The 144,179-nt window shown below is 36.3% G+C and overlaps 5 protein-coding genes across 5 annotated transcripts in view; 2 read left to right on the forward strand and 3 right to left on the reverse strand.

The window, feature by feature from the left end:
• Positions 1-3,080, forward strand: part of LOC115961127 (probable receptor-like serine/threonine-protein kinase At5g57670) — a 3,600-nt gene extending 520 nt beyond the window's left edge. Inside the window, exons 2-10 of the mRNA XM_031080161.1 lie at positions 1-100; positions 248-366; positions 462-562; positions 642-1,040; positions 1,249-1,503; positions 1,756-1,913; positions 2,001-2,216; positions 2,503-2,652; positions 2,745-3,080. The exon at positions 1-100 is cut by the window's left edge and continues 19 nt beyond it. Of these exons, the coding sequence (XP_030936021.1) occupies positions 1-100; positions 248-366; positions 462-562; positions 642-1,040; positions 1,249-1,503; positions 1,756-1,913; positions 2,001-2,216; positions 2,503-2,652; positions 2,745-2,891 (1,645 nt within the window). The 3' untranslated portion in view covers positions 2,892-3,080. The remainder of the gene's footprint in view (positions 101-247; positions 367-461; positions 563-641; positions 1,041-1,248; positions 1,504-1,755; positions 1,914-2,000; positions 2,217-2,502; positions 2,653-2,744) is intronic.
• A 14,603-nt stretch (positions 3,081-17,683) lies between these two features.
• On the reverse strand, positions 17,684-19,310 carry LOC115977377 (zinc finger protein CONSTANS-LIKE 5). Its single transcript, XM_031099200.1, has 2 exons — positions 18,552-19,310; positions 17,684-18,462 (listed from the first exon to the last, which is right to left on the reverse strand). Exons 1-2 carry the CDS (start codon positions 19,203-19,205, stop codon positions 18,088-18,090), a joined length of 1,029 nt encoding a protein of 342 aa, XP_030955060.1. The 5' UTR covers positions 19,206-19,310; the 3' UTR covers positions 17,684-18,087.
• A 17,392-nt stretch (positions 19,311-36,702) lies between these two features.
• Positions 36,703-37,200, forward strand: LOC115973970. Its single transcript, XM_031094204.1, has one exon. It carries the CDS (start codon positions 36,703-36,705, stop codon positions 37,198-37,200), a length of 498 nt encoding a protein of 165 aa, XP_030950064.1.
• Positions 37,201-58,424: 21,224 nt separating this feature from the next.
• On the reverse strand, positions 58,425-65,793 carry LOC115977378 (probable 1-deoxy-D-xylulose-5-phosphate synthase 2, chloroplastic). The gene is made up of 10 exons (XM_031099201.1): positions 65,614-65,793; positions 65,269-65,457; positions 65,008-65,172; positions 62,425-62,575; positions 61,421-61,692; positions 60,543-60,816; positions 59,985-60,292; positions 59,580-59,861; positions 59,036-59,320; positions 58,425-58,780 (listed from the first exon to the last, which is right to left on the reverse strand). Exons 1-10 carry the CDS (start codon positions 65,713-65,715, stop codon positions 58,625-58,627), a joined length of 2,184 nt encoding a protein of 727 aa, XP_030955061.1. The 5' UTR covers positions 65,716-65,793; the 3' UTR covers positions 58,425-58,624.
• Positions 65,794-87,492: 21,699 nt separating this feature from the next.
• Positions 87,493-94,329, reverse strand: LOC115977379 (probable 1-deoxy-D-xylulose-5-phosphate synthase 2, chloroplastic). The gene is made up of 10 exons (XM_031099203.1): positions 94,118-94,329; positions 93,790-93,969; positions 93,337-93,501; positions 91,668-91,818; positions 91,131-91,402; positions 89,978-90,251; positions 89,412-89,719; positions 88,995-89,276; positions 88,555-88,839; positions 87,493-88,049 (listed from the first exon to the last, which is right to left on the reverse strand). Exons 1-10 carry the CDS (start codon positions 94,217-94,219, stop codon positions 87,894-87,896), a joined length of 2,175 nt encoding a protein of 724 aa, XP_030955063.1. The 5' UTR covers positions 94,220-94,329; the 3' UTR covers positions 87,493-87,893.
• Positions 94,330-144,179: the final 49,850 nt, after the last annotated feature.

Raw genomic sequence — 144,179 nt, forward strand, 5'->3', positions numbered from 1 at the left:
GCATGAGTTGGCAAAGAAAAAGCAATCAAAATTTCGCCAGGCTAAAGCCTATGTCATATCTGTTCTTGGAGAATTTGCCCAGACTTGCCAGTCTAAGCAGGTACTAGGCTTGGTGATATGTCAAAATATGCCCCACTGAACATATCTCAAATACTCTGTGTAATATATAAATTTAACAATGTTTCAAAATTTTAATAATTTCCTTCTAGAGTTAAAAGTACAATGCTCATTGATATTCCATTTCCAGGTAAATTTGGAAGCTAGAGTGGGTTTCAGCCCCAGTGTTGGAAAAGGTTTGATTGAGGAAGTGAAATCCAGTTCAGCTAACATTCTTCTTCTTCGTGGCTCAAGAAACAGTACAAATAGGTAAGAAATCTGGTTAGTTTTAAAAGTTTTAATTCCATTCCTATAGATAAGTCATTGATAAACTTTCTTTTCTCTATTAATTTTCTTTCCTCAAGGTATTGCTTTAAGCATGCCCCAGATAGCTGTACATTGGTTTCAGTTGGAAAATGTGGAAGAGCTCAACAATATCTAGATACATATTCTCCAAATTCTGAAGGTACTTTTCAAAAAGACAAATCCAGGATGGAATATGAACTTCTTTAATAGAAAATCTTCTAATGTGTCATTTTTTGCAGAAAGTTATCAATCTAGCTTAAGGTGGTCAAAGGGGAATATTCATAGTGACAGGGCAGCCTCCCCTGATCAAAACCCTGTTTTCTTGGACAACAAGAAAGACAACCATTCACCAACAACTATACTAGATGAACTTAGGGGAGAATCTTACAGCACAGAAGATGATACTTCTAGCTCTGGGGACACAAGCAACACGGAGTCTCCTCCTCTTGCTTCCAAGTTTAAGATCCAATCCAAGACAAGGAAGCAGCAGCTGTCTCCGTACAAACTTATTGCCTCATTCTTTGGTTCTCCATTAAGGAAAAGAAATGTTAGTTTATCCAACAAAGAAATGAAGCAGCCTTTGATTAAGTGCTTCAGCTTTGAGGAAATCTCCAATGCTACAAACAACTTCCACCAAGGTAATATTGAAAAGGCCTTAAAAGCTTTTGACAATATTAATTGTGGCAATATTAGTCTCAGCAGCATTTCTGACTCTATAAGTTCCTTTCAAGTTCTTGAAACAATTACTAGTATTTTGTGTCAATATTTTGTGGGAATACGCTAGTAATCTGTCATAGCAACAGATTGACTAAATGTTTTTTCATGTTTGTTTGCACCGAACATCAGATTATATAGTAGGCCAGGGCGGGTATTCAGAAGTATATAGAGGTGATCTTTCTGATGGAAAAACCATTGCAGTGAAGAGGTTGGCCAAGGACAACAAGGATGCTAAAAAGGAGAAAGAGTTCCTCACAGAATTGGGTATAATTGGACATGTATCCCATCCTAATACAGCTGACTTGCTTGGGTGCTGTTTTGAAAATGGACTCTACCTAATTTTCAATTTCTCCCAAAATGGAAATTTGTCAACTGCATTGCATGGTAAGAAGGGCCTCTATTTCTCTTTTCAATTTCAGTATATGCACATTGTTTTGTTTAGAAAATACTACATTTTTTTCTTCTAAATAAGCACAGTATCATTACATTATATGCAAATACCTTCAAAAAAATCAGACAGATTTAAGGAGGAAGAAACGGATTCATTATATGAGAACAAATGCACTTCACCATTTTAGGACAGTTAGGGGAAATTCAATTAATTTTTCAAGGATTAACTGTTTGAACTATGACCAGGTAAAACATGCAAGTCACTTGAGTGGTCAATTAGATATAAGATTGTCATTGGAATTGCAAAGGGTCTGCATTATCTTCATGAATGTTGCAAGCATCGAATAATACATCGTGACATAAAGGCTTCAAATGTCCTTCTTGGTCCAGATTATGAACCCCAGGTGAAGACACAAATCACTTACTGAAATTCTGTAGAATAATAATTTTCTTGACAGTTTTAGTTAATTCCATAATTTTTTCTTGTGTAGATTACTGACTTTGGGCTTGCAAAGTGGCTTCCTAACAAATGGACTCACCATGCTGTGATTCCAATTGAGGGTACATTTGGGTACCTAGCACCAGAGTACTTCATGCATGGAATTGTGGATGAAAAGATTGATGTTTTTGCATTTGGGGTTCTTCTTTTAGAGATCATCACTGGGCGGACGCCTGTGGATTCATCAATGCAAAATATCCTGCTTTGGGTATGTAAACTGTCATCAATGTCTGTGCTAGAGATATTATGGTCCAAGAAACCAAAACCTATTTTTTGCACTAGAAGTACATGAGCCTACAATAAATTTGAGAAATAATGTAAGGTCTATATATTAGAAAACCTTAGGTTAACCTGAGGCTAACCGTGGGTTTAGTTTAATTGTTGTACAAGTACATGAGCCTACTATAGGTTTGACCCTCTTGGGCATGATATCTCTAACACTCTGAACAAATTTATCCAAGAACTATTTGCTAAAATGATTTTTTTATATGTAGGCCAAGCCTCTTATGGAGTCAGGAAACCTTGCCCAACTAGCTGATCCAAAAATGAAAGGCAAATATGATGTGGAACAGTTGCATAGAGTAGTGCTAACAGCTTCTTACTGTGTAAGACAGTCCTCAGCATGGCGTCCATCAATGAGTGAGGTACATGTTTTGTGTCTTCTTTTAGATACAATATTGAGTCCATTCATACAAGTAACACAATCTGATTATAAAACCATTGCTTGATTCCTTAGGTGTTGGAGCTTCTAACCAATGGCCATGACTCTGGGGTTGCAAAGAGCTGGAGGATTCCCAAGTTTACCTCAGATGAGTTGGATGATTACTCCATGGTTTTTGGATATGATGTTCCATCAGATATTTCTCTGGAGGATTATTTATGAGTACATAGGTCAATTTTTATTTCTCTTTTTTCCCATCTGATGATTTTTGAGTTTCTTGTGACAGGAGAATCATATAGTTTGACTAAGAATTAAATCAAAAGCTGGCTGCTTATTTGTAACTTATGTATTTTGAAGTCCTGGATTGGAGGTTATGTAGAGTACAAAAGTTTCAAAGATTTCTTTGTTTGTTTGTTTTATATTGAGTCCTGTGTGATTCATGTGTTACAGTTTAGTATAATTTTTTATTAAGCAAGAATGAAATTTATTTAGAGTTCTTGATACAAAAATCAAATTATTATGTAATAGTATGCAGCTTTTTAGTTTTTACATAGCAAGTGTACTTTCATATATGGATATCAGGATATGGGATGTTCTGGAAGAATTGAAAAGGCAATTTCTTTGATCCTTTTATATTGTTAGAATAATTGTTAAATTAGTAAATGCAATATTTTCAAATAGTTTTAACATTTGGGACACTCGGTAGTTGGTAATGTTAATGTACCACAGCCCCAAAAAAAAATGTTCGAATAATAGTTAAATAATTAAATTCACAATTTTTCAACTTAAATTTTAAATTAATAAAGGTGAGTTTGGGAGTCCAAAAAGAGAAATGTTAGAATGATAGTTCAAAGATTAAATTCACAATTCCTTAATAACTTAAATTTCAAATTAATAAAGTTAATGCCTTCAAAAAAAAATTAATAAAGTTAATTGGGCCCATAAGGGGGGGGGGGGATTTTTTTATTTAGAATCATATGCAAGGGAAGTTAAAATAAAGATTAAAGATTAAATTCATCATTTTGAGCCGTTTTGGAAACACTGGGGGTGAAATATTCCAATAGTTTCCACAGATAGCGATTTTTCAAATCAACCTCTATTACCACTGTTCCTGATTTGGTAAATCCTCATATCCCTCTTAATTTGTTTGATTCCCATATCAAACAAATTGATAAAGAGTTAGCAAAGTTTGACTTTGTGGAGTTATCCAAAAAAGACTGGGACTTATCTTACTATTTTATTCCTTTCTATACTCAACTCAATAGCAATATTTTAGAAGATGATAATGCTAGTGATGCTTCCTTTGCCTCCTATGATCATTTGATTGAGGAGGTGAAATTTATTATTGATTCTTTTGTTGATTGTAATTTTTCTCATATTAGGAGACAAGAGGATTATGTTGCTCATAAGTAACCTTACTAGACATACTATACATGTTAGCGACTTTTCAGTGTAAATGAAAGATGTTCCTCCATATCTTATTGCTGTAATTTTAGCTGACTTGACTACTTTTAATTAATAAAAGTTACAGCTTTCTTCTAAATTCATTATTTTCTAACTGGTTTTAAGTTTTTGGAACAAACCATAATTTATCATATAAATTGTGTTTGCTTTAGCAATCAACCATAACCCTAAACAAATACCTGTCAAATGTCCAGTGAACCAACCAATGTGGTCGATACTGTACTGACCGGTATGTACCATTCTAGTATATGTACCGGTATCGAAACGCCAACATTTTGTACCGGTTTAAATATTGGGTGTACCAGCCAATTTCGGGTGTACCAATCAGTATCAAGCGTACCGACCAGTATAGAAAAAAGCTTTTTTTTTTTTTTTTTTTTTTTAGTTTTGTAATTTTTTAATTTTTTGTAAGGGTAGAATGGTAACTTATTTGCATTAACTTATTAGTATTATTTGTTTTCTTAGTATGCAATGAACAATTAAGTTTTCTGTTTTTTATATTGTTTTTTCTTTTTCTTTTTGTTGATGTTAAAGTCTAAAACTATGAATAATTTATTCTGAATTGAGTTAATGTTTTATGATAAACTTTTATATTTATTATAATATATATATATATATTAAAAAAATAGCGATAAACCCGAAACATTACATCGGTATTGATCAATATCGAAATATATCATTTCACTGGTTAAACCGGTACAACCTCCGGTATGAGATTGATTCCCTTAGAACTAACTCTAGATAGCATCAATAAGCTTTGTACTTAAACAGTATCCGCCCCTAAAAACTTGTGACCCACCATGTGAATACGATGGTTCTAATAATATAAATTGGATTAGCATTAAGCTCGATCAACAGTTGGTGAGCGTGACTAGTTTTGAGCTTGCTCAAACCTTCACAATCAAGTGCAGACATTTATACCAGAATGGGAAATTCCTGTTTAAAAAAAAAATAAAGATATAATGATTAATTGGAGCTTGGTTTGACTTCTTCGATGGCCAATTTAACCACTTTGGAGAGAGAATCCTTTCACCAATCATTTTCAAGGCTAATGTTAGGGTTTTTTTTTAGACCATTTGGTTGATTTTACAGCAGAATTAATTAATTTTAAATAACTTATCGGTTATGAATTCATATTGATTCCTAGCTTAATTGCCACAGGTTAAATATGTCACGAATAAAGCAATAAAACAATAAGTTTAGCGGAAAACACAACACATCTATATAATACCTGGAGTGATTTAACCTATCAAATATTAATCCCAAGGTAAATAGATTCACTAAATCTACTACTATCTCTTGTAATACTCCATCTGTCCTAGTTTGTTTGTCCTCTATTCTATTTTGGGATGTCCTAAAATATTGTCCTGTTTCTAAAAATAGAAGTCATTAATTTACTAATATTCATGTTATACCCCTACTTTATTTTCAAAACTATTTGAAAAGAAAACTAACAAATATTTTTAAAAAATCAATCTAATTAGGGCACCTTTTTAGTCGCCTCATTAAGAATAACTCTTTTAAAAAAATTGATAAATTTACTTAAGAATAGTTTTAAAAACTTATACATTTTTATAAGGCAGACAAGACAATAAATAATATTTTCTTAAAAAGTTTGACTTTTCAAACAAAACAAACAAATTGGAACGGAGGGAGTACTTACTAATGTGATGGCATGCAACTTCAAATCTACAGACTCTTCTACTAGTAAATTGTCACATGAACTCCCCGCTTGTGACTCCAAGAAACTCTTGAAGATTTAATCTTTACAATAAACACAGGGATGGCTTTATGGCTTCAAACACGATATGCACTATGGTAGTGGCAACATCATATTGCTTTTTCTCTATTTGCTCTTAAACTCTCACTGGCTGAATAGGTGGAGGCTCAAATCTATTCTCTGAAAAGCTTAGGGTAGCCTATCCAAACTCTTAATAAATCATGCTTAATGAGCCTATATATAATCTCTCCATTAGGGTTACAAAAACCCATGTGCAACCAACTAAATAAATTACGTTAGATATGAAAAAATGAATATATTCTCGACCAATGAAACTTGAAATTGAAAAAGAGTCGAACTCATTTTGATCGATTTAACTTGCATTTGAACTTATAGAAACTCATTTTCTTTGGCTAATTTTAGGCTTTCGTATTGGACTTATAACTTCTTTTTTTTTAATGGGACATTGTACAGACTTATAACTTTACATGAAAAACTCAACAAGACTCAATCTTTTTGTCATAGGTTGCCAACATCTATTCCGTTGGACCTAAAACATATAAGTTTTTTGTCATTGGCAATGAAGAGAGGTAAGCAATTGAAGATAATATTGAATCCTTAATGACACTTTTTTAAGATCTATGAGCTTGTTAAAATACTTATTACAAAATAATAAATAGAGAGCCCATGTGTACCTTTTCTTGTGGAAGATGGAAGAATTCTAGTTAGGAGGGCATAAAAGGACATTTACGCAACTACTTTGGTCTCCATAAGTAACATTGCAAATGGGCTTAGATTGCTTACTAGCCCATGAGAGGTACGCAATACATATATTATTTTCTCGACTTCTCAATTTTAGAGGATCTAGAAGTTGTCGTTCCCCTTATATAAACAAATCAAACCAGACAAGATCAATCATATTACCTTAATCAATGTAAGACCAAATTTGTAGAATCTCCCAAAAATCCACTACTACTTACAAAATTCATTGCCTAATAAGTCTATAAATCCACCGCCCAAGACTAAAAATCAGCAGCCCAAGGCTTGGATCATTGCGAAACTCAATTCTTCAAGCCAACCCACTATTTTACAAGCAATTTAGGGATGCCTTCTTCGGCTAATAAACAAAAGACCACAAATGGTGTGGCTGGGCTTAAAAGGGACACAAGAGAGAGGCTAGGGTAGAGAGGGGGCAAAAAATTCAGTATCTCCCACACGAGCAAAAACATAAAATCCCCTCACCAAAAACTCCTCATGTTGATAACAATAAAGATGCCAACACTCTCTTTAATTCAGTAGGTTCGAAACTGATTCTCCTTCATTTTATAGCACTCTCCAAGTTTTCTTTCTCTCACTCTCTGACTAATCTCCTATTATTTTTCTTATTTCACTTAAGGTCTGTTTGGATACCGCTTATTAATGAAAATTGAAAACACTATAGTAAAATAATTTTTAAATGTGTGAATAATGTCATAGGACCCATTTTTAATAAAAATTTTACTTAAAAAAAAGGTTTGTGGGTCCCATGAATAGTGCACGGACCCAAGTTTGGACACAAATGCTAGACACATTTGCTATCCAAAGGCACACTTAGTATCTAACAAGAAACAATTTGGTGCAGATTATATTTCTTGTATTTTTCCTCTTGTATACATCATTAATGTGACAGAAGATGAAAGAGACAAACCCACATGTAACTTCTATTAATAGCAATTGTTGCTCAGAATTATATTTCTTGTATTTCTCTCCTCTTGTACATCATTAATGTGATAGAAGATCAAAGAGACAAACCCACATGTAACTTCTACTATAGCAATTGTTGCTCAGAATTATTGGGCTTTCAACCAAAATAAAAATAAAAAATCTTATCTTCGTTCCATGCGTGAAACTATGACAAGTTTCTCAACCTTTATATTTTACTCTCCTATATATTGCTAAATATTATAATATAATAGAGTCAAACAAATTTATTGGCTTGAATTTACCATATCTCTTGCATTTTCCTAAAGAACATATCCATTTAACCTTGTTAAACATATTTGCTTGGCCACACCAATGGTAGGCATAACATATTTTTTTATGTTTATCAAAAAAAAAAAACATTTTTTTATCTCTATTTATATGCTCTATAGCCCCAATTTTTTGTACATGGGAAGCCTCTTTTATCTCATTATTTTTTTTAACTTCCCCGACTCATTTTGTTATTTTCTTATTTAAAGAAAAATAAAATAGTAGCTACCAATATAGGAGTATTGGACTCGAGTCTCGACTACCTCAAAAACTATGGATCTAACCACTAACTTATCAAGATGCAATTTATCTCTTATCTCCCTCCATCTTCTCCTTCTAATATAAAGTAACATGATAATGGTTACTTAATGAGAAAAGTCCTATGAGAAAAGAACTCTTAAATATCTTATAAGTTAAGAACTTTTTGTGTTAGGCAAATCAAAGAATTAGTTATGTTGGTTTTCATTCATATGCATAAATAAATCAATCATATCTTATAAGCTAAATAACTTTTGTGTTAGGCAAATTAAAGAATTAGTTACGTCAGTTTTCATTTAAATGCATAAACAAATCAATCACACACAGAGGTATATCTAATCTGAGTGGTAAGTCCATTGGTATGAGGTGTGACATAAACTCAAACATATAGGCTAAGTTCACCCGAGTACTATTTAAGTACTTAGGTGTCCTATAAATAATATTGAAATTCATATATATTTTTTTCCTCACATATAATAATTAGTCTAATTAATTAAGTACCCGTTTGGATTACGCATTTTGCACGTCTGCGTGTAGCGTTTTGGGTTTTTTTTTTTTTTTTTCTTCAGCGCATGCACAGTAAAATCACATGATTTTACTGTGCAGGAGATAAAAATTACTATTCACGCACTGTAGCAACACTGTTCAGGCATTTAAAAATATTAAAAATGGATCCCACAGTACTATTTGCACATTTAAAAATTATTTTACTACAGTGTTTTCAATTTTCAATTTCAGTTAAAATAAGTTCAATCCAAACGGGTCCTAAATTTATTGCATGATGTGCTATTCTTGTAAGAGGAATGAGTACCAATTTATTATAGTCCAATGATTATAAGTTTTCATTATGAATAATATTTGGGATCCGATGCCAGAAAATATGGTAAGCTAGGGTGAATGGGGGGCGTTGACTATTCAAGTAGATAAATAAAAGTGGGGTGAGGTATAGCCGTATAGACTATAGTGATAGCAAGTAGTGGACAAGAAAATAAACAACAATGTGATGAGTGAAAAGAGAGATTTTAGTGATTATTAATAGTGGGGATGGTTGGACTGGACCACTTTCGACAGTGGTGAGTGATGACAAGGAGAGCCCACGTGAAGATGGAGTGGGCCGGTGGTCCACGTGAACTGCATGGTGTTGACCCCACCCTTCGTGGAACCCACCCCTCCTTTGACAGGGACTCCACGTGCACATGCATTTCAAGCCGACACTTTTTTCCATTTTTCACAACTTTCTCTTTCACACTTTTCTTTTCTTTTCTTTTTTTCTTTTTTGATAAACAAAAAATGAGTAAAACGAGGTAACCAATATAGTTTATTATTTGAACGTGAGTATAATAATACTCTATTTGTTTTTGGATGAAATCACATATTCTTGGATTGTGAAAAACTTATTTATTATTTTTTAAATTGTTTGGGATAGAGATAAGATATAAGGTGCAAACTATTTTTTGAAATCCAACACTGTAGTTGATCTCTCTCTTCTTCAATGTTTTACTTACCTTGTGTTATGGACCACCCAAAGTCCAAACATTCCCTTAGGGCTAATAATTAGCTTATCATTTTTCTGTTATTATTTTATTTTTAGATATGATACTATACAAAATAATACATTATTTAAAGTTTTAATCATGTGAAGTTGTATATATCTTTAAGTTTATATATTTAATTTAAAATTATCAAATTTGTCACTGTCAAATGCAGATAATCCTAATATCTAATTCATAACGAGGAATATGTAAGTTCATGCTTCAAAACTTCGAACAAAAATAGATACATAGATTATGTGTGACTATTAATAGTGTTTTCAAAAATAGAAGAAAAAAAAAAGTGTGAATCAATCATTGATCATCGATGTGACTACTGACTATATCAAAGAGAAAGAAAACTGTAACACTTTTAACCCTTTTTGTGTTAACTTAAGGGATAATCTGTGACAAAAAAAGAGGATACAACACAGTTGGGTAAATCTTATTCCTACCTCAATATAACTACTATGAGATTCGAAGTAATATTAGACAAGGAAATAAATAAAGGGTAAAGTTTCGGTCGATTGATCTAGTGTATTAGATCCGACATGATGTAGGCACGTGATCAAATTAATAAATATGTTTGTATCATATCGGGTCTCAAGCTAAACTCATTAATAAAAAATAGAAATGTTATGGACACAACTTCTTCATCGATTTTATTTCTACAACTTATAAAGATGACAAGTTATGAGTAGTAGGCAATTACTTTCACATAGATTAACTAACAATCCTACTTTCTTTGTTTAATTTCTTCTCAATTTTTGCAAAGTGCAAAAGTACTAGAAATTCACATCAACGTTCATCAGTGATGGGGCTTAAGGCATGGCCATTGGCCATCATATGGAGGATTTAATTTTAAGAAATAGTTTAATATTGTTGATTTTTATTTTTATTTTTATTTTTGTTATAATTCAATGAATATTGTTGATTAGGAATTACTATTCGGCTCTATATAATAATTTATTGTGTGCCTAATTTTCCTTGTGCATGCACTTAATTAGAACTAAAGTTAGGCTCCTTGTAAAACAAATAAAAGAAAAATCACACTTTCCTTAAGAAGAATGAAGAATTGCAATACGTTTCTAACATATCCCTAGCTATTTTTCCTTACGTTCTTTGGGTGCTTCTGAATGCCCATAAAATTTTTAAAATTAGGGCACATTTTGGTACACCAAATAAAAATTACATTAGAAATAATAATTTTTATTATTGAGAATAAAAAATGTTGTACTAGAAAAATTATTCTTTTTATATGTATTAAGGAGTAATGTTATAGTCACTAACTATTTTATAACATTTTTACAGACTATTAATGTAGCAAATTATTATTTGTTCTCATTTGGATCCACCATTAACATTATATTTTTACTTACTAATAACCACTCACCACATTATTAGTTTGTAAAATAATTTGTAGCTAGCATTTTCTTTAGGAATACTTATTTCTCAATTTAAGGAATAATTATTCTCAAAAAAAAATTAAGGAATAATTATTATCAAGGAATAACCATTTCATGAAACAAAGATGCAAAAATTAACCGAATAGTTATTAGTTATTACACATAAATTACCATTCTATTACAAAACTTATTACAACATACCAATTGTGGCTTAAGTGATAATAAGGATGATACAAATACAAATTATCGAAAGGCTTGTAACTTAATTGGCACTTTATAGTATTTGCAATAGGGAAGTAAAGATTCAAATCTCCTCCCCTTAATTATCTCCCACCCCCCTAAAAAAAAATAATAAATAAATAAAAACTAGAAATTTTACTATATAAACTCAGTGAATTAATGTGTCACAAATTAGAAATATAATTTATATATATGTATTACGTTGTTACAACAGTATTAATTGCCTAATGATTAGGAGTTTGGGTTAGTATTCTCCAGCACCAAAGAAAAAAAATAGGATTGGAAATAGAATTGAAACTTGATATTTGGAGATAGATGTCTCACAAGTCCTTTTACACAACATGAATACAACTCTCTCTCTCTCTCTCTCTCTCTCTCTCTCTCTCAGAGTACATAAAACTCTTAGTTTTACGAAGTCTAAGAGAACTAATCAGTAGGCGATCTTAATTGATCCCTTCTAAAGCTAAGCAATTGCACCATACTGTTTAGTAAAGGTTTGAACCATGAGAGAGATGATCAGAAATCCAATGCCAACATTTTGCTACTTGCGTTGGCTTCACTGTTTGAGCATGGTTGATTCATGATTGGTGTCGCCATTGAGAACTACGTTTAGAAATTAGAAATTGGTCAAGGAATTATGCTAGCCACTCGTTGTAAATCAATAAATGTTCAGAGAACTCAGTCTCACTCACACCTAGTGGGCATCTGAAGAGGCAAAATGATTATACAGAGGTAACATTGTGAAAGCGATGGCAAGTTGGCAACTACCCAATACATAATCATAGTATGTGACTGTCTCAAAATGCAAGGTACTCCATTAAGTTTGTGTAAATCTGGCAAGGTTGATATATTGCAAAATAAAAGTGCATTGTTTCTTAAAGAATTTAGAACCCAGCTACGCTTTGGTATTGGAAAACTGTGTAACATATATAGACCGAAACCTTGGAGCACATTATATGTGGGACATTGCTAGGAATAAGAACATCAAGAGCAGGTGGGAGAGGCAAAGGGTCCTGCTATATTTAATTTGAAATCAAACAAGAGAAACAGGGCGATTTTAGGTTATTTGCCAGAAGTATCAGGAATGGACGCAGCAGAAGCAGACCCTTCATTAATTATTTTTGTGTAATTCAGTGTTGGGACCAATGTCCTTTAGATTGTTTTAGTCATCAAAATCTTCAGAATCACTATCTTGTCCAAATCAACTTTATTGGTACATCTTAGAGATCTCACCAGTGTGAAAACTACTTGACTGACTTCACAGGTTCGGATCCTAAGACGAAAAAAGGAATAGGATCACATGATTGAAATATAGTTCAATAGTTAGGGCTATTGTACGCAATAGCGATTTTGATGCCTGCGATTAAAAGTAAAGAAACTTAATCTCAACCTTTAAATCAAAACTTTTAACTTTTTTAACATTCTACCTTCTCAATTTTTTCCTCTCACAATTTCATGGCTATTGCACCTGATCTAGATCAATGATCACAACCCATAAACAATAGAAAAAAATTTATTTATTTATTTCAAAATAAAATTCCCATTTGGTTAGGAGTGATCCTAGGTCGGTCGAGCTTGGATTTGATGTCAATCTAGCAACCAACGTGATCACGTTAGGTTTGAAAGACCTTAACTCATTGTTAATGTTGGAAATGTGGCATGTTAGTTAATTTAACATGAGAAATTCATGGTCAGGTCGGTTGAACTCACGGGTTGTCTAGTTAATGAAGGTGTCACAGTAATATGAAGGAGATCTCATGGCCACCAACATGTACTTATACGAGCAGAAACTTAAATTCCAAGATTGATTGTGAATATAATATAAGCTTTAAAAAAATCTCCAAAATAAAAAGATAAATAGACACAAACACTATTATAATGAATAGTAAGATTTACAAGGTTTGGCAATAACCTAAATTCATAGACAATGAAAAAGAGAAAATTTTACTAGCAAATTTGGAGGATACAAAGATGATGTAGATGCACCCACACAAAATACAAATCCCAAATATTCCCAAATGGCACTAAATATTATGAATAGTCATTTCGCAGCACAATTAAGAAATTTAAATTGAACATATAGCACAAAATTAGATAATAATTAAAAACTAATTAAAATTCTAACGTGCTTCAACTTTAATATAATATATATATGATTTTGCCTACCAACATTTATTCATAATACTCTGAAAAGAGATTTCTCTCTAATACAAATCAACAAACCAAAGCTCACAAATAAAAATTGTCGCTCCTAAGAACAAAACAAAATAAAGTGACCCAAAATCCAATCATGCAAAGAGCTACCTCACACACTAATTTATGGCACAAAGCCGCAGTACAAAACTACCAGGGAGGGCGAATAACGACAGCACGACGATGGTCAGGAAAGCAAGGCTTTGGGTTTTGCACTTCGAACACATGCACTTTGATCATTGGCTATTCAAATGGCAAATTTGTCACTCAACTGGAGCTAATTAGGTTTCAATTGTGGGAATCCACCATTTTATCGGGTGCTTAAATCCGACGTTTTAGCACGTGTGTAAGAAATACTCCCCTTTTCAAATTGAGTCAGGTGGGTTTATTGGGTGCAAGTACGAATTGATTAGCCCTACTATTAATCAAAGCTCTTGTACTAAAACCTCTACAATTATTTGAATTTGACTTTGAAATTTAGAAAGTTAAAACCTTAATAATAAAAATAAATAGACAGACAACATATCTCTATTTTACTTTTTTTTTTTTTTCTTTTCTTGAGAGGGTATCTCTACTTTACTTGAAGTAGACTATTTTTGTTTGGAAAATGCTAACGAGTAGGGCACTGGTTAAGAATCCAATTAAAGAAAACTTTTATGGAAAAAAAAAATTAATGTTTTGACAGCTTTTTTCATTTCTCATAAAAGTAATGTCAAAACTTTCCTAAAATGAATTGTTAACGAGTGCCCTAAAGACACTTGTTAGCATAACCCTGTTTGTTTTCATTTCTTCCAGTCGTACCTTAAAGTGCAAGTGACCAGATTGCCTTTCTTTCAAGATCTCCATATTTGTAATTTAACAACAGCACTAATTATGGAAGAGGAGTGTAACAAAGGGAATTACAAAATTTTAAATACAAGTAAACAAATTAAAAAATCTGATATAAGATTCTGGTTTAACAAAAGTTTTCTGGGTTGTACATCAAGTTAATATTGCAACTGAGGTTTTATCTAGAAAAAAAAGGGTAAAGAAATTAAAGAACAAAACAAAGTGAGCAAGTTTCAATTGAAAAATATATATTATGTCAATTAAAAGCTAATCTAGATCCCATCATTTAGGAAAACATCCGTAGAATTTTAAAATTAATGTTCATTCATGAATTTAACAATTATTTTAGTTATGCTAGTCATTGAGTTAACAAGCATAGAGATAATCAACTTGCTTTTTTTAGGAAGCTACAAATTACTGGAGTATTACAATAAACACCTTGCCATCCATTCATTCAAGTATTCAAGGAGGGGAAATTTTCTCCAAAAAAAAAAAAAATGCAAAGCTAAAGAGGAAAGATACAACTATTTTTATAATAATTTGTTAAAATGATAAGTTATAAAATTAATTAGTTCCAAATAGGAGTATTATTTTCACGTTTAGTCCTAAAAGTTTTTTTTTATTAAAAAAAAAACTATTTTTTTATTATGTACTACCTGCGTCTCACTTTATTTATCTTCTATTTAATTTTAGAATGTTCTAAAATATTGTCCTGTTTCTATAAATGAAAATTATTAATTTACTAATGTTCTTATTATACCTTTATTTTATTAATAATTTAATTTTTTTTAAAATTTATTTAAGATTAGTTTCAAAAATTTATACATTTTAAAAAAAAATAGACAAAATAATAAATATTGTTTCTTTATCAAATCTGACTTTTTTTAAATAGAACAAACCAAGTGGGACGAAACTGACATTCATCCAAATAAATAACTTTACCATCCGGATACTTACTCATATTGGATTCATCAAAAGTATCAGAGCAAAAAGCTGCCACTCAAAAAAAAAGGACACATTCCTACTCGTTTGTGTCTTGGGAAACTCAAAAAAATGCCGGTGGTCCAAGTAGCAAAGGTCAAAGAAGAGAAAGTCTAGTGCCACAGAAAAATGCACAATTTATGCCACAACTCGCTACATGGCGAGTTGTGGTTGGTGGAAGGGTGATGTGGGGACACCCTTCCACCAACCACAACTTGCCACGTGGAGAGTTGTGGTATAAGTTGTGCATTGTGGTTGTGACACTAGACTTTCTCGTCAAAGAATGGAATATAACTATTAAATTCTCAAATATATATATATATATATATAATATTATTAGAATATTAGTGTTTATTTTTCTCAAAAATAAAAAAAGAAAGAATATTAGTGTTTATTAATTTCAAAGCTAAGCTGTCACAAAAACCATAACTCCTAGGAGTATTTGCTACAGTTGAGCTAAATAACTATATAATTATTTTAACTGCATTAAAATATCAAAATACATGCTAAAGTAGTGAAAGCATACCTAAATTTTTTTGCTTCTTGCTACAGTGTACATTCATAAATAAATGTGTATTATAGCAAGAAGCTAAAAAAAATAATAATATTTTATTAAATTCTCTCTTCTCTCATTAAATTTTTCTCTTTTTCTTTCTTTCTCTCTCTCTCTTCGGATTCTCTTTTTTTCTTCTATTTTTTCCTTCTCATTTTTTTCCTCTAGCACCTCCCTCGTCTCCTCTCTGCTTCGCCAACAAGCTCGTCGACCGCGATGGTGCTTGAGTCAATCAGCCTTCAATTCTGGTGGCCGCAAGTCGAGCGATTTTGGTGGGTGCCGGTTGAGCGGTTTTGGCGGGCCGAGACCCCATCTCCTTAAGCCCCATCGCCGCCGAGTTTGTGCTAGATTTGTGTGTGTGTGCTGAGTTTGTGTTTGTGTTTGTGTTGGGTTTGTGTTTGTGCTGGATTTGTGCCTTAGGTGTGGTCTGATTGGATTGTGGCCTGTGGATCAATGGGTTTCGTGGATGTGGGTCGATGGATTGTGGCCTGTGAATCGGTGGTGGTGGGTTGTTGATCCGTGGGTTGCTGTGGTGTGTTGGTGTGATTATAGTGGTGTGATTGTCGTGGTGTGCTGTGGTGTGGTGGGTTGCTTGCTCTGTATCAGAGAAGAGAGAGACGAAGAGGAAGAGAGAGAAAAAGATAGAGATAATAATGCTTGTGGGGATCATTCGGTTGATAGGCCCATAGGATTCAGAACTGGTTGAGGATTGTTGGGCCAGTGGCCCATCCGAGGTCGTGCACCCGTCCGAGGACGCCATGCTCCTCGGCAGTACGCGTCCGAGGACGATCGCGCCCGAAGACGATCAGGACGTGGTCTCACCACGATTAGATCTCAGAAGTAGGTCATCTCAAGGGATAGAGTAGCCGACTAAAGATGAAAGAGATAAGGCAAACAAATATCTGAAACTATAGCTGCCTCCGCATTAATGACCTTTCAACCAACTCTCTGGCCGCATTAATGTGGAGGTGATACCTGAGCAGTAGGGAAGCAGCCTTACAGCTGCCCGTAGGAAGTTCCAGGAGGCACCAGATGGGACAGAAAGAAATCCCCCAGACACAATCTACACGTGTTCGGTGAAGATGGATCGCGAAGGGGAGTATATAAACTAAAAGAGAAACATGAAGAAAGGGATCGGAAAAGAAAAAAAAGAAGAACACACATAAAACTGAAGAGAAAGAAGTAAGAAGGAGAGAGAGAGAGAGTAACACTAGGGACTTAAGAAAAGACGTTGATTATACCAACCAAAAAAGAAGGAATACATTGTATGGGCTTGAGAGAAAATCTTGGAGGTAGATACCACAGTTAACCTAGCTCTTTACACCCACGCTCTACAAATCATATTGTCTGGGCCTTTTACGTACGAATCCAATACTGTTTAGGTTCGTCACCAAATCGTGTCCTTACAATGCTGTATATGATGAATATTTTATTGTGATGTTTATATTATTTTATTGTGTTGAAAGTTAAAATAAATTCATTGTTGTAGGATGTTTTGTAAAATGAGTAGGTAAAATAGATAAAATAACTTTTTATGGTAGTAAATAACTAAAAAAAAATAACTCCACTACGTAGATGCTCTAATCGTGACACTTCAACCCTTTTATTCACAGAAAGTTCCATAACATTGGGAATACTTTGCTTCAAGTTTATTCCTATTTAATATTAAATTTATCACCATGACCAATCCAATATTATTTTTTTAATCTTTCACACCAGACATCCCCCCTAATGAATCACCCATCACCAATTAACTAACAATAAACAAAAATCTCAAACTAATTAAAAAATTAAACAACAAAGTAGGTATGATTTGATTATGAACCAATAAGAATTCAGAAAGAGATCCTTGATCTTTTTTCAACAAAAGGGTAAAAGAAGTTTTACATTTACTGACAGAAAGGAGTTACACAAGCCCTATGGTGAAAAAGTAAATGGGCTTTTTTATGATGAGAGGAAACATTGTTTTTTTTTTTTTCAGATGCGAAAAGCTCACTAAGCTCAGCATCATGCTCCTGCAAATCAACGGCTAAAATTCCACCGATCAGAATTTCACTTAAAAAAAAAAAAAGAAAAAAGAAAATAATATACATCGAAACATTAATCATACACTATCATCACAAACAACGTACTATTATTCTAGGCGAGCTTAACTTAAGAATCGTGGTCTCGGCACCACAGGATCACCAAAATTTCTTTGGGTGATCTTTTTTTCTTTTTCTTTTCTCCTTTTTAATCAGAAGGTCGGAACGACGCCGTATTGCGCTTCGGTTATAAAAGCCGCAGTGGACACGGAGTTAAAGAGGCTGTCCACGTCAGACTCAATCATTTCTGTACGTTTCGCGAACCGGCCTTTGATTCTCGGCCGAGTTTCGGCGTACGCTTTTCGCGAAGCGTATCGGATTGTCTTCTCGAATTTCCGGTTCTTCCTCTTCTCTCTGTACCTCAAAACCCTTGCTTCCCTATCAGTCCCGCACAACTGAGTCGCAGCCTGGGCCGTAGTCCCCGAAACCGGTACGTTCGGATCAACGCTCATGTTTCGGCCAAAAGGATACGATATATCGGACATCGAATTCCCGTCAGGCACAACTCCAACTTCCGAGGACGAAACCTGAAATTTCATACAATTATCATTTTAGTCCCTAAACTTTACATAAATTGCAAAATTTTCAGGCAAAGTTTTTGAATTTGAGTAATTACGCTTTGGCTAAGAGAGTGTGAGGGATAGTTGAATGCAGAGAGCTTGGATTTGCAGAATTCGATATCGAAGCAAGTTTCGGAAATCGGAGCCGAAACCGGTTTAGCTTGAACCGGAACGACACTATCGGTACCCGAATTATGAAACGAGTTCGGGTATTCGAACTCGAGAAACGGATCCATTTCGGCAGTGAAGAGCAAGTCGGCGGGTTTGACATCCGGATCCTCCACGAAGTTCTGGTTTGGGAGAATCCACGAACCGGCCTCTGGCGACTCGTTATGATCGGTCGGGACCACGAGGAAATCGGTGAGCGGAGCGCCCGATTTGATGACCGACTCGGCCGAGTCGAAGAAAGGCTCCACCGGAACGCGCTCGTGGCGGCGGGCGAGCGGGTTGGCCGAGTGGATATCGGAGTCGCACGTGACGCACAGGGCCGCCGCGTCTGCCTTGCACGTGACGGACGCCGGGGCTTGCTCGCAGACCTCGCACATCCACACGCGCTCGTGCCGAGAGTGGAGCTTGGAGTCACAGGCCAAGCACAAGAAAACCGAGTCGACTCGGCAGAACAGCGCTGCCGAGCCGGACTTGCACGAGTCGCAAAGCTTGGCTGCCACGCCCCAAGTTTTCAAGGTACTCGCTGTTGCTTCGATTCCCATATCGAAACAAAACTTAAAAAAAAAAACCTTTGTGTTTGCTGTCTGTGCTTTGCTCTCTGCTTTTATTTGTTGAGCTTGATTTTTTTTTGGAGCTAATAAGAGAGAGAGGGAGAGAGAGATGTAAATGTATATCTATCTAGTCAGAGGAAGAAGAAATCAGTGCTGACGAGTAAGAGCAGGACACGTGGGAGATTGTTAGCCACATTAAAATGGGGGGTACTAGTGAAATATTTTTGGGGAAAATAATGGTTTGGGAGTAGTAGTTGTCATGTGTCTGTGCCGACGTGGGTCCCAAAGTCAATAGATTAGATTAAGTTACAGGGCATTGCATAGGATTTTTTTTTTTTTTTTACAAAGAGTTAAGAGAACTGAGAAGGGGCGACAAGAACAAGTTGCCAAGCTGGAAAACATACTCTAAGCTCTATATTATACATTTTAGCAATGGTAGAGCCAATAATTTACTTTTAAAGGGACCCAATTAAAAATTGATTATTATTTTTTTCTTTTTTATAAACTATATATTTGGTTATATTCAATGGTGTAAAAACGTATTTAAAATGTAAACAAGTAATTTGTAAGCTAAATTGCATTAACCTCTATTTAAGTTTTACGAAGTGACACCTCTTTTAATTTTCGGTTTGAAATTTTTATAAATACAAATATATATATATATATATATATATTTAGACTACTACTGCACATAAAAAAATTTATTGTGTATATTTATTAAACATTTAAACTTGTCCATATACTTAATTTAGCTATTTAGACTTTTTTTTTATTTTTTTTTTTTATCATTGTATACTTTCATAAATAATAATTATCTAGTGATTGAATAAAAAGTTATCTATTTAGTAATATAATTAAGCAATGATATTAGATATAATATGCATTTTATTATATAAAACTTATTGTGGGAGGATTTTCGTCTTGGCCCCCAATCAGGTATTGTCCTCTTTGGAAATGACATTGTAACGACCCAAGGAAAAGCGCTAGCCACATCTGCGCTATATCTCAAAAGGACTAGTCACAATTGAATCTTCTTGTAACTGTTAATAAAGCCCAGTTCAACCTAGTAAATACCTGATGTGGAACTCATCACATACCCACACACATTACATAATCAATCAAATTGGAGCATCATAATCTCCTCCACTTAAATCCCTAACGTCCTTGTTAGGGTCCACTTTGTAGAGTAGTGTCTCTGAGCCCACATGGGGTTACCGGGTCGACTTTGATACCATATGTAATGACCCAAGGAAAAGTAATAGCCACATCTGCGCTATACCTCAAAAGGACTAGTCACAATTGAAACTCCTTGTAGTTGTTAATAAAACCCAGATCTACCTAGTAAATGCCCGATGTGGGACTCATCACACATCCACACACAATCAATCAAATTGGAGCATCATAACCTCTCCCACTTAAATCTCTAACGTCCTCGTTAGGGCTCACTTTGTGGGGTAGTGTCTCTGAACCCACATGGGATTATCGGACCGGCTCTAATACCATATGTAACGACCCAAGGAAAAGCGCTAGCCACATTTGCGCTATACCTCAAAAGGACTAGTCATAATTGAGACTCCTTGCAACTGTTAATAAAGCCCAATTCAACCTTGTAAATACCCGCTGTGGGACTCATCATACACCCACACACATCAAATAATCAATCAAATTGGGGCATCACAATCTCCCTCACTTAAATCCCTAACGTCCTCGTTAAGGTCCACTTTGTAAAGTAATGTCTTCGAGCCCACATGGGATTACCAGGCCGGCTCTGATACCATATGTAACGATCGAAGGAAAAGCGCTAGCCACATCTGCGCTATACCTCAAAAGGACTAGTCACAATTGAGGCTCCTTGTAGTTGTTAATAAAGCCCAGTTCAACTCAGTAAATACCCGATGTGGAACTCATCACATATCCACACACATTACATAATCAATCAAATTGGGATCACAAGCGTTGAGCCTTAGTCCTTAAGGATTTGTTTAATCCCACGTCGGAGAGAGACGCCTACCACTCATGCCTTATAAGCCTTTAGCCTAAGGATGAGTGTACCACTAAAGGCTTATAAGGCATGAGTGGGAAGCGTCTCTCCCCGATGTGGGATTAAACAAATTCTTAAGGACTAAGACTTAACGCAATTTCCAAAGAAGACAATACCTGATTGGGGGCCAAGACGAAAGTCCTCCCACAAAAAGGCGCCTTTTAGGGATTAAGGGGAAACCCCTACCTTCCCCTTTCGTAGGTTCATGTGTGACCCGAAGGAGTGCACTACCACAGCATGAGGTAGCAGTTTTTGAGACTTGCTCTACTTCACATGTGTAGTAGTGGTACACTCATCCTTAGGCCAAAAGCTTATAAGACATGAGTGGGAGGCATCTCTCCCTAATGTGGGATTGAACAAATCCTTGAGGACTAAGGCTTAACACCATTTCCAAATAGGACAATTCCTAATTGAGGGCCGAGACGAAATTCCTCCCACACTTATAAACTAATGTCTCAATATATTTTTTTAAAGTAATTGAGAAATTTATTTATAAGGTTAATATGCACCATTCACATTCATCGTGGTTTAAGTTTGTAATTCTAAAACAAAAAAAATAAAATGTCTAGCCCATTCTTGTGACTGGTAGTCCATCATAAAAGAAAAAACCACTTTTATGTTTCTTAAGTGTTAGTAGAATTAAAACTTATTTGACATTTTATATTCAAATGATTATCTAAATTTTTTCAAATGATGGTATATTGGCACTTAGGTAATCAAAAACCAAGTTTGTAACTTCGAGATTTGGATGTTGTCATGTTGTTACAGGACTTCACCTAAACGATTTGTTTGGGTGCTTTTTATTTTTTATTTTTTTACTTGCAAGACATTAGAAGAATATTGTGAAAGCCATAGCAGTGCTTCAGAACATTTAAACAAAGAAGAAGAAGATGGGAGTACTGTTCCAATGGCTACTCCCAAAACGGTGTCGTCTATACAAATGAGTAAACATAAAACACGCTTGAAGCAAAACGTCATCATTTCTCATTAATACAAACGGTGCCATTTCCTGAGTGTTTTGTGTTATAAGCTTGAGTCAGGTATTGCACGTGTGTTGGTTTGTTATTACACGTGTAGAGCAGTTGTAACTAATTCCTTCTTTCTTGGGTCTTCTTTGTTTCCTTTTCTTCAACTGCGCGCGCACACACACACACACACATATATATATACTCATGTACTTGTTGTGTCTGTATCTGGACTATTTCTCGTGAATAATACTTGAAATATTTTCAGCCTCATCTCTCTCTCTCTCTTCCTCTCTGTTTTTCTTCTCAAAGTGTTTGATATAGAATTTGTGAGTTTGAGAGAGTTTTTACATGGTATCAAAGCTCTTAATCCATATCAATAGCTTCTACGCACTATGTTTTATCTTCATCATCATCTACTTCAACTGCTTTGCCCGCTATGGCTACTGCGAGTTTACCAGTGAATTCTTCACTGTTGTTGTTGTCAAATATGTCATGTATGATGACTGTGAAGCTTGACTATGGAAATTACATTGTTTGGAAACATCAAATTTTGGTAATTCTTGATACCTAACTCAATGATTGATGTTCTTGATGATTCAATCACTTCTCTAGATAGATTTCTAAAAGATTCATCTGGTAATTTCACTACTGAGATCAATCCAGCATTCATAGCTTGGAAAAATCGTGAACAGGCTATGTTTACCTTTTTGAATTCAATACTCTCTCCTGCAATTCTTGCTCTCACAGTTGGGCAAAAATCTACTAAAGAAGTTTGGAGAGTGTTAGAGAAGAGATTTGCATCAGTTTCTAGGTCTCATGTCATAAGTCTACGTAATGAGTTGAATACAATCAAGAAAGGTGTTGATTCTATTGATGGTTACTTTCAAAAAATTTAGCAAGCACGTGATAGATTAGCTATTGTTTCTATGTTTGTGGATGATAAGGAGCTTCTCCATATCATTCTTAATGGTCTTCCCTCTGAATATGATTCCTTTAGCTCTGCTATAAGGACTAGAAGTGATGTGTAGTTAGTGGAAGAATTAAATGCTTTTCTTAATGCTGAAGAGAGAGTTATTAAAAAGAGATCCAATAATGTTGATTCAGCTTCTATGGCTATGGCTGCAAATTTTCATTCTCAAGGTTTTCCACGAGGTAGAGGAGGCAAAAATCACAATCAAAGAGGTAGAGGTGCTCGTGGTAATGGTAATAATCCTGGAGGAATGAGTTCTAATTTTGGTGGAGGTAGTTATTCTAGTCCTGGTTCTTAATTTCAGAATTTCAATTCAGGCAATCCAGGATTTACTCCTCAGTTTCAAAATTTCAATCAAGCTATGTCCTCAAATAATCAAAGTCAAGGTCAATCTAGCAGGCTAATCTGTCAAATCTATGGCAAGAATGGTCACTCAACTCTTGATTGCTACCATCGCATGGATTTTGCATATCAAGGAAGGCATGCGCGTGCTAAACTTGCTTCTGTGGTGGCCAATGCTGCTCAGGTTCAAGCTTCCAATTCTTGGCTCACTAACACAGGTTGTTTAGACCATGTGACTCCAAATCTATCATAACTTTCCATTCTGCAGCAACCGGTTCAAGGGAATGAGACTGTCACAGTTGGCAATGGTCAAGAACAATCAGTCACTCACATTGGTAATGGTGAGCTTCGAACCTTAACTCATAATTTTAGGCTTGATAACAATTTAAGAGTACCTGACCTTGCTTCTAATCTCTTATCTGTTTATAGACTTTGTCTCCAAAATAATGCCTTTTGTTTCTTTGATGCAAAATAATGCCTTTTGTTAATTTCAAAATTTGCCCACGGGGAAGATCCTCTACGCAGGGTTGAGTAAAGATGGGGTTTATCCTATTCCATCACTTTCTGAACTGTCTTCCACTCCATCCTTGAGTCATTTCAAGAATCCTGCTTTTGTGTCTATCAAACCATATCAACTTCTACTCTGGCATCACAGACTTGGGCATCCAAGTTCTAGAATCTTATATTCAGCTCTAAAAAATGTATTTTCTTCTCTTTCTTTGTTAATGATTGATGAGGTTTGTTCCTCTTGTGAATACTGTATAAGTGCTAAAATGCATAGATTCCATTTGAATAAATCTCCACTTGTATCGACTTCAATTCTTGAAATTGTACACAGTGATGTTTGGGGTCCTTCTCCCATTACTTCTTTACTTGGTTTTAATTACTATGTGGTTTTGTTGATAATTACTCACGTTTCACTTGGTTGTTTCTGCTTAAACATAAAAGTGAAATTCTGTCTGTTTTTAAGCATTTCAAATCCATGGTTGAAACTCAACACAATTCTGAACTTAAGATTCTAAGGACTGATAATGGTTCTAAATATACTAATATTGAGTTTCAATCTTTTTGTTTTGCTAATGGAATTCTCCATCAAACTTCATGCCCTCACACACCTGAACAGAATGGTGTTTCATAAAGGAAGCACAGGCATATAGTTGAAATTAGTCTTGCTCTTCTCTATTAGTCTTATCTTCCTCTTAACTATTGGTCTTATGCTTTTTCTACTGCAACTTATCTCATCAATAGACTCCCCTCCTCAGTCTTAGGTTTTCACTCTCCTTGGGAGAAACTACATTCTAAACCACCACCTCTTCATGCTCTTATAGCATTTGAGTGTGCCTGCTATCCTTATCTTAGGCCCTTTAACAAAAACAAGTTGCAACCTAGGTCTAAACCTTGTGTGTTTCTTGGTTATTCTTCTCTATCTAAAGGGTATATCTGCCTAGATCCTACTTCTAATAAGATCCGCATTACTTGTCATGTCTTGTTTAATGAGACTCTTTTTCCTTTTGCTCATGATTCTAATTTCACTGCTTCTCATATTCCTTTCTCTTCCTCATTGTCTAGTTGGTCTCCTCAATCTAAGTCTTCTTTCTTAGCTACTCCATCTATTAAGTCCAACATCTCTCCTTTAGCTCCTAATTTCACTTATTCACTTATTCCTTTGTTTCTTTCTACATCATGCCCTATTCCTGTTGTTCCTCCTTCTACTGATACTCCTTCCTCAGTAGATGATCCTTCTCCACCTTCTCTATCTGTTGCAAATCCTGTCATTCCTTCACCGTCTCCTTCTACAGTTCCTAACTCTACTACCCTTATTCCTTCTTCCAATAATTCACATCCTATGATTACAAGGTCTAAGCATGGTATATATAAGCCTAGAGTTATGTAGGTACAATGTGATTACACTGTGATAGAACCTCCCTCATTTGCCATTGCTTCTAAACATCCTTAATGGGTGGCTACCATGGATGCTGAATTTCATTCTTTACGGAAGCAACAAACCTGGTCTTTGGTTCCTCTTCCTCCTCACAAGAACATTGTTACCTGCAAGTGGGTTTATAAGCTTAAGAGACATAGTGATGGCTCTATTGCTAGATACAAAGCTAGGTTAGTGGCTAGAGGCTACCTTTAACAATTTGGTTTGGATTCTGATGAGACTTTCAGTCATGTAGTTAAGTCTGCTACTGTTAGGCTTCTTCTTGCTTTGGCTGTCCAATTTGGTTGGGAATTAAGGCAGCTAGATGTTAATAATGCCTTCCTACATGGTGTTCATAAGGAAGAGGTTTATATTGCTCCATATTGGCTTTTATGCTTCTGCTGCTGATGGTAATCTCTTCATTTTGAGACATGGTACTTTTCTTGTCTATCTATTGCTTTATGTGGATGACATTATCATCACAGGTAATAATTCTACCTTTGTCTCTTCTATCATCAAGCTTTTGGGTGTTGACTTTGATCTCAAGGACCTTGGTTTACTTCACTATTTCCTTAGTCTTCAAATTGATTACACTTCTACTGGTTTCTTTGTGCATCAGACCAAATATACCTCTGATTTGCTTAAGAAGTTTGGTATGACTGACAACAAGCCTTGCAAAACCCCTTCCTCACCTAATCATCATCTTCTTCCTAATGACAGTCCTTTGTTTTCTGATCCTACATCCTATAGAAGCTTGGTTGGTGCTTTGGAATACCTCATATTCACCAGACCAGACCTCTCCTTTGCTGTTCAACAAGCTTGTCAATTAATGAGCAATCCTACTCAGAATCATCTTTAAGCTGCAAAATGCATTCTCAGATATCTTCAAGGCACTCTCCATTTTGGTATTACCTTTACTCCAGGTCCAATTTCTCTATCTGCCTATAGTGATGTAGATTGGGCTAGGGATCCTGTGGATAGGCATTCTATCACTGGTATTGTGGTGTTTTTTGGCAATTGTCTTATCACTTAGTCTGCCAAGAAACAAGGCACTGTTTCTCGTTCTTCTACAGAAGCTGAGTATCGTGCTTTGGCTTCAACTGCAGCTGAATTGTATTGGATTAGGATGCTTCTTCGCGGTTTTAGTCTTTTCCTTCCTCACCCTCCTTTTCTCCAGTGTGATAATGTCAGTGCTTTGGCCATTGCATTCAATCCTTTGTTTCATGCTCGAACCAAACGCATTGAGGTTGATTATCACTTTGTTCATGAAAGGTCCTCAAGTGTGATATGTTGGTTAAATTCATCTCTACGCATGATCAACTTGCTGATTTGTTTACCAAATGTCTTCCTTCTCCAAGGTTTAATTGGCTTACTTCCAAACTCATGTGGAAATTCCCCATTCGTTTGAGGGGGGATGAAAGCCATAGCAGTGCTTCGAAACATTTAAATAAAGAAGAAGAAGATGGTAGTACTGTTGCAACGACTACTCCCAAAATGGTGTTGTCTATACAAATGAGTAAACATAAAACATGCTTGAAGCAAAACATCATTGTTTCTCATTAGTACAAATGGTGCCGTTTCCTGAGTGTTTCGTGTTATAAGCTTGAGTCAGTTATTGCACGTGTGTTGGTCTGTTATTACATGCGTAGAGCAATTGTAACTGATTCCTTCTGCTCGGGTCTTCTTTGTTTCCTCTTCTTCAACTGTACATATATATATATATATATATATATACTTGTGTACTTATTGTATCTGTATTTGGACTGTTTCTTGTGAATAATACTTGAAATATTTTCAGCCTCATCTCTCTCTCTCTCTCTCTCTCTCTCTCTCTCTCTGTTTTTCTTCTCAAAGCGTTTGATAGAGAATTTGTGAGAGTTTTTACGTATTGCACATATTATAGAATATAATGATGAATAACTAAAGCTGAATAGTTTTGAAATTTTTTTTGTATCTAGTTTAGTTTAGTTTTTTTTTTTTTTTTTGGTTAGAATAAAATATATGGGACATATAATGAGATCATAAATGTAATTTATATTTATTTCTAGATGATAAGAAAACAAACTATAATATTTGATTTTTCCAACTTTGAATATTGTTATTTGTTATACTAAGATTCAAAACAAAATTGAAGATGATATTCTAAGGAATTTTTTGATTTTGTACATTGAAAGGAAAATTCATTATTGCGAAATTTAGCACAAAATCAAAATCAATCATAGATGATTTGCTGAATTTTAAAAAACGCCAAGTACAATTTTAAGAGATGATTGAGTTGAAATGTAATTAAAAAAATTGAAACAAATAAAATATGGAATAAAATTAAATGTGTAGAACTGCGGATAATAAAAGAATGGAATTAAATAGGGTTTTTTTTTGTGTTTTTACAGTTTATAAAAAAAAAAAAAAAAGAGTTGAAAGAAATATACATTTACTTTTCACTTGTATTTTCTAAAGATAATAATAAAATCTATATCTTATTTCTATTTCATTAAAGAAATGAGTATCTCTGTACTTTTGAGAAAAACGCTTAGAAGTGAATGGAATAGACATTCTCTCATAGTTTTGCCATTCATTTCTTACCAAAGTCCCAAATAAATAAGTAAATATAATATTTTAGAAATTATTTAATTTCCCCCCTACAAAAAAAAGAAAAGAAATTATTTAATTTCCATTCATTTTCTTCTTCCAAATGAGTTTAATTTTTCAATTAGTCACCACCAAGAAGGGTGGTCTAGTGGTCTTGGCGCGAACACAAGAATGCAACATTGCTTGAGGTCCCATGTTCGAACCCAGTGGACGGAACATGAGATTTCTCTCTTTTAGCCAACCCAAGGGTACTAGCCTTCTTGTTGGGCTAGGATGAGGTCTGTTGTCACTCTAAACAGCAGTAATTATGGCTCAATTTAACATTTCTTAGTGGGTGAGTACCTCAATGGGCACACCCTTGGAAGTCCGCCACAATGATTGCTCCCGATCACCCATTTTGTTCATCAAAAAAATAAAAAATCTTTTTTTTTTTGACTGAAATAGTAGAAGCATATAATATCTTAATAACATATAGTTATTATTGCGTAATAAAAACAGTATTAGTAATTGATTTTACTTTAATCACAATAAACTATGTGTTATAAAAAATATTGCACTTCCAACCTTATTGTTTGTTTTAATTAAAGACAACAAATAGGTTTTAACCTGGACAGATGAACTTTGTCTGACAGAGCCCCTTGTCTACCATAGTACCACGACCATGATTAGAAACTAATGCAAGGAGTTATTATTGGTAAAAATAGGTTCTATAAAGACAAACATGGTTGTTGGTTGGATTTAATTACATTTTACACAAAAATTAAATACATCACTTCAAACTTTTCGTAATTATTAGGTCCAGGGTTTTAAATTAGGTCGTTCAACGTAGTGTTTGGAAGGTCCTACCACACGAAGTTAGGATCCATGAATTTGATTCCTAATAACTAATTAGGACAATTACTATTACCTGCCTATGTGGCTATATTCAATGTGCTGATCTGTACAAGATAGAGTTAGCTACTGATACATGTCCAACATTGTTGGTGACCTTGATCCACTAAAAATGGGCTCTTCTCTTATTAAAAAAATATTCAACTCTCTAAGGATTCGAATGGAAAAGAAAAAGAGAATTGATTTTGCATGAATTGTATACTGTTTGATGAGCAAGAATTTGGCATATCTGGACACTCTATCTCATTCTCTTTCTAGTGGATTCAAATTAATTCAATTAGTAAAATTTTTTAGGGTTGAATAAAAGATTTAGAGTTTAATCCTCACTTACACCAAAAATTGATTGGTGTCTTAATCTAATGATAAATAGCTATCACCAAAAGCAGACGCTACAGTTTAAAATTTAAAAAAAAAGAAAAAAAAAGCTCATTCTCTTTCTTATTAAGGTTAAAAACAGTAATAATAATAATAATGAGCATCTATGATCTTCTGGAACTTCATAATCATTTTGTGCTTTGACATTTTTCTTATTTTTCATAATCACTACCCTTGTTAGTTGTTACAGCCAACCTTATCACAATATAATAAAAATTAAAACCTATAAATTGAGTGAGGAAATTGCTCTTCCTTTTTTCCTTTTTAATCTTTCATCCACTTATTAGAGCTATGTTACCAACAATTTCTTACCATAATTCTTTCCATAAGTTGATAAGTTTTTAATCAACAGACAATTACTGTTTTTCAAAGCCAAATTACAATCATAATTTTATCTCTTTGGCATAAATCTTCTTCAACAAAATGATCTAAAGAAAAAATTCAAAACAATTGTATCATATTTGTCTTGACATGCGTATGGTGAGTTGGGTTTACTATATGTATGCAGTGTGAGCCATGTGCTATCAAATCCTAGAAGGAATATTTAGCATTCGCTATCTTGCAGTAAAGTTGATATAATCAAGCAAGAATGATGAATTAGACAGCAAAACCACCTCAATCCGCAATGGATCTTCGGCCTGAGAGTTATTTTTATGCTATCATAAATAAATTTACAACTTTTACTATAACTTTTTTATATGAAAAATTATAACTAATTATTTGTCACTTTTAAGTAAATCCACCATAATTTTTTGACAATTAAAATTATCATTTACGGTTTGTTTGTTACGTGGATAGTTATGAAAAAAATTGCGTAGTTGTTTATTTATTTATTTGGGCTTAATTAATGGATCAGTCAAATTTCACTTAAAAGATAGGAAAAGGACAAGATAAGTCAAATTCAACATCAGAAGATTGGAAAAAAGCAAAACACTAAACGATGGAAGCAAGACTAGTTCCGTGTGGACCATCCTCTATTGGCTCTTCAGAGAGGGGATAGCCTTTGATTGTCTCTCATTTTTATTTGGACACAATAAAAATAATATTGCTAAAATCACAGTAACTTAGTGCAAATTTTTGATTCCATGACGTATGACAATCACATCCTACTCAATGTACAGGGATGATAAGTGGAAATTTCATTGCATGACGCATCTTAGTGCACAAGCAGTACTTTCTTATAGGAGTGGGACTTTATTATATGAAATTAATGGGTTGTTCTTAATCTTAATGAATATCGTGGACCTAGATAGTTATTTAAGAAAGTGATAGACAAAGTAAAATCAAAAAGGCAAATACTTTTCTTTTATATATAAAGGTAGACTACACCTGGAAATACCATATATATATATATATATATATATAAGATCCAAATTTATGTGAAGGAAAGGTATAAATACATTAGGTTACTAAATAAATTTTGGGATATTTAACACAAATATTTTTATTGAGTAAAACTAAAATGAAAGATAAGTCTGCAGTCTACCTAAATGCTAACAGGGGTTCCTGAATGTTTGCTAATATGTGTAGGCAGTGTAGGTGCATTGAATAGCGGAATTGATGACTAATTAACTGGAACCTCCATATCTGTGGGAATCAATGTCTAGGTGCAATCCCCCAATAACTAGTTTTATCTTAAAAAGAAATATTTAAAAAAAAAAAAAAAAAAACTTAAAATACCATAGTATCATTTTCACTAAGAAAAAAAATTTCAAGGGAAGGGAGAATTATCTTTTGTATATATCTAAGTTTTACTTTAATGATAATTTCCAGGTCGAGATTAGATGCAATACCCTAGCAAAATTCCTTTTTAATGATTGAGAGTTTAGAGTTGAAAAAAAAAAAAATTCAATTTCAACCATTGATTAATAAAGAACAAAGTTTCTCTTCAAACTAGTTTGGAGAGAAACTTTTTAAATTTCTTATATATTTTTTATTTTATTTTTTTTTTGTGAATTTTTAAAATCTAACCGTCGAATTTCATGTTCCTTATGTTCTTAACTTGCTTATCAAATTTCATTCAAATCGGATGTTATTTACTATTCGATCAATAAAGTTAATTTTTTATACACAATTTTAGATCACAAAAATTTGAAATTTTAACATTTGTTTGATAACATATCAATTGATTTTTGATCTTCTTGAAATTTAATAAGCATGAAGGATATAATAAGAACATGCAATTCAACAGTTAAATTTTCAAAATTCACACTCAATATAAAGATATATAAGGAGTTTGTAAGGTTTTTCTCCATATTAATTTGGAGAAAAACTTTGTTCTATTAAAAAAAAGTTAAGAAAAGTAAAAAGTGAAGGTTAAAATATGAAAAGTAAATAATAATAATAATAATAATAATTTGTAAGAGGGAGAGGGGTTAATTGCACTTGGTACAATACCTTATGGTCTATTTGAATTGAGGAGGAGGGAGGGAAGTAAAGGAGACTAGAGTAGAGTTGGTCAGAAATTAAACTAAAAGTATCCTATATTAATATAAGGACATAGTTTAGAACCAATCACCAATAGAAAGATGATAGTAATTATTATTATGTGTATTACACGTGACTTATTTAACTCAACCAACCAAGTGAGTTATGTGCATTGTGCATAACGAGACACATGTCATGTCCCTATTGGTGGTTGGAACCCAAGGCTTTAAACATGTTTGAAATCAAGTTTTTCCCTTAATGTAAATATGTAATTGTTTTTGTCATCTAACATTTTGTAAACTTTTCCTTTATATATATATATAGAAAATTTTAATTTTAATTCTTTCTATAAAATAAAAAAAAAAGAGTAAGTAGAATTACTAATTTTTATAAATTTCATACTAAGTAGAATTACTTAATTACAAAACTCTTGATTTTTATAAATTTCATACTTGATCCACCATTTATTCCCACCATCTTTGTATAATATATAGAACAACTCTTTTTTGCCCCCTAGCACTAGACACGCAACTTCAATTAATTTATTATGTAAACCGTTTTCTTATCCAAAATACATGGATCCCTCTTCTCAATAGTTCATTATACGAACTAATTTCATATGAATAGTATTTTTTGAAAGTATGGTTATGGTTGGACTAAAATCAACATTTATTCGTCTGCATATTGTTGTGCTGACTTGCCAAGATATGGGCATGGAATCAGAGCTCAGATCTGAGATTATGAGGGCCAGCGGTAAGCTCTCATTACTCAGGCACTTCTGGAGTATAGAAAATGATATTTATTCTTCTCATATTTATGGTAAGGTCCATTTATTAAACTCATAGTAGGATTTATCATAAATGTGAGAGAAAAAAAAAATTATCATTTCTCCGTACTCTAAAAGTACCTAAAATTTTTTCCTCAGAATGTATCTGAATTAGGTATTATTATTGAGTAATTCTAGTACCATATCATTCATCATATTTTTGTTCAAAATTATTTTATACGACATGTTATGACTAAATATTTATCACTTTCATATTGATCTATTATTATTTTTCTATTATTAACATATATATATATAACTCAGAGAAAGTTCAACTACAATTTGAAACTAGAATCCAAATTTGCACCATACCATAATTATCCACTTAAGTTTTTTAATTTTTGTGCCAAGTGAGTTAATGAGTGCAAAATACTAAGAATCTAATATTAATGAACTAAATTAAAAAAAAAATCACATATACTTAATAAAAATTATCACACAACAAAGATCATCACAAATCCTATCTTATTAAAAATTAGAAAAAAAAATTATCATAAGTAATATTAACTTTGGCTAAGAATTTTAATATATGACTAATTACGTTTACTTTAAATAAAATATTTTGACTAATTATTTTATATATTTATGATAAAAGTTATTTTTAATTTAAAATATATCTATACATATGCACAAATTACAAATTATTTTTTTTTAATAATTTAACTAATTATTTATATTTATTTGATAAAAATATGTTTAACTTTAAATACATACATGCATCGGTATGGTTACATGCTAGAAAGAATTATGGCAAAAGTTAGGCATAAAACATTGTGAAACTAGTTTTTTTTTGCATTATTATTCAAAAATATCCAAAATTATCCAAGTTCAGGTAGGAAGGGATAGGAACTGAAAACCAAGTAAGTAGGTATATAGATAGGGAATACGTCAGGGTGTGCGTGAGCTGCTGAGAGATGTAGGGTATAAATATATTAAATATATATATTTTTTGATAACTGAAATTGGACAAGATTGCCCTGGAAACAATAAAGATAGATATGTGCACAGAAATCAAGAAAGTCGCTGTCAGCGTGGCAAATGTGGCAGACAGAATGGGGTCGCCAACCATGTTGCGTTTTTCGATTTGCATCATTATCCTTTTATGTCTTTATTCAGGGTTACTTTCGACAATAGCTCAGCAACCTTTAGCTTATAAAGTTATAAGCAAAATAGAAATATTTTATTTTATAAAGACTAGACCAAAAAAAAAAAAAAAAAAAAAAAAAAAAAAAAAAAAAAAAAAAAAAAAAAATTGAACTTTAGGTGATTTCGAGGATTTTTTTTGAAACCTATTTGTTGTTGGATTTTTTTTTGAAACCTATTTGTTGTTGATTTGAGGTTAATATAAAGTAAATAAAAAACCCTATAGTTTTATTTATGGGACACATTAATTAAATCCTAAACTTTTAAGTGGGATGTTTTAAACCCATACTTTCATTTTTTTTTTTTTTTTTTTTTTGAGAAAGAACACTGTAATTTTACTTATGGATAGCCAAATCAGGTTGAATTACAGAAACAAGGTGTGAAGGAACATTCTCCATTCACATCAAAAACGCGCTAACATGTCTTGCATCTCTAGCAATGTTATGGGCTAACTTGTTCACATGTCTTTGCATATACTGGAGTTCCACTAAGTCCATTTGATTTGCCACCTCCTAGGCTTCATCCAGCAAATGACTGTACTCTGCCAGTGAAGAATTCTTGCTCTTTAGACCATCAATAGCGATCTTCGAGTCACCTTCAAGGATAATCGAAGATAAACCAAGATCTTTGGCAAATTAAAGAGCCTTCTTTGCTACAATCACCTCCACGGCAACAACTGAGAAAGGTAAGTGGAAGCTTTTTGCCATGGAAGCTACCACGTTGCCTTCTGCATTTCGGACTATGACTCCCACCCTAGCACGTTGACTCTCTCCAAACATTGAACCATCGAAATTAACTTTGAGTTTCGACCATGGTGGTGGCTTCCATATAGGTCGAGAATCATAGTGAGGCATCTGGCCTGGAGGGCGAGGTGGAATGGTTCGAATGAAGGATGATTTGGCCTTCTGAACTTCAATGTGAACTTGCTGAACTGGTATATGCTTTTTGCTGGTTCTCATGGTGTTTCTTTGATACCAGATTGCCTAAACTGTTATGGTAAAGAAGTTCAAGTCCTTCCCTGTCTCAATGATTGTTTCCACCAAGTCTTGGAAGCTCGAAAAATGCAAACTGGAGCCCATGCTATCCCACGAGCTATTTTGGGACCATACCTGAGATATAGAGGGGCACGACCAAAGTGCATGGAGCACATCCTCGGAAGCTTCATGACAATGATAGCAACTATCGTTTGTTAGTACCATTCGACGCCTGAGATTGTGTTTTGTTGGAATTGAATTCCTAATGGCCCCCCACAGGAAGTTTCAAACCTTGGGTTGAACTTGCAATCCCCACACCTTCTTCTATAGGTTATTGTCATCCGGATGGTACTCACCATTGTCCAAGCTCCTTGATTTGTAGAGAAACCTATAGCTTGATTTCACAGAGTATGACTTGGTTGGAGTGTAAGGCCACACTAAAGCATCTTCCACCAGTTTACCACATAAGGGAATTGATTGTATTAACTCCTTATCTCTTGTTGCCACCCTTGATTAGAATAATCCAGTAGAGAAGCTACTATTGCCTCTTCCCAACCCGGTGCTATTGGTGAAGAAATGAAAGGCATGAAGTTTGAAGGCAGCCACGGATCTGACCAAAATTGGATTGAGGACCCATCACCTACCCTCCATCGCATACCTTCTTTTAACACTTCCCTTCCTTGTAAGATGCTTCGCCATGCATAGGAACTAGCTTGAGAATCTGATGCCTCCATGAATGAGCAATGGGGAAAATGTTTTGATTTGAACACCCTATAGAGTAGAGAGTTCTTATTTTGGAGCAACCTCCAAGCTTGCTTAGCTAGGAGTGCATCATTGAACAATACTAAATTTTTGAAACCCATTCCCCCTTCACTCTTAGGCTTACACAATTCTTCCCACCGAACCCAATGTATTTTCCTTCGATCTCCTCTGTCCCCGCTAAAACCTCCTAATGAGCCCCTTTAATTCATTGCACAATCCAATAGGAAATTTGAAGCAATGCATGGTATATGTAGGGATGGCTTGGACAACCACTTAAATGAGAATTTCCCTACCTGCTTAAGAGAGTAATTGTTCTTCCCACCCTTGTAGTTTCCTCCAAACCCGCTCCTTAATGTAATTGAAGCTTGCTTTCTTATTCCTCCCCACTAATGATGGCAATCCTAGGTACTTCTCATAGCTCCTTATTTCCTCCACCCCCAAAGTATTTTTAATCATCATTCTACTTTCTTCCGATGTTGAGTGACTAAAAAAGATTGTGGTTTTTGCCTTTGTTTATTTGCTGCCTGGAACTTGATTCATAAATTTGTAAATTTTCCAAAATTTTCCAAACCCATACTTTTATAAATATATAATAATAGAAAACTTCAAATTTGGGGTTTAGCAAATCTCTCTCTCTCTCTCTCTCAACCAACTAGTTGAACCATAAGTCTCTTGACAAAATAATAACATATGTGTCGTCAAAATATTATTATGCATTCTCACTTGCAAGGTCATGCCTAATGTGCAAATTAAGGTGTTAATTCATTTGATCGTCATCCCAAAAACATAACATTTATTTATATATCTCAACTCCTTTAAGCCAAATCTTTATGTCATTCTCAGTATATGAGTTCATTCCTGATGGCACCTTAATTCATGTCCAAGGTTAGACTGACATGCCGTCTATATTAAGGAATGATTTATGAGATGTGTTAACATGTTCATCATGTTGCAACTCCAGTTCGAAGCTGCTTGTTGGCCAGGAGGACCATGGCCCCCTTTCCTTACATGTATAATCCTTTATAAAATATAGGCAAAAATGCAAAACTGACCCTCTAACTTTCACTGTTTTTCATTTCAATCCTCTAAGTTTCAGTTTTGTCAATTCAGTCCTCTAACTTTCAATTTTTGTCAATTCAAGGCTCCGTAACAATTCAGTTACTGCTGCCGTTAGATAGGCTCTGTTGAAGGACAAAATGGTAAATTGAAGATTGGAGGTGGAGTTGAGAATTTTCTCGTGATTTTTGATCACGCTGATCATGCCTTTATCAATGAAGATCCAGCCAATCGATTTTAACACGCCAGAAGAGACGATGAGGATCGACTCAGTGAAGCCGATGGCGAAGTCTCGGCTGAAGAGGTTTTTTTCTTTCCAGTTCCCGAGCGTTCTGAGGAATTCCACAGCGGCGCCGGAGAAGGTCATGGACGAGGAGCCGCATTTTCAAAAGGACAGCTTTAATGGCTCAGTTGTGGTGGTGCCGATGTTGGCCGCTGAGTTTGAGCCAAGTTCTGTGTGCTTGGACAGTATGGTACAGAACTTCATCAAAGAGAACAATAAAAACGAGAAGCAATCGGAACTGTGTGCAGTCAGGTGTGGCCATAACCGCTGCAACTGTTTTAACCGGAATTGTATTGATAGCAGTTCAGAAGATGAAGGGACTCTTTCGGCGATTCTAACTATTCTTCCATGGTGTCGTCTCAACTCCACCTCCAATCTTCAATTTACCATTTTGTCCTTTTCCACAGAACCTATCTAACGTCAGTGGTAACTGAGTTGTAAGGGAGCCTTGAATTGACAAAAATTGAAAGTTAGAGGACTGAAATGACAAAACTGAAAGTTAGAGGACTGAAATGAAAAACAGTGAAAGTTAGAGGGTTAGTTTTACATTTTTGCCTAAAATATATAATAGATGCTTAAACTCAATGGTGCCTCCATATTGAAGGAACTATTTTAAAATTTATTGAAATTTGTTAACCAAAAAAATAACAATAACAAAAACATCAATTTAGAAATTTCTAAGATACAAGGTCTTATTAATTCAAATAAAAAAGACAAGGAGTTAGTTTGATTTCGATCCAAAGTTTAGGTTTTTTTTTTTCTTTGCTTGTATTTTTCTCTTTTAATTTTTTTGGTATGCAATTAGGTGCTAGAGAGTATATGACTGCATAATGTTGTTTATATACAATAATTTAGGATAACTTCTAGTTTTAGCATGTGTTTGGCATCAGTTTATTTGGTTTTGTGTTAATTGTTTTTGTTGAAAATAAGTTGAAGTACACTTTTATTTTTATAATTTTTTTTCATTCTCTTGCCTCTACCCTCCACCAAACACGAAATCATGATTCATGACTACGTCCCTAGTTAACGGACTATATGCTTTGAGAAAAAAAGATACATATGATTTATAAGATATGGAATACTTCCTCGCTCATTCATGCTCCCCCTTAGGCACACTCCCAAGCTATACTTGAGTACTGTTCAACAGTACACTTGGCCATAACTGAGTATATGACTGCTATAGTCTATAAGAGTATTGTACCGTCACTAAAGTTATTAAAGTCAAGTTAGTTGGGCCTGTGGCCCATCCGAGGAGGCAAACTTATCCGAGGAGGCCCGTATCAGATTGAAGAGGTAACCAAATGAAGGGAAGAGGGAATATCACGAAAGGTGAGTTCAGTGTTCGTCCGAGGACAAAACCCTTCTAGGCAATACGAGTCCGAGGACGATCAGGACACCATCTGGTTATGGACCTACCCCGGAGCTACGTCACCACTCAAGGTGGGATAAGGGGCCAAAGGTGAGAGAGAGAAAAGGCAAACAAATATCTATGGTAACAGCTGCCTCCGCATTAATTGCCTCTCAACCAACTCTCTAATCGCATTAATGTGGAAGTGATGCCTGAATAGTGATGAAGCAGCCTTACAGCTGCTAGAAAGAGGTTCCAGAAGGTGTTAGGTGGGACAGAAAGAGATCCCCTGAACCCAACCTACACGTGTGTGGTGAAGATGGAATAAAGAGAGCGGTATATAACATGAAAGGAAGGCATGCAGAAAAGAGGATTGGAACATAGAGAAAAACAAAGAGAAGACTTAGGAAGAAAACTTGAAAAACAAAAGTACTGTATCTATTTCAAAGAAAAATTGATTGTTATATCAGCTCTGATCCATCTATAAATGGGAGGTAAAATCTTTTTACTTCTAGGGAGGTTAATCTAGTTCTTGAACACCCACGCTCTACAAATTATATTGTTTGGGCCTCAACGTGCGAACCCAATACTATTTTGGGGCCGTCATGAATTGAGTCCTTACAATTGGCGCCATCTGTGGGGAGAGCTTGTATTAACTTAAAAGACCTCTGGTGCAACGTTTGTGATGGAGGAAGCAGATCCACATCATTACGCGGCGGGACCGCATTAGGAGGATGCCAACCCGCACCAGGCAGAGTCAAGGGGCTCCTAGCATGGTGATCCCCACAGGAGTCCCGAACGGAGAGAAGGCCGTGAGGGGAGTGTACGCACAACTTGTACCACTAAAAGTCACTCTCGTGGGAAGAGTCACGTCTCCCACGCAAAGCGTGACGGGAATCTGCAACGTGAGATTGCCGATTTGAAGAGAGAGTTGCGTCATGCCCGGCGGGAACGCTCCCTACCTTGCTCCGAACCATCATCCGAGGAGTCGGATGGAGCTAGTTATAGGCGGAGATCGAGAACTCCGCCAAGCGAGACTTTCTCCTATGAGGAGGAGCACCGCCATCGATGTAGACGCAGAAGTCCACCTAGTAAGGGCTTGGATAACAGTGCCATGAACAAAGCCTTGAGCCAAATTTCCAAATCACCCTTTACGAAGAATATAAACGATGCAGTTCTTCCTCGGTGATTCCATCAGCCTATGTTCTCCCTATATGATGGCCGGTCGGACCCGGTAGAACATGTAAGCTATTTTAGCCAAAAAATGGCTATCTACTCCAGGGACAAGGCTTTGATATGCAAGGTCTTTCCATCGAGTTTGGGTCTAGTGGCGATGAGATGGTTCAACGGCTTAGAGGCCAATTCTATTGAATCTTTCAAAAAACTGACCTGGGCTTTTGGTGCTCGCTTCATTACCTACAGCAGGGTTCTTCGGCCTTTGGGATCTTTGCTGACTATGTCTATGCGAGAGGGTGAGACTCTCAAGACTTATTCAGATAGGTACTGGGAAACGTTTAATGAAATAGAGGGAAAGAACGATGATGTGGCCATAACTACTTTCCAAGCTGGCCTCCCAGCTGATCACGATTTAAGGAAATCCCTGACGAGTAAACCTGTTACCAATGTACGCCAGTTGATGGACAGGATAGATAAGTATAGAAGGGTAGAGGAGGATCAACTTCAGGGAAAGGGGAAGGCTAAGGTAATCCCTCAGGAGAGGAGGGATTTCAGGTCGGACCGTTATAACAGTAACCGACCCCGGAAGGACTTTGTCGGGCAGTTGGGTTCTGCGGACACCCAGGTGGTTAATGCAATATTTCGAGAGCCAGTGCAACAGGTTTTGGAGAAAATAAAGAATGAGCCCTTTTTCAAATGGCCGAACAAGATGGCGGGAGAGCCTGGAAGACGCAACCCGAACTTATATTGCCACCATCACCAGGATCATGGGCACACGACGGAAAATTGTAGGAATTTATGGGACCACTTGGAACAGTTGGTCCGAGAGGGGAAATTAAAGTAACTCTTGCATCACTCCAGCGGTAGGGTAAGCCAAGCAGGTTCAGAGGTGCGTGGGGACGCTTCTTCGAGACTTCCTCTGGGTACGATTAACGTTATCTTTGCAGCCCCAGGGAGGACTGGATCTTGCCCTTCCAGGGTACTGTCAGTGTTCCGACCCCCGGCCGATGAGCATTCCCAAGTATCGAAGAGAGCCAGGATGGATGTCCCCCTGATTCTGGGCTTTTCGGATGAGGACATGGTGGGAACCATACAACCCCATGATGATGCTTTGGTGGTCACGTTGAGAATTGGCAGATACGATGTCAGAAGGGTGATGGTAGATCAGGGTAGCACTGTGGATATAATGTATCCAGACTTGTATAAGGGGCTTGGTTTGAAGCCAGATGATTTAACAACTTACAACTCCCCTCTAGTAAGTTTTGAGGGAAGGATGGTCGCTCCCAAAGGGTTGATCAGACTACCTGTACAAGTGGGTACGGATGTAGTGGAGGTGGATTTTATTGTCGTAAACGTTTTCTCTCCGTACACGGCTATTATAGGCAGACCTTGGCTTCATACCCTTAAAGCGGTCTCGTCTACTTTGCATCAGAAAGTGAAGTATCCATCCGGAGGCCAAGTGTTGGAAATAGTAGGGAGCCAGGCGGCTGCTCGGCAATACCTAGTAGCGGCTATACAACATCGGCCAGAGGCAGAAACCTCTGCTACGGCCGATAATGAATTATAGAAATTAAAGCCCCCAGCACTACGCTTGGAAGTACTAGCCGATGAGGTAGAGTGTGAAGATTTGGAGAGGGTAACTGTTGCTGGTGATCCGGAAAAATTCTTCCAAATTGGGGCTAAGTTGCTTTCGCAAGAGAAGGAGAGGTTGCTGGAATTCCTTCGAGCAAATGTAGACGTATTTGCATGGAACCCATATGAAGCCCCAGGTGTGGATCCAAATTTCATTTGTCATCGACTCAATGTGAATCCCACCGTTATTCCAAGGAGGCAGCCTCCTCGGCGACCATCGAAGGAGCACGCCGAGGCTGTTAGGAGTGAAGTGGCCAAGCTCAAACAGGCTGAGGCTATCAAGGAAATTTTTTATCCTCAATGGTTGGCCAATATGGTGGTGGTAAAAAAGAAGACTGGAAAGTGACAGGTATGCGTGGACTTCACGAACCTTAATAAGGCTTGCCCCAAAAATCCATTTCCCATGTCGAAGATAGACCAGTTGGTGGATGCAACCATGGGTCATCCTAGGATAAGTTTCTTGGATGCCTTCCAAGGATATCACCAAATACCACTGGCCGTGGATGATCAGGAAAAAACTGCTTTTGTCACCCCAATTGGGAACTACCATTACAAGGTGATGCCTTTCGGTTTGAAAAATGCTGGGTCTACCTACCAACGCATGATGACGAAAATGTTTGAACCGCAACTTGGTAGAAGTATTGAAGTTTATATCGACGACATGGTTGTGAAGAGCAAAGTGGTGTCCAAGCATGTGGAAGATCTCACGAGTATCTTTGGGATACTGAGAAAACACAAGTTACGCTTGAATGCTTCAAAGTGCTCCTTTGGTGTGGGTTCCGGGAAGTTCTTGGGGTACATGGTGATCCATAGAGGAATTAAAGTAAATCCAGATCAGATTAAGGCCATTAACGATTTGCAAGCACCTCAGAATCCAAAAGAAGTGCAGAAACTGACTGGAATGACTGCTGCTTTGAACCGGTTCATCTCCAGAACAGCCGAGAGGTGTCGTCCTTTTTTCCGTCTATTGCATAAGTGGAAAGGATTTGAATGGACCAAGGAGTGTGCTGCGGCATTCCAACAGTTGAAAGAATACCTATCCAGGCCGCCTATCATGTCTAGTCCTGAGGTGGATAAGGTATTGTTTGCTTATCTAGCGGTTGCCCCTCATGCAGTTAGTTTCGTCTTGATACGAGAGGACGATGGCGTCCAAAGGCCAGTTTACTATGTAAGCAAATCCCTCCATGGGGCCGAGGTAAGATACTTGTCATTAGAAAAAGCCATCTTGGCGGTGGTCCATGCAACACGCAAACTTCCGCATTACTTTCAGGCCCATACCGTGGTTATCTTGACCCAACTACCTCTCAAGTCCATACTCAGAAGTGCAGACTACACCGGAAGAATTGCTAAGTGGGGCACGATTCTGGGTGTCTTCGATATCAAGTACATGCCTCGCACCTCTGTGAAAGGTCAAGTCCTTGCCGATCTGGTGGCCTAGTTCGCCGAATGCCCAAAAGAAGTTAATGTGAAGCAAGACCACATGGATGAAAAATCGGTTGGCCTAATATCCACACAAGACGGGTCCTCTTGGAGGGTGTACGTGGATGGGGCAGCAAACCAACGGGGAGCAGGATCGGGATTAGTATTGATATCCCCCGAGGAGGTCATCATCGAGAAGTCGTTAAGGTTAGGGTTCTCGACTACTAACAACGAAGCGGAATACGAAACTTTGTTGATAGGAATGAGTATGGTCCAAAAAATGGGCGGAAAGATAGTGGAAGTATTCTTGAACTCAAGGTTGATAGTCGGCCAGGTGAGAGGAGAGCTGGAGGCCCGGGATCCAAGGATGCAGGGGTATCTGAGCCAGGTTAGGCGTGTGCAAACGAAGTTTGAGTCTTTTGACTTATCGCATATTCCCCGAGGGGAAAATACTCACGCCGACTCCCTGGCAACCCTTGCCACCTCCTCGGTAAGGAATTTTCCTCGGTTGATCATCGTTGAAGACTTGCATACCCCTACGTCACCCGAAAAGGGCATTTGCCAAATCTATCAAACCAATATGGCGCCGAGCTGGATGGATCCCATATTGAAATTCCTTGAAAGTGACATATTGCCTGAAGAGAAAGTAGAAGCTGAGAAAATACAGAGGAAAGCTCCTCGGTACTGGTTATCTGAGGATAAAAAGTTTGTAGAATTGCATGAGGGCATTTGTGGAAGCCATACAAGGGAAGGTCTCTATCATGCCGAGCCATCACACAAGAATATTGGTGGCCAAATATGCAGAAGGAAGCGCAGGAGTACGTTAGGAAATGTGATCAGTGCCAAAGATATGCTCCAAATATCCATCAACTAGGAGGAGTTCTTAACCCTCTCTCCAGCCTTTGGCCTTTTGCTCAATGGGGGTTGGACATTGTCGGCCCTTTTCCTAAAGCCCTAGGAAACAAGAAGTATCTGCTGGTCGGCACAGACTACTTCACTAAATGGGTTGAAGCTGAGCCCTTGGCGAACATCAGAGACGTAGATGTTAAGAAGTTTATTTGGAGGAATATTGTCACGCGATTTGGAACTCCATGCACTCTTGTCTCGGATAATGGACTCTAATTTGACAGCAATGCCTTTAGGCAATACTGTTCAAACTTGGGTATAAAAAACAGATATTCTACTCCGGCTTACCCTCAAGGGAATGGGCAGGCTGAAACTATTAACAAAGTTGTAAGGTTGAATTTATTCAACCATCTAATTGACTTTATTCTGTGCCAAATTTGCTTGTATTTCAACATTTAGTAACCCTGTATTTAGGTGGGCTTGTTATAAGGGTAGTGAGTGAGATAGAGTGAAGTTTGCTCAAGAGTGTGCAAGAAAACAGAGACTCGTGGCTTGGCCGCGCGGATTACTCGCGGTTGCAAGCCACCAGACGCAGCACACGTGCCAAGCATGCCGGAAGGTGAACAGTCATGCTAGCTGGAGCACTACAGGACAAAACAGGGCAACTGGCCATACGGTTATCTCGCGACTGGATCTCGCGACTTAGTCAAGCCGCGAGCCACCCCTGTTTTGTAAAACCTGACGTTTCACATTCCTTTCTCACTCCAGTATAAATACCCCTTTTACCCACAAATGTAAGAGAGCTTCCAAAGAGAATTTTGAGAGAAAAACCCTAAAGAAAAACAAGATTGATTCACCCACAATCTATACATTAGAGTCTCTTCAAATTCCTCAACTCTCTTCCTCTCCATTGTTAAATCCTTGAGAGGCATTTTACCAAACCTTGTTCTCACCATATTCATCACTGTGAGAGAGCTGTTTGGATTTCTGGGAAGCAGTTAGGAAGGAACCAATCTTCATTGGTTGATGCTACGGTCTAGTAGCGGAATCCGAGAAGCTAGAAAAGAAAAAGGTTCGGCGCAACCTCATTGGAGCAAGAAGCTTGGAGGGCTTAGGTGCACTAGGTAGATTAGGCTTGGAGGGTCTATTGTTGTCCATGTATCCCAACTATATTTTCTAGTGGATTGTTTACTGTTTGGAGGGCGGCGGAGAGGTTTTACGCCGAGAGTTTCGGTTTCCTCTTCGATAACACATCGCGTGTTGTCTTTGTGTTTGCATCTTCCTTCCCTTTTATCTTAGCCTTTTATTAATTACTGTGGGTTATGTTTTTAATTTGGCTTAGATAGTTTTTTTCCAATTCCATATTATGGCTTATGTTAAGTTTCCGCACACTAGTTGTTTGACATAATGCTTGAATTGGTTAAATTGTAATTTGGGGGTCTAAACGTTCAAGGGTGTCTATACACATATTTGAACTTTCAATTGGTATCAGAGCGGGTACACTCTTATTGGTTTCAATACCATTGTGTGATCCTTGACTCCCTTTTGAGATGGATCGGTCTCAATCCCTAAATGCACCTCCATATTTTGATGGTAGTAATTATGCTTTTTGGAAGGTTCGCATGAGAGTTTTTCTGTGTTCTATTGATGAATCTGTTTGGGATGCTGTTGAGATTGGTTGGACCAGACCTGAGTCAACCAAATCCACACGGGATAAGGCAGCACTCGCTGCTTCTAATGCTAACAGTAAAGCACTCAATGCTATTTTCTGTGGTGTGTCTCCAGATGAATTTCACAGGATCTCTCACATTACCGTTGCCAAGGAAGCATGAGAGATATTGGAAACCACCTACGAAGGCATGAAGAAAGTGAAAGACACCAAGTTGCAAATGCTGACCACTCGGTTTGAGGAGCTCAAAATGAGTGAGGATGAGTCCTTTGACTCTTTCTATGGGAAGCTAAATGAGGTGGTTGTCAGCAAGTTCAATTTGGGGGAGAAAACGGAGGATTCTAAAATTGTAAGGAAGATCCTTCGATCATTGCCGGAAAGTTTTCGTGCTAAAGTGACAGCGATTGAAGAGAGCAAGGACCTTGATGACATCAAAGTCCAGGAGCTGGTTGGTTCTCTTCAGACTTATGAGATGTCATTGCCCAATCAACGAAAGAGTAAATCTCTTGCTCTTAAGACCATTAATGAGAAGGTGGAAGATCAAGACTCATCGGGAGAAGATGTGGTTGACAAAGATGTTGCATACCTTGTTAAAAATTTCAGAAAGTTCTTGAAATTCAAAAATAATGGCAAATTTGATGATAAAAGAAAATTCCAAAGTTCTGGAAGGGAGAAAAGGGAATTCAAAAAGAAAGATGGAAAAGAATCCCAACCTACACAAGGTGTCACTTGTTTCGAATGTAACGGGTATGGACACTTTAAGAAAGAATGTCCGAATTATTTGAAATCGAAAGGCAAAGTGTATGCCACAACATTGAGTGACCCAGATTCATCTGACTCAGAATCTGAAGAAAGCTGTGATGGAGAAGGGAACTACTCAGCTTTTATGACTATTGCTCATGTTGAGTCTTCAGACGAGTTGAATCTGCTTGTACTAGACCTTGGAGAACATAGTGACGAAGAATCAGTGGGAATTGTTGAAGAATCAGATGCTGAAGAAGATGAAAGCACAGCCAATCTTCAAGAGAACTATAACTCACTCCTGGACAAATCAGGTGAGTACACAAGGGTGGCCAAGGCTACTGTGAGAAAAATAAAGAAGGCAGAGGAGGATTACAAAAGTCTCCTAATCCGATATAGGGAGGCCAAATGTAAGATAGAAACACTGAATGGTGAGCTGTCAGAAACTTATACAAAAGTGAGATTTCTTGAGCAAGAGGTTGTGCAAGCAAATGCTAAAATAGAGAGGGTCACCACCAAGAAGCTAGATGATGTTATTTCATCTCAAAAGAGTTTTTCAGACAAATCCGGATTGGGATATACCGGAGGAAGTAGCTTATCTGGAACTGTCACTAAAGAAGTGAAGTTTGTAAAGGCTAAAGATCCAGTTGAAGATGACCTTACTGATGAGAAGCTCAAGATGGAGGAGAAGAAGAATGTGGTGAACCAACGGTTGTTGAATCCCCGTAATCAATTTGTGGGCAGGTCTGAATCTCGTGCCAAGTCACGTCCACGACCACAAAGAGGTCTTAAAGCAACTTATGTGTGTCATTATTGCGGACTTCAAGGGCATACTCGACCAAATTGCCAAAAGCTGAGAGCAAAGAATAGTGCAACTCCTCAAAGGTCAGGAGGACCTAGAAATGATAGAAGAAATTGGGCAGGTGAACAATCTAGAGATCAAAATGGCGATCCCGGAATGATGGACGTGATGAAGATGATAGGTGCATTCACCAACTGCTTGGAAAGCTTCTCACGAAGGTTTGAAAGCCCTAACTCCCGTACCCAATCCTATAAGGAAATCACCCCAAACGCAAGTGACGTGTGGGTGAAAAAGGGTACTCATGCATAAGCATTACAACATGTCCATACATTAATACTTCCTATGCTTTGCGACAATGTTTGTTTGCTTGTTGTTTTTGCTGTTGGTCGTTTGCTTGTCTACTTGTGCATACTTTTAATTTTGTTGTTGTTTTTTATCAATCTTTTGCTTCTAGTGTCAAAAATCCAAAAATCACATAAAAATTAGAAAATCAAAAAGTTTGATTGACATTGTTGAGCTTTTGTCTCAAAACCTGTTTTGCCTTGTACCTTTGTGCTAATGGTTTTGTGCATTTTCGAGCATTGCTTGTTTCTTTGCACTTATATCACTGTGGAAAAAAAATCTTGAAATCTATATGATTGTTGTAAATAGATCTTCAAACTTGTCATGAATGATTAGTGAATGGTTATGTTGATCTTGAGACATGCATAGACTTGTGTCTATATATCTTCTCACTCTTTATTTTTGTTGTTGCTAAAAAGAGCTCACCAAATGTAAATCTCCAAATGAAAAGAGATATTGAGCTGCAAAAGCCTGTCGCACACTCTAGTATTCGACTAGGAAAAAGGGTAAGCGACCTTATATTAAAGTGAATGTTTATTCAAAAAGCCAAAGGCTAGTTCTTTAAAGTGAAATATCAAATATCACTCTCACAATGAGAGGTGATTGTCTCAAAAGATCAAAATGATCAAATGTTATGTTTGAAAGTGGAGTCAAATGTAAAGTTCCAAGATATGTTATCAAGTTTTTGTGGGAGGTCATATATACATATTTCTATAATTGAGATGGATCACTTGATCTAGTGCTAATTGTGTATGCCTTGGTTGAATTGATCATTGAAACTTCACATTAGACTAAGGACTATCTCATTGTTGATATCCACACACAACACACAAGTTTATGTTCAATAAATGCCATATTCATTTATGTGATTGTACTTGATGAAATGTATTTTCACATGCTCAATCTTTGTTAATTCAAACACAAAAAAAGATTTTTGAGTGTTTTTAGGTGTTTTTGGAAAGTATTTTGTTTAAAAATCTGAAAATTTCAAAAACCCAGTTTTGCCCTGTTTTGGCGACTCAATCGCGGGTAAGTCAAGTCGCGAGCCTCAGTCGAGTCTTCGCGGGTCACTTTTGGCGACTTGTTCGCGAGTGGAAGGTCCAGTCGCGAGGGTTACTCAGAGATTTTCGCGGCTCAGCTCGCGACTCACTCGCGGGTAGACATTCCAGTTGCGAAAAACACTTAGAAAAATTTTTCAAACTTTTGTCTTTGAGTGTTTTGGCGGCTTGAACTGGCGACTTTGTGGCGACTCTCTTTAGTCGCGAAAAACGCGTGTTTGGCAAAAATAGGGGCAGTTTTTAAATATTTTTCAGTTTTCCCTCGAACTTTTGTGACTGTTCATCTTCTCTCTCAACTATCTCCTTCCCAAACACTTTGTGCTCCCATTTTCAAACTCCATTGTTGCGTGTTTTCTGCTCAAAATCTTCAAGTAATAGGTATGGATTTTCATTCTTGAACTCCTTTCTATTTGATTTTGTGTTTTTCCCCCTTGATTTTTCCATTTGTTTATGTTTTTGAGATGGGTTTGTGTTTCGGCTATTGCTCTATGTTCATGCTTAGCTTGTGGATGCTGTTGCTAGAGTTTGAAATGATTTTAGTTGTTTCCTTTTTGGTCTTCATCATGTGCTTAGCTATGTGTTTCTTTTTATTTTATCTGAACTTGAGCTGATGAGTTGATTCAAAATGTTCCTATTGTGGATGTGAAGTTTACTGTGCCGATTGTGCATGTTCTATTGTGTAAATCTATTGGGAACATCTGTGAATTTTACTATGCTGATTATGAGTCATGTCATTTTCATTCCATTGTATGTCTCATTGACATATATTTGTCTTTAGGATGTTTTCTATCTCTGCAGATTTAATTCTCCCCTGCATTCTCCCTGTTGTTCTTGTGTTTCCTCTTTGAGGCTTGTTTATCCATGTGGTTGATCTAAGTAGCATAATGTTTAAGTGTTTAAGTTCATCTGTGTGGCTGCAATTTCTTTGTTAATTACATGGTAATGACTAGTTCTACACATGTATTGTTCTATGCTGTTGTGGCCTCTTCTAATTGTTCACAGATGGCTCCCTCACCTCCGAAGAAGAAAACTCCTGCAAAGAAGGCTGACAAACGATTGAAAATGGATTCTAATCTGTTTAGGTCAGTTCAACACTTTGAGAGATACAAGAATTTCTTCTTGAAAGCAGGAATTATTCAAGAAAGATTTGAAGATTTGGAGGATTAAGAAACTCCTTTATCCCCAGCTATTTTGAAGGGAGAGGATGGGAAAAGTTTCTGAGTGATCTTCCTGTAGTGTGTGAACCCCTGATTAGGGAGTTTTATTCAAATGCTGTGATAAGGGAGAATGATTTAAGCTGCTGGGTTAGAGGTAAAGAATTCACTTTGGATGCACATGTCATTGATGATGTGCTAGGGCTTGAAGGATTAGAAGATCAAGAGTTTGTCAATTACAAGGATAGGATTGTATCTATTGAAACTGTTCAACAAAGGATAGGTGTACAGAGAGAAGGGAAATGTCTGAATACCACAGCTTTTCCAATGGACATGAGGTGTCTAACAATAATCATGATGTTCAACCTCTACCCCATAAAGAAGTTGACTACAATCAACTATGCAAGAGCAATATTTCTGATGGATCTCAAAGAAAAGACATTCATTGACATCAGTTCCCACATATATGACACTATTGTGGATGAGACTAGAACAACTTCTAGGCCAAAACTGATCTTTCCTAGTTTGCTAATGAGGATCTTTAAAAAGAAGGGTGTTCCAATCCCTCAAGACATCAGTCCCATGTCCACACCCTCTGCAATTAACAAGCTTACCTGCAAAAGGATAAGTGTTAGGCTTCCAGGAGAAGAAGATGAAGGTGATGAAGGAGAAGGTGTCCTAATGGAGACTGAGGCAAAGGCAGCAGGGCATGCATCAACCTCAACACCCAAGAGGAGTGGTAAAAGGACTAGAGTATTAACTTCTTCAGATACACCTCCAGATGCTTTTCAAATCATTCTGGAATGACTTGATGGGATTAGAGGAGTCCAGACTGAGCACTTTGAGAGGATGAGAGCCATGCAGGACCAGATTGATATTTTGTCTGCAAAACTTGACAGCTTCACCACCCAGCATGGAAAGTGACCCTTTGGCCATTCCGGTCAAAAAGGGGGAGATGTTTCTTTCTGTTGTTGATGACATTGTTGATGAGAAGCAGAAAAGCAGCTCTTAAGGGGGAGTAATGTGTTGAGGGGGAGTTGTCAAAATCAGAGACTTTGTTTATATTTGCTTATGTTTTTGGACTTTTAGTGTTTATATGAGTTTGATACATTGTGGTTTTGGTGTATATTTTTTTCTAACTCATAACTTATACTCTTGGTTTAATCTTTTATATATATTGTTGTTGTTATTCAGCATATTTTGGTTTGTACCCATGTGCTTATGTAAGTTTTTAGGGTTAATGTTTTTATGCATATTCTGTAGGCTTTATGGTTTGTACTTTGCTTAATACAGCCTTTTATGCTATGTTGAAATCAGTACTTCTATCTAAATGTCTTGCATTTTGATTTATGTACTGTCACTCTTGTGCCCTTGTAGGATTGTTCCTAGATGCATATACTTAGTGTATTATGCATTGGTTGAGTGTTGAGCATACAAGTATCTTGCCTTGTGCTTGTTAGCTTGTATGTCCTTGTGTTCATTCCAAGTGTGAATGAGCATTGTGGTCACTACCTTGTAGTGATTACTTGGTTGATCAAGCCATGGTTTGTTTCTTAACTTCATCTTTGCTTGATCACATATTGCCTGTTTCATATGCATTTCACGATTTTCTGCTTACAATGATCATGGTGTATTGTTGTGTTTCAGGAGTCTTATGTTCATATGATTCAAGTGCTTTACAGCTTCTAGAGTTAGGTGTAAGTGAGTTTTGCTCAACTGTTCCCAACTCACATGTTAAGTCTAGAGTCTGTTTTAGGGTTTTGTCACGGAATAGCCAAAGGGGGAGATTGTAAGGTTGAATTTATTCAACCATCTAATTGGTTTTATTCCGTGCCAAATTTGCTTGTATTTCAGCATTTAGTAACCCTGTATTTAGGTGGGCTTGTTGTAAGGGTAGTGAGTGAGATAGAGTGAAGTTTGCTCAAGAGTGTGCAAGAAAACAGAGACTCGCGGTTTGGCCTCACGGGTGACTCGCGGTTGCAAGCCGCCAGACGCAGCACATGTGCTAAGCATGCCGGAAGGTGAACAGTCATGCTAGCTGGAGCACTACAGGACAAAACAGGATAACTGGCCATACGGTTATCTCGCGACTGGATCTCACGACTTAGTCAAGCCGCGAGGTCAAGCCGCGAGCCACCCCTGTTATGTAAAACCTGACGTTTAACATTCCTTTCTCACTCCAGTATAAATACCCCTTTTACCCACAAATGTAAGAGAGCTTCCAGAGAGAATTTTGAGAGAGAAACCCTAAAGAAAAACAAGATTGATTCACCCACAATCTATACATTAGAGTCTCTTCAAATTCCTCAACTCTCTTCCTCTCCATTGTCAAATCCTTGAGAGGCATTATACCAAACCTGGTTCTCACCATCATCATCACTGTGAGACAGCTGTTTGGATTTCTGGGAAGCAGTTAGGAAGGAACCAATTTTCATTGGTTAATGCTACGGTCTAGTAGCGGAATCCGGGAAGCTAGAAAAGAAAAAGGTTCGGCGCAACCTCGTTGGAGCAAGAAGCTTGGAGGGTTTAGGTGCACTGGGTATATTAGGCTTGGGGGGTCTATTGCTGTCCTTGTATCCCAACTATATTTTCTAGTGGATTGTTTACCGCTTGGAGGGCGACGGAGAGGTTTTACGCCGAGGGCTTCGGTTTCCTCTTCGATAACACATCGCGTGTTGTCTTTGTGTTTGCATCTTCCTTCCCTTTTATCTTTGCCTTTTATTAACTGCTGTGGGTTGTGTTTTTAATTTGGCTTAGATAGTTTTTTTCCAATTCCATATTATGGCTTATGTTAAGTTTCTGCATACTAATTGTTTGACATAATGCTTGAATTGGTTAAGTTGTAATTTGGGGGTTTAAACGTTCAAGGGTGTCTATACACATATTTGAACTTTCAAAAGTAATAGTCAATGGGTTTAAGAAGAGGCTGGATGACACAAAAGGAAAGTGGGTGGAAGAATTGCCACATGTTCTCTGGACGTACCGAACAACACCCCGACGTTCAACGGGGAAAACTCCCTTTTCCATGACCTATGGGGCCGAGGCCGTCATCCCCCTGGAAACTGGATTCCCAACGTTAAGGACCAATACATTCTCTTCGGACAATAATGATGCGATGTTGGAGAAAAGTTTGGACCTGATCGAAGAGCGAAGGGAGAGCGTGATGGTTCAACTAGCTTACTACCAGCATAAACTCAAGCAAGGCTATGATAGTAATGTAAAGCTGAGGCCGTTAACCGTAAGAGATTTGGTGCTGAGAAAAGTTCTGGGGACCACCAAGAATCCAAATTGGGGAAAATTGGGACCTAATTGGGAGGGGCTTTATCGTATCACTTCTGTAACCGAAATAGGAGCCTATTATCTGGAAGATCTAGATGAAGAAGCTGTACTTCATCCTTAGAATGTAAATAATCTCAAGAGGTATTATTATTAATAAAAGTATTTCAATTCAAGTTTTTCTTTTAATTTACGTTAGCCATACAGCCTGTGTTCTTACATCCTATGGTATGTATTGAAATGTTAAACAGAAACTAAGTTATGTCAGGTCCTCGGATCACAAACTTGATGGAAATTAACGTCCTATGATGTGTATTGAAATGTTAAACAGAAACTAAGTTATGTCAGGTCCTCGGATCATAAACTTGGTGGAAATTAACATCCTATGATGTGTATTGAAATGTTAAACAGAAATTAAGTTATGTCAGGTCCTCGGATCACAAACTTGGTGGAAATTAGCGTCCTATGATGTGTATTGAAATATTAAACAGAAACTAAGTTATGTCAGGTCCTCGGATCACAAACTTGGTGGAAATTAACGTCCTATGATATGTATTGAAATGTTAAACAGAAACTAAGTTATGTCAGGTCCTCGGATCGCAAACTTGGTGGAAATTTACGTCCTATGATAGGTATTGAAGTGTTGAACAGAAACTACGTTATGTCAGGTCCTTGGATCACAAACTTAGTGGAAATTAACGTCTTATAACATCTATTGAAGTATTAAAGAGGAATCAATGAACGTCATTTAATGTACAATCGAAGTACTTGAGGCATAATTTTATTCAGTTTTTGAACTTTTATAAAAAGCTGCAATTGATTGGAAAGAATACGTGCGTATCCAAATCGTCTTCCTAAGACCCCGTTGTATTAATGCTTATCATCTATTTTTAATTGTCAATTGATGATGTTTATAAGAAGAATTGCCCCATGCAAACAAAAGATAGTTGAAATGAACCCATCCAAATTACAGTAACACAGTGAACAAGTACAAGAATAACATAAAGCAGCAAGAGCGATAAGAAAATAAACATGAGAATCCTTACTAAATTTCTAGTTAGACTACAAAACAATTCCTACTTTTTCAATTTGAGTTGGATCTTCGGGTCCTGGCTGGCGGATTTGTCTGCCTCCGACGTAGTGATTTCCTCTTTATCCTTAGTAACGCCCCCAGTTGGCAAGACTGTGGAAGCCAAATCCTGTTGAAAACTTTGGGAGGTCGACTCTGCCTCCGAAGTAGTTGCGGTCTTGTCCGAGGAAGCTCCTGGAGGGGCAATCCCCCCTTTAGTTAATTCTGGCTGGTCAGAGAGAGGAAAACTGTGAGGCAAAACCTCCTCATTGGGGTTAACGACTGAAGGAGGAGCTTCAGCTTGATGGGGTAGAAGAGCTAAGGAACGGATCGCCTCAGGATAGAATACGTTCTCTGGCTTACGTAACTTAGATGAGGCCTCCACCCTAGCACGGTTAAGGGCCTCATCCTAAGTTTTTGCGCAGTAGATACGACACACCGCCGGAACCTCGGCTTTCAAAGCCTCCTCAGTTTCAACTATACCAACCTCATAGCCTCTCTGCTCAGCTTCATTCATTGCCCGTTCGGCCTCGATTTTTGCTTTCTCGGCTTCCTCCCTAGACTTCTCAGCTCACTCCCTTAGCTTTTGGGTTTCCTCCGAGTGCTTCTTAAGAACTAGGACTTGTTTCTGAGCCTTCTTCAGTTCGGCATTCGCTTCACGCAAGCGGTTCCCCTAGTCCTCGGCCTGCTTTTGATAGCCTTCTAGTGCCGAATCGGTGCTCTTACGAGCTTGCTCTTCAGCATGTAACTTTTTCTTTACATTGGCCAAGTCCTCTTCAAATTTGGACAAGGTTTGTACAGCCATTGTCTGTCTTTTTCTTTCATCATCTAGCTGATCGGAGCAGATATTGAGCATCTCATCCAGCTTGAAAGTATTTTGGATAATCTGTAGAAAAGAGGTTAAAGCTATAGTCAGTGAAAAGTACATATTGGTGAGTGATGATCGTAAAATGAAAGAGAAAAAAAGTTAGCTTCTTACCATGCCCAAGTATCTTTTATTGTCAAGGATGAGTTCATTCTTCCTCATATTCTTTATTTCAGCCATATCCTTTGGGAGCAATAAGGCTTCCTTTATGGCCAAGGCTACGTGACACCCTATGCCGCTGTTGAAATCCCTTATAGATGCATCATCTCGCAGGGGCTCCCCACCGTGCATAGGTGCAGGCAACCATGCTTGTGGTTCAGAAAGTTGGGAATTAGATCTCTCTTGGCCCCGCGCAACTAGGTGCCTGGTTTTTTGCTGCTTTACAAAAGGTTAGGTGTCCTCCTCGCGAGTAGGATGAGATTTGCCAATGTCTGCCACCTCCTTGCCCTTTTGCTCCCTGCGCCTTTTTAACTCAGCAGCGTCAGGACAAGCTGGCTGAGGAGGCTGACGAGAAGGCTGGCGAGGAGTAGGAGGAGACCTAGCGGGAAGAGATGGAGCTTGGGATTGTGTTGATTTTGCCGGCGCACTCTTCCCCGGCTGACCTTCCATCAACTCCAGCAAGCTTCTTTGAGATTTTCTCTGTATCCCCATCTCGTCAGGATCTTCCCCGGATTTTACAGATTGATCAAAAATCCCAAAGTCGTCCGAGGTTTCAGGGACCTCTACAACTGCTTCCTCGTCTTTTTCCTCTTCCTTTCTCTCTTCTACTTCCTCTTCTCGGGGGGTAAGCTGGGATGAAGAGGCTCCTGTCGAGACTTTGGCTACGAAAAGAGGCCGGTATGGGATGTATATTGGGGAAGTGGAATACCTTCGGGGACTATGAACCCAGTATAGGCAACACTGATATGGTGAAGCCGAGGATCGCGGGCTCTAATAACGTACTTCGGTGCCTGGAAAGCGGATGATAGGGGGGTATAGCCGAGGATTAAATGTGCTACCTGGAGCTGGCCGTCAGCTTCGTTCACATATATCTCGGCTTTCAATACCTTATCCAAGCTCGCCTTATTGACTAACCTAAGGTTGGGCTTTGTGTAACGTTTATCTGCAAAACCATAGAATTGAAGCAAAGAGTTGTTAAAGGTAGGAATCACGAGACAAAAAAAAAAGGGGGCGTATACATAAACCAAATGTTATGAATCTCTGACTATGCTCCCACCTAGAACTCCTTCCACCGTGGGGCATGGCAAACCATTATGCCATTCCCCGGAGAAAATAAGGAAATCCTCCTTTAGGTCCTTGTTCGAAGTGAGAAGGCATTGGAGTAGCCTCACCTCGGGATATCTCGACCTAAGATAATACCCCTGCCCTTTCAGGTGGTGGAGATTGTACACCCAATTCACATCATGGTGGGTCAGTTTTAGGTCCATCCTCTCGTTCAAAGTATCTATGCTTCCCAAAACTCTAAACATATTTGGGGCATACTGGGTGGGGGATAGCCTAAAGAAACTAAGGTAGCTCTTAGTAATACTACCCATGGGGATGGTCATCCCGCCTTTTATGAAGGCAATCATGGGAATAACCACTTCCCCTGTTTGCCTAGCGTCGACCCATTCCCCTTGGGCTGCGTATCTCATACCCACCGTGGAGGGAATCCCGTACTTAGAGCGGAAATTCCTGATACCTTCCTCGGACTCAACTAAACACCGAAATGGGCTCTTCTTTTTCCCCATTTTTCTAAAAGGATTTAGTAGAGAACTTAACGAATTTAAGATAAAAGTGGTAAAGATTTTGAGAAGACTTACAGGTTTAAAAGAGGGACCTCGGACAGGATGTGATTATTTGTAGAAGCCAGGAAAATGATAAAAAAGGAAAAAGGCAGGTTCAGTGTATGAGCTCTGAAGCTGTGTGGTCACCGAAGGTAAGAAAGAAAATTAATTTGAAAACGCCTTTATATTCGTGTAGGAATTATGAGCGGTAAAATTCCCGCTCGTGAAACGAGACTGGCCCTCCACCGTTTGATTTGCATCTCACCATCGAACGTGGGAGACAAGGGCGTCGCCAAAATTTAATGCTGCCAGAATCGGGATACTGAAGCGTCATAAGCATGCCTCCAAATATGACTGAGTATGGGCTTATGACGTCAAAATCCATCTTTTCTCCCGAGGAGTCAAAAAGCAAGATTTTGAGGGGCTATTGTGGGGGCCGGTCCGTCACTAAAGTTATTAAAGTCAAGTTAGTTAAGCCTGTGGCCCATCCGAGGAGGCAAACTTATCCGAGGAGGCCCGTATCAGATTGAAGAGGTAACCAAACGAAGGGAAGAGGGAATATCACGAAAGGTGAGTTCAGTGTTCGTCCGAGGACAAAACCCTTCTCGGCAATACGAGTCCGAGGACGATCAGGACACCATTTGGTTATAGACCTACCCCGGAGCTACGTCACCACTCAAGGTGGGATAAGGGGCCAAAGGTGAGAGAGAGATAAGGCAAACAAATATCTATGGTAACAGCTGCCTCCGTATTAATTGCCTCTCAACCAATTCTCTGGCTGCATTAATGTGGAAGTGATGCCTGAACAGTGATGAAGCGTCACAACTGCTAGAAAGAGGTTCCAGAAGGTGTTAGGTGAGACAGAAAGAGATCCCCTGAACCCAATCTACACGTGTGTGGTGAAGATGGAATAAAGAGGGCGGTATATAACATGAAAGGAGGGCATGCAGAAAAGAGGATCAGAACATAGAGAAAAACAAAGAGAAGACTCAGGAAGAAAACTTGAAAAACAAAAGTACTGTATCTATTTCAAAGAAAAACCAATTGTTATATCAGCTCTGATCCATCTATAAACGGGAGGTAAAATCTTTTTACTTCTAGGGAGGTTAATCTAGTTCTTGAACACCCACGCTCTACAAATTATATTGTTTGAGCCCTCAACGTGCGAACCCAATACTATTTTGGGGCTGTCACGAATTGAGTCCTTACAGTTACTATAGCCAATTTTTATTGGTTATAAATTTAGCTCACCACTAATATCATTTTTTTATTTACCAATAATCATTCACTATATTAGTAATTTATAAAAAATGTTGTAACAAAATTTGTAACTCTAGCATTTTTTAAATAAATAACACTATTTGTCATGTTTTGGATATCAAATGCTTTTTTTTTCTTGACTAGTAGTTTACTCGAAATAATTAATTGAGAATGAGTACAAGTAGGCATAGTTAAAATTTATATTGAGTATCTTTATTTTTTTTTTCTTTTTTATGAAATCATTTTTTAGGATAGAGATATTTATTTTATTTTATTTTATTGGGAGAAAATGAGAGATTTGATCCTTAGACTTTGCTTATAACACAAAAGAAATGTTAAGAAGGCTCTTTACAAGTATAATTATAACACAAACAAAAAAAAGTATTGGAGTCGTTGGGTCACTTTCTTGGGGCGGTTGGAAGGTGAAAAGTCGAAAAGGACTTGGTGATGGCACTCCGCGTGAGCATAGTTGGAAAGGGTATGTTCGTCTTGTTGTGACCATTAACAGGGTTCTGCCCTAGCTTCTACGTTATGCTTTACATCTATAGTTTACTTAAGTTTGACCTTAAAAAATCATGCTTTAGGTTATAAGGTTATTAGCCTTTTTATTTGTTTTAAAAATAAGACTGCTAGCCTGTTGGAAAATGCTGGAAATTAGGTAATTCTGTCGATCAATCGTTAATCTCTCTCTTTTTTTTCTTTTTTTCTTTTTTTTTATTTTTTTTATTTTTAATATATGATATAAAATTTGTATTTAAAAGCTATTGTATATTAATAAACAATGTATCCATAAAATTAGTGTGGTGGAAATGAGAATGTTAAGACCAATAAGCAGGAATACATGGAAGTGATAGAAAGATAAGATTCAAAATGAGAAAATCTACTTAAAGATATGAGTAGCCACAATTGACGAAAAGACGAAGGAGAGTAATTCGGCTTAGGTTTATCAATGGTTTGGGCTTGGTGGGTATAGTGTATTTGTATATTATGCTTCTATGAACTTCGGGTGAAAAGGCCCAAAGGGCTTCATGTATTCAGAATCCATTCACTTTGGATAAGGCTATGCCGAGTTGAATTGGAGGATAATGACTTTGCTGATCAAATCCAATCTCTATGTTTTTTGGGCATTACATATCCTTGTTTGATTATGGATAATGACTTTGCTCAAATTCGAAGCAGCCAGTATTTAAATGAGAAAGAGGTCTACATGATCTAGACAGGGTTAAAGATATATTTAAATATGCTTTAAATTAAGTAGGTAGTGTTTTTGAATCAAGAAGATTTCTAGAGTACATTTATTTACAATTTACATATAATTTAAGTATTGCTAATACATTTGGTTAAACATGTACGCATAGGACAAGACTACCACTTTTGAGGTCAAGTTCCATTGCAGTGCAATAATTGGAAGAAATTCCTCTACATGTTGAGAAAGTGAACACTATCCATCCTTGGGTTGCCTATCAGTGACAAAACAGTAGCTGCAATATGCTTTGTACTAAGCCCTGCTGCTTCCATTTGGTCTGTTTGAGCTCCGTGGTCAATATATCTATCAGGGAGCAGCATAGCCCTCCACTACAATCACAGAAAAAATAAATTAATTAACAACTAATGTTTTCAATTAATAGTCAACAACTAGAGCAATATCCCTTTCTCCTAGGTTTACTACAAACATCACTATTGTTATGCACCAATCACAATAAAATATGTAAGTAATTGTGAAAAACATTGTGTTGTCAGACTTATTAAATTGATAAGTGAGAGAAAGTGTCTTGTAAGACGGTATATATATATATATATATATATATGAGCACAATATAAGAATGTTACCTTGAGATTTCCATCAAGTAATCCATTCAATCCCAAGAAGTGGGAAACATGAGAGCTAAATCCTCCGATAGATCCTTCTTCAGCAGTGATGAGGAACTCATGTTCTTGAGCTAAGCCTCTAATTAAATCTCCATCAAGAGGCTTGCAGAATCGAGCATCGGCCACAGTTATTGAGATGCCAAGAACTTGAAGCAGCTCTGCTGCTGCAATACAGCTTTGTACTATTGTCCCATAACCCAAAATAGCCACCCTACTTCCCTCCCTTAGCACAATTCCCTTACCAACCTATATTCCAACGTTTGAGTTAGCACAATAAACAAAAATAATTGTTACATGTGCAAGGTGAAAATAACACTTCCACAATGCTATAGACACAAATAGATCGTGATTGGTGTAGCATAACTTTTATATGGGATTATTACTGATATCACATTTATTGTACACCAATCACAATCTATCACCTTAATAGTATTAAAAAAATATTGTAAAATTTGTTGTATCATTAGACTTATTGATAAACCACTGAGGAGACTTGCAAAAGTACCTCCAAAGGTGTCCCTTTGTTATTTGGTGGAAGAATGGAACCAATGCCACTTCCTCTTGGGTATCTAAAGCAACTAGGCCGGTCATCAATGGCAGCAGCTGTAGCCACCATGTGCATGAGTTCAGTTTCGTTCGAAGGAGCCATGACCACCATGTTAGGTAAACATGCCATGAAAGTTGTGTCAAAGGCGCCACAATGGGTTGGACCATCTGCACCAACAAGGCCAGCCCTGTCTATAGCAAATCTCACTGGGAGCCTTTGTAGGTCTACATCATGAGCAACCTGCACGATCAACACCAAACAAGATTTCAATAATTGATGTTTCCAAAATATCTTGCGAGAACTTTAAAAAGTTTGTGGTCAAAGAAAATCAAAAGCAAAAATTTGAGAAATAGATATATTCACCTGATCATAACCCCTCTGTAAAAAAGAAGAGTAGATAGCACAAAAGGGCTTTAGTCCTTCAGCAGCTAGGCCAGCAGCGAAGGTAACAGCATGTTGCTCAGCTATCCCAACATCGAAACATCTATCTGGGAATTGCTTCTGGAATAAATTAAGTCCTGTACCCCCTCCCATTGCAGCATGAATGGCTACTATTCTATCATCTCTCTCTGCTTCAGCAATCAATGACTCTGCAAAGTACTTGGTGTAGGATTGAGTACTCGATTTTGATTTTTGCTGTTTCCCTGACTTGGGATCAAATTTTACCACCCCTAAAAATAAAACCAAAATTCATTAAACCAAATGCGAACATGTCTTTTTTTTTTTTTTTAATAGATACTGTAGGATTTGAAATTCATGTCATCTGCTCCTTGATAATTGGTCTTTAATATTGTGTTGAGACACCAATTTTCATTTTTTCTTGTGTAGACGGAATTCGAAAAAAAGAAGACTTTGCAAATTGAGCAACCTACGCGTTAAATATTAAAAGGAATATACTTTGATTTAGGAATGATTTTGTACCATGCATTTTATCAGCTGCAACTTCAGCTGGAGCATAGCCTTTTCCTTTCTCAGTGGTAACATGGATAAGCACAGGTCCTAGAGATGGCAGGTCCTTCACTTTTTTCAAAATATGGACAAGGTCTTCCACGTTGTGACCATCTACTGGGCCAATATAGAATAGTCCAAGTTCTTCAAACAAACATGCTCGAGCACCACCCACCATCCCTCTCATGCAGGAATCGACTTTAGCTGCAATTTCGTGTGTTTGTTCTCCAATCTTCTTTGTGATGCCCTTTTTAATTAGGTGGATGAAAAGTTATTTGCTTGTTGTAATAATGTTGAGGATAGAAGAATGCATTGTAGTACAACTTCAATTAGCAAAAATTTTAGGTACAGTTGATATGTGCAATAACTTAGATTCCTCAATTGAGTTCAACTATATGGTTTAATTGATACAGAAAAAAAAAATTTATTATCTTTTCTAAGAAAGATAAAATTAATCTTGTAGTTCATTGATCAATGCATCCACATGTTGAATTTAATTAAGAAATATAAGATAGAACACCTAAGAAATTAACTGTGTGGACTCATTTTTTATCCAAAAATTAAATTACAAAAGCTTGGGTTTGTGTCAGCTTTACTTCCCAAATGGGTTTTTATCCCCCCCCCCCCTCCTCTTTTTTTTTTTTTTGCATGAAATCCTTTTGTTGCTCTTAAGAAGCAATAGTTATTTTATGCATCCAATATGTGCATTCTCTCTCTTATACTATGTAGATTTCATATTGGAATTTGCATATTATTGAAAGCATTAGGCATATATTGGATGTATGAGATATACTAGCCTATATTTGATGAGGCTTGAGATAATCATGACATTATGAGGTCCAAAAGTTTACCTTTGCAACTTCACGTAGCTGGTGGAACTTTCTACTTGAATGCAGCCTTGTTAAGGCTCTACTTAGAGCTCCAACGGGGGGAGCAGGACCATCCACGGTGGCAGTGGGCAAGGAGACTTGCTCATTGTCGTTCAAAATTATGATAAGATTTGTGTCAAGATAACCTGCATTGTTCATTGCCTCATATGCTTGTCCGGCTGTCATGGCCCCATCTCCTATAACCGAAATTACATGGTTCTTTTTCCCTAGCAAGTCTCTACCAACTGCCATTCCTGAAAAGCATTGAACATAGATAAGCAACTAATAAATTTCATTTTGGGAAATTTTACTGCTATCTTTTAAACTACACTCATTTTCACACTAACCCCAAACATTACGAGAACGCACACTTACTTTCCCTAAACTATTACTTGTGTAGCATTTAATACCTCATTTTGAGTCATTCCATGGTTAATATTTTAGGAAAGTAAATATGCATTCTCATAATTTAGAGGAGTAAATTTAAAAAGAGTAAAGTTTAAGGGGATAAAATATCTATTCTTATAATTAAGGGAAGTAATTATGCATTTTTATAGTTTAGAAAAGTAAAATGTTAAGTCTCCCATTTATTAAAAGTGGCTACGCTAACATTAAAGCCCACTTAAAATTTAACTTTGCAGAAGTCCATTCATACTTTATCAACCGGGCCCTCATTGATGGAACTACGTCAATTGCACTCGGTTTGGGTCCAGTCTTATAGCCCGGGAATTATAACATTTGAAATCGTTGCAAAAGTACTGAAAGGCTAGTGAAGGCCTACCTATTTGTCTTCTTGCAAGTTGCAAATCAAATTAAACAGTAGCAAATTTGACAGTTAGCATTCCACTTTGAGAAAGTAGAGATCAATGGCCCATGTCATTAAACTATAATTTAGCATGTAGGCTTCTTCATTTTTTTAATTTTAATAAATAATTTAAGTTGAAGCTGCGCTTTAAAAATGAAACCAGTTAAAAAATTTGATGTACCTAAGCCAGCTGAAATGCTGGTAGAACTATGGCCAGCACCAAAGGCATCATATAGACTCTCATCCCTCTTTGGAAAGCCTGCAAGCCCACAAGTCTGTCGAATTGTGTGCATTCTTGATCTCCTGCCTGTTAGAATTTTATGCGGGTACGACTGCAAAATTTCCACAATAAAACAAAAAGGAAATAATTAATATACTGTTTAGTGATAAGACTATTCATAAAAGTTAGAATAATGGTTTGATTGAGCTTATTATTTGCTAGCAACTTTTGCAGCAATTTTAATATTACATAGAAAAAAATTACAATTTTTACTATAATTATCTTATGTGGTAAATTGTGATTGCCTATTTATAATTTTCACATAAATTTATTATTTTTTCTTCATCATTCACAATTTGCTATATGGATATAGTTACAACAAAATTAAAATTATGATTTTTTTTTTTTTATGGTCTTATAAATTTTGTAACTTTTTCTAATCAATGTTGTGTTTGGCATTGGCATAAAAACCAGTTTTTTTTATTATTCAGTTTATTTTTGTTATTATTCATGGATCTTATTGCATTTTTTGATACTATTCATGAGTCTCACTTTACCTCTCATTTAAAAAAAATAAAAACAATAACAATAAAAATAAAAATAAAAATAAAAACAAAAACAATAACAATAAAAATAAAACATCAACTCAAAATTTTGCTCCGGGATTAGATCCACATTTTGATCCGGGAAGTAGTCTAAGTTTTATGTTTTTCCCAGCCAAAACCTTGTTAATTAAACTTCTTATACTTTCAATATAACAGCATTATAACGTTGGGTGAAATTTAAAATAGTAGCTCAACCATTTCTAACCACACAAGTTCTTTACTTATATACTAGTCAGGGCAACACGTGCTAGCCATAGGAAAAAAAAAGTAGTGATTAAGATCAATTTTAGATTTTATTTGTATCACAAAATAAAGATATAAATCATTTGATTTCTAAAATACATAGAGATTTACATTAATCAAAAGATACATTAATTTTAAAAATTTTGATAATTATGTCATAAAAAGTTAATCTTATTCGTATAAGACCGTGACAGATTCCAGTTTAATATTTTATTATTTTATTTTGACCTATAACTTACACCTCAATAGTTGTGAATATATTGTAATAACTACAAAATGTCACGACATTTTTAGTTGTGCTAGATCTCGGTATAATACTTTATTATTTTATTTTGACCCATAAGGAATTGACACATGCGTCACAACATTTTCATAATATCTCTATGTATACATTATACTTAATTACAATGTAAATTTATATTGTAGACACAAAAAAATTGGCAAATTTTGTACACATTTACAAAATTTGTACAATATTTACCATTTTTTGTGCAAATGTGTATAATATTAACCACTTTTGTGTATTTACAATGTAAACTTGCATTGTAAGTACAAAATAAACATATAAAGATCTTAAAAAAACAAAAAACAAAAACAAAAACAAAAACAAAACTCAAACCAACTGGCATACTTGAAGGGGAAAAAAAAGAAAAGAAAAAAAAAGAGAAAGTGCACCTCACTAATTGAATAAACCAAAAAAAACACTATTCATGAGCCTTGGGCTCTTTTTATATAGTTAATAGATATGACATCTTACATAAATATTAAAAAAAAAAAAAACACAAACAGATACCTATAACTAAAAAAAAAAAAAAAACAAAAAAAAAACCTTTAGGCACTATAGAAATTAACGTTAAAATGTTGTGGACTTAGCATTTTTTTCTTTGGTCTAGAAGAAACTAAGATCTCAACAATTGTAAAAATATTGTGATAACAATAAGTGTTGTAACATTTTCTCAAAATATTTATTTTTAGTTGTGGTTGGTCACAGTCTCATATTTTATTATTTTATTTCGACTTGTAAGAAATTGACATGTCAATAATTGTGAAAATATTGTGAAATTTGTTGTGTCAGTATAACAATATATATACCAGCTTACATAAATATTTAAAAGAAAAAAAAAAAACACAAAACCGATTACTAAAAAAAAAAAAAAAATTTAGGCACTGTAGCTACCGTACCAGTTGAATAAACCAAAAACACTACACAATAAGTATTATAACATTTTCTCAAAACATTTATTTTTAGTTGTGGTTGGTCACAGTTTTATATTTTATTATTTTATTTCGACTTGTAAGAAATTGACACGTCAATAATTGTGAAAATATTGTGAGATTTGTTGTGTCAGTATAATAATATATATACCAGCTTACATAAATATTTATTAAAAAAAAAAAAAAAAAAAACACAAACCGAATACTAATAATTTAAAAAAAAAAAAAAAAAAAAAAAAAAAAAAAAAAACTGCAGCTATTGTAGCTACAGTGCCAAGTGGCACTGTAGCTTCCCAAACTGATAAAAAAATAGGACTTACGAAACCAAAATGTACAGTGTAAAATACTGTAGCGGTATAGAAGCTTTTTATATAGTTAAATAGATAATAAGAGCCAAAAGAAAAAAGCACGATGAGAAGCATTATATAGGGCCTGCTGCATGAAAAACAAAACAGAAAGACGCCAATGATAATGAATTTACCTGATGCCCCACGTCCCAAATAATCTTATCGTCGGGACAGTCAAATACATGGTGAAGTGCGACTGTTAACTCAGCCACTCCGAGGCTTGAACTTAGGTGACCCCCAGTCCTTGAAACCGTGTAAACAATCTCTTCTCTCAGTTCATTGGCTAACACTTCAAGTTCCTAATAAGATAACAATTAATTTACTCAAAACCTCAGTTTCCAGAGGATGAAAATTTGGTTTTATAATCAACCAAAAAGAAGCAAAGTGTGTTTTACCTCAGTGGATAGGTTTTTCATGTGAATAGGGTAGTTTATGGTGTCCAGAATTGGAGTTGAGGGCTTCTCTCCCGAGAAGTTGAGGTACTTCTTGATCCCTCCATTCTGCTTTGTTTTGTGGTCTCTTTTCACCATGGTTCTCACTTCCTCACTTGCATTTTTTTCCTCAGCAGCTATCACTTTTTTGTACTGGAAAATTAAACATATTAATATATTAAGACTTCTTAAACATGCTAGCTCTACCTCTTATGTAAAAACATAACATTTCTTTAACTTTCTTTTAACACTGCTCTTTTTTTAAGAGTTAAAATTTTTGTACTTTGTGAGAGAGAGAGAGAGAGAGACCTTCAATTCCAGAGTGGCTAAATTCGTTGAGCTTGGAAAAGAATGGGGTTCTTGAGAATGGAAAAGAGGAAGAAAACTGGTTCTAAGAATAGAAGAAGCCATTGTCTCTCTTTAAGAAGGATTTTGAAAAGTAGAGACTAGTTTTAAAAAAGTTGAATAAGTAGCAGTAGCAGAGGCCTGGTGAGGCTGTAGTTGTTGGCAAAGGTTGAGCTGAGGGGGGTTTTTTTATAGGAAAACTGGAATACTGTAAAAATTGCTAACCTTACGTAATTTAATTGGCCAAGTTGAGCAATTGGCCTATTAATTATTGTATTTTTTTTTTTTTTTTGATAACCATTAATTATTGTAATTTAGTTTGTCGGGTTTGCCTCTACAGTATACACTCCCAATAATTCCTTTGTGGCCCCTTGCGTAGTCGCGTGATGATCCACCGACGAGGCGATGACTATTGACTATTGATGCTTCCCTCCTTCTTGAACTGGTTACGAGTTACAACAATGACATAAATATGATAAAATAAATGTTTGTTGTAAAATTTACCTAGTTTTACCATGCAAGTTGCAATTGCTAAATCGATTACGTGATTTCCTATTCATTTTTAGGTCATATTAATAGGTGTTAATACTTATTAGCGCAATTGTTAATAAATTATATAAAAAAAATTGATACCACTTTTATGAGAAATATAAGTAAAAAAAATCATATATATTTTTTTTCTTTTCTTATAAACCATAAAAAGTTTCTAAAAATATACTATAAATCAATGTATTTAATTGGCCAACCGTTAACTTTTCCCTTCATTATTTTTGTAGGATGATCATGGGTTAGTTGGGATTAGGTTAGGGTTAACCCGTCACTTACAGGGCCGGCTCAACAACTTTGGGAGCCTCAGGTGAAAATTTTAAGTGGGGCATTTTTATATTTAAATATTAATCAACTGTGTAGTTTGCAAGCAGTTGTGCAGTGCGCAACTGTGCAACCTGTGCTGCTGTGCAGTGCAAATGTCCAACCTGTCTTATGGCTATGTGCAAAAAACGTGTCCTATCATAGCAGAATTTTGTACCAATATTTTCCTAGCTTGGCCTATGACTAAAAACGTGTCCTATCAATCAATCATGCAGAAATAGACTAATATATATATAATTTAAGTTGAATAAATAGCAGTATTAGCAGACTCTTCATCTTCATTTTCGGAAAGATAGAGAGGGGGAGAAGATTACCTCTAGTACGCTTCCCCTTTTCAATTTTCAATTTACTATGAATTGAAGGGAATCAACAAAGAAAGATTTCAAGCTAGACTGAATTGATAGAAAAAGATCAAGAATCAAGATGAAGAAAAGAAAGGTAAGAATATAGATGGAGAGGTAGAGAGATAGAGAGATGAGAGATTTTTCTTTTGTTTTTGAAATTTATAATCTCTATTTTAGCATATTTCAAGACAATTATGTTGTATTATTAATGAATTTGTTTGGTATTAATTTTGATTTTAGCATATTTTAAGAATGAGTTAATAAGTTTGTCTCCTAAAATTTAATTTTGTTAGCTGAAGTTTGACTATTTTTGTTTTTTCCTTTTTTAATCTTCTACATTTTAGGATATAATAAGGTCTTTTTAATGCATTTTATTGACCAATAAAAGTACTTAATTTTTTTTTAATTAATATATATAGATAAATATAATATATATATATATATATATTTTACAAGTGGGGGCCTTAGGCGATTGCATCAATTAATTGCATCACCTAATTGAGCCGGCCCTGGTCACTTGATCCGATTATATCAGATGGAAAAAGAAAAAAACCCACCACTCAACTCTCCAATATGCCTCCAATTGGCAGTTGGATCAAAACAAACCAGCTAAACTTCTTAGTCTTACTCAAAGCTGCTACTTCAATGAGCAATAGATTTGTAAAGGATTGCGTTTTGCAATATATATGGTGGTAAGAATGGTTGAGTGAGTAATGGATCTGGAATGTAGGGGCTTTATTAAGTTCGACTTATGTAGAGGTTGTAAGAGGACTGTCTATGTTAAAAACAGAGAAAATCAAAACCTTAAAATCAACGAACTTGAGATCTTAGAGTGCTAAGGGAAGAATTAATACAGTGTAATGTTGCCATATAAAGGAATTCACTTAATAAAAATGATTAATATGTTTATTGTATTTAGAAACAATAGATGATTTTCAAAATGTAATATTTGTAACAATAATTAATATATTCATTGTATTAAGAAACATTAGCATGTAACTCCATGCAAACACATGGATGCATTTAAAATTAAACAAAATTTTTATTATAAATAATTAGTCAAATTATTATTTTTAAAAAAAAAAACATGTAACACATGCATTTATGCATATGTGTAGATACATTTAAAATTAAACAAAATTTTTATCATAAAATATAGATAATTAGTCAAATTATTTTTTAAAAATAAATATAATTAGTCACATATTAAAATTCTTACCTAAATTTAGTACTACTTATGATCAATTTTTTTTTTCTAATTTTTAATAAGATAGAACATGTGGTAATTTTATTTTATTTATTTTTTGAGATACATGTGGTGATTTTTATTGAGTATATGTAATTTTTTAAAAAAAATTTATAGTTCATTAATATTAGATTCTTAGCATTTTATACTCATTAACTCACTTGACACAAAGATTAAAAAACTTAAGTAGACACATGGCACATGCTTAAGTAGCTAATTACGGTGTAGTCTCCACATAAATATAGACAAGTGCAAAATTGGATTATAATTTCAAATTCTAATTCAACTTTCTCTAAGTTTTACCTATTCATACATATATATATAGATGACTTATAAATTTGATTTTTTTATTTTTATAGTTATATGATTATGTTTTTTATGGTTTATTATATTGGACTTCTCATTTTCTACACTAAATTAACTAATTCGGTACAAAAATTTAAAAATTTAGATTAGATAAGACACATAGTGCAAAATTAAACTCTAATTGAAATTCAATTTTTACACTAAATTAATTCACTTGGCACAAAATTTTAAAATTTAGATTAGATGAGACACATGGCACAAAATTAGACTCTAATTGAATTTCAATTTGAAATTTAATTGAATTTTCTCTTTGCTTTACTTATTATTATTATATATAGAATATATTAAATGAACTTATAGTTTATTTTTTGTTCTCTTATTATTACAATGTACAAAATTGTAATAAGGAAGCCACATTAACCACAAGATTCATCTCCTATTCAAGATTCATCTTTTTACTAACTCCCTAAAAAAATCTTGGAGCTGCTACTAGTAGATTTGCTACATATGTGTATTATTTTAATGTTATAATAGCTTTTTGTTATAAAGTTAGTAATTTAAGAAAAAAAAATAGTAAAGTTAGTGATTTTACAAGCATTTAATGGATTAAGTAAACACTTGGTGTTGGTCTAAGTTTTGTCATTTAGTTTAAAATATTTTTATAAAAAATAATGACAAATAAATAATGACAGTTGCATAAAAATAAAAATATTATACAAATTTAACAAAATAAAATGATTATACCTACTCACATTGACAATTGATAATGAATTATTATGTAATAATTTTAAAATAAAAAATTTGTAGAAGGAAATTGTAAAACTTTATGTATATATATGTGTGTGTGTGTGTTTTTTTTTTTTTTTGTTAATTACTTGATATATTTTAGTTCTCTATCTATTAAATTTTGTTTAATTTAAGTTTCATAACAATCCAAAAAAAAATTCATAGGGCCGTCATGTTACATAAACTGCTTTAGATTGCATAATTAATGCCACTTTTAAATCATTTGATGAAGCCTAATGTTACTATTAGTATTATTTTTTTTAATGTTGAATTAACTTTCGAAGTCTCAAACACAAGCAAATTCAAAGCCGCGTACTTACCGACAATGTGCTGTAAATGGAAATCGTGAGAAAAAAAATATACTAATAGCTACCTCCATCGACGCATAAAAAAAATTTAATATTTGAGCGGTCATTATCCTGAACATGCATTACATGCCGATAATGAGGCCAATATATTCTCCACGAAGGACACATAAAACTTAATTATCACGTGCTGTGAGAGGGAGAGAGAGAGAGAGAGAGCATCTTGGCCATTTATTTCAACATTATTTTGTAGTCCAATCAATTCAATTGTCTGTTGTACTTATAATTTATAAAATCAGTGGCTAAAGAAAAAGTTTTACTAATTTATTACTATTCTTTTCGCAATCAAAATCTTCATCTCTCTACTTTCGGGATTCTTGATCATATCGAGCAAAGATTACTGTCTCAAAAAAAAAAAAATATATATATATATATATCGATCAACGATTGAACGAGTTGCACATGTCTTTTTCTTGTGCATATCCAATGTAGCTTTTGTTTATTATTATTAAAATATTTTAGGTAACTTTCACCTTTCCATCAATATGCGTGATCAAGGGTCTTATGTCATTTAATTTTTGTGTGTGTGTATATATATATATATATATATATATATAAACAAAAGTGGTTGTACCTTTATATATATGTTCTTAATAAATACTTATTAAACAAGAGGTAAGGTTCCTAATAGAAGATAATGAGTAAGTATTTATTAAGAACATATATAAAGGCACAACCACTTTTGTTTTTATATATATATTGAAAAAGAATTGAATAATTAAGGTTAGAAAAGATTATAAATTCTATTTTAGTTTTATATATCTTAATTTTATTTATCAATAATTATCATATATAAATTTTAAAAATTTTATGATTTTGGTCACAAATTTTTTTAGGCCCAACATAATTAAAATTTGGACAAAATTTGGCAACAAACTTGATTATAGTCTTGTAAACTAAGGTTACAACTTCACTAAATATTTTTTTATTGGATGTGAATTTTGACAAATCCACTATTAGATTACATCTTTATTCTTATATCCTCCATACTTGCAAAATTCTAAGAAAATCAAATATCAATAATTATGTCATAAATCAAATGTTTAAATTTCGAGTTTTTGTAATTTCAAATTATACATAAAAAATAAGTTTATAGATCGAATAGTAAATAACATCCGATTAATATAAAATTTACATGTGTTTTAAGAACATAAAAAACATGCAATTCAATGGTTAGATTTTCAAAATATGTAACCATGTTAATTTTTTTAGTGAGAGTTGTAACCTTAGGTTACAACTAATTAAGTTTGTAACCAAAATTTGTCCTCAAACTTTTGTCCCCCTAACAATATATTAGATCAGACAAAAAGAAAAGGCTCAAGAAATTTTTTGAAAGAAATGTAATTTGCAGTATTGATAATAAGAGACTATTATGCAACAATTTCAAAAAAAAAAAAACCTTAGAAGGAAATTGTCAGATTTTATGTATTTGATTTTTCTTTTTTCTTTTTTTGGATCAATATATGAAATTCTCTTTTTATTGGATTTTGTATAATTTAAATTTCTTAATGACCACACAAGCAAAAATTCTTGGAGCCACCACTAATGAGTTGAAAAAGATAGATTCAAATATATTTGATGTTAAACTCTATAAAAAATTTAACAGATACAATAGTATATTTTACAATAAAAAAAATTAAATTGAGAAAAATAAAGTATTGTCTCTATAACAATTAGACCAATTACTTTTTTTAAGAGCATCATTGGACAAACTCAAATATTTGGGGAGCCAACTCCTATTTTTGTAAGCTAAATTTTCAAAATATTAAAATAATTTTATATATAATATGAATTTTGTTGGGTTAAGATAACTTGACTTCGGTTAATTAATTCAATTACTCAAGTTGATTAATTAGGATCAATTGCATGTAAATCGTAAAGGCATCAACAAATCACCAAAAATACTAAGTGCAATGAAAAATAAATTAGACACGATGATTTGTTGACAAATAGGAAAAACCTTATAAGGCAAAAACCCTACCAGATAATTTTAAGGTCACCATGCCCAAGAATCCACTAATCAACAATCAAGCGGTTATAAGTATAAGGAATCTTACCAACTACCCTAGCCTATCTTGAAATACCACCATACAGTTGAACCTTTGCTCCAATACCCAATTGAACTTGATATTGTAGTAGTCTTCTTTCCTTTTAATGCACAAACCTCCAATTTGTGACTAACACTTTGCACGGATTCCAGTACATGACTAACTCCAGCAACTTGAATAGATGTTATTGGTTGCAAAGTTCTTCACTTTATCAACAATGAAGATCAGGAAGTACTTGGTTATAAAACTCTATGGCGTATAAACGCAGTAGATTCACATAGAGAAAATAAGTGTCTTGGCCTTTGTATCCGTGTATGACGGTTCTTAAAATAAGCCTTATATATGTCTAAGGTTGTGAGAAAAGAAACCCTAAATAAATACAAAAGCTTGGGCCGAAATTCTAATCTGGAAAACTAAAAATCGATAGATCAATGCTGTCGAACTATCTATCGAGCTTCACATTAAGTCTTGATAATAGGCTTCTGTCGAGATATTTGTTGAGACTTAATGAATAGTTTTTTTTCACTTGTTTCTTAGACCAATTTTCATGTCTTTAATACTTGACTTGAACAACATGTTTCTTGAAGTACTAAACCCATCTTAGATCTACCTAATTACAAGTAAAGTGCATTTTGTCAAAGGATTAGCCAATTACAATAAAATATGACCTTAACATATTTTTCAAAATTTTGGGGGGCTACGGCCCCTCCACCCATGTACGTAGCTTCACCCATACATACACCACGCATGCTAGCGGCGTTACTTGTTCTCAAGAGGGTTCAAGTGTTCTTCAGGGGTTTCCCTTGACTTGATAAAAAAAATTATATATAAAACATATTTTTTTTTTAGTTTAATTTACCTTTAAAATAGTTTTGCATATCCTGACTTAAATCTTGTACACTCTAACACAGATCAGTCTAGCCCAAAACCAAACAATAGTACAAATTAGCCCATCCCAAAACCAACTAATAATTAGATCACAAATCTCTCTCTCTCTCTCTCTCTCTCTCTCTCTCTCTCTCCTATCTGACTATCAATATCTCTAACTCTAAGAGTAAAAAGTGAGTGTTCATAAGTTCTCTTTTTTATTATAAATTTATATATTATTTGTGTAAGTGTGTATCTGATACTGATTGTATGCATTATTTATTTATGTATTTAATTTTATAATATTAATTTATGTGAATGTGTGCTTGTATAATATAAATTTATATAATTTAATAATTGTAAGGACACAATCTGTAACGACCCGTAACAGTGTCGGGTTCGCACGTAAAAAAGCCCAAACAATATCATTTGTAGAGCGTGGGTTTGAAAGGCTAGGCTTTAGTCACCAGACGGCGGGTTTTCGTAACATTCATACATGGTTAAAATCGTGTTCGCCCTGGGAGTCTTTCTCCTGGAGGCAGGCTGAGAGGCTCTGGTTTTTGGCCATTTTTCCCAGCCCCCCTTCTAGATTGCTTACTTTTCCTTTTATACTAGTCTGTATCCCTCATCCTTCGTCCATGTGTAGAATCGACTTTTCTCAGACTGATACTTGTCCCATTAGCCCATACCTAATGTGGTTGGGGGTAGTTGTAAAAGCTGAAGAGTATGGCTCTGTCAGGTGCAGAATAATGAATGGCAGTAAGGGCAACTTTCCCTGGTCGTTATACTTTTTAGCGTATCCTTCTCTATTGACCTAGATATTTTAGATTCTCTTCCAAGCTGGTCCTATACCGTTTTTGCCATTCCTTTCGGTGAGATCTCGGACATGCCGAGGACTGAATCGTCCTCGGCTGTATCCCAAAGCTATTTTGTACTTGTATTACCGAGCCTGGGCTATAACCTTCCTCAGCTCGGGCTTCGGGTCCCAACGAATAAACGGGCCAGGGCCACAAATTATTGGGCCCCACAATAGCCCCTCAAAACCCTGATGTCCGACCTCTTGGTTGGAGGGGAGGGTTTTGGTAATACCAAGCCTTCATTACGGCTCGTTTAACTCAGCCTTTCATTAATGTTGGTGTTTCTTCATCTGCCCAGGAAACGTAGCGGTCTACAAGACACTCCTCTGAATTCATTCATAATGCGTTCCTGCCATTTCGTTATCCAAAACGCGCTTTTAATGATTTCCCTTTACGAGACATTTTTAAATTCGACGGTTATTGACGGTATGGGGAAGTGGAACGGGTATATTCTTATTTACATATTTTCTTGGAAATCTGAGCAGATTAAATACCTTCCGTTTCACCCTTCATATAAGAAGAAAAAGCAAGAGGTTATTTCTCCTGTACAGAGACCCCTTCAATCCTTCTAAAATCTGAGAATCCTTAGCCTCCCCCAGAGTTTCCCTTATCCGCTTGTTTACATCTCAAACCGTAACAAGTCCAAGATAAGAGTAGGAATGAAGAGACCATGTCTTACCCAGAAATGCTACGTTCTTACAAAGCTAAAGATGGCTCGGTCAGGGCAGGGATGGGAGAGACTCAAGATACTTTTCACCCTCCTTTTAGTCAAAATCCGAAGCAGGGGCTCGTCACGCCAAACTTTTAGTGCGGCTGAGCTGGGATCACCCATTATCAGTACCAGTTGCTCCCTTATGAGCATATCTAACCTGGACCTAGCGTGTTAGGAGTCAGGACTGACGCAAGGACAAAGTACCCCTGCTTTTTCCTTTCTTCCTTCACTGATTCCTTCTTTTACCTCTCTTTCTTCTTCTTTCCACCACCAGATCCATCCTGGTGCTTTTCCTTCTTCCTCTTCTTCTCCTCCTTCTTTCTCTTCATCTCCTCCTTCTTCTTCTGAAGAAGGTCCTTCTCTCAATATGGGCGCTACTGGGGCAGAGTTTGGAAGGATTTCGGAGACGAGTATAAAAAGACAATTGACTACATATTTTTCATATTGTTGTTGTTGTTGTTTTTTTTTTTTTTTTTTTTTTTTTTTTTTTTTTTTTTTTTTTTTTTTTTATTTTTGTAATCCACCTTCTGTATAGGCTTGTTTAAGCCCTTCTTTGTACGTTGTAATACCTCTATATATTAATAAAAGTCGTTATTGCTTTATTTCACATTTTCTATCTCTTTATTTCTGAAATGGTTACGCCGTGAATAGACATACTATCTTGTGAATTCTTTTTATTTTTACCCTTTGACCGATACCTAGGACCGAAATCCTAGTTAATAAAAAGATCTTACTCTGCGTTTATAGAAACTATCCGACTTAATAATATTGAACTGCATAAATGATATTTAGGGCTGAAACCCATATTGAGAAGAAAAAGAAAGGGTATTATGATGAGCTTATTGGGGCAGTCTGACACAACACCGCCGACCTGAGAGCACAATATTTAGGGACGAAATCCCTTATCAAGGAAAAAAACGCTATCATGAGCTTACGAGTGCTGTTCGGCACGATAATACTGTTTTGAACAAATGACACTTAGGGTCAAAACTCTTGCTAAGGAAAAGATATTATCATAAATTTAACAGAGTTGTTTAGCACAATAATGCCGACCTGAGAAAACAACACTTACCCCAAAATAGCCGAGATGACAACTGAATGCTCGGTGCGGTATAGGAGGTAGTCATCCGAAGATATATAACCCAGAAATGAACAACCCCTGCAGGCCGCTGAGTAATAAGACGTTTCGCCAACTGCCTAATGACCTTCATAGCCTTAGTCTTTTTTTGGTATGTGGTCCGATGACTGAGCGACTTAGAATTCTTCTTAAGTAGCTGACATTTTCATAGGTTTGAGTCCGAGGACCATGCAATACCCTGGTTCTGTCCAAAACTCAGTTTTTCTCATCTAAGTAATTGGTTTCCCCATAGGTTTGAGTCCGAGGACCATACAATACCTTGATTCTGTCCAAAACTCAGTTTTCTCATCTAAATAGTTGGTTTCCCCATAGGTTTGAGTCCGAGGACTATACAATACCTTGGTTCTGTCCAAAACTCAGTTTTCTCATCTAAGTAGTTGGTTTCCCCATAGGTTTGAGTCCGAGGACCATACAATACCTTGGTTCTGTCCAAAACTCAGTTTTCTCATCTAAGTAGTTGGTTTCCCCCATAGGTTTGAGTCCGAGGACCATACAATACCTTGATTCTGTCCAAAACTTGATTTTAATAAATAGTTGGGGGAATTGACCCCTGGGCTATGGCATAAGACCTTGGTTTTGGGGGAATTAGCTCCTCGGCTAAGCCCCTAGGACCATCTGTATGGCTGACGCTACAAAGCGTAGCTCCTAGTAAATAAACATAGCCCCTAGTGGAACTTTACGCTAGAACTAGGCCTGTCCACGAGTCGGTTCGGGTCGGGTTTGTTCCCAACCCGGAACCGACCCGACTAGATCGGTTGCTGAGAAATTCAACCCGCCGCCGACCGGCATGGTTGATCGGATCGGGCGGATCGGACCTTCAACGGACGGCGGTCGGTTCGGTCGGAGTTGGAGATCTGAAAATCGGCCAAAATCCGGCGATTTAACGGCGAAATCGGTGAAATTTCGGTGATATTTTCGCCGGATTTTCTTCGAATTAGTCGAAATCTCATCAGATTCGGCGAGATCTCGCCAAATCCAGTGAAGATTCCATGGATCTAGCTGAGATCTCGTCGGAAATGGCTGAGATCTCGCCGGAAATGGCTGAGATCTCGCCAGATGTAAATAACTTCGTCGGGAAATGCTGAGATCTCGGTTCGGTCGGGTTTCTTCGGGTTTTGGAGAGAAAACCCGCCAGGCGACCCGCCGTTTTCGGGTTCTGGAGGCCGAGACCCGCCGCCGACCGCCGGAATAGTCGGGTCGGTCGGTTTCGGATAGGTCGCCGGTCGGATCCTCCGGGTGGGTCGGGTCTCGGATGGGTCTGGACAGGCCTAGCTAGAACACTACAATCGGTCGTTGAAAATGATAACGGGATTCTCTCGACTTACCGCCTGTGCCAACACACAAGCCTTTTCCACAGACGGCGCCAATTGAAAGGACACGATCTGTAACGACCCGTAACAGTGTTGGGTTCGCACGTAAAAAGGCCCAAACAATATCATTTGTAGAGCATGGGTTTGAAAGGCTAGGCCTTAGTCACCAGACGACGGGTTTTCGTAACATTCATACATGGTTAAAATCGTGTTCGCCCTGGGAGTCTTTCTCCTGGAGGCGGGCTGGGAGGCTCTGGTTTTTGGCCATTTTTCCCAGCCCCCCTTCTAGATTGCTTACTTTTTCTTTTATACTAGTCTGTATCCCTCATCCTTCGTCCATGTGTAGGATCGACTTTTCCCAGACTGATACTTGTCCCATCAGCCCATACCCAGTGTGGTTGGGGGTGGTTGTAAAAGCTGAAGAGTATGGCTCTGTCAGGTGCAGAATATTGAATGGCAGTAAGGGCAGCTTTCCCTGGTCGTTATACTTTTCAGCGTATCCTTCTCTATTGACCTAGATATTTTAGATTCTCTTCCAAGCTGGTCCTATACCATTTTTGCCCTTCTTTCCGGTGAGATCTCGGACATGCCGAGGACTGAATCGTCCTCGACTGTATCCCAAGGCTATTTTGTACTCGTATTACCGAACCTGGGCTATAACCTTCCTCGGCTCGGGCCTCGGGTCCCAACGAATAAACGGGCCAGAGCCACAAATTATTGGGCCCCACAATAATTATTAAATATAAAGGGCTTTTTTTACATATGTGTATATATTGTTATCAAGTTATAATTACATTTGTTATAAATTTAGTGATTTAAAAATGAAAGATAATAAAACTTAGTGATTGTTCAAGCATTTGATTGGTTAAGTAAACATATAGTGTATTATTTATATATGTATGGATGGGTGTAGCTCTTTGGGTTAATAATTAATTCAATGCCTGCAGGTTGAGTTTTGTCATTCAGTTTAAAATATTTTTTTATAAAAACAATGAAAATTACATAAAAATAAAAATGTTATACTAACTTAACAAAATAAAATGATTACACCTATCTACATTGACGATAGATAATGACAACTCATAGTGAATTATTATGTAAGGATTTCAAAATATGAAAACTTGTAAAAGGAAATCGTAAAACTTCATTTTTTTTATTTGTCAATAATTCGATATATTTAAGTTCTTTTTTTATTAAATTTTGTTTAACTTAAGTTTCTTAATGAACTTCCTGAAAAGAAATCTTAGAACCACCATTGGCCCGTGTGTGTGTATATATAATATATATAATTGAAGAAGTTGAAAAAGATGTCGAATAATTAAGATTACAAAATATTATGAATTTTTTTTTGTTTTATATATTTTAATTTTTTGTAATTAATGAGATGCTTACTTATAAATATGATCATATTAGAGCTCGCCAAGAAATACTTGACACTATTCAATTTAAATTTTAATAATAAAATAAATATTTTTATTATCAAATAAAAAATATTATTATCAAAATAGTATTATAAATATTATATAATATTTTAAATAATAATATTTATAAATATAAATAAATATTATAATATAATTAAATGTTATTTAAAAAAAAAAATTATAATTAGTTTAACTAGTAAATTCCCTTAACATCAAAAAAAAGATCAAGGGTTTGAACCCCGCTAACACCAAAAAACAATTCGTGTTTTGACCTGGAAAGAGAAATCATCATGGAGTTGTTTGGTACATAAAATAAGATTATTTAAATGGAATAGCTATTCTTGTTAAATAAATATTCAGTATTTCAATTACACTTATTCCTGAGAAATAGTTACTTACTCCTGTGGACGAAACCAAGATTTTTAGGAAAAATGCTAAAGGTAGTACACGTTTTATTATATAAAACTTACAAATTGACGTGATAATGAATATAATTAGTGAGATTCAATCAGCTCATCATAAATGAATATTTGAATTGTCTTTTTATGATTGGTGATACATCAGTTTGTAAGCTCAATGTAGTAAAACTTGTAGTACTCGTAGAACTACTCAAGATGTTATCTTTTGAGAGGGGGATTATGAAGTAAAGAATTTCAACAATTCAAGAATAAGAAATATGTTAAAATTAAAAAAAAATAATATATGAAAAATAAAACTCATATATATATTTAGTATTACTAATAAAAAATATAAATATAAATAAATAATTCTTTTTCAATACATTTTCACTCATTCATTTATGATTTATTAAAATAGAATTCAATATATTTTTAAATACTAAAATGATCTATGACTAATTATGTACTAAATTTCATAGCAATTGCTTTTCCAATGTACAAAATCAAATAGTTACATAGAAATCATCTTTGTTTTAGGTTTTAGATTGACGAATTCTGTGACAATGTAATAATTGTTTGAGTTTGTAACTATTAGCGGAGTATTCAAAGTCAGAGTGTATTGAAGCAACTCAAAAAATTATTTTGTTAAGATTTTGACTGTCATTTGGTCAACTCTCGATTGATCGAGATTGAGAAAGATCAAAAGAAGGATTTTGACAGATAAAAAATCGCAGACTCAATTTGCTCATGTGTTTTAATTGAAGTCAGTGCTTAACCCTACTTGCTATATTTATAAAATAACTTATAAAGCACGACTTCCATATAAGTTGGAGAGGCAGAAACATAGCACTAAATATAGATCGAGGTTATTGTAGCTCCCATTCGGTGATGCCTAGCTATGAGCTCAGAATGACAAGTGCATCTGATTTCCTTCCTCGCTTCTTTCAAAGATAAAGTTATATCCTTTGAGTTGTATCATACATTGTGATCAAAGAGCTTGAAACCACGACCAAATAAAATTAAATGTGGTATCAAATCTTTGAGGAGGTGCATTAGGGTTTGCCAGAGGCTCTTGTCATAAATTAACACAAACATGTCTTTCATGAGAGTATTCATGCAGAAGAAGTTCATACATTCTAAAAATGTAGTGGATCAAAAATGAAAATGAGTTTATCTACTGGGATTTTAAAGTTTAGTTAATAAAAGTTTTGTTCTAGATTGTAAACTCCTTTCATAGTAGATTGCCTTATTTGGGATATGTCATGTGAAAATTTTTATTATTAATTTGATTTCAATTTAATCTATCTTTGAGTGTGAAGATTAAGACTATTGGCCAGGGCGGCGTTATGTGTAACTTAGGGTGGTCACAGGACCACCTTGACTTGCCAACAAATGTATATCTATACTTGCAAATATATATATATATACACACACTAAATTAACCTATTTTGACAACCCTAACTTGAGAATTACAAGAATTTCGGTTCAATAAAAATAAGAGTAATGCTATAATAAGTGGAAAGAGAAAAATGGTTAGTAATTCTAATTTTGGTCCAATATTGACATCACTTTTACTCCAAAAATAATTATGTCCCCTCAAACATAATCTTTAAACCCTAAACCCAAAAAAAACCCTCTTAAATAACAAAAAACAAAAAGCCCAAATGACAACAAAAATAACCCAAACAAAAACAAGACTAGACCAAACAACAACGAGTGAATAAATTATTCAACAAAAAGCCTATTCAAAAAGAAAAAGAAAAATAATCATTCAAATTTGTAACTCTTTCAACCTAGTACATAAAAATAATCCATAATTTCATTTTTCCTTGAAAAAAAGACTTAAGAAAAATATTGTGGTCATGAGTTTTCCTTGGCAGTGCTAGCAGTTGTGCTTTTTTGGCTTTGCATTCGTAATAATTTTACTCTCCTTAGCAACTCAGCTCGTAGTTGTAGCAATATCATCCGCTTTTATTTCTATTTTCTATTATCATTTCAATTCTTTTATTTTATTACTTCCATCTCAGCATTCTCAGTTTCCATTTTATCTCTTATTAGTCAATTTTTTTTCTTTTTCTCTTTGTGAGTAGATTTTGTTTTTAATACTTCATGTATTTTCGTATTTTTTTGTGATGTTGATTAATTCAAGTTATCTCTTTATAAAAAATTTTATAATTTAAATTTCTTAGTAATCACCCTAAAAACATTCATGGAGCCACCACTAGCTATTGGTAATTTAATTTGTAACTGAACCTGCAATATAGTAACTTTGATAAATCATGTTATATCCACGCATCAATATTTATTTTATCCTATCATTTTATTATTTTATATTGTAGATGTTTGTTTTAATTGTAAATATTTTTTAATTATAAGTAGCTACTATAAAATATTAATATGAATATGAAAAATTGAAAAAAGGAATAAAGAAATTTAATTGAATCTTAAAACAAGATCTTTTGAAAATTTTGTTATTAGCAAATAGCAATAAACAAAATATAACAAAATATTTAGGTGAACATATTGAAGATTTAGTTTAATTGTTTAAATTTCAAAACAAAAAGTTTTATAATTTTCTTTTTACAAATACAAAGAAAATCTTACAAACTAAATAATACAAAACAAATAGATTATTTTCAAGATGCATGTGCGTACAAAATTTTATCAACAATACATATTATAGCTGCTTCTATAGAAAGAATATTTTTAAAATCAAAATTAATAAAATTCTACCTAAGATCCCATGCAACAAAAAATATTAAGGGGATTAATATTCATATTATCAATTGAAAATAATATATTAAAAAACTTAAATACAAAATTTTAGTTAATGACTTTGCATCTCAAATCATCAAAGCATCAGAAGAATGAATTTTAAATAGATAAATTCATAATATTAAATATTGAATATAATTAGTATATATATATATATATATTTAAATGTAAGAATTAAGTAACTTCATTAGAATTGTCATCTTAAATCCTAGAGTAAAACTATAATAAGCGCATATATTTTATATGGTTAGGCAAGCCTCGCTTACAAAAAAAAAAAAAAGTAAAAATAATAAAAACAAAAACAAAAACAAAAATGTCTCAATCGAAAGAGATGGTGACTGGTGTGATGAGCAGGAATTTTTTTAATTGAATGGCGAAAGCGAAAGGACAATGAATTTGGTTCACCTCCTATCGTACCACCTACCGAGCATTGGATTTGCTATGTTTTTTTTTTTTTTTTTTTTGAGAAATAGATTTGCTATGTTTGTTGCATGGAAAATGTTGTTATTAGTAACTATATATATATATATATATATATGATAAGTAGTATTTAGTTAATAAGTAGTTAGTAGTTATTAGTTACTAAATGTTTTACCAACTATATATATGATAAGTAGTTATTAGTAAGTAAAAAAATGATATTATGGATAGTTGTTAGTGTAAAGTAGTAACTTTTGCCTGAGTTATTATTAACAATTTAAAATCAGTTTTATTTATTGTTCCTAAAAAAAAAAGGATAAAATATTATTTTACTCCTTAAACTTTACTAAACATTTAGTTTTCATTCTTAAATTTTAAGAAGTTTATATTTCGTTCTTAAACTATTAAAAAAAAGTTCATCTTTTGTTTCTAAACAATTAAAAATATTTTATTAATGTCCTTAAACTTTACCAAAAGTTTATTTTTTATCATTAAATTATTGAAAAAAAAAGTTATTTTTTATCCCTTTTTTGTTTTTAAAATATTAAAAAAATTATTTACAAATTTTAGAGCTGAAAAAAGAACCTTTTTAAAGTTTAGGAATAAAAACAAACTTTTGACAAAATTTAGAGACCAAAATAGTATTTTATTTATATATATTAAAAAAAAACATTTTTATTACACATCAATAACAATCTGTCATCTCAACAAGCATGAATAATTATAAATCTTAATTAGCAATTAGATTTCTCAAATTAACATAAATATCACCTGAAAATATAGACACCCAATCGAAATCTATATATTAACTTGGCCTAAAATATATCCAATGTTTTAATGTTGTCCTAGGAAATTGACTTCATGTGTAATCTCAGGAAGCAATTAACATGCACCTTTACATCCACACGCCCTAGTTTGGGGGACCATAGTCCACACTTCATCAGAACGAGGTACTAAATTGTCCCATTCTCCTAAACTTTGTCCAGCGTTTAAATATGTGCAAAAGCAAGAGGAAATTGAGAGGTTCATATCTCTTAGTTTTGGAAAAAATTTAGAACCACACTCATTTGTACCAAGACTTTTTCATAATTTTAATATGACAAATTGTAAGTAGTAAAGAAAAAATGATTAGACCATATGTAATTGACAAACAGCCAACCATAAACTTTCATATAAGATAGTTGTAAAAGATGGTGTAACAAATGGTGTGATCTTAGAGTTACTCACTGGTTTTGGAAATGATAGAGTAGGTGATAAATTATTTACTCGACTCTTCTCCCATATTTAGTCAAAAAATAAGTTATGCTAACGAGCGTTCTTAAAGTATTGGTTAACAATCTAATTAAAGAAAATTTTTATGGGAAAAGAAAAAAAAAAGTAATTAATGTTTTAATTAATGTTTTAATAATTTTTTTCATTTTCCATTAAAGTGATGTCAAAACTTTCCTAAAATGGATTATTAATTAATGCTCTAAGAGAACTCATTAACATTTATAAAAAAAAAAATCCAATTAGTGCATACATTAACAATTTATTTTTTTAAAAAAATTATCGAGAATAAAAAAAAAAAAAAAAAAAAAGTAAGTTGTCAAACTTTTTTGACAACTTTTTTCGTTTGACAACTCTTTTCTAATTTCGGATAAAATTTTTTCTATAACTATTCCTTTCATAAGAAGGATTTATTTCTAGTGTTGAGATGGGTACGAGGTATTTGTCTCGTTGGTGAGTACATCAAAGACACGTAGATTTTAGAAAAAATGATTGGGTTCTTGGGGGAGTAGGCTCCACAGATTAAACCCATGTGAGAGGAGTGGGCGACCCGATGTTTCTGAACTACACAATTACAACTCCAGTTTTGGTGGATAGTAAACACAAACGTCATTCCAAAACAAGACTGGGGTTGTTTAAACCATTGGTCAATCAAGCATCCTCGTTTAAAGTCAAGCCGTACAAAACACAGAGGACAACTTTTTAGGCCAATATTTTTGTGGCTCGGAAGCCTCGGATAACTACATCAAATGTAAGGTTTTTTTGGAAGGATTCTTCTCATTTTGGCCGAGCCATGAGAACCTGTTCTGTTTATGTTTGGTTGCTTCATATACTGACCAACTTTTTGTCTCGTTTAATTAGATAAAGACCTAAATTAAGCTCAACAATTCTAATCTTCTACGTTTGTTCTTTACTTTTCAGCCAATATAATTTGAACCCACGAATAAATTGAACTAACCACTTTGATAAAAAATAAATTGATATATCCAATTTAGAACTTAATTTTTTTTTTCTGAATAATTTTTTTAAAAGTAGTCGTTTGCCTATTTGATATACCTTTTGTACTTTTTTTTTTTTTTAATCAAATCAATTAATCAATATATGTATATATATATATTGTTGGAAAATATATATATGTGGAAAATTGCTCAAATTGATTAACTAAATTACAAATTAAGATCAATAATATATCAATAAAACAAGATATGCTCATATTAATTTATAAACAAAATCGACAAGAGCAAAAGCGTATAAAATTAAGGATTAAGTAAAACTTATCGTCAGTGCACGGAACTAAATCCGCTGTTTTTAAGAAACAATTTCGCCCCCATTGGAATGAATCCATTGGTGCAAATGACTCAGGCGGTTGCTCTCTAGGATAAAACGACAACTCTGTTAATGTGCACTCACAAACAGAGTTTGAACTTATCTCAAATGCTCAAGAGAAAGTTTTCAGTAAAAGAGAGAGGAGAAAAGTATCAAAGTAATATCTATTTTGATTGTTTTCAACTAATCTCATATATACAGATTTTGATAATCTTAGGGCTCTTAAAAAGGAAGAATCAAGGGAAAAGGGGTGAAAAGAGAAAGACAAAATTAAGGGAGGTTTTTGTTTCCCATTGATGCCACAACTAGTGTGTACTTTTTGCCAAAATGGGGAGGGTGCTGGCTGACCTATTGCTAAGAAAAGAGAAGAAAATTTTGGATTTTGTTTGCTGCCAGCAACTCACACACAGGTAGGAATATTCTAGAGCTTGGGCTTGGGCTTTCCAACCAAAGTTCATGGGCTTAAGTTTTAAATTCACCTAATAATTTTAAAACATACCCAACATATATAAATATAAATATATATATATATATATATATAAGAGTAGATACCTCATGTGAGAAAACATGAGATTTTGCCAAGTGACACATTTTATACAAAGAGAATTGAAATATTCTCAAGTGGGAGATAAAAAAAAATTAAATATTGATTTTTTGTTTTATTTGGTTCAATGTGTCAAGACTTTTCTAATTAATTAATTAATTATTATTATTATTATTTTGTATCCTCTAGTTCAATATTTCAAGACTTTTCATCCTTCACACATACACATAAAACTTTTTGCATTTTAATTTACAATTTTCACCTCTTGCAGTTCTACCCCTTTATATATACCCACCAAAGTCCTTCATGTCATCTTATGTCAAATATACACAGACCAAAAACGACTTCATTTACCTTCACTCTTTCAACAACACCTGCCTAGCTTTAACATATTGCTGTTTCACCTAATGCTAACCCGTATGAGTTAGCGACAACCAAGGAAGCAAGGCTTGCATTTTTGTACGTTTTTAGACCCTTTAAAACACAAGTTGTTTAATCTAGTTATTTAACCAAGTGATTACTTAGATAAATTATTCAGATCTAGGTTAACATAATCAAATCATATTATGTAAATAATGCGGAAAAGTAAATAACACAATGATATGGTAACCCAAAGAAACCAAATCGGTAAAAAACCTAAAAATGATTTAACCTAGCTATCCTCAAGATAAAACAGATCCACTATCAAAGAATTGAAATTTGTAAAATAAGGCTTAAACCACTAACATCCTATTGCTACCTCGTGTAAAAAACTTACTATCACGACCACGTACAGCTCCGAGTCCACAGACTACTTCTTTCCTTGATCCACAGCAACCACAAGTTCTTCTACTTGTGTTTTTCTTTAAGCTCTTGAAATAGCAACTGAAGAGATCACCAAGCTCTTGACATCAATCTTAATCTTGATAACCTTAAGTGTGTATGAAGGTAAACACCTCTAAATCTCACAGAAGATTCACGCACACAGCATAACAAAAGACTCTAAAATGTAGTTAGAGTTTTTCCTTTTATATTTGAAGCAAAACATAAAACCCTACACGTCATATAGGTTTGAGCTGAGTTGGAAATTCTGCAGAAAAAACAATATGCACGAGGTTCGATTGATCGAGTATAATTTTTGATAGATCGAGCCTTGTAGATTTAGTCCAATACATTCTGCAATCACTCGATTCCAACTTTACACATAAACACACTTTGAGCAACTTAAATCTAGATTCTAAGTTTTGATCATGGTTTTCCAACACATTACAAATTAAAGTTTTAATACATTTAGTTCCTAAAGTCTTAGAACCTAACAATTTTATATTTGAGTGACAACGGCAATTGTGATTTTGATGTTATAGTCGAACGTTGTGGATTTGTAGGTTTTGTAAATGATGTGATTTATTGTAGATGTTTGGGATGTGTATTTTGTTTTAGAATTAAGGAGAAAAAGAATGACACATTTTACATCAACTTTTATTCTATAATATTCATCCAAAGTTGTTATTTATTTATTTTATTTCACATTTCAATTGAATAATTATAATGGATATGTGTGTGCAATTTATAATTGTTGATTTTTATGATGAACTCATCACTAATAATGTTCTATAACAATTATGCTATAATACAAATACATCATTCTCCAAAACCATTTTACATAAAACATTAAAACGTTTTTCGTGCATTGCATGGGTAATTTACTAATAAATTAAGAGAAGGAGAGAGATGAAATTTATTCCTGCCGTATGATAAATTGCAAGTTGCAACATATTACATAGAAGTGACACTCTATACATATATATGAAATGTTTCTTTTTAATAAGAAATAGATATCCATAGTATTACATTTACAATAAATTCTAATTTAGTCTTCTATATTTTTCTATCTGAGATATATAAACTTATATAGCATATAAAGTAGAAGTTGAGAGAAATTCAATAAAAAAATATAAATTAGATTGATTCAAAAAAAAAAAAAAAAGATAAACTTATATAGTATATAAAAGTAGAAGTTGAGAGAAATTCAATAAAAAATATAAATTAGATTGATTCAAAAAGAAAATTAAATCAAATTTTGTTGGGGGACCGCAATTTGACTCCCTACAACCGCTCTAAAAATAAGTCCGTATGGCACAATGTTGAATGCTATAAAAAATTTGAGTGTGTTCTTCATCACCAATTAGTTTTGAGGTGGAGTGACACAACTTATGGTCCAACAAATGGTATTAGTGTCAAGGTCATGGGTTCGAGTCGTGGGAGTGTCATTGTGAGGGAGGAATTGTTGGAGGACCATAATTTGACTCCTTACAATGGCTCTAAAAACAAGCTTGCGGGATGCGATGTTGAATGTCATTAAAAATTGTAGTGTGTATTCCTTATCACCAATTGGTTTTGATCTGGAGTGGCATAACTCACAATTTAACAAATTTTAATTGCACTCTAAGTTTGTACCAATTTAAAGTACATTTCAATTTCATGCCAAATGTCATTTCAATTATATTCTAATTATATGTCAATTTATTTACACACCAATTCATGTATCTAAATTTAAAAGATCTAAATTCAAATTTATTATACCTCTATGTAATACTTTATATAGTTTATTACTTATTAAGTAGAAATGATGAGAGAGAGAGAGAGAGAGAGAGAGAGAGGCTACTTTACCTGTAAAGACATTTGACACAAATTAGAGTATAATTAAAACACTTATCAAAAAATTATAATGCATTTAAAATTGATGTCAATTAACATCAAATTAGAATGTAATTAGACGGACACTTGACACACAATTGAAATGCAATTAGAATCTAATTTAGATTCTTGATTGAACTTCCTCCTTAATATATAATATAGATTATAGAAAAATTTCATCATATCGTCTCCAAAAGAAAATCTATAAAAATTGTCGCCAAATTTTAACTTTATCCATTCAAGTTTAAAAAAAAAAAAAGTCTAAATGCCCCGTACTTTTGTGAATTTGCTGGATCCATTATGATCTTTAAATACCTTAATGCATGTTGCCCATGTTTCTTTTGTACAGTAAACGGGGAAGCCTGTTTTGGTTGGAACTGGCTATGACGACACTTGTCTCTGGTTTGTCAATATATAATTCATTAATTTGGGCTTAATGGGTACATTTAGTAAAACATGTACGCATAGTAAAAAATTATCACTTTTGAGGCCAACTTCCAAGGAACTGTAAAAGCCACAAAACAAGCTACAACTCTTGCAGTTTGCAATCTCTGGAAGAAATTCCTCTACATGTTGGGAAAGTGAACGCTATCTATCCGTTGGTGTCCTATCAGTGACAAAACAGTAGCTGCAATATGCTTTGAACTAAGCCCTGCTTCTTCCATTTGGTTTGTTTGAGCTCCGTGGTCAATATATCTATCAGGCAGCATCATTGTCCTCCACTACAATCACAGAAAAAATAAAAAAAATGAAATTTTTTTACCACTAGTGTTTTCAATAGTCAACAACTAAAGCATATATGTTAATCAAAGAAAACTTCTCCAAAAAAATAAAAATATTAATCATAGAAAAAATTAGAGGCTTTGTCCTGTGTGATCATCGTTTCAATAATAAAAATCACTATTGACATAGCAGGGTTTATCAATATTAGCCATTTTAGGGGTTTTGGATGCGTCTTCCATGCCTTTGTCAAGAATAATTCTGTCTTCATTGTTTCTAACATAATTGATGAGAGTGATGTAAAGCATATTACTTTTCCACTATTATTGACATGCTTTGTTGGTTGTGATCGATTGGAGCAATACTGCTTTCCCTTAGGTTTACCACAAACATCATTTATATTATGCACCAATCATATTACGATCAGTAAGCAGTTGTTTTTGGATAAGTAGAGTGATGTAACTAAGGATTTATTAATGGATCAATTAAACAGTATAAGAATGTTACCTTGAGATTTCCATCAAGTAATCCAGTCAGCCCCAAGAAGTGGGAAACATGAGAGCTAAATCCTCCGATAGATCCCTCTTCAGCAGTGATGAGGAACTCATGTTCTTGAGCTAGGCGTCGGATCAAATCTCCATCTAGAGGCTTGCAGAATCGTGCATCGGCCACAGTTATTGAGATGCCAAGAACTTGAAGCAGCTCTGCTGCTGCAATACAGCTTTGTACTATTGCCCCATAACCCAAAATAGCCACCCTTCTTCCCTCCCTTAGCACAACTCCCTTACCAACCTATGTTCCAAAATTTGAGTTAGTACAATATACACAAAAATAATTGTACACCAATTACAATCTACCACCTTGGTAGTTATAAACAAGTATTGTGAAATTTATTGTGTCATTACACTTATTGATAACCCATTGAGGAGACTGATAAAATTAAGTACCTCCAAAGGTGCCCCCTTGTTATTTGGTGGAAGAATGGAACCAATGCCACTTCCTCTTGGGTATCTAAAGCAACTAGGCCGGTCATCAATGGCAGCAGCTGTAGCCACCATGTGCATGAGTTCGGTTTCGTTTGAAGGAGCCATGACCACCATGTTAGGTAAACAAGCCAAGAAAGTTGTGTCAAAGGCGCCACAATGGGTTGGACCATCTGCACCAACAAGGCCAGCCCTGTCTATAGCAAATCTCACTGGAAGCCTTTGTAGGTCTACATCATGAGCAACCTGCATTATCACCAGCGACAACACCAAACTAGATTTCAATAATTGATGTTTCCAAAATATCTTGCTAGAACTTGAATAAAAATTTTGTGGCCAAGGAAAACCAAAAGCAAAAATTTGAGAAATAGATTTATTGACCTGATCATAACCCCTTTGTAGAAAAGAAGAGTAGATAGCACAAAAGGGCTTAAGTCCTTCAGCAGCTAGGCCAGCAGCGAAGGTAACAGCATGTTGCTCAGCTATCCCAACATCGAAACATCTATCTGGGAATTGCTTCTGGAATAAATTAAGTCCAGTACCCCCTCCCATTGCAGCATGAATCGCTACAATTCTATCATCTCTCTCTGCTTCAGCAATCAATGACTCTGCGAAGTACTTGGTGTAGGATTGAGTACTCGATTTTGATTTTTGCTGTTTCCCTGACTTGGGATCAAATTTTACCACACCTAAAAATAAAATCAAAATCCATTAAACCAAATGCAAACAATTTTTTTTAATAAATACTATAGGACTTGAAATTCATGTCCTCAGCTCCTTGATAAATGGTCATTATTATTGTGTTAAGACACTAATTTTCATTTTTTTCTTGTGTGGACGGAATTCGAAAAATGGAACTTTAATAGTTGAACTACCTGAAATCTACAAGTTACCTTAAATCTTAAAAAGAAATTACTTTGAATGTATGATTTAGGAATGATATGTACCGTGCATTTTATCAGGTGCAACTTCAGCTGGAGCATAGCCTTTTCCTTTCTCAGTGATAACATGGATGAGCACAGGTCCTAGAGATGGTAGGTCCTTGACTTTTTTCAAAATATAGACAAGGTCTTCCACTTTGTGGCCATCTACTGGACCAATATAGAATAGTCCAAGTTCTTCGAACAAACTTGCTCGAGCACCACCCACCATCCCTCTTATGCAGGAATCAACTTTAGCAGCAATTTCGTGTGCTTGTTCTCCAAACTTCTTTGTGATGTCCTTTTTAATTAATTGGATAAAAAAGTTATTAGCTTGTTGTAATAATGCTCAAGATAAAGGAGGAATGAATTGCGTGCATCTTCCATTGGAGAACTTAATTAAGCATTTAGGACAATACTTATGTTATGTGTATTACATTATATTTCTCAATTGAATTTAGCTATATGCTTAGATTGACAAACGCAACATAAACAATATTATCTTTCTAAGAATTAAATCCAATCATATAGTTTATTGGTTAATGCAACTATATGATTGAATTTAATTAAGAAACTTAAGTTCTTTTTTTTTGGTTTCCCACAGTGTTTCTTCAAGGCTTTTAACTAGAGACTAATCACTGTTCGTGCTGTATGGGCCCACGAAGGGGTAAAACATTGGCCCAAGAAATTCTTTTCAAAGTGCAAGTAGCAGGACTCGAACTAAGGAGCACACCTAGTCGAGCCCAATACAAGTACTTTGAGACCAAGAGTCCAACCAACTTGGCCAACCCTCTGGGTTAGAAACTTAAGTTATTATATCTAGGAAATTGTAGCTAAATTTTTTCTCTAGAATTAAATTACAAACAGCCAAAATGGTTGGGCTTGGGCCAACTTCACTTCCAAAATGGGTTTTATATCCCGTACCCATAATTTGGATAATCATATTTACCATAGTTGTGTTAATGGATATCAGGCATTTGAACTCCAAGGGCCCAAAGATTTTTTTTTTCAAGAGAAATTTTTTCTGCTCGTAAGAGGCAATAGTTATCTTACGCATTTGATACATGTATTCTCCATTTTATAGTTTGCGAATTTCATACTATTTGAGATTCAGACATACTAGCCTATATTTTATGAGGCTTGAGATAATTATGACACTATGAAGCCCAAAAGTTTTTACCTTTGCAACTTCACGTAGCTGGTGAAACTTTCTACTTGATTGCAGCCTTGTTAAGGCTTTACTTAGAGCTCCAACAGGGGGAGCAGGACCATCCACAGTGGCGGTAGGCAAGGAGACTTGCTCGTTGTCGTTCAAAATTATGATAAGATTTGTGTCAAGATAACCTGCATTGTTCATTGCCTCATATGCCTGTCCAGCTGTCATGGCCCCATCGCCTATGACTGAAACTACATGGTTCTTTTTCCCTAGCAAGTCTCTACCAACTGCCATTCCTGAAAAGCATTGTTACACTGACAAGTTACTAATACGAATTATTATAAGTAGCTATGCTAAACTGGAGGAGCACCTATATGTCTTCTTGCAAGTTGAAACTAAGATGAAGCAGTATTAAATTTGACAGTGACCATCCCGCTAATTGATGTGTTAACCCATGCCATTTATAGAATTTAGTACACAGGCTTCACTTTTTTATGGACAGGATTTTTTATAACTTGATGCTACACTCAGAAAATGGAAACACCATAAAATTTGCTGTACCTAAGCCAGCTGAAATGCTAGTAGAACTATGGCCTGCACCAAAGGCATCATATACACTCTCTTCCCTCTTTGGGAAACCTGCGAGTCCACAAGTCTGTCGAATTGTATGCATTCTTGATCTCCTGCCGGTTAGAATTTTATGAGGGTAGGCCTGCAAATCCCCACAATAGGCGATAATTAATATACTATCCAGTGCTTAGACCATAAATAATTGTCAAAATAATTATTAAATTTACGATTCTCGAATGGCTTCAGTTCTAAGGACAATGGAAATTTATATAGGAAAAGTTAACGAATGCCTTGAAACATTGAGTTAAGAAATTTTTTTAGAAATTTTTTATAATAAAATAAAAAATAAAAACTAAAAACTAAAATTTTTTATAGGAAAACTTTTAATATTTTCAATGAAAATTTAATAAAATTTTCTTAAAATAATCTATTAACAAATGTCTTAAGGTACATGTTAACAAAACCTATTTATTATAATATTAGAGTAGGTGGTCTTAAATTTCAACTTTGTCTACATGGATTTATATGCAGTATGAGGTGGCTCAAACATTGGTTATTTACTTCCAACCAAGGAGGACCCCTGGTGGGGCCCAAGCCCCTGGTCCAATTTTTTTTTTAAAGTTATTATATATTTAATTTTTGTAGTTGGTTCTCCCTTCCAAAACTATAGACCTCCTCTTTATCCTCAATAAGCCTAGCTAGTCTTATCCAAATAACAACTATCCAATCCAAAAACTTAACAAAAATAATAAAAACATTCACATTGATGATTGTATTTTGGAAAAAAAATATATATTTTACTACCGAAGAACCAAAAAATCATATGTTATTAGAGAAACCAAAACTAAATTTTTTGCAACTTCAGTAAACTAGTATAAATACCAATTGACTGTAGTAAGTTGTTAAAAATAAAATAAAATATTTTATTAAGATTATATCTCTTCTTTCAATTAAAAGACTCAAATTTTCTCTCTTCCTTTATTATTTTAATTATTTTTTTTATATTATTTTAAATGAAGTGATAAAAAAAAGTAGAACATTTGATATTATGTGTATTGTAAAGTAAAGTGGTAAAATAAATTAAGTAGCTTTTTGATATGCTAAAAGCTAAAATTTTTAGCAACACCACAGTGAATACTCTAATTTCAACCAAAAAAAAAATCCTAGCTAACCTAGTATTAAATTTTTTTTGCTTTTTGTTTTTGTCTTTCTTGATAAATGATTGCATCTTAATGTATTTTTAAACAATAATATTGTGTATTTATAATTTTTAGATATTATATAGATACCCATTTACAGTTTTTTTTTTTTTTTTCTTTATATACTGCGGCTCCACTGGCTTAAAATCTTGAGTCCCACCTCCTTCTAACCCTATAAAAAAAAAAAAAAAAAAATGTAAGTACAAGAGGTAATATACATATGGGCCTGCATGATGACAACGACGACGGCGAAAAAAAAAAGTATGAGAGGTATTATATACATATGGGCCTGCGTGATGACGGAAAAAAAAAAAAAAAAAGCTGTTACACACTCTTTTACCTGTATGCATACACGAAATTCGAACTCAAAAACATGACTCCAAGTCCAAATTTTGCGTGTGTAGAGTGTACGGTTGTGTAAAAGGGAGTGTAATAAACACGTACTACACCAAGTGAATTACCTGATGCCCCACGTCCCAAATAATCTTATCATCGGGACAGTCAAAAACATGGTGAAGTGCGACTGTCAACTCAGCCACTCCAAGGCTTGAACTTAGGTGCCCTCCTGTCCTCGAAACCGTGTAAACAATCTCTTCTCTAAGTTCATTGGCTAACTCTTCAAGTTCCTAATAAGATAACAATTACTCAAACCTCAGTATCAAAGCTGGAAAAAGGTCATTAATTATCTAACACTTGCTAATATCAATATCCGCACACATCACCAGTCTCATGAGTCAAACGTGGACATTCTTAAAAAATATGAACATTGTGTGTATACTGATCAGTAATATGTTAAACGAGTGTGAAACAATATTTTCTCGTTGGGTTTCAGTAATGATTAATCTTTTCCTTGCTTTTTAAATTTGGTTTTTCTAAAACGAACCAAAAAGAATCGTGACTTCAAAATGATTTACCTCAGTGGATAGATTTTTCATGTGAATAGGGTAGTTTATGGTGTCCAGAATTGGAGTTGAGGGTTTCTCTCCTGAGAAGTTGAGGTACTTTGTGATCCCTCCATTCTGCTTTGTTTTGTGGCCTCTTTTCATCACTTCCTCACTTGCATTGTTTTCCTGAGCAGCTATCACTCTTTTGTACTGAAAATTGAAACATATTAGACTTCTAAAACATGCTCTACCTCTTATGCAAAAACATAACATTTCTTTAACTTTCTTTAAACACTGCTCTTTTTTTAGGAGTTAAAATTATGTACTCTGAGAGAGAGAGAGAGAGAGAGAGAGAGACCTTCAATTCCGGAGTGGCTAAATTCACTGAGCTTGGAAAAGAAAGGGGGTCTTGAGAATAGAAAAGAGGAAGAAAACTGGTTCTAAGAATAGAAGAAGCCATTGTTTCTCTTTAAGAAGGATTTTGAAAAATAGAGAGACTAGTATAAAAGCGTTGAATAAGATTATAAGAAGCAGCAGTAGTAGTAGAGATCTTGTTGTGAACTTGTGGTTGTAGGCAAAAGGTTGAGCTGAGGGGCTTTTTATAGTGTAGGAAGTCCATTGTTGGATCGTGGAAATGCCTGGAAAAGAGACAATTTTGCTGTTGTAATCTTCGCCAATTTACGCACTTTTTTTTTTTTTTTGATCAGATTTACGCACATTTAATTTCCTGATGATTACATAATTTAGTTTGTTGGGGTTTGCATTTTCCATTGATTCCTTTGTGGTCCCTTGCGTACTCTTTTTTCCCGGGTTACGACAAGGACATACAAAACGTCGGTTGATAAATGTCATGAATGCTCAATTATGGTACAGTATGCTAAAAAATTTGTTAGCTTAGGCGGGAATAAATTTATTGTTGGTGTATTCAGTTTTTTTGGATATTTGTACACAATTTGACTTTATTTGAAATTTGTATAAAAATATAATTTAATAAAACATTAAATGCATCTTGATTATTACCCTTTAGAGAATTCATTAACAAAAAACTTTAATTATATATAAAGAGATTTTATGGACTTTTAATGTTTTGTTTTGGACTTCGAGTTAGTGGTACACTTTGTGGTTCATTATATTCTGGAATGGCAAAATAGTTTAAAACCCTTCCTAAACCCAACTGGCCACTTCTACCCCATGTGAATTAAACTAGGATTTTCTCCAAATCAGTTTTGGAGAAATCTTCTTTAATCCATTACATAACAATTTATAAAATTATCCACGTATATTATTTAAACAAGTCACATGAATCATGTGACTTAAAGTATATGTAGATGAATTTTTAAACTGTCATCTAATGAATTGGAGGAAATTTCCTCAAAACCAAAAACTTCTTCCATATAGATTTTCATCATCTCAAACAAGGGGCAAGGCGGAGATTGAGACGCTACTCCTAATCCGACCTCATTCCATTCGGTTGCCATCCTTAACTATGTATGTGATTCGAACCCACCTTCTCCCTTCTTCACTATATATCTATCTATTAAAAAAATGATATATATATATATATTTAATGTTAATGATGAAAATTCCTCCAATACTTTATTTTGAAGGCCAATATTTGTTTCAATAATTAAAAAAAAAGGATATTCTCCAAATTTATTGTATTTATATAATGATGTGTTATTATTTTGTGTGTGTATATATGTACAATCATGTTACAACTTACAAACAAAAAAAAAAAAAAAAAAAAAAAAAAAAAAAAAAAAAAAAACCTTGGCCTTTTCATATCTTACTCACATAACATTTCAGATAGTATTTTGCAATTCAAATTATTAAAATAAATAAAAAAAATATCTAAGATAGTGCTCAATCAGGCTGACCTCAATACAAAACCATATGGATAGTGTCAATAGCAAAGCCAAAAATAAGAAATAATTCCAAGGGGACCAAGCTATATGCCACTTTAATATACCTTAACATATATGATGTTCATGTAATATAAGATAAATATAATAATAACAAAAACTATATGAAAAAATTAAAAAATAATAATAATAATAATAATAATAATGAAAATGGTAGAGCATGTCTAAATTTTTAACCATAAAAATTATAGCATCTTTTGTTATGACAAAAAAAAAAAAAAATATTATGCTTTCATTTCATATATCCCAAACTTTAAATGCAAAATGAAAAAGAGTGGTAATAAAAAAAGAAGAAGAAAAATAGTTTGTATTTGGGATAAAAACAACCATTAGTAAAGAGATTTACTTCGATATATATTTTCATGATGATACGCTCTAAATACTCTTAAAATAAAATAAGTTATGTATGGAAAGCCTTTTTCTATAATTCAGGCTAATGTAGCCGACTTTTATTAATAAAACCAGTCGTCTTGTTTCTAAAAAAAAAAAAAAAAAAGTTGAGACTTTAATGTTGTATTTGTACTTTTCTTTTCTTTTTTTTCTTTTCTTTTTTTAATAAAAGGGCATTAATACTGATTCGTCCTCCAAAGACGGGCTTGATGGACCAAACCATTACTTGGGCTCACAATCTATTTATTTGGTGGGTCTGAGTATCCTATCTTGGGTTGTCCTAGGCTAAGGGACCCAATGCAAACACTTTTCTTCCTTTTTCCCAACGTTAACTCCTCTCTCTCTCTCTCTCTCTCTCTCTCTCTTTCTTACTCTTTTCATACCCTCAGAACTGCATCCCCTATCTATCCATTCATTTCTCCTATTTATAGCCTTCGTTAATGGGATGATCATCGTAATCTTCTCCCTTAGTGCAAAGAAGGGTTCAATGTTAATGGGCTTAAGTGAGTTTTTAGGTATGAGTGGCCTTGGAAATGGTTCCCACTCCAATCAATGTGTTTGGCAGCAGAGTTTCCTAAGATTCTGCCTGGCACGTAAACGGTGATGTGTCCGGGTGACATGACCGAGCATGTGCATAAATACCGGGAACAGTTTCCCGAGTATCCTGTGAGCAGGGCGTATGCGATCCGCTTTCTAAGTGCTTTGACAATACTCAATCCACGTTGGTGGCTATTCGTGGGTCTGGGTCGGGGCTATTGTCGATGTGCAGATTAGATCCTTGGCCCATATCATTGATTCATGGTCCAAGGCCCAATATGAGTTTAGGTCGCCAATTGTAGGCTCCAAAGACGGGCTTGATGGGCCAAACCACTACTTGGGCTCACAATCTATTTATTTGGTGGATCTGAGTATCCTACCTTGGGTTGTCCTAGGCTAAGGGACCCAATGCAAACACTTTTCTCCATTTTTCCCAACGTTAACTCATCTCTCTCTCTCTCTCTCTTTCTTATTCTTTTCTTACCCTCAGAATTGCATCCCCTATCTATCCATTCATTTCTCCTATTTATAGCCTTCGTTAATGGGATGATCATCATAATCTTCTCCCTTAGTGCAAAGAAGGGTCTAATGTTAATGGGCTTAAGTGGGTTTTTAGGTATGAGTGGCATTGAAAATGGTTCCCGCTCCAGTTAATGTGTTCGGCAGCAGAGTTTCCTAAGATTCTGCCTGGCACATAAACGGTGATGTGTCTGGGCGACGTGACCGAGCATGTGCATAAATATCGGGAATGGTTTCCCGAGTATCCTGTGAGCAGGGCGTATGCGATCCGCTTTCTAAGTGCCCTGACAATACTCAATCCTTGTTGGTGGCTATTCGTGGGTCTAGGCCAGGGCTATTGTCGATGTGCAGATTAGATCCTTGGCCCATATCATTGATTCATGGTCCAAGGCCCAATATGAGTTTGGACCGCCAATTGTAAGCTCCAAAGATGGGCTTGATGGGCCAAACCACTACTTGGACTCACAATCTATTTATTTGGTGGGTCTGAGTATCCTACCTTAGGTTGTCCTAGGCTAAGGGACCTAATGCAAACACTTTTCTCCTTTTTTACCAACGTTAACTCCTCTCTCTCTCTTTCTTACTCTTTTCTTACCCTCAGAACTGCATCCCCCATCTATCCATTCATTTCTCCTATTTATAGCCTTCGTTAATGGGATGATCATCGTAATCTTCTCCTTTAGTGCAAAGAAGGGTCTAATGTTAATGGGCTTAAGTGGGTTTTTAGGTATGAGTGACCTTGGAAATGGTTCCCACTCCAGTCAATGTGTTCGACAGCGGAATTTTCTAAGATTCTGCCGGGCATGTAAATGGTGATGTGTCCGGGCGACGTGACCGAGCATGTGCATAAATACTGGGAACGGTTTTCCGAGTATCCTGTGAGCAGGATGTATGCGATCCGCTTTCTAAGTGCCTTGACAATACTCAGTCCACGTTGGTGGCTATTCGTGGGTCTGGGCCAGGGCTATTGTCGATGTGTAGATTAGATCCTTGGTCCATATCATTGATTCATGGTCCAAGGCCCAATATGAGTTTGGGTGTTTAGGTGCCGTACAAATACTTATATGATTTTATGAAAATATGTTTGAGTAATGCTACAAGTACAAAATATTTTTACAAATTGTTGTTATAGTCAACTTTTTACTAGTTCTCATTTGAATCTACCACTAACATCACTTTTTCATTTAGCAATAAATACTTGCCACATCAGCAGTTTGTAAAAATTTTTGTGAAAACATTTGTGTCTCTAACTTTTTCCAATATGTTTTAAATACACCTAAATTTAATGAGCTATTCATGGCAAACATGTGAATATTTGGAAACAAAATTGAGATATTAATATTCTAGATGAGTTATTGTATTTTTTTTTATTAATTGGAAAAATGACACTTTACCCCCCCTAAACTATGACCCATTTTACTCGAGTCTTTTGGCTGAATATTGCAGAAAATCGAGTTTATTTGTGATATGGGTACTATTTAAAGTTATTTGGGAAATTGATGAAAGAGAGTGAATTTCGGCAACGGCGTTGCCGAAATTCTAACAAAAAGTATGAGAGAGAAAAGTTTGAATTTCGGTAATCTCATTACCAAAATTCTTGCTGCTCGAAATTGGCTGAAAGGAAACCAATTGTGACAACCAAGTTTCCGAAATTATAGGGGAGTGAGGAGAGAAAAATAGGAATTGTGGCAACCAAGTTGCTGAAAATGGGAGAAAAAAAGAGAGAGAGAGAATTGTGGCAACCAAGTTGCCGAAAACTTGGTACACAAGTGATACTATATTTGCATCAAGATGGAAAGTGGCATGAGTAAAATCATATGGAGCACAATTAACAAACATACAATGCCAAAAAAAAATACTTCTCTACATAACAAACAAAAAGTTACTTCCCCAGAAAATTATCAAGACAAACTTCGTAGACACAAGACAAAAAGAATTACTAGAAAATTACTTCCCCAAGGCACACACACTATCAAGTATAACAAGACAAAAAAAAAATTAGAGGAAAATATTTAAATAATCAATGAAAATTACTAAGAAAATCAATTTAACAAAAAGCAAAGCAAAATTGGTTCAAAATGGGCAAGAACAGAACTTTTTACAAGCTACAAGAGTAACAAGATTATTAAACTGCAGCTTGATGTCCATTGCAATAACCATAAGTGACAGAATGTTGTTTCTAGGGAAATGGTTTGGATTCTTACAAGTCTGCATAAACTAATATGCATATTAAATTTCTCCCCAAGTTTTCGACAACTTGGTTGCCACAATTCTCTCTTTTTTCTTTTCTTTTTTTCTCCCATTTTCGGCAACTTGGTTGCCACAATTCCTATTTTCTCTCTCCTCACTCCCCTACAATTTCGGCAACTTGGTTGTCACAATTGGTTTCCTTTCAACCACTCCTCTTTCAGGCACTTCACCTGGCAGCTGGGCAGTAATTTCAGGCAACAAGAATTTCGGTAATGAGATTACATTCAAACTTTTCTCTCTCATACTTTTTGTTAGAATTTCGACAATACCGTTGCCAAAATTCACTCTCTTTCCTCAACTTCCCAAATAACTTTGAATAGTACCCATATCACAAATAAACTCGATTTTCTGCAATATTCAGCCAAAAGACTCCATTTTACTCTTACCCTCCTAAACTATAAGAATGCATGTTTCACCCCCTAAACTATACCCCTTTTTACACTTATCCCCCTAAACTATGAAAATGCACACTTTAGCCCCCCTAAACTATAACCGCGGCCCTTTATACTTACCTTCCTAAACTATGACCCCTTTTACACTTATCCCTCTAAACTATGAAAATACACATTTACTTCCCTAAACTATTACCCATAGAATGGGGTGAGAAGTGTTATATGAGTAATAGTTTAGAGGGGATAAGTGTCACATGAGTAATAATTTAGGGAGGTAAGTGTGCACTCTAATCGTTTAGGGGGGCAAGTGTTACATATGCAATAGTTTTTTTTTTTTTTTTTGGGGGGGGGGGGTAAAGTGTGCATCCCATAATTTAGGAGCATAAGTGTAAAAAGTGGTATAATTTAGGGGGTAAAGTGTAATTTTGCCAAAAAATTGTAAGGACCAATAATTAATTTAAATGAAAATATAAAAATTTAACAATATTACAAGGAAACTTTTTAAAAAGCTTTGTCCCCTTCTTCCATTGATGGATGGGGGTCAATGAAATTCTTAGGGAGGTAAGTGTGCACTCTAATCGTTTAGGGGGGCAAGTGTTACATGCAATAGTTTTTTTTTTTTTTGGGGGGGGGGGGTAAAGTGTGCATCCCATAATTTAGGAGCATAAGTGTAAAAAGTGGTATAATTTAGGGGGTAAAGTGTAATTTTTGCCAAAAAATTGTAAGGACCAATAATTAATTTAAATGAAAATATAAAAATTTAACAATATTACAAGGAAAATTTTTAAAAAGCTTTGTCCCCTTCTTCCATTGATGGATGGGGGTCAATGAAATTCTTGGTATCGACTAAGTCTCTCTCTCTCTCTCTCTCTCTCTCTCTCTCTCTCTCTCTCTCTCTCTCTCTCTCTCTCTCTCTCTCTCTCTCTCTCTCTCTCTCTCTCTCTCTCTCTCTCTCTCTCTCTCTCAAATGCCATAGGTATAGGAATGTTTCATTCCATTAGATGAAATGATAATTAGAATGAATTTTTAAGGAATTGTTTATAAAGTAACACTACGTTCATAACCAGTGGCAGACTAGAATTTTTTCTCAAGAAGAGCCAAGCTAAATATATCATCGTATTCCAATATCCTTAATTCTTTCCATATAAATGCATATGAATTTATTTTAGGAAAAAAAAAAAAGCTAAAGAGATTTATTTATATATTTTTATAAACCTATGCTTTAAATGCTCCTTACAAAAAGCCAATATTAAAAGGAAAATAAATGAAACAACAATAAATTAAAGAGTATTTATACCCTTTTTTTTTTTTAATGAAGGGAATCTATTATATAAAATTTATTTATTTATTTTTGAATTTTTAACAATAAAATAGAGGGGAGAGACATTTTTGGAAAAGCTAGGGCCTTCACCCCTATCCATAATAGTTTCACAACAAATAATAGGTGACCTAGTTATTATTGGTTTTAATCTAATCCTACTACTAACATAACTTTTTTACACATCAATAATAATCTACCGTTATAAAAAATGATCTTCCATTATAAAGGGAGGTAAGTTGTTGTCTTCTTTCAGTCACCTAATCAAAGATGTTTTAGCTTCCGTTAGCTCTTTAAGGAGTTTCTCTTTCTCTCATACTGTAAGACAAGGTAATGCGCATGCCTTAGCCTGGAGAGTAAAACTTCCATTTACTCTATTTATTTGGATGGAATTTGTTCCTCTAGACTTAGATTTGGTTGTTGCGGCTGATTTTCTAGCTCGCTAATAATAACTAGACGACTTTCTTCTTTAAATAATAATAATATGCCCCTTTCGTTATTAAATTGTTATAAAAATACTCTTAATATAGCATTTCTCTTATTTATAACATTTTCACTCATGGAGGATAATGTTTCTTTTTTCTTTATTTATGTTAAATTAACTCTCAAGCACTCATACACGAGTGGGTTCAAAGCCTCCTAGGCGTTTTCTTACAGTTACAGCCAATGGGTCGTAATTGAAAATGGTGTGAAAATATCCTGGGATGTGGAAGTGGAACTAACTAACTTCACTCATTAAAAATTTTATTAAATTTGAGTGGTTCTTGTCTGGAAAAAAACTTAGGTGTTCCGGAACAATGCTCCCGGAGCATGTAAGAATTACCCTTCTTATCTTGAACGGTAACATCATCAATTACTAAGGCTAATCTAGTGGTTTACGAAATATCAAAAACACAAGAAATTATTATTTACATAGGGAAGATTGCTAATGTGATCCTTCCTGATCAATGAAATAATGTTATTTATACAAATGTGTTTGTGGACTTTCTAATCAGCACAAAAAAAAAAAAAAATATCGTTACATTTACATAAATAATAATATTTTATTAATTGAGAGGAAAAAAAAAAAAGACTTCATGAACAGTCACGATCATCTAATAATTTCTCCAAAAACACGTAAAACTTAATTAAAACGTGGAGAGAAAGAGAGAGACTTTTATTTCTATTTCAACATCTTTCCGTACTCCAATCAATTGATTGATGTACTTTAACTTCTTAAAAAAATCACTGGACACTAGGTAAAGAAAAAGCTACAATACTTTTGCAATCAAAGTCTTCATCCTCCAATCGTTGGAGAATATTGAACATTATTACATTAGTATCTACTTGTGTACTACAGCAAATGCATTGTGAATTGTTTAGGTGCGCAGATCTTTTCTTGTCCATATTTCATTAGGTGCGCAGATCTTTTTCTGTGCATATCTCAAGTTAGTCAGTACCGTATCGGTCGTACTGATAATATATATTTACCGTACTAACTTTTAAATTGGCATCGATACTTTTCTTCTTCTTTTTTCTTTTTTTTCTTTTTTGCTGAATCGATACTTTTCTTAAACGTACTGAATTAAATATCGAATTGTATTAACTTATACCAGTTGTTACAGGATTTTTCTAGTGTTTTAAGGACTAGTAAAGAATGGTGTACTTAGGCTACTAATATTTAGACATATAAAATATGTGAATTTTAAATTATATGTTTATAAACCTATATAAATACATAAATAAATAAAATATATATACTGTTAATCTTAAAATGATACATAGCTATTACTTGGTATTGAAATATTCCACTCAATTGGCCAAACTAAAATAGTCTTCGATATATATATATATATATATATATATATATATATATATACTGTACTAACTTTTAAATTGGCATCGGTACTTTTTTTTTTTTTTTTTGCTGAATTGATACTCTTCTAAAATGTACTGAATTAAATAACAAATTTTATTAACTTATACAAGTTGGTACAAGGATTTTTCTAGTGTTTTAAGGACTAGTAAAGACTGATATATTTAGGCTAATATTTAGACATATAAAATATGTGAATTTTAAATTATATATTTATAAACCTATATAAATACATAAATAAATAAAATATATATACTGTTAACCTTGAAATGATACACAACTATTACCTGGTATTGAAATATTTCACTCAATTGGCCAAACTAAAATAGTCTTTGATATAAAATTGACCCCTTTAACATATCCAATGTAATTTTCACATTTTCATCCATAAAATAAAAGGCATGGTTAGTAAAATATGCATACTATACCGTATATTACCATCAATATTAATGTAACTTCTGTTTACCTTATAAGTCAAAAATACTTTGAACATACATGTTTTATTAACCATACATGCATATCTGTTTTATTATTTATATTAAACATCAACATTTTTATGATTTTATTATAATCTTGAATTTTTTTTTCATCTATAAATATTGCTCTATAATTTGAATTATTAGATATTTAGATCTTATTGCCATATATAATCTATATATTGGATTTAAAAGAAACAAAATAAATTATTTGAAATTATAATAAAATGAGACAATAAATACTCTTTTTTCTTTTTTAGGCTAAGTGCCTGAAAGAATATATTAAATATCATCTCCTTCATTAATTTGTCACAACTAAAATTAGAATAAAAGTATATACAACATAATTAAATTCTTAATTAGTTGAATTTTTATAACATCTTATAACATTATATTAATATAACATAAGTATATTAATAAGAGATCTGGGGTTCAATTCACATCTACACCAAAAACAGATTGGTGTTTTGATCTGATGATAAAAAATTATTATCAAGAGCGGACGTTATAAGTTGAAACTCTCTAAAAAAAACATAAGTATGTTACTAAATTAAAATACAATAAAAGAAATACCTAACAACTGTATTTTTAGTCTCAATTTTTTTGTTTAAATTTGAAATATACCTGTAAGTACATTTATTTATATTTACAAACTTTTTTTTTTATCTTGAGCGGAATGAAACACATGAGTATTTCATACTAGACATATTCCATCCAGTACATTACTAACTATGATTAAAAAAAAAAAGTCAAGAGACAATTTTTGTACTACGACTTTAAAATTGTTGATTGTAAATAGTAAAAAAAAAAAAAAAAAGTTATAGCTAAATTCACTTGAAAGTGATCATCTACCACTTACAACTTACAAGTTGACTACTTCAACAAGTTATGGCAAAAGTAGTTGTGATCATTTAATTGTATATAAATTAATTCAAATTTGTAGTTTCCCTAGAATTTTTTTTTTTAATATTATAAATAGATACTGTGGGAGTAAAGTTCATCAGTCAACAGTGGGCCTTGGCACCCATGTGGGGCCCAGCCATAACAGGAAGTGAGGACATGGCCAGAGGACTTCCAGCCCAACCCTGTTGGGCCGGGCCGGGCCTGTTTAAGAGGCGTCCGAGGAGGAGTGCCTCCTCAGACGCATCAAATGGGAGCCCAACACACACCCTTCACATAGTGGGAAATCGTCCCAAATCGAAGGTGTAAGGTTGAATTTATTCAACCATCTAATTGGCTTTATTCCGTGCTAAATTTGCTTGTAATTTAGCATTTAGTAACCCTGTATTTAGGTGGGTTTGATGTAAGGGTAGTGAGTGAGATAGAGTGAAGATTGCTCAAGAGTGTACAAGAAAACAGAGACTCGCAGCTAAGACTCGCGGGTGACTCGCGGCTGCAAGCCGCCAGACGCAGCACACGTGCCAAGCATGCTAGAAGGTGAACAGTCATGCAAGCTGGAGCACTACAGGACAAAACAGGACAACTGGCCATACGGTTATCTCGCGACTGGATCTCGCGACTTAGTCAAGCCGCGAGCCACCCCTGTTTTGTTAAACCTGACGTTTCACATTCCTCTCCCACTCTAGTATAAATACCCCTTTTACCCACGATTGTGAGAGAGTTTCCAGAGAGAATTTTGAGAGAGAAACCCTAAAGAAAAATAAGATTGATTCACCCACAATCTATACCTTAGAGTCTCTTCAAATTCCTCAACTCTCTTCCTCTCCATTGTCAAATCCTTGAGAGGCATTATACCAAACCTGGTTCTCACCATCATCATCACTGTGAGACAGCTGTTTGGATTTCTAGGAAGCAGTTAGGAAGGAACCAATCTTCATTGGTTGATGCTACGGTCTAGTAGCGGAATCCGGGAAGCTAGAAAAGAAAAAGGTTCGGCATAACCTCGTTGGAGCAAGAAGCTTGGAGGGCTTAGGTGCACTGGGTAGATTAGGCTTGAAGGGTCTATTGCTGTCCATGTATCCCAACTGTATTTTCTAGTGGATTGTTTACCGCTTGGAGGGCGGCGGAGAGGTTTTACGCCGAGGGCTTCGGTTTCCTCTTCGATAACACATCGCGTGTTGTCTTTGTGTTTGCATCTTCCTTCCTCTCTATCTTTGCCTTTTTATTATATGCTGTGGATTATGTTTTGTTTTGGCTTAGATAGTTTTTAACCAATTTCATATTATATCATATGTTAAGTTTCCGCACACTAGTTGTTTGACATATTGCTTGAATTGGTTAAGTTGTAAAACATCCCCACGTTCAAATAGTTGCATGGCTTACTAACAATTACGTTTATTCTGTCTAGACCTAGTTCTTCGACCCACTCTCTACAAATTTATTGTTGAGGGTCTTTTGGGCCAGAATCGCCTGCTTACTGGGCCTGGGCCCCAAAATCCGCTCTTACAATTGGCGCCGTCTGTGGGAAGAATTTGTGTCTCGACAAGTGAACAGTAAGAAATGGAAGGATCAGGCCCGTGCCAAACCGGACGTGCAGATTCTCAACGGCAGGACAATTTTTTAAATGTCGAACGAGGGAACGATCAAGATAACCAACGAGAGGGAAGTGTGAACACCTCTTACACGAGTAAAAGCCGTTCAAAAGGGAAGGATCATGCATCCCATCAGCAAAGTGATCAAAAGGCTTTACGAAAAGAGATTGATGATTTGAAGAAAAAGCTACGCCGAGCACAGCAGGAACGTCCTTCACCCAACTCGGGCTCAAGCAGTGACGAGGATAACGAATATAGGCGAAGATCAAGAACCCCTCCGAGCGAGACCTTTTCCTATGAGGAAGAGAGGCCTCGTAAATGCAGCCGCAAAAGCCCATCTTACCAAGGCCTGGCCAACGATGCCATGAGTAAGGCCCTGGATCGCATCTCCCAGTCGCTGTTTACACGTAGAATAGAGAGGGCAGTGCTTTCTCGGCGGTTCCATCAACCAACGTTTGCAATATACAATGGTCGGACCGACCCAGTGGAGTATGTGAGCCAATTCAATCAAAAGATGGCCGTCCACACCAGGGATGAGGCGTTAATGTGTAGGATATTCCCATCTAGCTTGGGACCCATGACGATGAGATGGTTCGATTCCCTCCAGCCGAATTCCATAGATTCCTTTAAACAGCTGATACAGGCTTTTGGTTCCCGTTTCATCACCAGCACTAGAGTCCCTCGGCCCCTCGATTCCCTCCTATCCTTGTCCATGCGGGAAGGAGAGACGCTGAAGGCCTACTCGGATAGATACTGGGAAATGTATAACGAGATCGAAGGGAAATATGATGACGTTGCCATCAGTACGTTCAAAAGGGGCTTACCGACAGAACATGGCTTAAGAAAGTCCCTCACTGGAAAGCCAGTCACCAGCGTGCGCCAACTCATAGATAGAATTGACAAGTACAAAAGGGTTGAGGAGGATCAGCAGATGGGAAAAGGTAAAGCGAAGGTCGTCCCTCAGGAGAGGAGGGACTTCAGGTCGGAACGATTTAACAATAGTAACAGACCCGAGAAGGGACTATATAGAGCAGTCCGGATCTACTGGGGCTCAGGCAGTCCATGCTGTGTTCCGAGAACCTCTCCACAAAATCCTAGAGAAGGTGAAGTATGAGTCTTTCTTTCAGTGGCCGAACAAGATGGCTGGCGACCCTTTAAAGCGTAATCAGAACCTATATTGTGTGTACCATCAGGAGCCAGGTCACACCACTGATGATTGCAGGAACCTGAAGAACTATTTAGATCGGCTCGTCCGAGAAGGGAAGCTGAGACATCTGCTGCATTGCCCTGAAGGATGGCAAGAACCATCAAGCAATGAAACCAGACAAAGTACGTTGAGGCCACCCATTGGCACAATTAATGTCATTCTCGCCGCACCCGGAAGGACAAGCTCTGTTCCCGTCAGGGTAATGTCAGTGAGCAGTTTCCCGACTAAGCCAGATGACAGGGAATCCAAGAGAGCTAGAATGAGCGCCACGCCATTAATCGGGTTCATGGAGGAAGACAAACAAGGAACTATCCAACCTCACAATGATGCCTTAGTCGTTACGCTCAGAATAAGAGGTTATGACGTGAAAAGGGTGTTAGTTGATCAAGGCAGCGCGGTGGAGATAATGTACCCTGATTTATATAAGGGACTAAACTTGAAGCAGGAAGACCTGTCACCATATGATTCCCCCCTGGTTAGCTTTGAAGGAAAGGTTGTCATCCCGAGAGGCATGATTAGGTTGCCTGTGCAAACAGACTCAAACGTGGTAGAAGTGAGCTTCATTGTCGTAGATGCATACTCCCCTTACACAGTCATCGTGGCCCGGCCATGGCTTCATGCACTAGGGGCTGTGTCGTCAACCTTGCACCAAAAGGTGAAATATCCGTCAGGAGGTCAGATCAAAGAGATAATAGGGAACCAGGGAGTAGCTAAGCAATGCATGGTGTCGGCAATCTTGCGACAGCAGAATTGCATAACTTCTACTTCGGCCGAGAACGGCTTATTGCAATTAATGACTACGGTCCCAACTGCGGGCAGTGGAGGACCAGCCATGGAGGTGAACTGTGAGGAGTTGGAGAAAGTACTTGTCGGATCTGACCCTGAGAGGTTTTTTCAAATTGGTTCAGAATTGCCACCCCAAGAGAAGTCAGCACTAACTGCTTTTCTCCGACAGAATATAGATGTGTTTGCTTGGGACCCCTATGAGGCCCCCGGGGTCGATCCAGATTTCATCTGCCACCGCCTTAATGTGAACCCGGCCATAACACCTAAGAGGCAGGCTCCTCAACGACCATCGAAAGAACACACCGACGCCATGAGAGAAGAGGTCATAAGATTGAAGAAAGCAGGGGCTATCAAAGAGGTCTTCTATCCCGAGTGGTTAGCCAACACGGTAATGATAAGGAAGAAGAGAGGGAAATGGCGGGTCTGCGTAGACTTCACCGACCTAAACAAGGCATGCCCAAAGGATCCCTTCCCTATGCCCCAGATAGACTAGTTGGTAGATTCGACTGTCGGACATCCTAGAATGAGTTTTCTAGACTCTTTTCAGGGCTACCACCAGATACCCTTAGCCGCCGAAGACTAGGAGAAGACTGCTTTTGTCACCCCAGTTGGGAATTATCATTATAAAGTGATGCCCTTCGGCCTAAAAAATGCCGGGTCAACCTATCAAAGGATGATGACTAAGATGTTTGAACAGCAGATGGGTAAAAACATTGAAGTGTACATAGACGACATGGTGGTTAAAAGTAAGTTGGCTCCCAACCATATTGATGACCTCGGCAACGTTTTTCAAATACTAAGAAAGTATAAACTACGGCTGAACGCAACCAAATGTTCATTTGGAGTGGGATCTGGAAAATTCTTGGGTTATATGGTGACTCACAGGGGCATTGAGGCTAACCCCGACCAAATAAGAGCCATCCATAACTTGCAGCCTCCTCGGAACCCTAAAGAAGTCCAGAAGCTTACTGGTATGATAGTAGCTTTAAACCGTTTCATCTCGCGCTCAGCAGATAGATGCAAGCCATTTTTTCTCCTATTACATAAGTGGAAAGGATTTGAGTGGAATGAGGAATGCGCTATGGCTTTCCAACAGCTAAAGGAATACCTCGCCCAACCGCCGATTATGTCCAGCCCCGAGGCCGACGAGGTTTTGTTTGCCTACATAGCAGTGGCCCCGCATGCAGTAAGCTTGGTGCTAATCCGAGAAGACAACGGCAAACAGCGACCAGTCTATTACGTTAGCAAATCCCTGCAGGAGGCAGAAACCCGTTACCTTCCCCTCGAAAAGGCTATCTTGGCCATCGTACAGGCCACAAGAAAGCTGCCCCATTACTTTCAAGCACACACTGTTATGGTGTTAACTCAACTCCCCTTAAAGTCCATCCTGCGCAGCGCCGATTACACAAGCAGAATTGCAAAATGGGGAACAATTTTGGGCGCCTTTGACATTAGATACATGCCTCGCACCGCTGTAAAGGGCCAGGTCCTCACCGACCTAGTGGCAGAATTTGCGGAGCCTGCAGCAGAAGGAAAGGAAGTGTCGGTCTTACTGGGGGCTTGTGAGCGGGTGAGCAGCACAGATTCCTCGCGTGGACTCACTTGGTGGAAGGCATACATTGATGGCGCATCGAACCAAAGGGGCTCAGGGTTAGGACTTGTCCTGCTCTCACCTGAAGGGATAACCATAGAGAAGTCATTGAGACTCGGTTTTTCAGCCACGAATAACGAAGCCGAATATGAGGCGCTATTGGAGGGAATGGGAATGATCCGAAAAATGGGGGGGGAAATCCGTAGACATGTTCTCGGATTCAAGGCTTATTGTGGGGCAGGTAAATAGAGACATGGAGGCGAAGGATGAAAGAATGCAAGATTATCTCGTTCGGGTTAAGCACCTGTAGACCCAATTTCATCACTTCCGCTTGACACACGTACCCAGAAGTGGGAACACTCATGCTGATTCTCTCGCGACATTGGCTACCTCCTCAGCTCAACCCCTACCTCGAGTCATTCTAGTAGAAGAGATCCTCCGTCCACTAACAGAGAAGGCCAATGGGATTGGAATACATAACATCAGGGCAGGACCGAGCTAGATGGACCCTATCGTTCTGTACTTAAAGCATGACACCTTGCCAGATGATAAGGTTGAGGCTGGTAAAATCAGGAGAAAAGCTACTCGATTCTAGTTGTCGGAGGACTCCAAGCTTTACAGATGCTCGTTCTCAGGGCTGTATTTGCTGTGTGTACACCCAGAGGCTGCAGAACTCATCCTGGAAGAGTTACACGAAGGAATTTGCGGAAGTCACACGGGGGGTAGGTCTTTGTCTCACAGAGCCTTAACTCTGGGTTATTGGTGGCCGAGTATGCATAAGGAAGCCCTGGATTATGTGAAGAAGTGCGACCAATGCCAGAGATTCGCTCCGAGCATACACCAGCCTGGAGGAGAGCTAAACCCATTGTCCAGTCCCTGGCCATTTGCGCAATGGGGCCTAGATATACTTGGTCCATTTCCCAAGGCAACAGGGAACATAAAATTTCTTCTCGTCGGCACCGACTACTTCACCAAATGGGTGGAAGCTGAGGCACTGGCAAACATTAGGGACGTCGATGTCAAGAAGTTTCTCTGGAAAAATATAGTCACCAAGTTCGGCACCCCGCACACCCTGGTGTCGGACAACGGGCTCCAGTTTGACAGCAAAGCCTTCAGACGGTACTGCAGTGAGCTAGGTATAGTTAACCGGTACTCCACGCCAGCTTACCCCCAGAGTAATGGACAAGCGGAAGCCGTCAATAAAACCATAATGAACGGGCTGAAAAAGAGACTAGATGACGCGAAAGGAAGATGTGTAGAGGAGTTAGCCCATGTCTTGTGGACATACCGCACCACGCCTCGTAGGTCCACAGGGGAAACCCCTTTTTCAATGACCTATGGGGCCGAGGCTGTCATTCCGCTGGAAGTGAACTTCCCAACCCAGAGGACCACCACCTTCTGTCCCGCTACCAATAACAAACTTCTGGAAAAGAGCTTGGACCTCATCGACGAAAGAAGAGAGGGCGCGATGGTCCACCTAGCTAACTATCAGCAAAAGCTCAAGCAAGGCTACAACGCCAAGGTGAAGTCCAAACCATTAGCGCCTGGGGATCTAGTACTGAGGAAGGTCTTAGGCACTGCGAGGAACCCTGCATGGGGAAAGCTCGGACCAAATTGGGAGGGACCGTACCGTATCACTTCTGTAGTCGGCATAGGAGCCTACTTTTTGGAAGACTTGGATGAACGTGTAATGCCACGCCCTTGGAATGTAAACAACCTGAAAAGGTACTGTTATTAATGAAAGATATAATTTCTAAATGCCGTATTGCTGTGCAGCTACTTACGTAAGTGTTAAACAGAACCCAAGTCCTGCATGGCTCCTCGGCCACAGACTTGGGGGAAATTAACCGCGATATTATTCTCACTAAGTGTTAAACAGAACCCAAGTCCTGCATGGCTCCTTGGCCACAGACTTGGGGGAAATTAACCGCGATATTACTCTCACTAAGTGTTAAAAAGAACCCAAATCCTGCATGGCTCTTCTGCCACAGACTTGGGGAAATTAACCGCGAAGCGATTCTCACTAAGTGTTAAACAGAACCCAAGTCCTGCATGGCTCCTCGGCCACAGATTTGGGGGAAATTAACCGCGATATTATTCTCACTAAGTGTTAAACAGAACCCAAAACCTGCATGGCTCCTCGGCCACGGACTTGGGGGAAATTAACCACGATATTACTCTCACTAAGTGTTAAACAGAACCTAAGTCCTGCATGGCTCCTCGGCCACAGACTTGGGGGAAATTGACCGTGATACGATTCTCACTAATTATTCAACAGAACCCATGTCCTGCATGGCTCCTCAGCCACAGACTCAAAAAAATTTAATTAATTAACTTCGCAACAATTTTGTCTAATTATGAACTATCATTATTTTCATGTATTCATTCATTTATACTTAACCTTCAACGGTAAGTGACAGAATAGATATGCATTCATGATGAAAACAGAAGAAGAAGACAATAATATTTGAAGGAAAATAACCTTTATCATTAAAATCCAAAGCAGTTCTGATTACAAACACTAACGAGGCGAAACAAAGCAAAATACAAAAAGAAGACAAATGAAATACTATACTACTGTCCTAAGAGCCCTGAGCAGGAGCGGGCTGATCATCTGCTGCTTGGTTCCCTGAGGCAACTTCCTTGGCCTGAGCAACGATCTCGCTTATACGAAGGCTGTCCTCGGGTGACTTGTCCTGAGCAGCCTGCACCGTGCCCCCAACCTCGGGAATAGAGGAGTTTGTTGGAAGGGGCTCTTCGGGGGCAACCTCGTCAGGGATCTCGCGTATATCCTCCGGGAAAAAGATGTTCTCAGCCTTCCTGAGATCAGAATCTACTGGGACAGCTGCCCGATCCATGGCTACACCCCAGGCCGTGGTGATGTATTCCCTGCAGACGGTGGGAACCTCCTCGATCGGCCTAACCTCAGTATCATGGGCTCCACGTTCATATGAGGCAGCCACAGCCTTCTCGGCAGCTTCCCTGGCCAAGCGGGCCTCCTCTTTGGTTCTAGCAAGCTCAGCCTTGAGCGTTGAAACCGCCTGCTGCTCCGCCGTAAGTTTCTCCTCAGATTGGTGGAGCTTTACACGCAAATCGTCAGCTTGCTTTTCGGCATTCTTGAGGCCGGCTTCCGCGCTCGCATGAGCCTTCTTCACCTCCTTTATTTCATTATTCTGACGATCAAAATCCTGTTTGAGATCGCCAGCAGCCTTCTCTGCGGCATAGCGGGACTGAGCCTCCCTATGCAAGTCCTCGCGAGCCTTCTTGGCCCATTCCTCCGCAACAAAAATTTGTTGAGTGACCTGCACCCGGAAGTAAATAAAAACCCTATTAAAACATGACGATAGTAGGGTACACAATATAGAGACGAGATAGAAGATTCCACTTACCATGGCCATGTCCCTCTTCAGTGACATGAAGAGTTCTGGCTAACGAGTCTTTCTGAGCCCCTCCATATCACGAGGCAAGAGAAGAGGCTGCTGTAGGGCCTCGGCCAAGAATGATGCCTGCTCTCGTTGGGATTCCCATAGGGTCGCATCCCAGGGGATCGGGGCGCCGTCTAATTCGATCCGCGGCGACCATGTTCGTTGCTCCCTACAAATGGCAGCCTCGTCTCGGGTGTCAGTGGACCTAGTCCTCTTCTCTCGGGGCTCTTTCGTCTCCTTGCCCTTCTTCTGAGGCCTGGCCTTCTCACGGCCAATCTCTCCCTCCTCCGTTTCTTCTACCTGCCTTTTTTGCCTTAAGTTAGGCATAGGTTGCAGCGCCGCGTCCGACGAGGGGGGAGGGAGAGGAGGAGCAGGAGCCTTAGTGGCAGTTTGTTCCTTCGAAACATCCTTAGAGGACTGCCCCTTGCTCCTGTTAGATAGAAGGCCCCTGAGGCCAATCCTCGGCTTCAAATCCATTCCTTCTTCTTCAGATTCTTCGCTGATATCAACTTGTGCGATGACTAAACCAGTATCAGGAGCCGCGGAGGCACGATCTAAATCGACGTCGGAGTCCGAAAGCTCTACTACCCTAACCGACGCCTCTCCTTCCTCAGTAAATTGGAACTGGTCTATTTGTTCCCCTAAGGATGAATGTGCAGAACCAGCCTCCTCCTCCGAGATAACCACTGCGGGAAAGGCGTGTTGGGGAGGCAGCTGAATAGGAGGTAAGTCTGTTGAAGCAAAAAACCCCGGTATGGATACGTCAATACGTGCCAATCTTGGACTGCCAACCCTTATAGCTTGGCCGAGGTCTACCAAGGATCGAGTGAGGGGAACGTAGTCCAAAATCAAAGGAGCCGACCGTAATTATCCGTCCTCGCTTACGAAGATCTCAGATCTCAGGAGGTAATTTAGAGCCGTGACGTTGACCAAGCTCAGCCGAGGGGATGTTCGCTCCTTGTCTGCAAAGGCCGTTAAAGGGTTTACGTTAGTCCGAGGAGGCATGCAACCAAACCAACAACTTAAAAAAAAAAAAAAAAAGGGGCGGGGGGGGGGGGAGAGCTCAAAACTAAGCTCCTCCCCACGGAATCTAGTTCTGTGACACCCCACCTGGCGTTCCCGCCCTAGTCGGACAGTGAATGCCGTCATGCCATGGTTCGAAGACGATCAGATGGTCGTCCTTCAAGCCTTTGCTGGACTTGGGAAGGCAAGATATCAACCTCACTTCGTCAGTCCTGGACTTTAGGTAGTATGAGTCGCCGAGCTTATGGCATTCATAGAGATAAACCACGTCGTGCCATGAAAGGCCGAGGTTCATCTGGTCGTTTAAGACGTCGGCACACCCCAGGATACGGAATAGGTTAGCAGTACACTGATGGGGGGCCAATCTATGACCACGTAGGTAGTCCCTAGTTATTCTCCCCATTGGAATCGTCATTCCTCCTTCCACGAAGGCTATCATTGGAATTGCGACCTCCCCTGTCCTCCTCTTGAGCAAAATTTCCTCTAGGTGGCAATACTCAAGACCTACCTTCGGAGGAATGCGATACTTCACCCTGAAGCTCGCCATACCGGACGGAGAGTCTACCATTTTTTCAAGCCTACCCATTCCCCCTAATCCTAGATAACACGAAGGGAGTTTGCCTAAAGAAGAGTAACAAAGAAAGAGAAGGTAAATTGCGCGCACTTACGGGTAAGGAACTCGACGGAATCTGCAAGAGAGTGACGGCGAAGGTAAGAGCGTGCTGAAGGAGAAGGCGCTGAGACGTTCTGAATATTGGAGCGTTCGTCAAAAGTAAGAAACGGACGCCTTTAAAACCTTATATACTCAGAGGCAGTTGGACAGACATGCTCCTGCCTAGAGCAGATGAAATAATGTCCACCGTTGATCTGATCTCCAGCCGTTGGGTTGAAAGAGCGTAAAGCTCCAAAAGCTGCAATTAATCCCCCCCGGGTCATTAAATGCCTGCAGCATTAATGAGGCACGTGAGGGCACACCCCCGCACGGGTGAAGCGGGAATCCGCAGCGAACTATCCAGTAGGTATCAAAATCCCGCCTTTTCCTCCTCGGATCAAGAAGAAAGAGCCGAAATTTTGAGGGGCTATTGTGGGGGTAAAGTTCATCAGTCAACAGTGGGCCTTGGCACCCATGCGGGGCCCAGCCATAACAGGAAGTGAGGACATGGCCAGAGGACTTCTAGCCCAACCCTGTTGGGCCAGGCCGGGCTTGTTTAAGAGGCGTCCGAGGAGGAGTGCCTCCTCGGACGCATCAAATGGGAGCCCAACACACACCCTTCACATAGTGGGAAATCGTCCCAAATCGAAGGGAAATGCTGGACGCTCAGGGGGGCAACCACAACTGCCGCATTAAATGCAAGGAAGCTACTTTTCCAGCCGCATTAATGTGGAGAGGATAGGAGAATAGTATTATCTTGACCAGTGCAACTCACAGAAAAGGAGGATGATGTCCTATGGGACAGACACTCAAGTAGAGGCCCAGATGATCAACAAATGTAGGGTCATTATCATTCGAAGGATGCTATATAAGAGAAGAAAACCCCCATGATCAGGGGATCGGAGGTTGAAGAGCAAAAAGTAAGGAAAAGGGAAGGGGAAGAAAAAGAGAGAGAAAAAGAGAGAAGTTCTGTAAACAAAGTCTAAGTTATTGTTCCACGAACTGTTATCTCAGGAGACTTAATAAAATATCCCCAAGTTCAAATAGTTGCATGGCTTACTAACAATTACGTTTATTCTGTCTAGACCTAGTTCTTCGACCCACTCTCTACAAATTCATTGTTGAGGGTCTTTTGGGCCAGAATCGCCTGCTTACTGGGCCTGGGCCCCAAAATCCGCTCTTACAGATACAATAAAATTTCAATTTATGACGTCCGCTATATAATAATAAGTTAATGATTGCTCCTTATTATTAGGCCAAAACAAAAAATGATTTTTGGTGTAAGTGGAGTTTGAACTTTGAACTCCCAAATCTCTTATTTAACAACAAGATATTTTACTCGTTGAGCTAACTAAAACTCATGTATGTCTAATATCATTCAATACTATAAATATAGAAATCTAAAGTAAAATATCTTCTAAAAAAATAATGTTATAAATATCTCGTACTCATAGATATTTTTATTTGGGAAAGTGGTCTTTCCACTCTCGGTGTGTTACCCCTTGGCTTTATTCTCAGGTGTTGCTAGAGAAGTAAGTTTATTTGTTTTATATACTATGTTTTATGTACAATAAATATGAAAATTGTATTATTAGTCTAATTTTAGTTAATCTATTGTTGCATTTGAAGATTAAGGTTATTGGTAATTTTATTTTAAGTGAAACGGAAATAGTGACTTTGATAAATCTTGTTATATCGAAGCATTGGAATTTATTTTACTCTATCAAATTATTATTTAAATTGTAAATGATGCTTTTTTTTTTTTTGGTAAATATTTTTAACTATAAACACTACTAGAAAATGTTAATATGGATGTGAAAATTTGAAAAATGGAACAGAAAATTTAATTGAATCCTAGAAAAAACAAATAGAATCTCTTGAAAATTTTGTTACCAGCAATAAAAGAAATATAAAAAAAAAAAAAAAAATTAACTAAACATATTAATGATTTAGATTTTTTTTTAAACCAAAAATTTATAGTGTAGTAGTGGTACACTCATGGTTGCTCTAAGGGCTTATAAGCCATGAGTGGGGTGCATTTCCAACCGATGTGGGACAAAGGTGTTAAGCCAAAATGGCTACAAAGCAAAGCCCTTGGCCTGAGGTGAAAATTCTGGACTTCCATACTCGGGGACGAGAAACAAAACCTTGTGGGCTTGGCTCCCCAAAGAAGACAATAAGCTTGCGGGGCGTGGAACAAATCCTCCCCCACACATACTATAGTTGTTTCTACTTAAATATACTTTCAATTAAAATTGGTAAAATTCTACCTAATTTCTTGTGCAATAAAAAAAATTAGGTGAATTAATCATGTTATCAATTAAAAAGAATATCTCTCTCTCAAAAAAAAAAAAAAAAGAATATGTTTAAAAAAACGAATACAAAAATGTAAGAAGAATATGTTAAAATAGTAAATGCTTCCTTTTAATTTTCTTTTTTGCTTACAACAAGTGAGAGTCAAAGAACCCGATAGTGATATTAGACTACTAGAATTTTTGACAATTTTCTTCCAAATGTCTTAATGAAATTTAAGTATTTGACACATAAAACAGATAATAGCCAATTACTTATGTTGTAAAATATATGAACAAGAGATATACATAAGGTAAAATTAATACAGTATAAAAATAAACAGAATAAAGAAAAATAAAATAAAATCATTGCCAATAAATAAGAAGACTTAAACAAGATATAAACCAAGAAATCAACTTTTTGCACTAGAGGTAAAATTCTTATCTTTTGCCTAAGAACGTGGAAGCTTTAATTTTCACTCAAACTTGGTTATATGGGTTTAAAGATAATATTTAATACAATTATAGAATAGTCAGAGTTATAAAATTTTAATTTTTTATTGACTTCCTTTTATTGTATAATAAAGTTATCTTAAAATTTTGTATTGTAAATAAAAATACTATGAAATTATTTATGATTTTATTATAATCTTGAATTTTTTTTCATCTATAAATATTACTCTGTAATTTGAATTATTAGATATTTAGATCTTATTGACATAGTTTTTAGACCAAGTGCCTGAAAGAATATATTAAATATCATCTCCTTCATTAATTTGTCACAACTAAAATTAGAAGAAAAATATATACAACATAATTAAATTCTTAATTAGTTGAATTTTTAAAACATCTTATAACATTATATTAAGATAACATAAGTATGCTACTAAATTGAAATACAATAAATGAAATACCTTAACATAATAACTGTATTTTTAGTCTTAATTTTTTTTGTTTAAATTTGTAATATACCCGTAAGTACATTTATTTATATTTACAAACTTTTTTTTATTTATCTTAAGTAGAATGAAACATGTACGTATTTTATACCATATATATTCCATCCCGTACATTACTAACTATGATAGAAACAAAGTCAAGAGACACAATTTTTGTACTACAATTTTAAAATAGTCAACTGTGAGTGGTAAAAAAAAAAGTTATAGATTCGTTTGAAAGTGATTGTCTACCATTTATAAGTTGACCACTTCAGTAAGTTGTGGTAAAATAAGTTCTGATCATAAAATAATTGTATACAAAGTAATTCAAATTTGTAGTATCCTTAGAATCTTTTTATTATTATTATAAATAGATATGATAGAATTTCAACCTATGACATCTGCTATATAATAATAAGTTAATGATTGTTCTCTTTATTATTAGGCCTAAACAAAAATTGGTTTTTGATGTAGGCAAGTTTTGAACTTCCAGATCCCTTATTCAACAACAAGATATTTTATTAGTTAAGCTAATTAACTAGAACTCATGTATCCCTAATATCATTCAATATTATAAATATAGCAATCTAAAAGTAAAATATCTTCTAAACTATAATGTTATAAATATCTCATACTCATTGATATTTATATTTGGGAAAATGCTCTCTCTCTCTCTCTCTCTCTCTCTCTCTCTCTCCATTGACAGTTAGTCATTATTACTAGGACTATCTATGCAACCAGGAGACCCGGCCAAATCGACCAAACCGACCGGAACCAACTCGTCACGGCCAAATCTAACACCTCCGGCGGTCAATGACGAGTCTTAATCTCTGAAACCCGACTCCGGCTAGTCAAGTGGCGGGTTTTGGTCTCTAAAACCCGAGCCACCCACTCCAACTGACAAATGCTAAAAAAAATGCCAAAATTACCTAGATCCGATGATGTTCTGGTGTTCCTTAGCTCCGATCCAGCCACCCTTGGTCTTCCTTCACTTAGATCTGGTGCTATTTGCTCAGATTCACTCAAATCCGACCAAGATATACTCTCCTCCTTCATCAGATTTGCTCAAATCCGGTGATATTTGGTTAGATCTACTCAAATCTGGCCATTCTTAGTTAGATTAGGCTCCGATCTACTCAACTCTGGCGACATTCCATTAGATTCGACGCCTTTAACTCAGATCGACAAAGATAAAACTTCTCCTCCGCCCGCCGTCACTCATCATCGAACTCGACCGAACCGACCGTTTGCTCACCTTAATCTAGCCAACTCGACCCGTGGTGGTCGGCGGTTGATTGTGGATCTGTTTTTGTTCCACCCGACCTGAGCGGGTCGAGTCTGGGTTAAGGCCAAAACCAACCCAAACAACCCGTGGATAGTCCTAATTATTACACTACTCTTTTTCTCTATTATCCCTGGCTTTATTCTTAAGGGTTGCTAGAGAAATAAGTTTACTTACTTTATGAGTATGAGCAAGACTTAGGTACAGTATTTAGGTACTGTTCCTTAGATTCCCCTTTTAAGATTTTGTCATGTGAGTTTTTTTCTCGTGGAATGGAAGTGTATTTTTTTAGTTAAGTAGTCACATGGCTGAATTTTAAAAGGGGAATCTGAGGAACAGCACCTAAGGTACTGTACCTAAGTTTTGTCCTTACTTTATATACTATGTTTTATATATGTACAATAAATATGAAAATTGTATTATTAGTCTAACTTTAGTTAATCTATTGTTGCATGTGAAGATTAAGGTTATTGGTGGTTTTATTTTTAAGTGAAACAGGAATAGTGAATTTGATAAATCATGTTATATCGAAGCATTGGAATTTATTTTACTCTATCAAATTATCATTTATATTGTAAATAGTATTTGTTTGTTTTTTTGTTTTTGGAAAATATTTTTAACTATAAATGCGACTAAAAATAGTTAATATGGATGTGAAAAATTGGAAAAAGGAAAAGAAAATTTTAAAAAACAAATAGAATCTCTTGAAAATTTTGTTACTAGCAATAAACAAAATATAACAAAAAAATAATTAACTAATAAATTTATTGATGATTTAGATTTTTTTTAAACAAAAAATTTTAAGAATATTTTTTATAAATTTAAGAAGATACTATAATTGACAAACTAAATTATTAAAAAAAAAATTGATTGTGTTTCAAATACGTGTATTGCATATAGATTTTTTTTTTTTATTATTAACAACACATGCTACAGTTGTTTCTACTAAAATAAACTTTCAATTAAAATTGATAAAATTCTACCTGATTTCTCATGCAATATAAAAATTAAGTGAATTAATCATATTATCATTTTTAAAAAATATGTTAAAAAAAATAATATAAAAATGTGAGAAGAATATGTTAAAATTACACTTGCTAATAATTTTGCATCTTATGAAGAGAGAAGTGTGTATTTTAAATAGATAAATTCATAATATATATATATATATATATTAAATATATTTCTTAATTAAATATAAGTTGAAAAAAACCTCTTTAAAAATGTCACCTTAGAATTCAGATCCTAGAGTTTATGAAGGTGAAAATACCATTTGTCTCTACATTTTAGGGTCACTACTAATTTGGCTCATACAGTTTGTGTTAGGACATATGTGATTCAATGTTAGGAACATATGTCACTATTTTATGTAATTGGTTAATCCTTTGACAAAACGCACATTACTTGTATTTGGGTAGATCTAGGATATGTTTAATACTTCAAGAAACAAGGTTTCAAGTTTAAGTGTTAAAGTCATGTAAGTCTATCCAAGAATCAAGTGAAGAAGTGTTGTTCATTAAAACTCGACAACTAGTATCTATCGAGATTTAAGAGAGCTGTTTCAACTCAAGGCTCGACAGTTGCTCGACAAATAGGATATCTGTCGAGGTTTATGAAACTTAGTTTTTCAGAACTGTTTTTCATCCAATCCGTGAATGTATGTTTGGGCTTTCTTTTCTCACAACCCTAAACATATATAAGGATTATTTTAAGAGCCATAAAAGGTTACACGTAAAGTTGCACAAGAGCACAATTCCACAAGTGAAGAAAAGTGTGACCGAAAACCTAGTTTGCCCTAGTTCTTATTTCTCTTGAAGAAGCTGCCGTGTTTGTACACCATAGGGTTTTGTGACCAAGCAACTTCATGATCTTCATCGTGTAATGAACTGAAGAACTTTGCAGCCAACATTCTTCTCAAGTTGGTGACCAAGTCGCGTACTGGGATCCGCACAATTGGTTAGTCATGTACTGGGAACTGCGCATTGACAAGGAGAGATTGTCACTACAAAACAAGTTCAATTGAGTATTGGGGTAAGGGTTCAACTGTAGGTTAGTATAAGGTACTAGGATTCCTTTACTTGTAACCGCTTGTTTTGATAATAGTAGATTCTCGGGAGCGATGACCTTAAAATCACCCGGTGAGGTTTTTGCCGTGTTGGTTTTCCCCATTCGTAAACAAATCACCGTGTCAATTTAATTTCCGCTACATACTTAGTTTAATTGGTGATTTGTTTGTGCTACCACGCATATTATATGTTAATCTGATTAATTAATCAACTTGACTAATTAATTGGTTAACTCATCACAAGGAGTCAATACATTCTTAGCCTATCAGTTTGGTACTTTGGTAATAGTCAATTTAGTTCATAATATTTTCAACTTGTAATAATTTGGTTTCTATCATCAACTCACTAACAAAAATTGATTATAAGTTAAAAATAACATTAACCAAATTAATTACCACCAGATTTTCAATTCCCAAAATGTAAGAATTTCGCCTTTTTGGAATTTGTTTTTTAAGGCATGCAAATCACGTTTATCATTACAAAAAAAGTCAAAAGCACTCCAAAAGAAATGTTCCAAATGAAAGAGATAACTTCATCAAAATAAAAATAAAAATGAAAGAGATAGATAGTGACCAAGAGACAGCAAATAGTTGATTAATTAATCAACTTGGCTAATTAATTGCTTAACTCATCACAAGGAGTCAATATATTCTTGGCCTATCAGTTTGGTAATTTGGTAGTAGTCAATTTGGTCCATATTATTTTCAACTTGTAATAATTTGGTTTCTATCATCAACTCACTAACAAAAATTGATTATAAGTTGAAAATAACATTAACCAAATTAATTACCACCAGATTTTCAATACCCAAAATGTAAGAATTTCGCCTTTTTGGAATTTGTTTTTTAAGGCATGCAAATCACGTTTATCATTACAAAAAAAGTCAAAAGCACTCCAAAAGAAATGTTCCAAATGAAAGAGATAGCTTCATCAAAATGAAAATAAAAATGAAAGAGATAGATAGTGACCAAGAGACAGCAAATAATAGCGATTGAGAAAGGAGAAGGAACTATGGTACCACTATAACTACCAAGTATGAGACTTGCCATTGTATCGTGGAATAGTAAAATAAAAATTTACAAAATAAATTTCACCATTTTTTATAAATTTTTTTTATATAAATGATTACTAACATTATTAATTTTTATTATACATCAACAACAATATATTATCCTAATAATTGTAAGAAAAATACAAAATGATCTGTAATTAGACCTATCAATTGACAACACCCATCAAGATTGAATTTTGTTCCGTGTATTCTAAGATAATGATTTATGAGAAAATGGTATATTTTTAATTTTTTGTTGTGATTCAAAAATATTATTTTAGTGTTCAATTGTATTGAAAATTCTCCATAATTCTCCATATTTTAGTGTTCAATTGTGCTTAATTGCATGTTACCCTTGATAATAATTATTTCATGTATACGAAATTTATATAATTTTTATAGTAAAATATAAAATTTATGCACATAATACATTCTCTGGGTGACCATAATAATCTCTGGAGGCCAAGAAAACGAGGTACTTGTCCCATTGTTCAGAAATTCCAATTCTGAAGTTAAGATGCGTGCAACACATATATTACACTGAATTCAACACATACTAATTTAAAGACACAAAAAACTAATTTTACTATTTCTTTATCTTTAATCAAAGGATTTACTTTTTTACTTTAGGTGATTAAAATTAGAAATTATAAGCTAAATACAGTTGTTTATACACAAATTTGTTTATGAAAAAGAAAAAAAAAAATCATTGGATAAAGAAAAGGTTTTAAGATTTTTGCAAGGTAAATGTAAGGCTATTTTATTTTGTTTATTTTTTATTTGATTAAAAGTAATGCTTCCTTTTTCCTTTTTTTTCTTTCTTGTTTCTTCCATTTCCTTACATATTTTGAAGCCTAAAAAACATTTTTAAAATAGTAAATACTTCCTTTTTATTTTCTTTTTTGCTTACAACAAGTGAGAGTAGTCAAAGAACCTGATAGTGTTATTAAACCACCAGACTTTTTGACAATTTTCTTTCAAATGTCTTAATGTAATTTGAGTATTTGACGCATAAAACAGATGATAGTCGATTACTTATGTTGTAAAATATATTAACAAGAGATATACATAAGGTAAAATTAATACAGTATAAAAATAAACAGAATAAAGAAATAAAATAAAATCATTACTAAGAAATAAGAAGACTTAAACAAGATATAAAATAAGAAATCAACTTTTAGCACTGGAGGTAAAATTCTTCTCTGTTTTGCCCAAGAACGCGGAAGCTTTACTTTGCAGTTGAAGTTGGTTATATGGGTTTGAGGATAATATTTAATACATTTATAGAATAGTCACTGTTATAAAATTTTAATTCTTTATTGACTTCTTTTCATTAATTGTATGATAAAGTTATCTTAAAATTTTGTATTGTAGATAAAATTACTAAAATTACTTGCCAACTTGAGATGTAATATCAAGTATGAATATTTCACTCTAGGATCTACTATTAACATTGAGTTGATTGAGGTGTAAGTGTAATACATGTTAAATATCTAATTATTTACCTAATGTGTTATGCTTTATTCTTAGAGCTTTATCTGTTTAGTTATCTTTCTAAATAATTTAACATTATTATTATTTTATATGCAACAGGCCTAAAAAGGTTGATAACTTGGTATAGTCCACATCATCTTTTTTTTTTTTTTTGGTGGTGATTATAAAACTTGTGAACTTTGGATTGTATATAGTTAAGAACAGATTCTATCATATAAGTATTGCAAATTGATATGTCATCAATAATAAAATAATAATTTAAAAATTCATTATGAGTTGTTAAAGTTCATTAATCGCATTTATTATCACACCACTCATATTCACTGTTATATCACTTTATAAGTTTTTTTTTTTTTTTTTTTTTTGAGAAGAATATCACTTTATAAGTTTCATAATTTATGTAGTAAAACTTGTTGTATTTTTACCACTTTTCAATTTAATAATACATTTTTTTGAAAAAAGAAAAAAGAAAAAAGAAAAAAGAAAAAAGAAAAAGAAAACCGATTTAATAATACCTATAACATTTTTCACATAATTATTAGTTTTAGTCTTTTAGAGAGGCCAGGGTTGGGTGGGTACGAGTACTGTCTCGTTGTCCAGTGCGTAAAAGACATGGAAACACAAACATCAATTTTTTTCTCTATTTTTTGAGGAACACAAACATCATTTTCTCGACACAATAATTTTGGAGACATATACCATTCAACCATACGAGGTCCTGGTTGAAACCGTACAAAACAAAGGGGACAATAACATGTGAGACCAATATGTTTCTGTGGCACTGGATAACTTTTACAAAATGCAAAGATATTTTGGAACAATCCTTCTCATTTTGGTTTTGGCCGAGCCATGCATGTGAACAACATTTTTTTTCTTTGTTGCTTAATTTTGATTCATATACTGACCAACTTTTTCTCATTTTTAGTGAATCAGACCTCAATTAAGAGATTGTAACTTACCACTTGGTCATAAAATATATTGATATATTCAATTAAAAATGTAGTCTACTGTTTTTGCTAAATAATTTTTACCTTTTGTACCTTTCTTTATTAAATACTAGTTTTTTTATAAAAAAAAAAGAGAGACAAATAAATGGAATCTAGTTTTCTAAATCTTTTTAAGAAATGAATACTATATATATCTTGTAAATATATTAATGCCAATCCTTGTATAAGACAAATTGCGAGTTACAACATATTACATAGAAGTGACACTCTGACTCTGTACATGTATATGAAATATTTCTTCCTTTTAAGCCAGAAAAAAGAAATGTTTCTTCCTAATAAGAAGTAAATTGTGCATCTTCATAAAAGTATAATAAATTCTAATTTTAGTCATTTCTATTTTTTAGAGTAATGCTACAGTTACAAACTATTTTACAATATTTTTACAAAATGTTGATGTGGTCAACCTTTTATTAGTTTTTATTTAGGCCTACAATAATATCACTTTTTCATTTACCAATAACCACTCACCACAATAGCAATTTGTAAAAAATTTTGTAAAATAATTTATATCTCTAGCATTATTCCTATTTTTAATGTGTAGAAGCACCTAACACAAAATCAAAGTATAATTAAAACTGTGGGGGCTATGGCCCAAAATAATGAGTTGGGCCTTGAGCCCGTCCGAGGAGGCAACGTGACTCAGTGATCCACGTTTTAAGCCTTATCATGAGAGACAAAGAAAGAAGGTCCGAGGAGGAATTCTTCCTCGGACACTGAAAATTTGGAGCAGAAGTATGTCCAAGTCACAGAAGCGCATCCCCTAAATACATGAGAAGAAAGAAAACACAAAATATCTAAACAAAGGTTGTCACCACCACATTAAATGCACTACAGCTACCTTTCTGGCCGCATTAATGTGGAGAAGACCCCTGAACAGTGTTACCTTGGCTACCACAACTCACAAAGGACTAAAAGAAGTGTCTGATGGAATAGGTGCTCAAGTAGAGGCTTGGATAATCAACAATTGTAAAGCCCAAATGATAGGAAAGAGCCTATATAATATAGAAAAGCTCCCATAAGAAAGAGAAAAAAAGAAAAAAGGGCAGAATACTGTGGCATGCAAAGAAACCCTAATGTACTAGTCTGTATACATAAATTAATTCTTGAATCTCCTCGGACCGTGAGGTTTTTTTAATGAAATGGCCTTTGTTCTTGTCCAAGTGTACCTTTATCCCATGTAAAGTCTCTGTCTAACTTATCTAAACCCACTTCTTTAACCCATACTCTACAAAATTCATTGTATTGGGCCTTTTGGGATCAAGACTTCACAAAATAGGGGTCTGGGCTCTAAAATTGTGGCCCTACAATTGGCGCCGTCTATGGGAAGAAACTTGAGTGTTAGTAAGTACGACGATTAAGCATGGCAAGATCAGGTCTACACCAAGAAAATCCACACCAAGCTGACCTTCAGCAAACAGAACCTATTGGGCCTTAGTGGCAAAATAATCCTCCTGACCCTTGGCCAAATCCAGGCAGCGGAAGAAACCGAGAAGGAAGTGTACATACTACTCAGACGAGCCAAAGTCACTCCCAAGTAGGTAGTCGTATATCTCAGAGGCGAAACAACTATCAGACCATGTAGTGAGAGATAGAAGACCTAAAAAAGAAGTTGCGCCGTGCCCAGTGAAGGCGGTCCCTCTCTAGCTCAGACACATCCTCTAATGAGGAAGAGGATGTCAGTTACAGGCGGAAGTCAAGAACTCCCCCAAGTGCTTTTCCTATGAAAAGGAGTCGCGTCTTGAACGGAGATATAAGAGCCCATCTAGTAAGGGTTTGGGTAATGATGCCATGAACAAGGCACTGGATCAGATCTCCAGATCACCTTTCACGCACAAGATAGAGGGGGCTGAATTACCTCGGCACTTCCATCAACCTACGTTTACCATCTACAACAGTTGAGCAGACCCCGTGGAGCACGCGAGCTAGTTTAACCAGAGAATGACTATCCACTCCCAGAATGAGGCTCTAATGTGCAAAAATTTTCCGTCTAGCCTGGGACCCGTGGCGATGAGATGGTTCAACAGCTTGAAGACGAACTCCATAGATTCCTATAAGCAACTTACTCAGGCTTTTTGCTCTCGCTTTATTACAAACAGCAAAGTCTCTCGACCCCTAAGTTCGTTATTATCCTTGTCTATGCATGAAGGGGAAACCTTAAAGGCATATTCGGATAGGTATTAGGAGATGTATAACGAGATGGATGAAAACCACGATGACGTCGCCATCAGCACGTTCAAAAGTGGTCTCCCCACCAAGCACGGCTTAAGGAAGTCTTTAACTGGTAAACCCGTCACCAGCGTTTGCCAATTGATGGACAGGATTGACAAATATAAAAGAGTGGAAGAGGACCAGCTACAAGGGAAAGGAAAGGAGAAGATCATCCCTCCCAAAGGGAATAATTACAGGTTGGAACGATATAACAGTAACTAGACGAGAAGGGATTTTTCGAGACAGACTGGACAAACCAACATGCAAGCGGTTAATGCCATATTCAGAGAGCCGGTGCAACAAGTTCTTGAGAAAGCCAAAAGTGAGCCTTTCTTCAAATGGCCGAGTAAAATGGCCGGAGACTGCTCAAAACGCAACAAGAACCTGTATTGTCATTATCATCAAGACCACAGGCATACCATTGAGGATTGCAGGAATCTATGGAATCACTCGGATCAGTTAGTCCGAGAAGGAAAGTTACGCCACCTTTTATACCCCTCCAGAGGTCATCTGGGCCAGGCAGCTCAAGAGCCTCGGAAAGATGTATTTCTGAGACCTCCTATGGGGACGATACACGTCATCCTTGCCGCTCCAGGGAGAACCGACTTTTTTCCCTCCGCGGCGCCCTGCCGAGGATGGTGAGAAGGAGTCCAAGAGATCTAGAAAGGGAAACTCACTAATGCTAGGGTTCTCGGACAAGGACAAGAGGGGAACTATCCAACCTCAAGACGATGCTTTGGTAGTTACGTTGAGGATTGGAGGGTTCGACGTGAAGAGGGTACTAGTAGATCCGGGCAATGCTGTGGAGGTGATGTACCCTGATCTGTACAGGGGGTTGAACCTAAACCCTGAGGACTTGACGGCTTATGACTCTCCTCTTATAAGTTTCGAAGGGAAGACTGTCATACCAAAAGGGCAGATCAGATTGCCCATACAGACAGGATCAGAGGAGGTGGAGGTGGATTTTATCGTGGTCGACACTTACTCACCCTACATGGCTATAGTAGCCAGACCTTGGCTCCATGCCCTGGAAGCCGTTCCTTCTACATTTCACCAAAAGGTAAAATACCCGTCGGGGGGCCAAGTGGAAGAGATTGGTGGAGATCAAGCCATGGCTAGGCAATGCATGGTGGCCACCATCTCACGCCGATCCAATGCCGAGTCCTCGGCTTCTGTAAAGAACTTATAGCAATCAACCACCTCGGCAGCACAAGTCAGTGAACCAGCCGAGGAGATAAAATGTGAAAGTTTAGAAAGGGTTGTCGTTAACAATAATCTAGAAAGATTTTTCCAAGTCGGCTCGGAATTACCTCTTCAAGAAAAAGAGGAACTGATAGGGTTTCTGAGGAGGAATGTTGATGTATTTGCATGGGACGCCTACGATGCCCCAGGGGTTGACCCTAGTCTCATTTGTCACTACCTAAATGTTAACCCATCTTCTACTCCAAAGAAGTAGCCACCCCAGCGCCCATCAAAAGAGCATGCCGACGTTGTTAAGGATGAAGTGATGAAGCTGAAAAATGCAGAGGCTATCAAAGAAGTCTTTTACCCCGAGTGGTTGGCAAATACGGTGGTAGTAAGAAAGAAGACAGGGAAGTGGCGAGTCTATGTAGACTTCACAGACTTAAACAAGGCATGCCCGAAGGACCTATTCCCGTTGCCTCGAATAGACCGGTTGGTAGATGCGACTGTAGGCCACCTCCGAATGAGCTTTCTAGATGCCTTCCAGGGTTACCATCAGATACCACTGGCTCTAGAAGATCAGGAGAAAACAGCGTTCATGACACCCGTCGGAAACTACCACTATAAGGTGATGCCTTTCAGTTTAAAGAATGCAGGGTTAACCTACCAAAGGATGATGACCAGAATGTTTGAACCACAACTAGGCAAGGCTATTGAAGTCTACATAGACAATATGGTAGTAAAAAGTAAAGTGGTGTCCGAGCACGTGAAAGACCTTAAAGTCATTTTTGACATCTTTAGGGAGCACAAGCTGCGCCTCAATGCCTCTAAGTGTTCATTTGGGGTCGAGTCTAGGAAATTTCTGGGCTATATGGTAACTCACAGAGGAATAGAGGTAAGCTCGGACCAAATCAAAGCAATTAATAGCCTACAAGCTCCTCGGAACCCAAAAGAAGTACAAAAATTCACTGGAATGATCGCAGCATTGAATCAGTTTATCTCCTGATCTGCAGACCGATGCCGGCCTTTCTATCTCTTGATGAATAAGTGGAAAGGATTTGAATGGTCCGAGGATTGCGTCCTGGCCTTCCAACAACTTAAAGAATACCTGTCACGGCCACCCATCATGTCTAGCCTGGAGGTCAACGAGGTTCTGTTCACATACATAGCAGTGGCCTCTCACGCTATAAGCTTGGTATTAATACAGGTTGATAATGGGATACAGCGACCAGTATATTACGTAAGTAAATCGTTACATGAAGCTAAAGTGCGCTACTTACCACTGGAGAAGGCAATTCTTGCAATAGTGCATGCTACGCAAAAACTTCCCCACTACTTTCAGGCACACACGGTCATTGCCCTGACTTAACTTCCCCTTCGATCGGTGCTCCGAAACGCTGATTACATAGGAAGAATCACCATGTGGAATACGTTTCTAAGGGTTTTCGATATTAAATACATGCCCAGGACCTCTGTCAAGGGCCAAGTCCTCGCGAATCTAGTCGTTGAATTTGCTGAACCCTCTGTAGAAGCAGTAGCCGAGAAGGAAAACATGGATGGAAAATTTGTTGGCACAATCTCTGCACAAGGAGCCTCGCGATGGAGAGTCTATGTGGATGGCGCGGCAAATCAAAAACGATCTGGGGTAGGGCTAGTTCTAATATCGCCCGAGAGGATTACCATTGAAAAATCATTAAGACTTGGGTTCTCGGCTACAAACAATGAAGCCGAGTATGAGACTTTGCTGCAAGGAATGATTATGGTGCAAAAAATGGGCGGAAAGGCAATGGAAGCTTTCTCGGACTCCAAACTGGTCGTTGGCCAAGTTAGGGGCGAGTTGGAGGCTAGAGATGCGAGAATGTAGGAATACCTCGGTCAAGTCAAACGCTTGCAATCAGACTTTGAATTTTTTAATTTGACACATGTCTCTAGAAGTGGGAACACACATGCGGATTCACTGGCCACTCTTGCCACGTCTTCTGCATAGGATCTACCACGAATGATCCTTATTGAGGATTTATGCACGACAGGTACAATCGAAAGGGATACAGTTCAGATCCATCAAATTAGAAGGAATTCGAGCTGGATGGATCCTATAGTGAATTTCCTCAAAGATAATGTATTACCCGAAGGGAAATTGGAGGCTGAGAAGATACAGAGGTATACTCCTCGGTTTTGGTTGTCAGAGGACCACAAGCTATACAAGCGCTCCTACTCTGGGCCATACTTACTGTGCATACACCCAGAGGCATCAGAGTCACTGCTTGAAGAACTGCATGAGGGAATTTGTGGAAGTCATACGAGAGGAAGATCGCTAGCGCATAGAGCACTCACCCAGGGGTACTGGTGGCTGAACATGCAGAGAGAGGCCCAAGAATATGCAAAGAAGTGTGATCAATGCCAGAGATTCGCCCCAAATATCCACCAGCCGGGGGGAGTCCTTAACCCTCTCTCCAGTCCTTGGCCGTTTGCTCAGTGGGGTCTTGATATTGTCGGCCCTTTCCCGAAAGCAGCAGGGAACAAGCGATACTTAATAGTCGGCACTGATTATTTCACTAAATGGGTAGAGACTGAGCCTTTAGCCAACATCAGGGACGTGGATGCAAAGAAGTTCATTTGGAAAAACATCATTACTCGATTAGGAACTCCTCGCACCCTCATCTCGGACAATGACCTTCAATTTGATAGTAAAACCTTCAGGAAATACTGCTGCGACTTTGAAATCACAAACCGATGTTCCACTCCAGCCTATCCCCAAGGAAATGGGCAAGCTGAAGCTGTGAATAAGGTCATAGTGAGCGGGCTGAAAAAGAGACTGGATGATGCAAAGGAAAGATGGGTGGAAGAGCTACCACACGTCTTATGGACCTACCGAACCATGCCGCGACGGTTAACGGGAGAAACTCCTTTTTCAATGGCTTATGGGGCCGAAGCTGTGCTCCCCCTGGAAACTAGCTTCCCAACGTTGAAATCCAGCACTTTTACCCCAAGAAGTAATGACGAGTTACTAGGGAGAAGTCTAGAATTAGCCGAGGAGAAAAGAGAAAAAGCAATGATCCAAATGGCCTATTACCACCAAAAGTTAAAGCAGGGGTACGATATTAATGTAAAACTACGACCCCTAGGGCCAGGCGACCTCGTGATGAGAAAAATTTTTGGCAGCGCCAAGAACCCTTCCAGGGGCAAGCTGGGACCCAACTAGGAAGGACCATATCGCATCACCTCAGTGGCAGGAATAGGTACTTATTATCTAGAAGACCTAGACGAGAAAACTGTACCTCGCCCATGGAATGTAAATAATCTAAGAAGATATTATTATTAATGAAAACAGCTATGCCTGTGTTGTGTCCCGTGATCATCGCGTATTTGTTGGCTCAGTTCTATCTATCCAAGTTTTAAACAGAACCTAAGCCATGCATGGCTCCTCGGACCATAGGCTTGGAGGAAATTAACAACTTATGGCATCTATCCAAGTTTTAAACAGAACTTAAGCCCTACATGGCTCCTTAGACCACAGACTTGGGGGAAATTAACAACTTATGGCATCTATCCAAGTTTTAAACAGAACCTAAGCCCTACATGGCTCCTCGGACCAAAGGCTTGGGAGAAATTAACAACTTATGACATCTATCCAAGTTTTAAACAGAATCTAAGCCCTGCATGGCTCCTCGGACCACAGGCTTGGGGGAAGTTAACAACTTATGGCATCTATCTAAGTTTTAAACAGAACCTAAGTTCTGCATGGCTCCTCGGACCACAGGCTTGGGGGAAATTAACAACTTATGGCATCTATCCAAGTTTTAAACAGAACCTAAGCCCTGCATGGCTCCTCAGACCACAGGCTTAGGGGAAATTGACAACTAAGGACTTCTATCCAATTCTAAGGTATGTTCATAGTTTTACGTGATAGCTTTTATTGTTCTAAGTACATTGCATGGTTCTGCTTCCTCTCATTTATTTATATTGCTAGGGTCGTTGCTAATATCAACTAAAGAAACAATAACATTAACTCGGAACAATATAATAAAATTCCATCAACATCAATCATAAAAACAAAAAGGAACATAGAAAAAGAGCACTTGTATTGATAAACCAAAGATAATACAATGTGCGGTTTTTACAACAAAAAAAAAAAAAAAAAAAAAAACACAAAGGACAACACAACTTCCGTCCGAAATAAAAAAGATAATAGCAATGATAAGAACCCTAGGAGCTAAGCCTTAGCAGGAGGATCTTTTTGCTCTGGCCGAGGAGGAGAAACATCTTTGGCTTTTGAATCTGCCCCATGGTCCTTAGCCTCAATGATTGTCTCCTTAGCGAGATCCTTGGCCTTGGAGGAGGGTTTCTTTCCCTTACCCTTGCCTTTACCCTTCTCTTCCTCCACATCCTCGACCCAGACAGCGACCTGGCCAGAGCCCCTGGCAATTTCAGCCAAGGGGATAGCATCAGGAACAACGGTAGGCTGCTCGAAAGCTTCAGTGGTATCGGCAGGGATCTCCCGGATCTCTAGGGGGAAGAAGACACTCTTAGGAAATCTTAAGGGAGAGTCTGCAGGGGTCCCTACTACATTAAGGGCCTGAGCCCATGAAATACTACAGTAATCCCTGCATACCTCTGGCAGCTCCTCGGAGAGTCTCTCCTCAGTCTCCTCCGCCCCAAGCTGGTAGGCAGCCCTTTTTTCGACCTTAGGTGCTTCCTTGGCTAGCTGAGCTGCTTCCTTTGCAAGCCGGGCCTCTTCTTGGGCTTTCTATAACGCGGCCTTGAGATCCAATATGGCTTGCTTTTCAGTAGCAAGGTTGGTCTCAGTCACGTACAGTTTTTGGCATTGATCTTCGACTTGTTTTTCAGCAGTCTTCAAGCCAGCCTTAGCACTCTTACGGCCTGACTCAGCCTCCTTGAGCTTCTTAGATAGCTCATAATGCTCCTGCTTGAGGGCTCCCAGAGCCTTCTCCACCTCGGCACGAGAGAGGGCTTCGACATCAACTAACTTACGATTGTCGCGGCACCACTCCTCGGCCACAAATACTTGCTGAGTGATCTGCCCAAGAAATAACAAGATAACAAGATAACAGATTAAAACATGATATGATTCAATGATCTTACAAAGGAGAAGATAAATTGCCTTACCGCCGCAAGATACCTCTTTAGGGATAGGAAGAGTTCAGGCTGTGAAAATCGTCTGTAAGCCTCCATGTCCTTAGGAAGGAGCACAGGTTGCTCCAGGGCTTCAGCAATATACCCCGCTCGACCCCTATTGTACTCTCGGACCGAAGCGTTATAGGGAATTGCTGCTCCGTCCACTTCAAGCCGAGGGCTCCAGGTGCACGGAGGCATACGCACTTCAGCCCGCTCCATCCCTTCTCGGCTTTCCACGGATAGAACCCTTTTGTCCCGTTGCTCTCGGGTTGTTTTTTGTTGTTTACCGCCCTGGCGAGGACCCACTTCACCTTCCTCGAGGGACTTAACCGACCTCTTCTTCTTCAGGTCGGGATTAGCCTTCAAGCCGAGATCGGCTGGAATCTGTGGAGGAGCTGGAGGAAGGTCAGAGTGGGTCTAGCTCTTAGTGGGGGCCTTCGAAGTTTTCCCTTTACCTCAAGCAGCCATCAGCTCACGCAAACTCTTTCCCTTGGAACCCATGTTGTCAACTTCCTCGTTGGAAGAACCGTCCGAATAGGCAATCACGATAGGAGGAGCTCCGACAACGGAATTTCTATCTGGCTCGCCCTCAGCGTCCGAGAGTTCGATTAAAGAAGCCTTTGGAATATCCTCCTCAAACTAAAATTCGTCTATCTCTTCTTCTAAAGAGAGACGAGAGGACTCAGTCTCCTCCTCAACAAACGTTGTGGCTTCAAGATTTTCTTGTGGAGGAGGTAGTGTGGCTAGTTGAAGGTTCTGAAGGACGGGCAAAACAACAGGCGGGAGGTCCCTCCGAGCCAAAAATCCTGGCTTCGACACGTCAATCCTGGCCAACCTTGGGTTACCAGCTCTTATAGACTAGCCGACGTCCGTGAAAACACGGGATAAAGGTTCGTAACCTAGGATCAAATGAGCAGCACGCAATTGCCCGTCCATATGAACAAAGATCTCTGACCTTAGGAGGTAGTTCAAGGTTTGAACGTTCGTAAGACTCAGCCGAGGAGCGACGTGGCGCCTATCTGTAAAACAGCCGAGAAGAAAATTTGTAGTTAAAAAAAAAGAAAAAGGGGTGTTTGAATCTTCAAATGAAGTAAGACTAAAGGGCTAAACTCCCTTCCTAAGGGATTGATCCTAAAGGTACCGCACCTAGTTCTCTTGCCCGAGTTGGACAATGAAGACCGTCGCTCCACTCCCCTGAGACAATTAGGAAGTCATTCTTCATACTTTTATTGGACTTAGGAAGACAGGAAATTAGCCTGACGTCCTCGAACCGAGATTTAAGGTAGTATCCCGCTTTGGCAAGATGGTGGCACTCGTACATGTGAACTACGTCGTGCCATGTAAGGCCTAAGCCCATCTGCTCGTTCAAAATGTCTATGCTACCTAAAATCCTAAATAGGTTGGAAGCGCATTGATGTGGTGTCAACCTATGGTTAAGCAGGTAATCCCGAGTAATCCTACACATGGGAAGTGTCATTCCTCCCTCTATAAAAGCGATCATAGGGATGACAACCTGACCCACTTCCCTATCGGTCAGCACTCATTCCGGAGGACAATACTCCAAAACCACCCCCTACGGGATACGGTACCTAGCTCTAAAGGCCTCCATGGCGGCCGGAATATCTACTAGACACTTGAATTTACCCATCTAGACAATTTGATAGGCCGAGAAGGAGGGCCGAGATGAAAATTGAGATTACGAAGAGAAAGGAGAACTTATGGGTGTCCTTACAACAATCTCTGAAGCACTTAGGAATCTTTTCAGGGAAAGACGTCTCACGGAAATAACTACGAAAATTCAAAGGTCTGGAATGTTCGTGAATATCTGGGCGCTGGAGTTCTCTGGAGTTCTCTGGACTTCTTATATGTTAGTAGAAGAAAAAAAGCAAAAAAGAATCTCCTTAGGGTTTTATATAGCAAGGGAGGAAAGAAAAGGTCGCTCTCGCTCAAAGATTTAGGTGAAATGTCAACCGTTGGATCTGTGCTTCGCCATTGGATATGGGAGACACAAAGCCGCCTGGATTAATAAGTAACGCCTCGTAACTTACAACGCATCAAACTCAACTACCCCTACACGTGCGAACCGGAAATTAATTGGTTCTGTCCCTTAAAAAGTCAAAACCCCGCTTTTATCCTCGGATGGATATAAAAACCGGAGTTTTGAGGGGCTATTGTGGGGGCTATGGCCCAAAATAATGAGTTAGGCCTTGAGCCCATCCGAGGAGGCAACGTGGCTCAGTGATCCACGTTTTAAGCCTTATCATAAGAGACAAAGAAAGAAGGTCCGAGGAGGAATTCTTCCTCGGACACTGAAAATCCGGAGCAGAAGTGTGTCCAAGCCACAGAAGTGCATCCCTTAAATACATGAGAAGAAAGAAAATACAAAATATCTAAACAAAGGCTGTCACTACCACATTAAATGCACTACAGCTACCTTCCTGGCCGCATTAATGTGGAGAAGACCCCTGAATAGTGTTACCTTGACTACCATAACTCACAAAGGACTAAAAGAAGTATCTAATAGGACAGGTGCTCAAGTAGAGGTTTGGATAATCAACAAGTGTAAAACCCAGATGATAGGAAAGAGCCTATATAATGTAGAAAAGCCCCCATAAGAAAGAGAAAAAAAGAAAAAAGAGCAGAATACTGTGGCATGCAAAGAAACCCTAATGTACTAGTCTATATACATGAATTAATTCTTGAATCTCCTCGGACCGTGAGGTTTTTTCAACGTAATGGCCTTTGTTCTTGTCCAAGTGTACCTTTATCCCATGTAAAGTCTCTGTCTAACTTATCTAAACCCACTTCTTTAACCCATACTCTACAAAATTCATTGTATTGGGCATTTTTGGATCAAGACTTCACAAAATAGGGGTCTGGGCTCTAAAATTATGGCCCTACAAAAACAATTGTCAAAAAATCGTAGTGCATTTAGAATTTAAAGTCAATCAAGTGTGTAGTTAGAAAGACACTTAACAAAAAATTAAAATGCAATTAAAATCATATTTGGATTCTTGATTGAACTTCCTCTTTCCATTATATTAATCTCCGGACAATGCTATTTTAAAGCAACTCTATTACAATTGTCCACAAATTTGAATTTTATTTATATATTCACATTGAGAAAGCCTCTGTTAATTTATATATTTTTGGAGTAACTCGAGAGCTTTATTTAGGGGTGTGTATTGGTCGGGTTGGGTCGGGTTAAGGGGATTTTTTGACCCAACCCACCATAGTGGGTTAAAAAAAAGGTGAAAATACCATTTTCGTCCCTATATTTTCACCCTATTACTACTTTGGTCCCTACTTTTTATTTTTACCGCTTTTAGTCCCTATTTTAAAAAACGCGTTCTATTTTGGTCCCTATCGTCATCTCTCTAACGGAAATATCTTAAGTGGCTAACAGAGTACACTGTTGGCACTCAAAATGCCTATGTGGCCATTAAAATAATAATAATAAATTTTAGTTAACATTAAAGAAGTCCACGTTAGCATTTAAATAAATAAACACAACAGAAAAAATTTAATAACAAAATTCTTAATCTCTATTTTTTTTAAAATAAGATAATTAAATTAATTTTTATATTCCTTTCATTAATTTTTTTGGAAGAACATCTTCATGTTCTTTGTGTTCCCCTGCCTTCTAAAATAGTCTCGAACTTCCTCTCCCTCTTCCAAAACTCTCACGACACTTTCTAACTCCATGGCCAACATGGCAAGACCGATGCAACCAAACTGAGTCCAGAATAGTAAATTGATCACTATCTTGTGTCTGCACAACGACGCAAAAAGGTGGGCAAGAACAGAATAACTAGAGAGCAAATTGATCACTGTCTTGTGTCTTGTGTCTGCTATTGTATTGTTTATGAGAAATGCTTTGAAAGCTGAATTTTTCGTAAGAATTGCTAGGCCTTGGGCTGGGCCCTTTTCACTGATGTAACCACTAGGTATGGTGAAACCAGCCGCAAAGGTTACTACTGCTATGAGTGCGGCCACAAGCAAATGCAGATCTACTCCTCTCTTGAATTGATCGATGATGTCATCATCTTTGGGGTTTGTAATTTGTTGATTTGGGTTTGTGGGTTGTGAGTTTTGTTGATCTGGGTTTGTTGCGGATTGGTGCACTGATCTGTGGTAGATTTATGGATTTGTGGGTTGTGATTCCAAAGGGTGGGTTCGAGAGAATGGTGGGATTTGGAGGATGGTGGAGATTGGTGGATTTCCCAGTTGGATTTGATTTTGTGCTTCGATGGATTGGTGGGTTTCCAACTTGGGGATTGGTGTTGATTTTGTGAACAAAGAAGATGCAGATCTTTTGATTTTAGTGGGTGTATGTTGGGTTCAAATTTCTAGATATGCAGATCTGTTTCTGAGTTTGATTGTTGGTGTATGTTCATTTTGGGGTTTTGTATTTCGGTGGGTGTATGTTGATTATTGCTTGATCTAAGTTTTGAATTTTGATTTGTTTGGTTATAAAGAAAGTGTTGGAAAAGCAAAGAAAAGTAAAGAAAATAAGAATTAATTTACTAAAAACATAAACAATAAGAACACAAAGAACATAGACTGATGTAATCTTCCAAAAAAATAATGAAAAGAAAAGAAAAGAAAATTCTAATTTAATTATTTAATTATTATTTAAATAATTAAATAATAATTAAAATTTTATTTTAAAATAATTAAAGAAGAGGAAAAAGAATGACATGGCTTTTTTAAATATTAAAATGCTGATGTGGTATTATTTAAATGCTAAATTAAAATTTTTTATCATTATTCTAATGGCCACGTAAGCATTTTGAGTGCCAACAATGCACTCTGTTAGCCACGTAGGATATTTCCGTTAAAGAGATGACAGTAGGGACCAAAACGGAATATGTTTTTCAAAATAGGGACTAAAAATGGTAAAAATGAAAAGTAGGGACCAAAGTGGGAATATGGTGAAAATGTAGGGACGAAAATAGTATTTCTGCCTAAAAAAATTCAACCCAACCCAACCCAACCCACATGGGTTGCGTCGAGTCGGGTTGAACCCATGGGTTGAAATTTTTTATTTATTTCTAGTATTATTATTAAATTAAGCAGAAAAAATAAAAATAAAAATATATTTAAAAAAAAAAAACCCAAAGATTAGTATCAATGTAACTCCTTAAAGGTAAACAACACTAATGACTAAACAATAATAGTAAAAACAATAGGGAGATTGGGAAAGGACTAGATAGAGACAAACCTGCTAAGCAAGATAGAGAGAAAGGGACATGGCAAGTCGGGAAGAGAAAATATTGTAGAGTAAGAAATAGACCTGTAAGTTGAGACAAAACAAAAACATTTACAAATCAGCCAAAAGAAAACTAAGAAATCAGCAAAACAAAAGTTAAACATTGATCCACCACGGCAAAAGAGATAAGCAGATAAAGCAAGAGAGAGCAGAGAGAGAAGCCAGAAAAAGAGAAATAGAGCAAGAGAAAGAAACTCAAGTACATGCACCAGAAGAGAGAGCTACCACTGGAAAGATAGAACTGCCACCAAGGCGGTGATGATAGTTGATGGACGGCAGTCGCTCAATAGAGAGAGAGAGGGTTAGGGTTCAAAAGGGAGTGAAGTGAGAGAGGGGAATGAGAGGCGGCACATTAAGAGAAAAGGTTCTAGGATTTGTGTGAACTAATTGGTTTTTATATAAAATAGGAAGAGCTAGTTATTTAAAAAAAATTATTAATTATATAATATATTTTAAATATATTGGTAAGGGTGTCCAAACTAACCCGCCAACTAGCCCACCCGGCCCACCCAACCCCATGACGGGTTGGTGGCGGGTTGCAGCCCCCAGAACCCAAGACCGACGGGTCGGTTGACGGATCTGAACATGAAAACCCGAAAAAGACCAAACCGACCGTATTACACCGGAAAAAGTCCTCGTTTTCCATTGATGGGAGCGTTTCGCCAATGGTTTTAGTTCGATCAGTCAAGAAATGGCTCTCTTTGAGATCTAACTAGATCTCAGCATATCCGGCCCGATTTGGTATAGGTCCGATGGATTTCAACAGATTCCGGCAGAGTTTTGCAACTTTCAACCCTGACTGAGAACCAACCAGTCTCAGGGGAGGTCTGATCACCCAAACCAACCCCTTTCATCGGTCGATGGCAGGTCCAGAAATGGTAGACCTGAAGTAATCGGGTCGGTCCTGAGTTAGGCACAAACCTGACTCGGACCGACCCGTGAACAAGCCTATATATGGGTGGGAAATTGATGAATGATAGGCCAAAAACAAATTGACCCCTTGTGATAAATAAATTAATTAATTAACCAAGGTTATTAATTAATCAAATTAGCATGCAAAGCGCGTGGTATCACAAACAAATCACCAATAAACTAATTATGTAGCGGAAAATAAATAACACGGTGATTTGTTTATGAATGGGAAAAACCTAACAGTAAAAACCCCACCGGGTGATTTTCAGGTCACCACTCCCGAAACTCCATTATTATCACAACAAGCGGTTACAAGTAAAGGAATCCTAAGTACCTTACCAACTTACAATTGAACCCTTACCCCAATACCCAATTGGACTTGTTCTGTAGTGACAGTTCCTCTTTCGATGCATGGCTCTCGAGTACGTGACTAACCAATTGCGCGGATCCCAATACACGACTTCAATCACCAACTAAGAAGGTTGTTGGCTGCAAAGTTTTTCAGTTCATCCACACGATGAAGATCAAGAAGATGCTGGTCACAAAATCCTACGGTGCACATACATAGCAACTTCTTCAAGAGAAAGAGATGAACTAAGGCAAGAACTTCGTCTCCGGTCACAATTTGCTTGAACAGAGTTTGTTCAATGCTTGTACCACTTGTGAACTCTTTGACGACCCTTAAAACAATCATTTTATATGTCTAGGGTTAGGAGAAAAGAAAGCCCAAAGACACATTCACGGATTCCAAGAAAATCATATCAGAATTCTGAAATTCTTAAACCTCGACAGATAGGAGGTGTCGAGTAGGTGTCGAGCACATGGGCTGAACAGCTTCCTTAAACCTTGACACATGCTAGCTGTCAACCTTTAGTAATTTTGCACTTTCAGCTTGTTTTCTTGGACAGACTTGAAGGTTTCAACACTTGATCTTGAAATATGGTTTCTTGAAGTATTTAAACACATCCAAAATCTACCCAAATACAAGTAAAGTGCGTTTTGTCAAAGGATAAGCCAATCACATAAAATCATGACATATGTTCTTAACATGTGAAACACATATATCCTAACAATGAATTATTTAATTTTGAAGGTGATATTATTTTATATCATGATATCTACAAAGAAAATAAATAAAAGATGTAATGTGAGAGTTATTTTGTGGTTTATTTTTATTAAACTTTTAGTCTCCTTATCAGTTAAAGAAAATGATAAGAGATTAAAACCTATTGGATTAGGAATTTAAGTGTTATTAGAATTCTTTAAAGTTCTAGCCTATCTAAACAACCTTGATTTTTGAGTTTATTTGGGAATTAAAGTCTTGGAAGCTTATTTAAGTTTTAGTGGGTCTTAAACTCTAGCCCAAGTAGGAGTGTCATTCAAGAGTACTAATTGGAGTGGGATTGATCTTCCTAGACTGAATTGGAGTGTTATTTTAGAGGTATACATACTGGATATTTTTAAGTCAGCCACGTGAAAGGAATTTTTCTTTTATTTATTTTGAGAGCAGCGGCTTGCTATTTCCCTAATCGCTAAGCTTCACGAGGACGAAACTGTAGAGGTAATCCTTTATACGTTGAGCTTGATCATTCAGTCTATTATAGCATGTTAAAATAGATAGATAATATACTTAATCGGCTAAGGTGGATGATTGTTAGGGAATATCATAATGGGTCCATGTCCCATAGAATTAATTCGATTGAATAGTACATTGAACTTTTCTTGGGTTTCTATATACATGTTTAGCATGTATTGAGGGCTGTATCATATTGGTTACCTATTGGATTCGCAAACCTTTGGTCTAACAAGGGTTGATATATATATTAGATTAAATTTCTAATAGTCAGTACATGCTATAGATTGCTATATAGGTAGAGATTTTTATGGATGCTATACTTATATTTGGATCTGATAGAGTATTTCATGATGGTGTTGAAGTGTTATATGAAATCCTAAAGAAAATATGAATCTGACACTTAACTAGACAATGGTTGTATTGATATTAACCTATTAGGACTTGATGAAAATCTTGGTGAACCGCCAGCATGCATATTCTCATTAGATGATATCCTTACGTGTGGTAATACCTCTATTAGCCTCGAAGACACAATGGTAGTAAGGAGAAGTAATATATAAAACGGAGGATTGTAGAGATATTTATAGACTAGTAAATTATTAGGAATTGTCCCTTACATCCTTATGGGATACGTCAAGGTGGATTAACTATATAATTGTGTTACTCCTTTACTTTTAGGTGTGGAGGAAGAGCCCATTTGATTTTGGATTTAAACTACGAGTGTTAGCAACTAGAGGTAAGTGGACTTCAGAACATAACGTCTCTCAAGACGTGTATAGTTTTATATATTTTGGTAAAAATATATTTATATATACATAATTACAAAAGTGAAGTTTCAAAAACTTATACCATTGTCAATGCTTTACACATATTTGAATTTTATTATTTCTTGTATATTACTTTGAAACTGTATATGTTAAGAATAACTCAAAACTATATTTTTGAGAAAGTATTTGTTACATGATATATGATTGGTATTGACAATATTGTAATAAAGTAAGAATGTTTTCAAACAGTCAGCTAGACAGTCTGCAACCTTTGCCAACACAGGGTTAGGTGTTGGTCTTCAGCCGATGTAGTGTTATTGTGGTGTGGTGCAGTGTTATCGTTTGCTCTTTGGAGCCATTGTTATTGTTTGCTCTTTGGAGCTAGTGTTGCCTCTTTAAGGTTAGTGTTATTGTTCCCTATGGAAATCACCCACTGAGTATTTAGCAGTTTATGTCTTTGTTTGACTAATGTTTAATGTTTTCCATATCGAACTACTGTTTTATTGTTATTGACCTTTATAAGTGGAAAAATTGTTTATTACTATAATATATTGTTTCTACCTATTTAGTGTATTTCAGCTAATAAAAGTGGTTACTATTTTATTTACTGATTATAGTGTTATAGTAAATGTTTTCTTTCTGACAGTTTTATAGAATATATTACATCATTGCAAAAACTATTTGTTAAAGTTTTGTAAAGATTATTTTTTGTTAATGATACTATTATTTTGTTTTGAAAGACATCCTCATGTTGTGTAGTCTCTTATTGAGTTTCTAGCTCAACCCCCTTTTTTCACCCTTTCAGATTAGAGCAGTCTAATATCTTTTGGTGGTAGATCATTAGAGACATAGATTGAAGACTTCTTTTGGAGCTATGTTAGTTGATGGACTGTTTTAGTATATTTTCTTAGGATAGTGAGTTTGGTATTTGTGGAACTCTTTGAGATTGTATTTGGAGATTTTATTGTTAAAGTTTTTGTTTTATGGATTTCATAGGAAAGATTTTGATGGTTTGAAGTATATTTGTGGATATTTAATTACGCTCTGTTCCATTATATTATTGTTGATTATTTATAAGACAAGTCGTGCATCTAAATCCTTGGTATAGGTTTGGGGTGTTACACCAAGCCCTAAGAACCGACCCAACCTATGTGGGTTGGGTTGGGTCGGGTCGGTTTTGGCGAGTTGGCTGCACACCCCTAACTTTATTGCACAAAAAAGTGTGGAAGCAAGAATTTAATCTGGGTTTAATTACTTGCTTATAATTACAATTAATTTCTATTATAGGCTCAATATAATCCACAATGGGAAATTTAAATAAGAACTAAACAACTCTCTGCTCTTAAAATGGTGTCAAGAATTTTATTCATATATTTTTGCTATTACATTCCTCAATATGTGTTTCACTCCTCTCTTTTTTCTCTTTTTGCTCTTTGAATACCTTTCAAAAAACCACCCGCTTATTTATCTGTCTCTTTCCTTCCCTTCTCCTTCTCCTTCTCCTTCCTTTCCACCATGTGCTATAGCAGGTGTTGTCCTAATATAGTTGGGTAGCTTTCTGTCCCATCAGACTCTTCTTTTCCCAAGGTTATAATGAACAAAGACTTTTGAGGCTTCTTGTCTTATTCTAATCAGTTATCTATTGCATTAAATGCAACCATGTCAAATGGGTTGTTGTGGATTTATCAAGAAGATCCGGAAAGCATCTTTGGATACTCACGCATTCCTCGGCAATATTCTTTGGTAGCTTGGTACGTAGATTGACATGGGCAGTATGGTCAATATGACTCATCTTGGATGACTTTCGTGGTTATTCATGATTGGATCTAAGGTGGTGGGTTATGTAGGGTCAGAGTTCGAGGTTAAGGGACCTTGGAGAGGTTTTTGCTGATTTATCGTTTACCTTTGGTCCATATTCTAAGGTATGTGTCCATAGAAGAGCTTTTTACCTCGAAAGGATACATTCTAGGCCCATTTTAATCCAAAGCCCAATGCTTATTTGGGCTTTATGAGCCACCTCGATGAGATCATGGTGGGAATCTTTAGGCATCAATTCAAAAAATTTTAGCTGACATGGATGGGAGCATGATCATTAGTTTATTAACTGCAATTCGGTGTGACTCTGCGATTTTTGAACCGTTATGACACTTGTCAATATCTGAGTGTGAGATGTTAAATGGTGGTGTGAGAGGGGAGGAACCCTAGGTGATGGGGTTTGCTTTTCCCACCCAAGCCTTTGCTATTTAAGGTGAAGTTTTCACCTCATTCCTCATTTTTGCTCCATTTCATTATTTTTCTTGGAGTTCTTCATCTCTCTAAAGCTTTCTTCTTAGTGTTTTGTTCTTCATCTACCTGTAAGTTTTCTTATTTTTGTTTAGCTCTCTTCTTTTGTTTTACCTTTTC

Source organism: Quercus lobata, chromosome 2 (genome assembly GCF_001633185.2).
Source record: "Quercus lobata isolate SW786 chromosome 2, ValleyOak3.0 Primary Assembly, whole genome shotgun sequence".
Taxonomy (NCBI): Eukaryota; Viridiplantae; Streptophyta; class Magnoliopsida; order Fagales; family Fagaceae; genus Quercus; species Quercus lobata.

Excerpts from the sequence above, each read along its gene's own strand:
- LOC115973970 (XM_031094204.1), top strand. The coding sequence starts at position 36,703 with ATGCCTTTATCAATGAAGATCCAGCCAATCGATTTTAACACGCCAGAA.
- LOC115977379 (XM_031099203.1), bottom strand. The coding sequence starts at position 94,219 with ATGGCTTCTTCTATTCTTAGAACCAGTTTTCTTCCTCTTTTCTATTCT. Across the intron at positions 91,819-93,336 it reads TTTGGGACGTGGGGCATCAG|GCCTACCCTCATAAAATTCT; the intron begins GTAATTCACTTG and ends GGGGATTTGCAG. Across the intron at positions 89,720-89,977 it reads TGCACCTGATAAAATGCACG|GTGTGGTAAAATTTGATCCC; the intron begins GTACATATCATT and ends TTTTATTTTTAG.
- LOC115977378 (XM_031099201.1), bottom strand. The coding sequence starts at position 65,715 with ATGGCTTCTTCTATTCTTAGAACCAGTTTTCTTCCTCTTTTCCATTCT. Across the intron at positions 65,458-65,613 it reads TAGCCACTCTGGAATTGAAG|TACAAAAAAGTGATAGCTGC; the intron begins GTCTCTCTCTCT and ends TTAATTTTCCAG. Across the intron at positions 65,173-65,268 it reads TGAAAAACCTATCCACTGAG|GAACTTGAAGTGTTAGCCAA; the intron begins GTAAAACACACT and ends TTATCTTATTAG.
- LOC115977377 (XM_031099200.1), bottom strand. The coding sequence starts at position 19,205 with ATGGGAATCGAAGCAACAGCGAGTACCTTGAAAACTTGGGGCGTGGCA. Across the intron at positions 18,463-18,551 it reads CACACTCTCTTAGCCAAAGC|GTTTCGTCCTCGGAAGTTGG; the intron begins GTAATTACTCAA and ends ATGAAATTTCAG.